At 46.4% G+C, this 144,179-nt stretch overlaps 1 protein-coding gene across 2 annotated transcripts; it reads right to left on the bottom strand.

Annotated features, from left to right (window-relative positions):
* Positions 1-55,229: 55,229 nt before the first annotated feature.
* Positions 55,230-120,879, bottom strand: LOC147663242 (epidermal growth factor receptor kinase substrate 8-like protein 3). 2 transcript variants are annotated; one of them, XM_086950598.1, is made up of 12 exons: positions 120,700-120,879; positions 116,904-117,009; positions 115,325-115,392; positions 111,910-111,984; positions 92,593-92,741; positions 85,204-85,312; positions 83,333-83,370; positions 79,915-80,020; positions 76,454-76,573; positions 67,979-68,070; positions 58,068-58,199; positions 55,230-55,569 (listed from the first exon to the last, which is right to left on the bottom strand). In XM_086950598.1, exons 1-11 carry the CDS (start codon positions 120,733-120,735, stop codon positions 58,085-58,087), a joined length of 1,014 nt encoding a protein of 337 aa, XP_086806724.1. In that variant the 5' UTR covers positions 120,736-120,879; the 3' UTR covers positions 55,230-55,569; positions 58,068-58,084. The 2 variants fall into 2 exon arrangements, with proteins under 2 accessions (XP_086806724.1, XP_086806723.1); XM_086950597.1 differs by having other exon boundaries at positions 67,979-68,074; positions 76,455-76,573.
* Between the last annotated feature and the right edge of the window lie 23,300 nt (positions 120,880-144,179).

The following is a 144,179-nucleotide window of genomic DNA, read 5'->3' as shown; positions in this document are numbered from 1 at the left end:
AAAGCACCTTTATGTTAATAATTAATGCCCATAAGCACCCGCGGACTCCCCGCTCATGAGTTAAACACAAATGCTGGAGGTCTGAAGAAGAGCCCTCAATCTCATCACATCCTGGAGAGGCCGCCTTCAAGTTCGCCATCGACCGTCCCTTGCGCCCTCACTGTGACTAGGATAGGTAGCATTGTACAATTTCTCGAAGCGCCTCTTCTCACAAACACGTGTTTTTCTTCATCTTTCCCGCGTAACCTCCGTCTGACATGACATAACATGCTACATGTAAAGCGCACGGTCACTCGCGGATTCTTGGCGCTATATAATTGTAAAGTTACCTAGCTCAGAGACACTCACTTTCTTCACCTAGGGAAGATGAACGGCTAGTAGTGGGCTCCTGGGGTCTGAGGAAGTGAACACAGGTTAAACACAAGTTCCAGCAGTGGGTACATTCCCCACTGAGGCATTAGACGTGTCTGTTTCAGCTGCGGCACAGGGAAAAAAACAACTATTGGCCGCAGATGATGTCACACATACTGAAGGTAAAACAATACCTAAGAATGGATTACAGATGGAGGGAGGGAGGGGGGGGGGTCTGGGCACTGGTGCACTTCTCTTCATTTCAAGAATCTATATATCTGGGTCAAAGGGTGAGCTGGACTCTGGCAGGTATGTGTTGCAGTGTTCATACGGGCACCGGAGTACCAGCTGCACTCAGGTGCAAGGTGTGATCTTTGTCGCCGAGGTGTGGATCTGACCGGAATATCCCAGTTTAGCCGGTAGGGCCGGGGCTGATTGAATGAATGAAATACTTTGCAGCCGGCCCATGTGTTGAGAACGAAAACAAAACCCAATCGAAAGTTTTAATTAGAGGTATACAACACCGTAAAACACGTTTATCGTTTTTCTATTGAAATATACACAAATATCCTGAAGTTTTGGGTGAACATAGCGCCACCAAAAAATCGCGATTTTCTTGCATTTTGCAATCTGGCATCCCTTTTACTCTTGTATATATAGTCACTGCGCTGGAAAACACAACGCATGCGTATCCACTCATAGAAAATCGAACTATTACACTCACAATACATATAATGTATATACATTTTATATATATATATATATATATATATATATATATATATATATTTAAAGTTAGCTCTTGAAATATAAAGAAGTATAGATAGGAACACGCACATACAATATTATTAATAACCTAAGCAAATCTACATTTTCATAATCAAACTGTTGATAGTCCTTCAGTGACAGGATTCGGACAGGGTATTTTAATTACAGGTATTTTGTTCGGGCTGTTGACGAAATTTACACTGGAGTTTAATTTAAGTACCTAAACTGAAGCGGTAATGTCATTTACATACCGTTTGTTCGTGTAGCACATTTTTAGTAATATCGCTATGTGTTATGGAGAAATTGAGTAAAAATATAGTTCTGTTTGAGACAGAATAGTTATAATAAAAAAAATCTGAGGAATGAGGGAGAAGCGCCTACCTCCGCGGTGGGGGCACCCCTGGTGTGGGAGGGGGGGGGCAGCCTGCAGGTGACTCACTCCCTGCCCACTCTCACTGTGTGCACAGCACACACGGCCGGGTCACCTCGTGCACGGAGGACAAAGGGTCACCTTTGTCTGCGCAGACGGGTCCGAGCTGCATACAATGCCCCTGGGGTTGAAGTTGAGGGCATCTGGCGAGTGGCTGGTCCCCGAGAGCCCTGTGACCCACAGAACGCACACTCCAGGGCAGTGATTGACAGGCCTAACACAACGGACAGGTGGGTGATTTACAGCCCAGGTGGGGGCGCTGCCCGGGCTCCCGGTAACGCGGCCACGCGGGACTCCCAAGGCCCGGCATCCACGGGGCGCAGGGCAACGGTGCGGGGGCGAGAGCACCCACCGGGCTTTGGGGCTCCGGGTGGGGGCACAAGGCAGGGTCAGTTCAATATAAACTTCACACTTTCAAATGCGACGTGAGCGGTTTATGGGGGCTCAAAGAAAGAACAGCAAACAGCCTGATGTCCCCAGCAGGCGATTAAAGACAGGACATTGTAAGGCAAATGGTATTACAGCGCTATGTACATCTAACTTAACATAGCATAACATGACATAGAACATAACATACCGTAACGTACCATAGCATAACAAACATATCATGCCAATCCATACCATAAGACAACATAACACAAGAAGGTAACAGACCGTAACATATCGTATCGCAACATAACACACTTATCATACCATAACATGACATAGCATAACATAGGAACATAACATATCATACCGTACAGTAACATAATAAACATATCAAGTCAATCCAAAAGATACTTTACTTCGGCCTTACAAGACTTTAAAAGCACATATGAAAGAATTACAAATTCATTACGATTCATCAATATAAAATGTTTGTATACTCATGAGAAAATATAAAAACTTCTAAAAAGATAAAATATTAAAATGCTTGGTAGGCATTAAGTATCTTCATCATAAAATACAAAGTCGAGAAAGATCACACTAATTAAAATGCGGTGTCCTGGAAAGTGCAGAGGGTGGGCAGTTTAAACTTGTACATTCTTTAGAACTGCGCAACGAGCACACAGGCACGGCCCGTGCAGGGCGTTATACCGGCACGGTGACGTCAGGCAGGGGAGGGTCAGGGTGGGGGGGGTTGTAAAATGCGGGATATGGACCATTAGAGGTAAGTACCGAAAAATTTAAATAAAACTAATTTCGTTGCCCACGCTGCATCACATTTGGCGATGCAGCGTGGGCAACAAAATTCGTTTTAATTTTTTTCTGTACTTACCTGTAATGGTCCATATCCCACATTTTACAACCCTCCACCCTGACCCTCCCCTGCCTGACGTCACCGCCCCGGTATAACGCCCTGCACGGGCCGTGCCTGCGAGCACACCACATTGAGAACACGTAACGGGAGACAGAATAAACAATTGGCATGCCAGTATCATATTTCAGGATTCTATAGGTCCGTAGGCAATGGAAAGTTCCAAGGTTCCTACAAAGCTGTTTTAACCAACGAGACTCCTTTCCTTTGTAAAAAGAACATTTTGACAGCTTGTATCATCTTTGTGTAGTAGTTACTTTGGGATGGCGACTCCTTTATCTTTGCTGGTCAGCCAACATGTTTAATTAAATCTTTGGCTGCCGTTGCACTGCAGCTTCATCAGAGCTGTAGGGCTTAGTATTAGATACACAGCTAAACATTGGATTAGTATATGCATAATAATGCTGGGATGATGTCTAGATGAGCTTATCACAATGTCACATGTTTTTTGATTTTGTTCACCTCTCTGGGGTATTTATAATATACAGAATGATATTGGTATCACTAAGGATATCTTGAAGGTGCTTTATCATACCCTTAAGTGTGCCCCCGTTGCCTGCTTGTGCCTCCGTGTGCCCCTGTTGCCTGCTTGTGCCTCTGTGTGCCCCTGTTGCCTGCTTCTGCTGTGTGGGTGTGTGTGGAGGGCTCTGTGTGGCGCTGTGTGTGGGAAGCTTTGTGTGGCTGTGTGTGTGGGAAGCTTTGTGTGGCTGTGTGTGTGGGAAGCTTTGTGTGGCTGTGTGTGTAGGAAGCTTTGTGTGGCTGTGTGTGTGGGGGGCTCTGTGTGGCTGTGCCTGTGGGGGGCTCTGTGTGTGTGTGTGTGTGTGTGGGGGGGGGGGGGCTCTGTGTGGGTGTGTGTGTGGGGGGGCTCTGTGTGTGTGTGTGTCATTTGCGAGAGATAAAGCTAGTGGCATTGTAAATGACAATGCCATTTATTTATGTTAAAAAAAACATAAATAAAAATGTCAAGAGCAATGCCAATAGCTCTAACTTTAACAAAGGCAAAACCATTGCATTGTAAATGCTTGTTTATAGAGTCACAGACACATCTACTGCCACCCTACTCCCCGAGCGAAAATATACTCCTTAACAACAACTCAGCACAAACTCCAAAGGGTCATGCGGTCTGAACTCACGGAGGTCGAGGGGCAACAGGTCCTTGCTTCGCCTTCTACGGACGAGCTCCCGTCCATGCTCTTCAGTGCGGAGTGCAGTCTTCATGTGTATAGACCCCCTCACCTGGCTCTGTTTCTCTTTTGGGCTGGGGTGGGGGGGCGGGGGGGGGGGGGGGTCTCACGGTTTCCTTCCCACGAGCTTTCCAGCTTGAATGAAAAAGGGGGGGGGGCACTGCATGTGAATGAGTTAGCTGGCTCCTTTAGACTTGGGATAATAAAAAGGTATGGGTGGGGCAAACGGATGGTTGTGTGGTCTACGATATGAAATCCCCAAACCCCATTGTTGGAGTGGCTGTGGCCAGATAACCTTGGGCGCAGCCGAAGCAGGGAAGAAGGCTGTTTTCTGCCAAAGTGATAGTAAGCCGTGGAACTCAGGGCGCATATTTACATTTAGTGCATGTTTGCAGTGATGGCAACTTCAACATACGAACGCATCTGTTTTAACAGTGCAACTGCAGCTCATAACACTCATACCATCTGATCTCCACTGATACCGCAAGCTCCATTTGAAAATCCTAGGTTTGCAGATTTATATAGCGCAAACTCGACCCCGAGGTCTTGGAGCGCTTTACATGAGCTCCAGTTAAGTTACACAAGGACACATTACATTTTTTTGGTAGACCTGGGGAGGGTGATTTACACCAAAGTCGGAAGCTAAGTAGAACCACACTTGAACATCACTGAGGCTTCTAGGTCACCAATAGAACTGGTATATGAGCGCTCAGATATTGTGTAGCATCGCAGTGCTTAATTGTTGATGTGGGCGGTGGGAAACGGTATTAATTTTTGTGGCCGAGAACTTATTTTTTCTTGCTCAATCTCTGACCAAGCTAATAATGCTAAACCACTAATCTCGGGTCATTCAGTAGCGTTCTACTCGTTTTAAAGCTTTTTAACGTCTTAGGGGTAGTGAGCGCAACACATCACTTCATGTCTCTGTGCCACACACCCCATTTCAGCATAAAAACAGGGAACGCATAGAAACGGGCTAAATACCTACTGTAAAGTGCTGTTAACGCGAACATCCAGATTGTGATGTAATTTGGATTGAAAGAAATGGCTGTATTTCAAACCTGTTTTTCGAATGCCCCTCGTTGTTTAAAATGTCATAATGTGTATTGAAGCCCTTCCATCTTCATTTCTATACCGTTGCAACACTGACTGACTGACTTTGTACTGGGATATCTTTTACTTTTCAAACAGACTGTGAAATGTCACGCCCTTGCGTCTTATGTTGCAAATGACAAAATGCCACCAAGCTTATAACTTCCACTACTCTATTGCAAATCAGAACTACGAAGACCACTGTTAGGAAATTCTATTTTCATTGGTGATATATTTTTGGGATGCACACATTGCACTGCAGGCCTCTAAGCACTATGGTAAATGCACGGCGCCACCCCATATAAGGGGCATGGCGCTGTTAGTGGCAGTCAAAGGGCCACACGAGTAGGGAAATCCCTTCCGGGTCGCACGACCCGGAAGTGATATCGAAGGGAAAAACAGGAAGCGGAAACGCGTCACTAACATGGTCAGAATGACCCGGATGTAGTTGGGAGCGCGCGAGGCTTGAAAAGCCAGGCGCCTCACTTAATGACCCCCCTCTTTGTCCACTTGACCTCCCAGGAGTCGGACGTCGCGTCAACAAGTCAGGCTGAACCGAGTCGCGGCAGCCGGGGTGTGAAAAATCATCAGTCTTCAGGTGGAGGTGAGTGGGCCTCGCAGTGTGATTGTGCGCTTGAATGGTGTGTTTGCAAACTGTGCGTGAGTGCGAGCATGGAGCGCGGGACGATAGACGAGTGAATGGGTTGGCGCAGAGAAATGGCCACCGCATGGGAGAGCTTGCCTTTAACAGGTCAGAGTACGATAGCGTAGCTGATTCGACGCGGGAGTTAGTGAACACGGCTGCGTGATGAGCGGCTCGATGTGGGGCTTGAAGAGTTTCAGAAGCGCGCGCGGGGCACTTGTAAAATATTAGTTTTCCCTGTTAGTGCGATAGCGCTTTCTGGCGAATGTGTCTCCTGGCCTTTTAATCTGAATATTGGGAATGGGAGAGCGGACCGGTCCGCATCAATCACTGCAGAGCCGGTAAAAGCGTGAAGCACATGGTTTAGACGCAAGGGTTGGAAGGTGACCCCAGCGCTCATATTGGGGGCGGAGCGTGCGAAAAATGTGGTAATGATAATGGCGGTCGGTATTTTGAGCCCGTATCGGGCGGAAATGATTAAAACAGACCGAGTGCATCGAAGGCAGTCTCATAGGTCGAATTCGATTATAGTCCCTGGACAATGCTAGCGCTCAGGCCAAGGCCACAGTCCAAGGGCGCAGACATGTATTGGGGGGGAGATAGTAGGGGCGGTAGCTGGTTCAAGTTGGTAATTTTGCGCCTTTGTTAAAAAGTGGATAGCCAGCTTCCCACCTAGAAATTCAATTATGGACAGAACATCAGGGGGGTCCAGTAAGGAGTAATTAATCAAGCGAATTTTACATTCATTTTGCATCTGCGTAATTGGTGGGCGCAGCGAGTCAAGTCCTGGCCGACAGATACAAATGGGTGGCTAATCCGGAAGGTGTGTGTCAGTAAAAGTTGAGCTAACACATTTCTATCTTTAAGTGCAGAATGCCGCCGAAACGGCCAACGAAGGGCAAAGAGGCCACAGCCAAAAGAGATGACTACCTCGTATTAACGGAGCTGCTGGAGTTCACAAAGGAGAAAGGCGCCGATTGGGCATTAAAGACTATGAGAGAAGGGGCAAGAGCAGATGCCCAAGAGGAAAGGGGGCGAGGCAAGCGCGCTCGGCGCACACCCGAAAGGTTTAAAGAAGCGTCGAAGGAAAAGCGGCCCAGGGCAGTAGAGTCCCAACCAGCATCCTCAGGTGACAAGGAGGAGCTAGAGACAATAGACTTGATTCCTAACACAACTAAAGAAAGCAGCATCCCTCAGTCAGGCGCAGCTGGGGGAAGCAACATTCAATCTAATACGGCGCAGCTGGGGGTGGCGCCCGCCGCTAATGCGGAGGCGCCCTGCGCAGCGGAATAGCGCAAGTCTGGGTACAGTATGGGGAGGTAGCGCAATCCCCAGGTGTAACAGCGACCACTTCACACGGGCAGGCAATTAGTAATTCCCCTGCTAGCGCAATGGCACTTTCCACAACCTATCCTGGAGTTGTAGGACCGGGGGTTATGGGTCCAGCCCAAAATGTAGTTACTTTGTCCTCACAGGGGCAAACACCAAACTCCGGCACAAATTTGGCAGGTCCTGCAGTTAATCAGACTCTGGGAGGGCCGGTGCCGACGGGGCAGCCGTCATTAGCTTACAGCCCGTTAATCTATGGTTCCTCATCCATGACCCTCTCGCCATCTGCTGAGATCACATGGCATGTGCCCGCTGACACCAAAGAAAAGATCCTAAAAGGGGAATATATAGACGTATTCGATCTCATCAATGCGGGTGTGGTTCCAGGTAAGACTAGGGTAGACAAGGAAGGCGAGTACAAGCAGAAGAAGGTATATGTCGAATGGTCGATAAAGAATTGGATTACAGGATTCGCAATTTACGCTGCCATCATGATAGAAAGGTACCCAGCGGTGGCCCCCCAGATAATCAGTTACATATCTTTTTTTTTTTTTTAAATTTTTGAAAACCTTTATTAGGAATCAGAACACACAGCTATTTAGCCTAACATCCCGGAGGCAAGGCAGCAAAAGCGAAGGAGGGCATCAGCGTTCAACAATAGAAACATAATCATCAAAGGTTAATTTTTATTATAGAGAAACAACAACTGGCGCCCGCGGGCGCGGAAGTGGCAGTACGTAAAACATGACGCTGTGTGTCGGGGATGGGTAGGGAATAGGGCAGGAATACTATCAAGAAAGGAAAAATTCAGGACGGGACGGAGGGAGGTGGGGGAGGGCATCAGGAGAAAGAATCACTTCGAAGTTCAGTTGGCGTCACAGGTCAGGGAAATGCAGCACCCTGTTGGTCAATTGGTTCAGGTGGTTGGCAAATACCCCCCCCTATAATCATTCCATGCTCCCCAGATTTTCGTCCAGTTCCGTGGCCTCCCCCTGGCTGCATAGACCGTCTTTTCCCGAACCATACACCAGTCCATGTTGGCCTTCCACTGCACCAGTAGAGGGGCCGCAGTCGCACCCCACCGCTGGGCTATGTCCCTCTTCGCCACCATGTTCCCAAGGGTGACCCACCTAGTCTGCGCAACATTATGGTCGGACGGTTCCCAAACATTTAGGAGGCATCGACGGGCCTCCGCATGGGAAGCCACGCCAGTAACTTCCGCCATCACGCGGTGGATCCTCCTCCAATAGGAGGCGATCACCGGGCAATCCCAGAGGATATGTAGGAAGGTGGCAGGAGCCCCACACCCCCTGCGGCAAAGACCATCAGAGGAGAAACCCATGCGCATCAATCGGGGCCCAGTCACGTACACCCGGTGGAGGATCCTAAACTGCACAAGGCGGAGACGGGAAGAGATGGCAACCTCCTTAGGAGAGGAAACCGCACTCTGCCAATCCTCGTCGTCCAGCTCAAGGCCATCCGCTACCCACTGCTCTCTCAGGCCAAGGAGGAGGTCTGTGCGTGCATTTATCAGTTTCTTGTACGCGAGGGAAATCGCACTGTCTGGCACATGCCCATCCAGGATCCTATCCTCCAGCGGGGAACTTTCAGGAATGACGCCATCCGGCGGGGAGGCCGAAATCAGCGCATGTCTCAACTGTGCATAGCGGAAGAACTCCGTCGCGCCCAGCTGGTACTCAGCCTGTAACTGGGGGAAGGTCTTAATCAAGCCCCTAGAAATCATATCCTCAACCCTGCTGATGCCAATGAGGTCCCACTTGTCAAAGCCTTTGGTGTGCCACAGTCTACCCAGGATGTCGGAGTCAAAGAGGGGAGTGAACTTCGTGAGTCTACCCTGCCATCCCTGCGCCTTGGTAACTGCTTTCCAGATACGAACCGCCGTGCGAGTGGGGCCCGTCAGTTTGCGGTCAAAGGACTTGGAATATAGGGCACGGTAGTAATTACCGCCTCCCATCAGCCATCTATCCATGGCGTATCCAGGGTTCTCCACTGGGCCGTAAAATCCATGGTTCAGGGCAGCGAGCTGTGACGACCAATAGTACCGGCGCACGTCAGGGAGGGCTATGCCCCCATCATACCAGGGGAGCGTGAGTTTGTGGAGGGCCACACGAGGGCGACCCTCCCAGAGGAGATTACGGAGAAGGCCGTCAATGTCGCGAAAGTAGCGGGCAGGGACAGGGTCTTGCGTATTCTGTAGTGCATAGAGGAACCTGGGAAGAGCCATCATCTTAAAAAGGGCAGCGCGGCCTAGGAGGGAAAGTGGGAGGTGGCGCCAGCTATCGACGTCACGCCGCAGCCGCTGAAGTGGAGGGAGCAGATTGTTATCATACCGGAGCTTGGCATTACCGGATATGTATATACCCAGATATTTGAAGCCGCGCGAAGCGATCTGGATACCGCAGCCCCCCGGGAGGCGCGGGGTATCCCCTTTGAGGACATAGAGGGACGACTTGGCCCAGTTAATAACCAGGCCGGAGTATCGCCCAAATAGTCTGATGACATCACAGGCCACAATAAGGGAACTACTCGGTGAAGACATGTACAGCAGTATGTCATCAGCGTAGAGAGAGACCCTGTCCTCAAATCCGGGGGCCCATTTGATACCTCTCAAATCGGGATGGGACCGCAGCTGCGCCGCAAGGGGTTCGAGAGCCAGGGCAAACAGGGGGGACAAGGGGCAACCCTGTCTGGTGCCACGGCGCAAAGGGAAGGGTGCCGACAGGCGACCATTGACCGTCACATTGGCCATCGGGTCCGTATAGAGGAGTTTCACCCAGCTAATGAAGATCGGACCGAACCAGAGTTTAGCCAGAACCGCCCATAAGTAAGGCCATTCTAGTGAATCAAAGGCCATGGTAGCATCCAGGGACGCCAACACCGCTGGGTCCTTAAGAGTGTGGGCCCGGGCCATAACCCCATGGAGGCGGCGCAGGTTCAGGGCAGTGTTGCGGTGTGGGATGAATCCAGATTGATCGGGGTGGACAAGGTCACTAATCACTCCAATCAACCGATTAGCCAGGAGTTTGGCAAGGATCTTAGGTTCCACGTTAAGGAGGGAGATGGGACGGTAAGAGCGACAGACGTCCCGTGGTTTGCCCTCCTTGTGGATGACCACGATGGTAGCCAGTCGCTGGTCCAGGGGAAGGGAGCCTCTCTCAAAGGATTCAAGGAACATCTTGCGGAGATGCGGGGAAACCGCATCCGATCGGATTTTGTACAGTTCCACTGGTATACCGTTGGGCCCAGAGGCCTTGCCTGAATTAAGGGAGCGAATCGCAAGGTCGATCTCGTCCGCTGTAATGTCCCTATCCAGGTCCTCCCTCTCTTCCTCTGAGAGACTGGGCAGGTCTATATCAGCGAGGAAGGTCGTAGTATCCGCCTCCGAGAACTCCGAGGCAGACTCATAGACTCCACGGAAGTAGTCCGCGAAAGAGTCAACAATGGCGCTGGGGTCCGTGAGGAGCGTACCGTCGTGTCCGAGGAGCTCCGGTACCACTCGGCTGGCCATCTCCCTCCTGTCGAGCCAAGCCAACAGTTTCCCGGCCTTATCGCCCACATCGTAGATGCGGCCTTGCTGTTCTCTGGCGAGAACAAGAGCGGCATTAGTGGCCAAGTCATGGTACTCCGCTTGTTTCAGCGAGAGATTGTGGAGGGCCAGGGGGTCCGGATCGGAGCGCAGCTGGGCCTCGAGGTGTAGCACCTCCTGCTCAACGGCCAGCATAGCCGAGTCCCTATCCCGGCGGGTGGCCGCGATGAGTGCCTGGGCCTCACCACGGAGCACCGTCTTAAAAGCTTCCCACAGTGTAACGGCCGACTCCACCGAGCCCACATTTTCGGTAAAATATAGGTCAATAGATTTGGCCAAAAGGGTGCGGGTCTTAAAATCACGAAAGTACCAGGGATTGATCGCTGCCGGGCGTTCCGACAGAGTCACGCCAAAGTCGAAAGAGACCCATAACGGGGAATGATCGGAGATGCCTCGGGCAAGGAAGCGGGCCTCCGACACAGCTAGGGCATCCGAGGCCAACGTAAGGACATAGTCAAGTCGCGAGAGACTTCCGTGCGCACCCGACAGGAAGGAAAATTGACGAAGCGTGGGGTGCAAAAGCCGCCACGTGTCCACCAGCCCAGTAGAGTCAAGGAAGGACGGCAACCACATCTGTGGTCCACTCAGGTCGCGAGGCGGTTGGCGGTCGAGGAGGCCAGAGCAAACCGCATTAAAGTCACCCCCCACAATCAAACGACCAGCCGGCATAGACAAAATGGCAACACCAAGGTCCTGGAAAGTACTAGATTGAAGTCCTGGGGGGACGTACACAGACAGCAGCGTGAGGGAACGCCCTTCCCATCTCCCGGATACGGCTGCGTACCTCCCCCTATCGTCTATCAAGGTGGTCCCTATCTCTAAGGGAAGGGATGCGCGCACAAGAATCCCCGCCCCCCTGGAGCCGGAAGAGAACCCCGAATGAGCCACCATTTTATAACCTTTGCGATTCAGGGCTTTACAGGCATTGCCCACCAAGTGCGTCTCTTGAAGAAGTACAACATCCGGCATATGCCGCTTAACCAGTTGAATAACCACCCCTCTCTTGATACGATCACCCAACCCGTTAACATTCCAACTAAGAATTTTCAACACCCTACCCCTCATCCCTCCACCACCCACCCCACCCATCACCCAAAGACACTTGCATCAGGAAAAGTCCAGGATCGCCATTGTCCGTGTGCCACAAAAAAGAGAAAAAGAGAAACACAACACAAACCAAAACTGTACCCAACCAACCCCCCACCCTGCACCCCTGCGTTAGACTAGAAAGCCCCCCCAACTTGCAGTGTGCCTGTCGCCCCATTAACTACTCTACCGAAGACCCAGAGGAGGAAGGAATCCCCGTGGAATCGTCCCGCCACCCACCATTAAAAGAAAGGAGAGAATAATCACACCAGAACAGTAGTCTGACGGTCCTTCGAGGCAGGGGTAGCCCCGGCTCCCAGTTCATTCTTGCCGCTCCGCTCTGCCTGAGGCTCCTCCAACATCTTCCTCACGCTCTTCCCGTTCTGGTGTGACAGTGTCCAGCCACTCGCTCACGTTGTCCGGGTAATCAAAGAAGTAGGCACGGCCCTTGAATTCCACACGGAGCTTCGCAGGGAATTGCATAGAGTATTTGAGACCCATGTCCCTGAGGCGTCTCTTGACTCCCGCGTAGCTCAGTCTTTGGCGTTGCACCAGCCTGGTGAAATCCGGGTAAAAATGCACCTCCGCGTTCTGATATTGTAGTGGCCCGTGCGATCTGGACGCCTGGAGGATCGCATCTCGATCTCTGAAGTTGAGAAGGCGCGCCACAATGGGTCGCGGCGTCGCCCCTGTTTTAGGTGGACCACCGGGCACACGGTGGGCACGTTCCACCGAGAAGAAGTTGCTCAGCCCTGAGGGCGCCAGATGTGTCTTAACCAGTTCTTCCACAAAAAGATCCGCTGCGCCATCCTCAGACCCTTCCGGAACCCCCACTATGCGGACGTTCTGCCGCCTGGCTCGCCCCTCAAAGTCCTCCAGCCTTTTCGAGAACTGATCGGCAGTCGATCTCAGGTTCCGGACCTCCGTTTGTAGTTCAGAGACATCCGAGGTCAGACTAGTGGTCTTAATGTCCAGCGCTCTCACACGGTCATTCGTCTTGCCCAGGTCGGTCCTGATTAGAGCAATATCAATGGCCATGGAATCCACCTTGTGGGACAGAACCTCGTGCTGGTGTTGTGCGTCGGCACGGAGGCTGGTGATGGCGCCCATAATGTCCACCAGGGTAGGATCCGAGCCGTCCGGCGGGGCAGTCTCTGGGGTTCCCTTGGAGACAGCACCCGACGCAGGTGGTGATTTGAGATTGACATACCGCTCCATACGGTTGTTCTGCGTCTGCGGTTTGCCCCGACTACCTTTATTTGATGCCCTCTCCGGATCGCCCCTGCCCGCCATGTTGGGTCCTCAAGAACAAAGGACCGGTGGTCGCAGGTCAGGGTCCACAGCCAGGAGTCAAGCAGATCAGAAAGACAATCAGGTCGACCAGGGCAGGGCTAGAGCACCGCGTCTTCACCAGGGAGGTGGCAAGCAAGGCCCTTGCAGCACGATCGAGCGAAGTGGCGAAGTGACGAAGTCCGGATGGACAATGGCACCGTTACGGAGCGGAGTTCAGCTCGACGTAACTGCGCTCAGGAGCCATCGATTCGGGATCCGATTGCAGCCCCCGCCTCAGCAGGCCGCCAGCTTTACAGTGCCACCAACGTGGACCAGGATTCTAGGCAGAATAATTGCGGTGGATCGGACGGTCCACGGAGCTCCGAGCTCACGCGGCCATCTTGGTCGCCCGTGAAGCTCCTCCCCTCCAGTTACATATCTTTGATACATGGGGCGGCCTCAGAGTTCCCAGGCAATGCGTGGTTACAATATGACACCAAATTTAGGCAAATGAAGGCAGTACATCCCGGGATAGCATGGGACCAACGGGAGATTAACGTATGGCATGCAGTGTTTTATTCCTCAGCACCTGCGAACAAGACTAGTTACCCTTCACACAATCAGTCCATTCGGAGCGACAGGGGGGCAGGAGATAAAAAGCAGGCCTTCTGGCTGTATAACAAAAATGAGTGCACCAGAGGGGCTTCGTGCAGGTTCAAACATTGCTATTCCAACTGCGGGGGCCCGACTCATCCAGAGGTCAGGTGCTTTAAGAAGTCAGGAAGGCCAAAGGAGAAGCCGGCCCACGCCGCAGCTAAAGGGAAGCCACCTCAGTCATCCGAGAAATCTGCCAACTCCCATTAAGACGCATGTGCTGACACACCTCCTTAGCAAGTACGACAAGCTGCAAGAAGCTCAGTTTCTACACAAGGGTTTTATGTCCGGTTTTCGTATCCCTTCTTCAGCCACCCCCACCAAGGTCCCCCCACGCAACCAGAGCTCCGTGCTGCATAATATGGAAGCAGCGGAAAATAAGATAATGAAAGAAGTATCCTTTGGGAGGGTGGCGGGTCCCTTCAAACAACCTCCAAAGCTTGATCTGGTCTGCTCTCCCCTGGGGTTAGTGCCTAAAAAAGAGAAAGGGAAATTTTGCCTAATACATAATTAGTCGAGCCCCCCAGGCCTTTCAGTCGATGACAAGCTTGACCCAGACCTTTGCACGGTGCGTTATACAACATTTGACACCACAATCGAAAAGTTGCAGGCCTTGGGTGTAGGGGCCTTAATGGCCAAGTCCGATATCGAGGCTGCATTCAGGCTCCTGCCAGTGCACCCGGAGGATACTAAGTTCTTGGGTTTCACCTTCAGAGGAGATTTCATTGACCAGTGCATGCCCATGGGCTGTTCAATCGCATGCGCAGTATTTGAGTCTTTTGCCAGGTTTTTAGAATGGGCGGTGGAGCAATTCCTTACTACAGACAAATCCCATGCAGTGGTACACTACCTAGACAATTTTCTATTCCTCGGTCCTCAGGGTTCACAGTCATGCAGGAAGGCCTTGCTGGGCTTCCAGCACCTGGCTGAATCCCTGGGGGTACCACTGGCAGCAGAGAAGACAGAAGGGCCGACTACTTGCCTGACATTCTTGGGCATTGAAATTGACACCAGAGTAGGGGTTTGTAGGCTACCTAGGTCAAAGGTGTCGGCCCTCAAGGCGGCTATTGATGAGTGCTTAAAGTCCAGGAAGGTTACATTACATCAGCTGCAAGTATTGGTAGGGCAACTGAATTTCGCCTTGAGTCATCCCGATGGGCAGAGCATTCTCTAGGAGCATAGCAAGGGCAATGTCAGGGCTTCGCGCAAAACATCATAGAGTCAGGCTGTCAGCTGACGTGAGGAATGACTTGAACATTTGGAAGGACTTCCTAGAGAACTTTAATGGGTCTGTGATATGGCGGAGACCGAGCTCCTCAAATGCAGATCTCGAATTGTTCACATATGCGGCAGGGAGCGTAGGCTTCGGGGCAATCTTGGCTACCAAGTGGTGTAGCAGTATTGGCCAGAGGAATGGGCACAACAGGGCCTGACACGCAATGTTACTTTCTTAGAACTGTTCCCCATAGTGGTGGCATTACATCTGTGGGGAAATATGCTAGCAAACAGACACATTGTTTTCTGGTCAGACAGCATGTCAGTGGTGATGGCGATTAACAATCAGAGAGCAACTTGCACATGGGTGCTGCGTCTATTGAAAGAATTAGTGTTACAATGCCTGCGTCGCAATGTTCATTTTACTGCAAGACCTGTTCCTGGGGTGGACAACCAAGCCGCTGACGCCTTGTCCCGTTTTAAGTTGGCAGAATTCCGCACACATTGGCCGCAAGCAGACAGAGAGATGACGGACTTCCCAGCGGGGCTATGGAAGCTTGGTGCCCCGCAGCCCCAGAGTTGATAACTGCATCCCTGGCCCCCAAGACTAAGAGTATGTATGAGAGGTCGTGGCAGTTTTATCAAGATTACAAAAGAGGCAGGTTTAGTTGATGTATTCTCACCCTTTAGTGTATTAGGTTTTATAGTGCTTCAGAGAGATAGCAGGAAATCAGTGGCAATGATGAAGAGGCAACTGTCGGCATTAGCATTCTATGCTGGCTTACGGGGGGTGGCAGACCCAACAAAGGACCAGAGAGTGAGGAGAGCTGTGAAGGGATGGGAACGTTTAGCCCCATGGGCGATAGATTCAAGCAAGCCCATAGACGTGTCCAGGCTAGTAGACATCCTGGAGACCCTGCCCAAGATTTGCTTCTCCCCTTACGAAACTCAGCTATTTAGGGTAGCTTACGTCCTAGCATTTTGTGGGGCACTCAGGATCTCACAATTGCTCCCGGCCTCTAAGGCGGATAGGGAAGGGGGCATAAGGTGTGGAGACTTGATCGAGGCAGGGGACGTCCTGAGAGTCAGGGTAAGGAGATCAAAGACAGACCCCTTGGGTAAGGGGACATGGTTACAATTAGGCAAGGTAGCGGGAGCATCTTACTGTCCGGTTAAACCGACAGGGGATTTCTTGTAAATCAGGCCACAAGGGGGCGATGACAGACTTTTGTTGCATAGGGACGGTTCACCCCTTACCAGATTTCAGTTCTCAAGGGTGGTTAAGCTGGCTTTGACAAGGCTGGGCGTAGACTCATCTGACTTCACATCCCATTCATTCCGTATTGGGGCGGCAACCACAGCGGCAGGCCTGGGGCTCCCAGAAGAAACTATTATGAGATTGGGGCGCTGGAAGTCAGCGTGTTATGTGCGTTATGTTCGCCCGCAATTAGTCTAAGCGTAGTAGCTTGCCTCCCTTATTGTACACAGTTAGTCTGACCATTGTTCGTTTCAAATTTTGCTCTAGGTTCCACATCCCAAAGACCCCAAATATGTTGGTGCGGCCACTCCTTTATTCGCAGGGCGGGGTTGGTCTTCACGAATTTGCTTGAGAATAAGGCGCGGGAGGCTCACGGATTTGACCACCATTGGGTGGGGGTAGGTGGTCAACGGTTAGCCGACGCCCCTAACGATTTGCGGGCAGCCATGAACAGAGGCATGCCCACCCCAGATGTACTGGTGTTGCATTGTGGAGGCAACGACATGATCCCGGCGGGAAGGAGAGGTGTAAAAGAGTCATTGTTCACTGCGCTGGCAGCAATCAGGAATATGTTACCGAATGCCAGTTTGCTATGGTCCGAAGTCATTCCGAGGCAGGTATGGGCACGGGGCGTGCCTCCAAAGGCGGTGAATAAGTCTGTAAAAAGATTGAATCAGTCAGTTGCGGAAATACTTCAGAAGTCAAGCATTCATACCATCAGGCACAAATTAATACAAACCTCTAGGCCAGAAATGTACGCTAAGGACAGAGTGCACCTATCAGAGGCGGGCAATTAACTTTTCGTACAGACAGTGCTAGGGGCCATTTCGGAAGCGTTTGAGTGCAGGGGGGGAGGACGAGTCCGCCAGTAAGCGCCTCGCCCTGTGGCGGGGTCCTGGACAAGAGGTATCACAGGGACTCCTTTGGTCAGTGCCATTTTTCACCCCAGAACAGGTCTTAAAATCATCATGGGCTCCGGGCTGGCGGGAGATTTGGGGCTGACCTGCTGGTGGCCCTGGATTCTCTAGCCCTACCCTGGAAGCCGTTGGTTGCCACAAGTGGTGGCAGAGTATTTACCTGCAGCTCTGTTAACCGGAGGGCGGTTAAATTAAGGAGAGCAGGCTAACTTGGTTGTGGCCTGCTGGCACAGCCCGAAGGTCAAGCAAAGCCCCTTTGGAGAACGGGCTGTAAATAGAATGAATATGTATATACGTGTGAGTATTTGAATACTGTGATCTTGAGAAACAAGTTTTAAGAGTTTTTACAATAAAGATATGGAGGCCAATGGAGTAATTGGCCTCTAACTGTATTTTAATAAAAATGTACACACTGCGGAAACCAAACAAGACTCCGGTGTCTCTATTAAGAGGGGGAGTAAATGTATTTGGGGGGAGTTCACTTTGCAAGTTTACTCATAGATGGCATACAAAGTTCTGGGTTGAAAGTTGACCCTTGTCCTCACAGCAGTGAAAGCTTCTCACTCCGCTCACATCTGTCAACCGTTGCCAACTAAATGATACTGTCCACCCATGCCCTTTCTTCACACTATCGACCAGTGCCAGCTCTTAACAGCGTCTGCTCGCGCTGGTCACTACTGCAAGCTTCTGACACTGTTCAGTGCTAGCTGTGTGTGCTCATCTGCGTGTGCCTACCAGTGTCCTCTTCTGAGAGTTCCCACCAGTGCCCAGTTTCCCACACTGCCTACGATGGTCCGCAATGTGGTTGCTGACGCTGCCTACACTAGTGCCAGTTTTTCATGTCAGCGCTTCGGAGCCACAACTGTGGTATGAAGTGCTATACACATGCTGTTATAGCAAAGAACACAATACATTGCCCACCAGTGACAACTTATCGCACTGCCATCACTGAAAACGTGAAGATTTCTCACCTGTGACAGTTTCTTACATTCCATTCTCGTGCCAGGTTCATTGACTGCCATGTGTGCCAGACTCTTCCCCCAATTTCCAGCAGTGCGAGCTTTACACACTACCAGTGTGGTTTCACACACCGCCCACTTGCACCACCTTCTCTCGCTGCTTAATGGTGCTTACACCTACAGAGGCGTGTGGTGTAATCAGCCTCCACGAACACAGAATCCTTGTTATCTGGTTTAACACTGCCAATAGCAGTGGCAATTATAATGTGGATAAAATAAAAAAAAGTATGTTAAAGTTAATGGAGAGATTGTGCAAGAGGGAGAGAAAGCTTGTTTGGAGGAGGAAGTGTAAAGGCTTTCTTAGCACCTGCAGGGCTCCATCATTATAGTGGGGGGGTTGGGGGGGCACTGGAATTTGGTCGTTCATCCTTGCAAACGTCATATTAAATGACATGTTGAAATAGACAGTGCTGCTTTTTGGAAAATGTAAAACCAACCTGGCACTATTTGAGATGACATGCAATAGTCCGATTTGAGTTGGGAACCTATAAATGATTTCTCCTTTATCCAGTTGCTAGAATGTGGGGAATTGCCATCTAATGTAGTGCTACAGATAAAAGTGCAATTTCTTCCAGTTGCTTCTTGGTGCCTAATAACCTATATTAAAGGTGGACAAGCCTGTCAACAGACGAGATAACTCACGCTGCCTGTTATCCTTTGCTCTTAGAAGCAAGCTGTTTTTATGGTCTGGCTTGACAGGGCAGCTGTTGCCAGACAATTATGTGAGAACCACCAGGAGAGGGGCTTTGGCTCCACCCACCTTTTCGGTATCAGTAGTACATCATTTGATTGGGCTGAAGACTTGTGCTTCCACAAAAATGTGCTTGCCCTCCTCACGGCTGGGATTCTCTACTACTCTCTACAACTCACCCTCTACTACTCTCTACTACTAGTACTCACTCTCTACTAGTCCCTCTACTACTCTCTCTACTACACACTACATCTACTACTCACTCTCTACTACTCACTACCCCAGGACACACCCACGGCCCATTCGCATGCCACTCATGCAAGTTCGCATGCATCAGGACCCACACCAAATCCTCCTCCTCCAAAAACAGCTCCGAACCTAACCACCTGAAGTGTATCCTGCTGAACACCCGCTCGGTCCACAAATACGCCACTGAACTCTGGGACCTACTCGACACCACATCTTCGGACGTCGCCTTCCTTACAGAAACCTGGATGAATGCATCATCAGCGCCCGACATCGCCATAGCCATCCCGGACGCTTACAAGATCATCCGAAAAGACCGCACCAACCAAACAGGAGAAGGCATCGCCATCGCCCATAAGAACACCATCCGAATCACGACCAGCTCTGACGATAACCTCGCGACTGCCGAACACCTTCACTTCCAGATCCACACGACCCCAGGACCACACTTAGAGGCACCCTCATCTACAGACCACCAGGAACCCGCACACAATTTAATGAAGACATCACTGACTTCATCAGCCCACATGCCCTCACCTCCGAGAACTACATTTTACTGGGAGACCTCAACTTCCACCTGGAAAAGAATAACGACAACAACACCACCACCCTTCTGGACAACCTGGCCAATCTCGGACTCAAACAACTTGTTGACACCCCCACCCACCTTGCCGGACACACGCTCGACCCGATCTTCACCTCCAGCAAACACATCTCCTTCGATCACACCATGGCTCTCCATTGGACGGACCACAGATGCGTCCACTTCAGCTACAAAAAGACTATGACCCACATCCCACCACAACCTATTCCTCGAAGAAACTGGAACAAAATCACCACCGACCAACTCTTCACATCGCTTAACCAAAACCCCCCGCCATATCATCTGACCCAAACCAAGCTGCCACCAAACTCACACAATGGATCACCCACAGCGCTGGCGAATTAGCACCCTTGAAAAACCACCAGATCAAACAAGGTAGCAAAAAGGCCCCTTGGTTCAACGATTACCTTAAGAAATCCAAGAAGCTATGTCGTACCCTCGAGAACCTGAAGAAAAAACCCAACCACTAACAACCTGACCACCTTCAATGACGCCACCCGCAAACACCACCAACTGATCCGATACACCAAGAAATCAGCATTCAAGGATCGACTCGACAACAACACCCACAACAGCAAAGAATTATTCAACATCGTCAGAGAATTTACCAACCCCACCGCCGGCACCAACAAAGTCACTCCCTCCCAAGACCTCTGCGACTCCCTATCCTCTTTCTTCCACAGCAAAATCGCCGGCATTCATAACAGCTTTGGAAACCTGTCCGAAGAACAACCCACTCCACCCACCTCCAAACCAAAACAGCACTCTCACAACCTTTGCGCCTGGAACCCAATCACGACTGAAGACACCATCCACCTGATGAACTCCATCCACTCAGGATCGCCAACCGACCCATGTCCCCACCACATTTTCAACAAAGCAGACTCCATCATCGCACCCCATCTTTGCGATGTCATCAACTGCTCCTTCAACTCCGCTACCTTCCCAGAAAGCTGGAAACATGCCGAACTCAGCGCCCTTCTGAGGAAACCCACAGCGGACCCCTCTGAACTTAAGATCTACCGCCCCATCTCACTCCTCCCCTTCCCGGCCAAAGTCATCGAGAAAGCCGTCAATAGTCAGCTCGCCGCCTTCCTTGAATCCAACAATTCATTTGACCCCTCACAGTCCGGCTTCCGAGCCAAACACAGCACCGAAACCGCCCTCATTGCTGCTGCAGACGACATCCGAACGCTACTGGACAACGGAGAAACAGTTGCCCTCAACCTACTTGACCTCTCCGCCGCCTTCGACACAGTCTGTCATAACACCCTCATACATAGCCTCAGCAACATCGAAATACAAGGAAAAGCGTTGGACTGGATCATCTTGGTCCTCGCCGGAAGAACCCAGAGAGTCCGCCTCCCCCCATTCAAATCAGAGGCCACCGAAGTCATCTGCGGCGTACCACAAGGATCATCACTCAGTCCACCCTCTTCAATGTGTACATGAGTCCTCTCGCGACAACACAACCTCAACATCATCTCATACGCTGACGACACCCAGCTGATCCTCTCCTTCACCAAAGATCCTAACACCGCCAAAACCAGTCTACACAAAGGAATGAAAGAAGTAGCCGAATGGATGAAGAACAGTCGTTTAAAACTAAACTCGGACAAAACGGAAGTCCTCATCTTAGGATCATCCCCCTCTGCATGGGACGACTCATGGTGGCCACCAGCTCTGGGCACAGCACCCACACCTACAGATCACGCACGTAACCTGGGCTTCATCCTAGACTCCTCCCTATCGATGAGCAGACAAGTAAACGCCGTCTCATCATCATGCTTCAACATCCTACGCATGCTCAAAAAAATCTTCCACTGGATCCCCACCGAAACAAGAGACAGTCACCCACGCACTAGTCACTAGCCGACTAGATTATGGAAACACCCTCTACGCCGGAACCACAGCCAAACTCTGAAAGATCTCCACTTGCTTCCCGTCAACAAAAGAATAACGTTCCGTCTCCTCACCCACGCACACAAGGCCCTCTACGTCCTAGGACCCGAATGCCTCAACAAACGACTATCCTTCTACACACCCACCTGCCAACTACGTTCATCCAATCAAGCCCTTGCCACAATCCCGCGCATCAATAGATCCACCATGGGAGGAAGATCTTTCTCCTACTTAGCGGCCAAAACCTGGAATTCTCTCCCCACTCACCTCTGCCTCACACAGAACCACCTCTCCTTCAGTAAGCAGCTAAAAACCTGGCTATTCGATAAATGATGCACCCACCCTCACTCAAGCGCCTTGAGACCCTCTGGGTGAGTAGTGCGCTATACAAATTACTTAACTAACTTAACTCTACTACTCACGCTCTACTACTCGCTCTACTCTGTGTGTGGCTCTGTGTGTGTGGCTGTGTGTGTGTGTGGCTGTGTGTGTGGCTGTGTGTGTGTGTGGCTGTCTCTGTGTGTCTGTGTGTGTGTGTGGCTATGTGTGTGTGTGTGGCTGTGTGTGTGTGTGTGTGTGGGTGCAAATGCAATAGGTCTCGCATTTGTGACGGATTAAGCTATTGGCATTGTAAATGACAAGGCCATTTATTTATCTGTTTTCAAAGCCAGCACATAAATAAAAATGTTGTCATTTACAATGCCAATAGCTCTAACTTTTGCAAAGGCGAGACCGTTGCATTGTAAATGCTTGTTAAACTCTGTGCTTTGGGCCCATTACTGGGGCACTGTTCTGATTTGGCTAACGCTGTTAGCATTGGTTACTAAGCATTATGAGCTGTTAAATCGACGTGATGCTGGAAGATACGGAGCCCAACATTGGGTTTAACTCGTTTCAGCTATACTATGTCGTATTGAAACATTACACATTTGAATGGTTATTTTTGAAATAGCTTTGACCTTTAGTCCGACCGTCTAGCTTGTCAATGACCATGCCCCCATTTTAAAGATAGTTACAAAAAAGGGGGGAATAGGCCCAAAAGACCGGAACCAAGTAGGGCCTTCTTATACAGTTTAAACGAGAAAATACTTGCTATCCTTGTCACTTATATTTTATTTTTTAAAACAACCACACTATATTCTTTCCGTGATTGGGTTATTTATTCACCCTATTTTTCAAATTCTTATTTTTTTGAAGGATTTTGCCCTTCACACAAATATCTTACATATATTTACATATATCACAATTTAAACTTATACTTACAACAATATGCAAGACCAACATTTGATCAAAACATACACTATACTTTTACAGTACTTTTTACAAACAAAACCACATCAAAAAAAACAATGCAACAAATAATCAGATGATTGCTTAATTCTAATGGCATTAAGTGTTTTATGGCCTTCAAATTTCTTCCATATATTATAAAGCATCAATTATATTCCTTTTTCTTGATCCTTTATCACATCCAGCTCAATTAGTAGCTAATTGCCGACCCGTTTTAAGCCTCACGGGTTCTCTATGGGCTCTCATCAGAGCATCTTATTTTCCACACATTGGGTTAGTCTGCCAATGTAGTGAATTCTTCTCTCTATCTTTAAATCATGCAAGGCAAGAGTACATAATCTAATCTTCATAGATATCTGAGATCTTAATGCTCTGTGTATGTTCTTATTTCCAAGTTTAATGGCACTCTTAGGCGATCACACTTCAGTTTCGCCTAATGCTTTTTGTTTGCCCACAATACCGCACTGTTTTCTTCTTTTCTCTTTGTTAGGGGAAACTCCTGTGCTCACGTCTCTCTCTACGCTCTACGCGTCCGTTCCAAACCAGAAATCGAACCAGATTAGATTTCCAGTATTGAACGGACACGGTCTCCGATATCCACCCAGTCACGGAATGGCTCCGCAGGGCGAGCGGCGCGAGACGTCTCCCCCTGCGGATTTCGCGCATAATGGTAGGGTCCAGGAGCGTGATATAGAGGGAGCGTGAGGGCAGGTATCAGTGTGTAGTTTCTGAGATTAGGCGCAGGTAGTTTAGAGAGGGGGTTTCTTCCTCTTAACAAAATCCGAGTTTCAGGCAGGTTAATCACTTTGGTGGTATAGAAGCGAAGGTTAGTTTAGTCAGAGAAAGTTTATTTTTATCAGAATGGAAATGAGTGAACAGCTGATAGCGGCTTTGAGAGTGATCCAGCAAGAAGGGAGAGAAGACATGCTGACACAGGCAGCGCGCAATGAAATGCTTCCCCCGAAGCGCCCACCACAGAGACCAGCAGCAAAAGGGGTGAAGTATGCCATTGAAGCCTGTCAACCGGCTTCTGTCAAGAAACGGAATGGGCGAGCCCGTTCTTTGAGTGCTGGTGTGGAGGCGTCTTTGCGACCTGGCGAGACAGGAAAAGTTGTGACGGTGCGAAGAGCGTCTTCCCTCACACGTCAGAAGCCAGCGAGCGACTTTGACAACAGACCGAACGTCTGAGGTAAATACGCTGGTGGCGGGAACTCCTTCAGAAGCGGCTAAGAATAGTACACAGGTGGCTCTGAAGAGAAAAGGGAAGGAAAAGGCTATTAAGAAGGTGGCTCTTACTCAGGACTAGATGGGTGGACAGGGGTTTCCATTACCTCCTCATCCCTTGAATTGTCTTCCTGCCCGTGACGCAACGGGCATGGACCATGGACAGAACAAGGTCAGTCAGAAGTTCATTATGAGGGGGAGGACGGGTTCGTTGGTGGCTTATTCCAGTGACAGCGATGACTAGGTGGTTTGATACGCAACCTACCCGCACCCCTCCTCTTCAACTGATTCCTATGCAACTACTTCAGAATAGTCCGAGGCTGACTAGAACTGTTGAGTCTGGCGCACGAGAGCCGTCCTTGGCTTTAGTGGTTGGTTCCCAGGCATATAACCAAGTTGAAGCATTTCAGGGGACACAGGATGTGAGTGATTCTGAGGTAGAGGATGATTATTATGAGGGTACTGACACGGAAGAAGAGTGCGAACAGGAGCAAGGACATAGAACATTGTCGGCAGATCAAGAAGCCAGGCGGTGGGACACTCAATATCTGTTTCCACGTGCCCGCCCTTCACCGTATGACACACCACACACAAAGCGAGCACAGGTCGGGAGCGGAGACGGTCAGTTGCTTTGGGTCGAGCGCCCAATGTTCACTGACAACCAAGCTATGCGCCATGCTTCCAGGGATGTTACTTCCTCACGAGTAACGCGCGACATGGATGAGGCGCAGATGGTTAATTTTCAGAATGCGCCATCTGTTCATGCGGCTGCCCCTACCGTGTCACGGTATACTGAGGAGCTTGGCAAAGTAAACTTCAGCGAATCCAAAGCGGATTTTTTACGATCAGACAGTCCTCAAGAGCGGAGTTCTGATCTGCTTTGGTCAAATTTTGATGGGGGGAGTGGGGGATGGAGCTTGGGTACTAGTGGTGGTGTTCAGGTGAGGGGTGAGTTTAGTCAGGCGTCAAAGGGTCAGGTCGGGAATTCAAAGAAAGGCAAAAAGAGTGTCCATTCCAAACAGAGTGTTGTGGGTACTGTGGGGAAAGAGGTCAGGGTTGGGGGGGGGGGGGGGGTGCAACAAATTCTTCTTTGTTGTTTCAGAGGTCAAGTGCGGACTCTTCTGTGGTGAATGTGACCCCAAGAGACTATCAAGAGCGGATGTCTCCGAACGAATTGCAGCGACGTGCAGGACAGCTACCAGGCGGTAAGCATCAATGGTGGGCAGTGTGGGATGAGGGAAGAGATGACAGGGCGAATTTTCGAGAGTTACCTGTGGTGAAAGTTGTGGGGGGGGGGGGGGGGGGGGAAGGCAGAAAAAATGTTTTGCCAGGTACTTCGGCGGTTTCTGGTACACTGCCTCCGATTAATTCAATAGACACACGTGTTTTACCTCAGGAGTTGCCAGTTATGGCGGGAGGGAATGCTCAGGATGCGGCATCGGAGCAGAGGGTAGCTATTAATGTTAGGCAGCGGCTTCCTTATATGGGTCTGGCGATGCCTTTGGGGTCACACTTGTCGGACAAAACTAAGCAGCGAATATGGAATCACGAGTTCGTGGACATATTCAAGTTGCTTCACCGAGATGTACAGGCCAAAGAGGGTTCAAAAGAGGAGGAATGGGAGTTAGCGAGACGTCCCAGGGTGCCTCGTACGATTGAGAAATGGACTTCAGCCTTCCTGATATACGCAAGCATCTATTGTGAAAGGTATCCGGAAAGGTCTGTGGCCCTTTACAAATACATGGACATAGTCAGGAAGGCGCAATTACACTTTGGGGGATACTCTTGGCTTAACTAGGACGAGGAGTTTCGAGCTCGTATTAGCATTTGTGTAGAGAAGCCTTGGGGTGACGTAGATTCGGAGCTTTGGCTTCAATGGATGGCTTCAGCAGCTCGTTTGTTCTGGGGGTTTCGGGAAGGTTTTAAGCTGGGATATCAGGGCCCCAGACACCAGAGGTGGGCTGACAACTTGCGTTCGGCTAAGGAGCTGCCGGAGGTGGTCCGTAAAAAACTGGAAACTGAAATCTAAGCAGGTAGAATAGCGGGCCCTTTCCGACATTGCCCTTTGCCAAATTTGATAGAGTCCCCTCTTGGAGTCATTCCCAAGAAAGCTGCTGGCGAATATAGAATGATACAGCATTTATCCTGGCCAGAAGGGGGATCTATAAATAATTTTATATCAGAATTGGACACATCAGTGTCATACACAACAGTGGATGAAGCAATGGAGCTTGTGACAAAAATGGACAAGGGAGCTGAAATGGCAAAATGTGATATTCAATCTGCTTTTCGTTTGTTGCCCATTCACCCTACTGATTTTGAACTGTTGGGGATGTTCTTTCAAGGACATTATTTTGTTGACAGGGTATTGCCAATGGGCTGTGCGGCCTCTTGTGCGCTCTTTGAAATGTTCAGCACATTCATACAGTGGATTTTTTCCCAGACGTGCCCAGAGGGTGTCAGTTGTCATTACTTGGACGATTTTTTGTTCATAGGAAAGGCAAACACGGGACAATGTAAAAAAGCACTGACACATTTCCAGAGGCTTGCTGAGGTTTTGGGGGTCCCTTTAGCACCAGACAAGACCGAAGGACCTGATACAGTCATAACTTTCCTGGGCATTGAATTAGTTACCACGCACATGACAGCACGCCTCCCACGGAGTAAGATTTGTGAGATCAAGGCTTTTCTCCTCAGTTATGGACACCAATAAGATCGAGGTGAGGCAGGTGCAGCGTTTGTTGGGTTATTTGAACTTTGCTTGTCGAGTGGTGAGGGCGGGACGGACGTTTTGTAGATGTCTAGGCATGGCTTTATCAGGCGCATATCTCCCACACCACAGAGTTCGAGTGACTAAAATCATCAAAGAAGATTTGCGAGTGTGGCTGTGTTTTCTGGACAATTTCAATGGCATACCTTTACATTTTGTGGATGACAATTTTGTATGGCAAGTTCAAATCTATTCCGATGCTGCGGGATCCAGTGGTTTTGGCATTTTCTGGGAAGGAAGGTGGTGTGCAGGGTTGGCCAGAACATTGGAAGAGTCACGGCAGGAGCATTGCCTTTTCTAGAGCTTTTTCCGCTGATTGTAGCATTACTAGTGTGGGGCCAAGAATTTCAAAACGGGTCGGTGTTATTTCAGGTTGATAACATGGCAGTGGTGAACCTGATAAACAACCAGAAGGCTAAAGACGTTAGAGTTTTACAATTATTGAGAATGTTCATGCTTTTAAGTTTACGCTTCAACATGATGTTCAAAGCTAGACATGTCCCAGGGATTAATAATTGCATTGCTGATGCTCTTTCCCGATTTCAGTGGCAGAAGTTCCGCGAAATGGCGCCAGGGGCAGATCTCCAAAAAACGGAAGTGCCACACAACCTTTGGGCCCTAGGGGAGTGAGGATCGTTCAGCTAGTCGAGCAGTCCATTGCCCTTTCGACTAGAAGAAGTTATGTGCAAGCATGGCAGGAGTTTTTACATTACACACAGTTTGGGCGGATCAGAGTCAGTGGGGAAGGTCAAAGGTAGTATTTGCGATTTTGTTTTGACTCTGATAGATAAAGGTTTGTCTCATACCACCATCGCAGGAAAGTTGTCCGGTTTATCTTTCTATGGTCAATTGTTGTGGGGTTTTGACCCAGTGGATGACCAGTTAGTAAGAAAAATGTTGAGGGGTTTGCAGCGGGGGTCAATTGGTTTTCAGCTGCCACGAGCTCCCATCACATTTGAGTTGTTGCAGAAGTTGTTAGAACAGTTGGGGTTGTTTTGTTATGATCGTTGGGAGGTTGAGCGTTTTAGGTTAGCTATGATTTGGATGTTCTTTGGGGCTTTCATGGTTTCTGAGGTGTTGGGAGTGGGTAGTGACAGAGGTCTATCCAGTGCAGAGATTTCAGTAAGAGAACATAGATTAGGGATATGGGTAAGGAAGTCTAAAACCGATCAGCTAGGCCGAGGTACGTGGGTTTTTCTGAACAGTAGTGGGATGGCAGACTGTTGCCCTGTGCAGGAGTGGGTTCGATTTGTCTCTAGGGACACGTTTAAAATAGGCCATATTTTCATTCATGAATCTGGAGAGAAGAGTACTAGTTCCCAATTTTTAGCGGTATTGAGAAGGGCTCTGACATTCTTGGAGGGAAAACCCGCAATTTTTTGCCACACACTCTTTTCGTATAGGGGCAGCTACAGAGGCTGGCAGGTTGGGTTTGGGTTTGGAGGTACTAAAACGCATTGGCAGATGTAAGTCTAACAGTTACAAACGTTATGTGCAAAAATGACTTTGCTGTTTTGGTACCCCGATGGGTTGCGTTGGTCTAATTCTTATTTCATTTCAGGTACTGTGCGGGGTGCAAATTCGAAGTTTGAACGGCAGACCTGGATGGTAGGCCATTCGTTTGTAAAGTGGGCAGCCCTGTTCGCTGAGAAGCAGATTTATGGACGATCACTGGGTATTCCTAGCGTGCAGCACGAAGTAGTCTGGAAGGGTAAAGGAGGCATGAAGTGGGCCGATCTGTTTCCAACATTAACACAGATATTCCACATGCGAGGTTGTCCGGACCACCTTATCCATTTAGGCGAGAACGATTTGGTTACAATGTCAGGCCTCACGCTCATCAAGCAGATGCAACTTGATTTGACTGTGCTGAAAACAAATTGGCCGACCACTCGCTTGTTTTGGACAGAGTTCATCTACAGACCATCTTGGCGACAGGCCAGGTCTCATGCAGCAGTTGAAAAGGCCAGACGAAAACTAAACAAAGCTATGAGGGTGTTTTGTAACGTTATGAAGATTGGGGTTTTACCACACGAAAACATCTCGAGTAGCGAGATTCATCTTTTTCGAGATGACGGGGTCCACCTTTCTCAGTTAGGCATGGCCTACTATTTGGTTGATATCAGAGACATGCTCGCGCAAGAATTGCAGGTAAATCTATGGTGCAATTCAAAGTTATGAAGGAACATTCGTCCTATCTTGGGTGGGGCCAGGAAAACTCCTTGGTTTTCCTGGGTGACATAAAATCCCCAGGGAGGAGAAGTCTAGAGCGGGCTCCTCCAGTTATTAGTTAGATAGGGGGAATTATACAGAACAATGGAGGGGAAAAAATGGAAAGAAAATGTTGGGGAAGTTATGAGTTCAATACAAGAAAAGAGATTATTTGATGGTTTCGGTATAAAGTCTAAATTTATAATGAAATAAATAAATAAATGGTATCGGTTCAACTGCCAAATTTACATGATTGATGATCTGTTGGGAAATTTATGAATATACATATCCTGAATAAAGTGGCCTTTTCTGCTATGAGAAAGCGTGTGGTCTCAATTTGTGGGCGATGGCTCCGCAGGGCAAGCGGCGCGAGACGTCTCCCCCTTCGGATTTCGCGCATAATGGTAGGGTCCAGGAGCGTCATATAGAGGGAGCGTCAGGGCAGGTATCAGTGCGTAGTTTCTGAGGAGATTAGGCGCAGGTAGTTTAGAGAGGGGGTTTCTTCCTCTTTAGCGAAATCCCACCCTTTAAAAAAAAAAAAACACACAAGGTACTTCATGAAATAGATGTACATGTTCTATGTGTTTATGTAAATATATGTATATATGCTTTTGTATATCGCCAGGTTTACGAGCGTGTTATTGGTGAGTATGCATATATATAAGAGGTGGGAGTGGTGGTGGATATGTGTGCAGCAGTCGACGCTGCAGAACCGGCACGCCTCTCGTTCTGGTGCTCCGCTTCAAGTCGGCATCCTGGTGGTGTATGTGTTGGAAGCACAATAAGCGGCGCCCCCTCGCCCAAGACGCTGTTCCTGGTTCGAGGAGAGAGCGGCAGCTTGCTGCCGAGTTAGATGGAGTCGGGAGACGATTTTGTAACCATGGTTCCTGAGGCGGTGGATGAGCAGACTCACGGGCTAGCAATAGCTGGGGCATTACGATATGCACGAACAGATCACTGCATCGGAGTTCGCGATGTGAGGCTGCGACCAGGCTTCGTGGGATACTTACTGACTTTTTGGGACTTCATGCACCAGCATGCTTAGGGAACACTGCTCACAAAAGGAAAAAACTTTGGCCTGTGATTGGGTGCATCGGCACCAATGGTAACATCAGAGACAGGAGTTAAAGTCCCAAACTAAATCAACACGGTTTTTAAACACAAAGCTGGCAATGATTAAGGCACACGCCGAAACGCGTCTGCCAGGTGTTTTAACCCTACATGTCAGGATGGTGGCGAAATAAATCTCCTGACCCCTCCAAAACGCATGTGTCGGTCTCGTTTCTTGCTAAGAGGCGGGATTGGTGGTGGATATATATATATATATATATATATATATATGGTATGTCTGAGTTCCCAAAGCAGGCAAGCGCAGCGCGTACGGCCACAGAAACAAACCGGAACCAGCGAGACCCAGGAAGGTGCAAGTTTTTCTTTTATTTAATTTTTAGCCCAGCACCAGTCCGCCATGACATGTTTCGGCTAAAGATAGCCTTGATCACATGACTTTACATATATAGATGGTTTGCCACTTCAGGATGCGTTTCCATAACAGATGGCTTGAGGCATAAAATCCCCAGGGAGGAGAAGTCTAGAGCGGGCTCCTCCAGTTATTAGTTAGATAGGGGGAATTATACAGAACAATGGAGGGGAAAAAATGGAAAGAAAATGTTGGAAGTTATGAGTTCAATACAAGAAAAGAGATTATTTGGTTTCGGTATAAAGTCTAAATTTATAATGAAATGAAATAATTAAATAAATAAATGGTTTCGGTTCAACTGCCAAATTTACATGATTGATGATCTGTTGGGAAATTTATGAATATACATATCCTGAATAAAGTGGCCTTTTCTGCTATGAGAAACATATCCTGAATAAAGTGGCCTTTTCTGCTATGAGAAAGCGAGTGGTCTCAATTTGTGGGCGAAGAATATAGTGTGGTTGTTTCAAAAATAAAATAGAAGTGACAAGGATACAAAGTATTTTCTCGTTTAAACCCATTTTAAAGATGGCGGCTGCGGTTCACCTTTTACGTGTATCCATGGAAATATGGAACTCGATGGGGCATTACACGCCATCAACTGTTGCCAATTAGGGGTATTTAAATACGTGGGAATGGCGTGAGTTTCAAGCTACTCTCACTGTGCCACGGAAGGTGAGTCTTGATGTGTATCCAGGTATGTGGGGTTATGAACGGTACGGGTAAGGGATTCTTGTCATTTATGCTCTATATTTAATTAGGGTTACGTCTTGAGGGTGAGCCCGAGTGTATTAGTTCTGCATTGGTTCCGCTTGTCATTGCGGCCACCGGTTAACATCTCCTTTTTTTTATTACACTCGCAACTTTAAATTGGAATACAGTGAATGTTGTGAATGTGCCGCTTTTCCAACATAAAGGGAAGATAAACGTAAAGATGCCTGCTGGGCGTTGTGACTATTGTCTATAGCTGGGAATCCAATGGAGAATATGGGGCCCTGCAGTTGATACTTTTATAAAATTAGCAGTGTAAGAACCAACTATACATGCTGGCATTAATATTGAAACCAGCGATTGAGGTGGGTAATCGAGGCCTTTGTGGCTTTGTGAAACTGGCATAAATGTAAACATATCTGGTACATGCTATGTTGTCTTAGATTAAAAGCAGCGAATGGCGCTGGGTCTAAACTGGGTATTTAAAGCTCTATCATACTTTGTGACAATGTGGTAAAAGGTGTGCCTGAAGGATTAAAAGAGAATACTAAAAATACTGATTAGTATATCGTAAATGAGGAGTACGCTTACATTCTGAGGAGTCTTGGAACATTTAATTAAAGGTAGCACAGATGAAAGGTACACTAGTCATTGGGGTGGGCCAAAGATTTTACCCTGTGAATAGCTTATGATGAGGGGCCTTATCTTGGGTGCATTTGCCTTTTGTAGTGAACCTCGTCCCCGGCGTGCTCTAAGATTGTAGAATTGCTTCCCTGATTTAGGTGTCAAGCTTTAGCCTTTGGAGCTCACCTCTACCATAAGGAGATCTTGCATTACGAAATCTATCGTCACGGCGCGATAGATTACAACTTTAAAAAAGTGAGGCTTTGTGTATCAGTAATCGCGCTCGGAGTTGAGACTCTCCTCGTGGCCATTCCATGGCTTAAATTGTAATTTCATACAAATAGAGGGACGCCAACCGATTGGACTTTTTCTCTAGACACAAGTTCTTAAAGAAAGAACGTTTTAAACTTATTTTCTGTTTTTCTTTTTCTGAATCTCTCGCACGTGTTTGTAATTAATCTCTAAATGACAATGTAACGGCTGAGAATAATAAATCACACCACCATCCTATTGGTTTCTCAATCCTGACACCATCTTCTTAAAAGCCTTTAAGCCTCTCCCTGAATCTCTTGCTTGGTATTGAAGTAAGTCTCTGAATGTTAAACGTAACTGCTGAGAATAATAATGAAAATCACGCTGTTAGCTCAATATTGGAGGTTGATTAGAGTTCACAATATTAGTCATATGTCCAATATAGTGGTAATAGAAATTGTTATGTGAAACCTGTGTACATTAGTTGTCTTTGTAGTGTCATTTTATGTACGACTCTTAGTATTTGTATAAAAAATGGAAGGATGTACGTTAAGTCATGTTAATGTCTGTCATAATTGTATAAACTATTAATCATGTCCGTCAGTCAGTTGTATCTTATACGTCTTTTATATTATTTGTTACAGCCCTGATGAAATTTCACAAGTTTTGCTTCGAAAACGAAACCCGTTGGTGTTTTTTATGAATGAATTTTGGAATTAAGAAAGAATTTAGAGAAATCGTAGATTGCTAGACTAGATTCATCTTCTTTGGTGCACCTTCTTTTGTTTACTTTGTGCTGTAATCTGTACTCAGTGGCACCAAAGAGTGACAGGTGCTGAAGCAGTGTGCGCAATTTCTAAAAATGAATTAGCAGTATCATAGTGAGGTGCTGTCCAACAGGTTGGTCACCCTGTATCTTTTTGGGTTTGGAGCTACAATTTATTTATTTGTTTTTTTGCAGGTTTGTACCGCGCTGGCTTCGACTCCCGAAGGAGTATCTCCGTGCCTTTGGCCTCTACAACTTAAGTTTAGGGGAAGGACTAGTTTAGCAGCCATTCTAGTGTTGGAATAGGAAGGTCTTCAACATTTTTCTAAAAGGGAAGTGTTCTGCACATAGTCAGAGATTTTGGGAGACTGTTCCAAAGGGAGGGTCCTGCTACGGATAGCGCTTTGGTTCCATGTCTGGCCTTTTTTGCTCTAGGTACACAAAGAAGGCCTTGCTCGCTCGACCTAAGTGTCCGGGAGGGTATGTAGGGGACAAATTTGGTGGTCAGGTATGCAGGACCCAACCCGTTAAGGCTATGGTGCAGCATACTTTGAACTTGGCCCTCTGTTTGACAGATAACCAATGTAGTTTTGTCAGCAGTGGTTTGTCAAGTCAAGTCACAGAATTTATATAGCGCGCTACATACCCAGAGGGTCTCAAGGCGCTTGAGGAGGGGTGGGGAATTACTTGTCAAATATCCACGTTTTAAGTTGCTTTCTGAATGCTAGGTGGTTCTGGGTAAGGCGAAGGTAAGTGGGAAGTGAGTTCCAGGTTTTAGCTGCCAGGTAGGAGAAGGATCTACCTCCCATGGTGGTTTTGTTGATGCGGGGTACCGTGGCAAGGGCTTGGTTGGATGATCGTAGTTGGCGGGAGGGGGTGTGAAAGGACAGTCGTGTGTTGAGGCATTCTGGTCCGATTTCGTGGAGTGCTTTGTGTGCCTGGGTTAGGAGCCGGAAAGTGATCCTCTTATTGACGGGAAGCCAGTGGAGGTTTTTCAGGTGGCCAGAGATATGTTCTTTACGCGGGATGTCTAATATGAGCCTGGCTGAGGCGTTTTGGATTCGTTGGAGTTTTTTCTGGAGTTTAGCTGTAGTGCCGGCGTAGAGGGTGTTTCCATAGTCCAGTCGGCTCGTGACCAGAGCGTGGGTGACCGTTTTCCTGGTATCGGTAGGGATCCAACGAAATGTTTTTTTGAGCATGCGAAGAATGTTGAAGCAGGATGAAGAGACGGCGTTGACTTGTCTGTTCATCGAGAGTGAGGAATCCAGGATGACGCCCAGGTTCCGTGCGTGGTCTGTCGGGATGGGTGCTTTTCCAAGGGCTTCTGGCCACCAAGAGTCGTCCCATGAAGAGGGGGAGGTACCTAAGATAAGGACTTCTGTTTTATCTGAGTTCAGTTTTAGACGGCTGTGTTTCATCCATTCGGCTACTTCTTTCATTCCTTCGTGTAGGTTAGTTTTGGCGGTGCTAGGGTCATTGGTGAGTGATAGGATCAGTTGAGTGTCATCCGCGTAGGAGATGATGTTGAGGTTGTGTTGGCGTGCGATGGCCGCGAGGGGGCTCATGTATACGTTGAAGAGGGTGGGGCTGAGTGAAGATCCTTGAGGCACGCCGCAGATGACTTCAGAGGCCTCTGACTTGAATGGTGGAAGGCGGACTCTCTGGGTTCTTCCGGTGAGGAACGAGGTGATCCATTCCAGTGCTTTTCCTTGGATTCCGATGTTTCTGAGGCGCTGTAGAAGGGTGCTATGGCAGACTGTGTCGAAGGCTGCGGAGAGGTCGAGGAGGATGAGGGCGACTGTGTCTCCATTGTCCAATAGAGTTCGAATGTCGTCTGTTGCTGCGATGAGGGCGGTCTCAGTGCTGTGTTTTGCTCGGAAGCCGGACTGTGAGGAGTCGAGGGATTTGTTGGCTTCGAGGAAGGCGCGAGCTGATTGTTGACTGCTTTCTCGATGACTTTGGCCGGGAAAGGAAGGAGCGAGATGGGGCGGTAATTTTTGAGTTCGGTGGGGTCCGCTGTGGGTTTTTTCAGAAGGGCGCTGAGTTCGGCGTGTTTCCAGCTTTCTGGGAAGGTGGCGGAATTGAAGGAGCAGTTGATGATTTCTCGGAGGTGCGGTGCTATGATGGAGTCTGCTTTGTTGAAGATGTGGTGAGGGCAGGGGTCTGTGGGGGATCCTGAGTGGATGGAGTTCATCAGGCGGATGGTGTCCTCAGTGGAGATAGGGTTCCAGTCATTAAGGGTGTTCGAGGGGGGTGAAGGTCCGGTAGATGGTTGGGAGGGTTGGTCTCCGGGTTGGTTGTCGAAGCTGTTGTGGATGTCTGCGATTTTGTTGTGGAAGAATGAGGCTAGGGAGTCGCAGAGTGCTTGAGAGGGGGTGATGTCGTTAGAGTTGGCTGAGGGATTGGTAAATTCCTTGACGATGTTGAAAAGTTCCTTACTGTTGTGGGCGTTGTTATCTAGTCGTTCCTTGAAGGCGGTTTTCTTGGCTTTTCGGATCAGTTGGTGGTGTATGCGGGTGGCGTTTTTGAAGGCGTCCTTGGTGCTGGTGGTTGGGTCTTTTTTCCAGGCCTTCTCAAGGGAGCGGCAGAGTTTCTTGGATTTCTTAAGATCATCGTTGAACCATGAGGCCTTTTTGCTGCCAAGTTTGCTTTGTCGCTTTTTCAGTGGTGCTAGGCTGTCGGCGCTGTTGGATAGCCATAGGGAGAGGTTGGTGGCCGCTTGGTCGGGGTTTGAGGAGTGGGCTGGGGGGTTTAGAAGAAGCGATGAGGAGATCTGGTCGATGGTGATTTTGTTCCAGTTTCTTTGCAGAGTTGGTTGGGGGTGGTTGTTGGGTTTGGGCTTGTTGTAGGTGAAGTGAACGCAGCTGTGGTCAGTCCAGAGGAGAGCCGTAGTGTGGCTGAAGGAGACATGATTGCTGGAGGTGAAGATAGGGTCGAGAGTGTGACCTGCGATGTGGGTGGGGGAAGTGACTAGTTGTCTAAGTCCGAGGTTGGCGAGGTTGTCCAGAAGGGTGGTGGTGTTGCGGTCGTTGTTCTTTTCAAGGTGAAAGTTGAGGTCTCCCAAAAGGATGTAATCTTTGGAGGGGAGTGCGTGTGGTGTGATGAAGTCCGTGATGTCCTCACTAAATTGTGCGCGGGGTCCTGGTGGTCTGTAAAGGAGGGTGCCTCTGAGTGTGGTCTTGGGGTCGATGTGGATCTGGAAGTGAAGGTGTTCAGAGTTGGCGAGATTGATGTCAGAGCTGGTTGAGATGTGGATAGATTTCTTATGGACGATAGCGATTCCTCCTCCTGTGTGGCCGGTACGGTCCTTGCGTATGATCTTATAATCTTCTGGGATGGCAATGGTGATGTCTGGGGCTGAAGAGGCGTTCATCCATGTTTCTGTAAGGAAGGCGACGTCCGGAGAGATGGTGTCTAGTAGATTCCATAGGTCAATGGCGTGCATGTGGACTGATCGGGTGTTGAGCAAGATGCATTGTAGGTGGTTGGGGTCGGGAATCTGAGGTGCGATCGTAGCGGAGTTGTTGACGGTGCCGATGAACTTGCAGGAGTAGCATGAGAAAGGTCCATGGGTGTGTCCAGGAGCGGCTTGGACGCAGTTGGGGGAACGGCCGGGGTTAAGGGCTAGGAGGGTGGTGGCATCGTAAGTAATGCGGGATGTTTGGGCAATGCGAGGGCCAGGGGGTATGGCGCTGGGCGCGGTCCAGGCGCGGACGGGCGTAGACGGGCTTACCTTTGGCGCACCTTCGGCGCGGATTGGGCGCGGTCGCTGCGCGTAAACGCTGCGCGCGGGAACACCTATCATATATGGAGGGTGGGGGGGGAGGGGCGAGGGCGGCTCAGCTGGGAGGCGGGGCGGGCTACGTAGGAGGACAACAACAACAAAATGGAGGCGGAGGGGTCAGCACGGCAAGAGCGCTTGGGGGAAAACGCAAATACAGCAGGAAAGTAGCGCTGGCAATATTAAAAAGCAAATAAACAAAGCGGCATTCAAAGCACACGGCAGGCAATGGATTTCAATCAGTTTCCGGCACAATGCGCTGCACAACGATACCAAAGCCACAGGGGAGCAACCACTCAGCTGGGAAGCGTAGAGCGAGTCACAGCGCTTCCAGGTAACGGAGCGCTGTTTGTAGTCTGTGGGAGGGCGGCTCAGCTGGGAGGCGGGCGGGCTACGTAGGAGGACAACAACAACAAGAGTCTTGCCATGACTCCCTCGTTAGCGGACAGGAGCAGGCCATTGCAATAGTCTATTCGACTCAGGACTAGAGCTTGTACCAGTGTCCTCCTAGTTGCATCTGGTAGTGGGGGGAAGATTTTACGCAGCATGCCAATCACATGGAAGCAGGATCCCACCACCTGGTTGCCATGTTTGAGAGTGAGTTGTTGATCTAATCGGACTCCCAGATTCTTGACTATTTGTTTGGGCTTGGGTACTGGTCCCAGATCTTGTGGCCACCAGTCCGGAGTCCAAAGTAGTTTTGCTTCACCAAACAACATGACTTCTGTCTTTCCAACGTTGCATTGCAAGTAGTTGGAAGACATCCAGTGTGCCACTGCTTTCATGCCCTGAGAGAAGGAGTTCATAACCTCGGGGGTAAAGATCTTAAAGGGGAAGAGGAGTTGTGTGTCATCTGCGTAAGATATCGGGATGAATCCGTACGTTCTCATGATGTTAGCCAGGGGTGCCACATATATGTTAAAGAGCGTGGGGCTCAGGCATGAGCCCTGTGGCACCCCCTTGGAGATTTCAACTTCCTCTGACCGATACGCACCCATTGTTACTTGCTGGGTGCGGTTTGTTAGGAAACTCCTCAACCATGCCAGAGCTTCGTGCTTCAGGCCGATGTTAGCTAGCCTGGCAGTCAGGATGGAATGAGACACGGTGTCAAATGCCGCAGACAGATCCAACAGCACCAGGATAACGGAGTGGCCCCTATCCTGGTACATGTGTAGATCGTCTGCGACTGGGCGGTCTCGGTACTGTGTTTAGGCCTGAAGCCCGATTGTGAGTGGTCCAACACTCCTGCCGATTCAATGTATTTAGACACATTTCTGTTACATTTTTCAATGACTTTGCCTAGAAAAGGGAGCAGGGATATAGGCCTGAGGTTGGTTATCTCATTCCAGGCAGTCGCAGTGTTTTTCCTGAGCTGCTTAAACAGTGCCTTTTTCCACCCTTGCGGAACCTGTCCTGTGCTTAGCGAGAGGTTTATCAGCCTCTGGATAGCAGTTCCCAGTTCCATTGCCAGTGTGGGCATAACACGCGCAGGGATAGTATCCATCGGGCAACCACTCTTTATCTGGGAGATGAGTACTAATACTTCCTCGATCGAGAAAGGGGGAAATACAGAGAGGGAGTGCATGACAGGAGGTTGTATTTCCGTATTTAAAATTGGGTCCTTATCATCCTTACTGGTTTGATTCGAATGTATGATTTTGTCATAAATTGCATCAATTTTTTGAGTGAAGAACTGAGAGATATTATCGCATAATTGCTGTGAAGCCGCTTTCGCAAGCTGTTGGTTTAGTAAAGGTCTGTAAGATCTGATATAGTGCTTTGGGGTTGTTACCAGCCGCCGATTATTTGTGATACAATATGGTTTTTTCGCGCAACGCGAATAGCTTTATGGTATGCCGTCAAGGAGCTCCTGTACCGTTGTTTGTCTCTGTCTTGACAGGAAGCTCTCCATTTCTTCTCTAGTTTTCTGGTGGCTTGTTTGAGCGATCTGAGGTGCTCCGAAAACCAGATTTCCTGTTTATGTGCAGGTCTGGGTTTAAAGGTTTTTAGTGGGATGATCCCATCTATAGTTTTGAGTACCATCTCTTCGTATTTGTTTAAGGCATTTTAAATGCTCTCACTGGCGTTTTGTGTCGGCGCTACAACATTTTTATTAAAGGCTTGCTGGGTCAGTTTGTGCCAAGGTCTTCTTTTGCTTGGTAGGGCAATGTGTCCCATGTCATGCAAAATAGGAGTAGGGGTATAAAATTCAATAATGAAATGGTCTGCCCATTCTACCTGATAGGGGGTATACACTCGACCTGTAGGGAGTTGGTTAAAACTAAGTCTAACGTGTGTCCCGCCTGATGAGTAGGCCTGGTATTAACCTGCCTTAGACCCAGTGAGTTGAGGTCTGCCATTAATGTATGCACCTCGGTGCTGTTGTCTAACTCACTGTGGACATTAAAATCTCCTAGGAGTAGGAAGTCGGGGTTGTCATGTATATGGGGTGCCAGTGCCTCAATCAATGCTACAGATAGATTGGAGCATGGACTGGGGGGGGCGGTAGATTAGAGCTCCCTTTCTACCCTTTTTAGGTGAGATATGAATTTTAAAAATCATGAGTTCTAATTCGGGGGTGCACATCTCATTCAGCACTGTGACATTAATTTCTTGTTTGTGGACAATTGCTATTCCACCTCCAATTTTAATAGGACGATCCAGCCTAACGATTTTGTAGCCCACTGGGATTCCCAAAGTTATGGCAGGGACTGAGTGAGGTTTAAGCCATGTTTCCGTCAGGAAGCACAGGTCGGGTTCCTCTGAAGAAATCAGATCCCAGACTTCTATGGAATGTTTGGGTAATGATCTGATGTTACATAACAGTTTTTTATTTCTTAGTGGAGTACTGGTAATATTTTTGTTTATCGGGGTGGAGTTGTAAGCCAGTATAACATTTTCGCGTGTGTGTCGTGCAGGGAGAATATCAGAGGTGTATCTAGCCCCTGTGGCTGTCTCAAAATGAGTTTTACAATGGCGACATGTAAATGGACCCTCTAAACTGCCCTCCACCCTGTTAGGACACTCCATAGGTAGATGGTTTTGGATACTTAGTAATACCTGTGAGGTGTAGGTTAATCGTGAATCTGAGGGTATCGCCATAGCCCCCGGCCCCTGTCCCCGTCCTGTCGTTAAGTTCACATTTACAATGACATTATAACCCCCCTCCCCTACTGAGGATTGATGCGTATCCAGGTGTGTGGGGTTATGATCGGTACGGATAAAGGATTCTTGTCTTTTATGCTCTATATTATATTAGGGTTAAGTTGAGAGGGGGAGCTAGAGTGTATTAGATCTGCATTGTTTCAGCTTGTCATTGTAGCCATTGTTAAAAAGTTAACAACAGTGACGGGAGATTGGGGCACTTCGACCTGTTAACATCTTTTTTTTATTACACTTGCAACGATGCACAAGTTCCACCAAATTTACATATTAAAATAGCTGGGCTGTGGACTTTAGAAAGATGCATACGGGCATAAGGCAATCTTAAATGATATGTAAAATAAGCTCAAACAAATCTAACTTGTCTAATACAAAACAAGAAACAAAGGGTAAATAATTGCAACACTACCACTCATATTAACCCCTTTGCCGCGGGGCTAATTCCCCCGCGGTGCGGGGGGGAGACGGCCGCGCATATCAATTTCTAAAAAAGACTGTGCTGAAGCCTCCGCGACATACAATTAAATTTTTCTCATAGTCTCCTCAAACATTGATGCTTTTTGCTCCATTTTATTGAGAGAAGTTGAAGAGTGGACCTGTTACTATGGTCTATTCATAGGGAACAAGAAAGAATTGGGCCTGTTTTTTTTGTTTTTATTATATTAATTGCAAAACAATATGCACAATAGACTTAAATACTTTGGTTCTGCGTTTGATGTGGTGGACCATATATTGCTCTGGTCTAAGTTGGCTGAGAAGTTTTTGACCGATGGGCTCCTGAAGCTCTTGGTGGCCCGGCAGAGGAAACCATGAGGTTCAGGTCAATGATATGCACAGTACTGATGCCAGGGTGCCAGTGCACAATGGCCTGAAGCAGGGATGTGTGCTGGCTCCCTGGCTGTTCTGTGCTCAAACATGACTTGTCCTCTCCAGAATCCAAGGTCTATGATGAGTTCCTACGTTAAATGGTGTGGAGGTAGATTTACTGTATGTGACGGTCATTTCTGAATGCAGACCTACAGAGGCAGCTGGAGGCGTGGGGAAAAGACTATAAAGTAAATGGTTTGGACATTAATGCAACGACAAAAGCATGTGATGCAGATTGGTCAACAAAAATCGCCAGTTGTATGGAAATGAATGCCTGGCACTGGAGAATGCTAAATTGGAGGATTACCTCCGATCAGGGCTTTAAGTGGGGGGGATCTGTGGGGATCTGAGCCGCCCAATTTTTTTAGGGGGCCTCGAAAGAGGGCTTCAGGGGCTCTTTTCGGGCCTCAGAGGTCAAAGGTAGGGTGACCAGATGTCCTGGTTTTTGTTTGGTGTTACTAGTGTGGGTAACATGTCTTGATAGTGAAATACTTCCAATTTCGTTTTTCACTATTGAAAGTCTATCTTGCCATATGATAACATGGGGAATGCTGTGTAATGTGTTTACCTGCATATTTTCCCATAACGGCAAAATAGACATATGGAATCTGGTATCCCTGAACTCAGAATTTAAAAACCATCTTCACTAAAGGATGTGTTATTAAATTCTAAGTTTGGAAATAGCACTTTTAGAAAGTGGCTATTTTCCTGTTCAACTTTTCTGTGTGCCTCTGCCTGGCTGTGTACTGACTGTCTGGTTTGTGAGTGACAGGGGTGACTCCAGGAGGCTGGCTGAGTCAGCACAAGGCTGAATAGACCCATCGGCATGTAGAGTGGTGGGAGGAGTAGCACCTGGTTCTCAATAGGGCTGTGCCTGCCTGCCACAATGCTGGCTCCACCTCCTGCGGTGTGTCAGATGGCCCTGGCCCACACTCACAAAGGAAGGGTAGGTGCACTGGCAGAGTGCACCCAGAACTGGTTTAGATTGGGTCCAGGACCCCTCACACTAGAAGAACAAAGATTTTTGGGGTATAAAAGTAGGACTGGAGCCCCAGTAAAAATAGATTAGGAAACTTTGTGATCAAGAAAGAATCCGTGCTGTGTCTGGGAGCTGACCTACAGTTGCTGTGATTGCTGGTGAAGAGGACCAAGCGACTGGCTGCTGTGTGCTGTGTCCCCCTAACTTGAAGAGGAGCTGTGCTGTGTGCTTTTCCCCTCTGAAGCCTGCCTATCTCCAAGGGCCTGAGAAGAGCTGGGAACTTGGGGATACAAAAGTTCTCCAGCACCCACCCTTCCAACTGCTGTGTGGGTCTCTGCGCTGTTCCTTTGTGAAGCTGCCCCCTGTGAAATCTGTCTGTGCTCATCGGCACACAGCTGGGGCGTAAGGTTGTGAGGCCTGCTCTGCCTCAAGCGTGATCTGCCCCAGGATCAAGTCCCTCGCACTCTGTGCAGATTAACGCACCACTGAGGAACTTTGTACCGCATGCTTTGCTCCCGAGCGCATTGACTCTACTGCCGCCCCTTGAGCTGTGTTGTGTGCCAGAGGCCGTGTTTGCCGCTCTGAGAAGGAGCCTTGAAAACGCCCTGCCAGTATTCACCACTACCGGCCCGGGAACGTCATTTCCGAGCCACGCTTGGAATGGTCACAGCAACGAGGGTTTCCCCCCAGCAACGCTGAGATTCTTCAGGCGAAGCTACGTTGCGTCTGGAGAGGCGCGAGGCACCCCCTAGCAACCGGGGGTTCCCTCACGCTTGTCGTCGAGGAAAGGAGCTGAACCTGAGGCGCGTCCCACTGGCAAAAGCGGCTTTACCGGAGATCAGCGCGGACCGCAGAGCCCTCTTGACATCCTAAGGTAACCGGCTCCAACACGTGACCAGAGTTTGCACAGGGAGGGAGATTATGATCACATGTGCTAAGGGCGGGCCTGCCTTCTCGTTACAGGCCGCCCTGTTGCTACTTATGTGTTCTCCTGGCTCCTATTTACACGTTCCACTGCCTTCACTGTACTGGTCGCCCTGTTACTTACGTGTTCTCCTGGCTCCTATTTACACGTTCCACTGCCAAAGATCCAGGAATTGTGTTCAGAGTTTCAGCTGCCAGCAAGAGATACTCTCCAAGCTTTTAGACTTTTCAAAGATTTTGGTGGAAAGAAAACCCCTGAAGCATTAAAAAAGTTAGTAGTTTGCAAGGAAACCCTGCCAGCAAGTAATGCGGATTACGAGAGAGGTTTCAGCACAATGAACTTAATTGCTATTCCAACAAGGGCCTCTCTTCTTGTAGAGACCATATCTTCATGCTAATGGGAAAAACTCAATGGTCCTCCATTTGAAACATTTGACGCAAAGCTGTATGTAAAGAGTTGGCTGGCAAAAGGTATAAGGTCTGCAGAAGAAAAGTGTTGTGAGAAACCGCAGCAAAATAGACACAGTAAATATCTTCAAGGGTTTTGCGAAATCCTGCAATAGATTTCTAAGTAATGTAAATAATTTTTACATGTTTTTTAAAGTATTTGGTATTTTATGGCTTATACTTAATAAATATACTTTTTTGCCTATTTTATTATCCTTTGCTGGATGCGACTTCATGATTTTCTTAAGCACACAATGCTAGTTATCTTGATGTAGGCCATGCCCCTACTTGGATAGGCCACACCCCTTTATGAAATTTGCCATGCCCCTTTTAGAGCACCGCTAACTTTTCCCCCCGAGTTAAAGCCCTGCCTCCGAGTCGTTTTTAACCACAAGTCAATGACTGGAAGCATTCCCGAGCCTTCTCGGCACTGACCACCAGTCCCAGCTGTTTCTGCCGCCAGTACCACCAGTACTGTGATATGCAGCAAGCCCTCTGTTGGTGAGTTTTTTCCAGTTGCAACATGTTCCTTTCCGGGTCTTGTAACAGAGGCCCCACCTCCTAGAGTTGAGAAGCTTTGGAGGGCACGGTTTACCCAGGGCATCAACTACCCGCAGTAGCATTGGTGGAGGCCTGCTTAATCTGTTGACTGATGGGCCAGCAAAAACAGTTTTATCTTCATTCAGCAGACAGGCTAATCATTCAGTGGCCTCTCACTGTTTAATGGATGTATCCAAGCACAAGCACCGTATTGTTCTTAAAGCAAGACAGAAGCTGAGGAAATTATGTCAAAAGTATAGATTTACCGGGTCTGGCTGCTTTACAAGGTTTCGGAGGGTGGGACAGCATTGGAATCTCCACACTGGGGGACGTACTGCCAGGGGTGACCCTTAAGTCCTTTCAGGAGCTGAGCCAGGAGTTTGGCATGCCCCGAACTCAGGTCTTTAAGTATCTCCAGTTCTGTCATGCCCCCGCCCTGTGCCTGGAGGGGTTGGAATCACTCCCTGAGTTTAGCCCTCTGGAGACCAAGGTGTTCATAGGAGACCTGGGGACCAAAAAGATATCTCGCATATACCAATCTCTAGTAATGCATTGTTCCCCCTCGCTACAGAATCTACGGGAGTCCTGGGAGGCGGATGTTGGTGAGTTGGAAGAGGAAGATTGGAGGGAGGCATTGGCCCGGCCTCGGGGTGCCGCCATCTCGATATGCCTCTGGCTTATACAGTTCAAATACCTCCATAGGGTATATTTTACTAGACAACGCTTATGGCAGGCGGGCCTGATAGCGTCCCCGGACTATCTACGATGTGGGCTTGAAGTTGGGACATTCTTGCATACAGTGTGGAGCTGGCCAGGTTTTGGAAGGGGGTGTGGGACTGTCTGTCTGAAGTTCTGGGGTGGGAACTCCCCTGTATGCCACAGCTGGGCCTCCATGTGTTGGATGGGGTAGGAGGGAACATATACAAGAGGCATTTGCTTTTGTTGGACCTTACCCTAGCTAAGAGGGATGTAGCCAGAGCTTGGAAGGATACGCGAGCCCCTACAGTTGTAGCATGGAAGAGGGGATTCGATTTCTGCATGGGGCTAGAGCGGCCGATTTTTGTTGCCCACGGAAACACTTTAAGATTTGGAAGTGCTGGTCGGACTTTAGGGGCCTGTGGCTCGAGCCTCCGGCTGATCAGGACCCTCTGGTGGATGTGAGTTAAGATGCTGGTGACGGGTGCATGGACTTGGTTCAGATTCTATGTAATGAAGTGGAGACGAGGGATGGTGACCGTGCAACAGGGGTGGGGGGTCGGGAGGGATGGGGCGGTTGGAGGTGGGGGAGTTGGGGAAGTGGGAGGGTTGTGATTGCTTTGATTGTATTTGCTTCTTATTTGTTTGATACTTATCTAAGCAGAAAATTGGATTGTACTCTATTTTTTTGTGTCATAATTTTTTATTTGAGTTCAAAGATAGGCAATTTCATAGGTTACAAAACAATATTCTATTTTCTTTCCCTCCCTATATATAGCTTTATCCCTTCTCCTTCTTCCCCTTTCCCTCCTTTTTTCCACTTCCTTAATATATTACAGGTGTATATAATTTGTCACATACTGTACTCTACTTTTTGAAGCCTAAATGTCCTGCAGCTATCTCTGGGTTACAGAGACCTGCGTGTTGTATACAATCTCAAATAAAATTGTTTAAAAAAAAAAAAAAAAGTGTTTTCGCGGCTGCGTCTGACACAATGTCCCACAGTGCTGGTGTAAGGCCTCTGAATGTGTGGGTCTGCACCCGTGAGAGCATTCCTTTCTTTTAGGAGGTGCCCGTGAGTTATGCTGGTTCCTTCTATAGTCCCTTTTACCAGCTTCAGCAAGGTTTCCACCCCCAAATAGAAACTTGACCGCTTTGGACACAGTGATCTATCGGGTGAGAAACTACGGGCTTTCTTTTGCCGTTCAGCAGCCAAACACTAGAATCTTCTACCCTTGGGGCTGCGTTTAGCGCCATCACTTTCTATTTTTGTGGAAAAAATTGAAATTCTCTTCAACCTGGATTAATTAATTCATCTCCGGCCATCTCCTTGACATTTCTAGCACGTGTGTACTTCCTCCTCAGTATATGCTCATCTGTTCAACTCTTTCCCCTGAGTTGCTTGTTCTTTAGCGCCTTGACACCTCGGAGAGGATAGCTGTTGGCACGCCACTATAAATATCCTTTCATGCAATTGTAGCTTGTACTTGGATCCAGAGGTGATTTTAAATTGTCTTGTCGACAGTCTCAAGAGTCTCAATTAAGCTGATGAAAAGCAGGACTGCTGCTGCTGTCTTCCCCGGCGCTGCTGCACCAGCTGAACAGCTCCAAACCCTTTCACACCATAGCACAAAGGTGTCTGTATGTGGTCCAGCGCACACAATCCCGTGTTTAAACAAACTTTAAACCCTACTCGACGGATGGGGGCGCTGCATACATGCAATGTGTGAAACCAAAAAAAAAAACATTTCTCCTATCTCAAGGAGGCGTTATTTTTTTTCTACGCAAAGTCATGTCAAGCAATTTTTGTAGAGCTGTCATTGTGTGAAAATCCACGGGTGTTGGCGTTGGAACTCCCGCATTGAAATACACCTGTGACAGAAAGTAGCACAAAGCCACTGAAAGTGCTACTTTAAGGGTTACTTTCCAGCGCCAAAAATGTTATGCGGTACAATTAAATACTTTATCAAACTTTGTGCTGCCTTGCATCATTTTATGGAGGCACAAATTCTTGATAAATCTGCCCCAGTACAAACCTTGAAAAATATAGACTTTTATGCCTGTGTCTTACTAAGCAGAAACTCCTTAGGTCTTCCAATGTTCTTATTTTTCATTTACCAGTTTATTTTCAAATTGCCCCAAAATCTATAAATTCCCGAATTCACACACACCAAAAGCACTTAAGTCAAGCATTGAAAATGCAATAGGTCTCGCCTTTGATTAAGTTAAAGCCATTTGCTTTGCCAATGGTATTACATAGCAAAGCAAATGGCTTTAACTTAATAAAAGGCGACACCTATTGCATTTTTAATGCTTGTTTCTTGAGCGGAGGTGCTATAATTGAGCCAGTTGTCAACACCAGCCCCGGTAGGAGTCTGCCACAGTTGTTTATTAATTAAATATTCATTAAGGCACTAATACTTGCTGCCCACGCCAATTGCTCCACTTGTAGGAGTGTGAAGGTCAGTAGTTGGTACTGTCATTGGCACCGCTGGCAGAGACAGTGGGTGGCGCAAGCTGCAGTGGCCTCCTGACAAGTGCCCTGACACCCATTGTTTTACAAATTAAGCACTGCGAGTGCCCTTTAGCATTTGAGCCTGCTTTCCACAATTGTTCTTTAGCCACGTCCGGTGATAAGTTATGACCACCATAGGCATCTGCCTTATGGTGCCACCACAAATGCTCACCCGAGGGCACCAAATCACAAGAACTAGCTAAAAAAAATTAAGCTACTGTGGGAGGGTACTGAAGGTTTCTTTTCCTTAGCACATCTCACTGGATTGTTCAGTCTTTTTACTGCCAAACTGGGAAATACTTGTTAAGTGCATACAGATGGAGTCTGGAAATTAAATATTTAATTATATAATAGCATTTTTTATAGTTCATAAAAAGCCCACACGAGTGCCAGAGTGCTTTGCATAAGAACATTTGTGTACCAACAGAAATTACAACAGCATATTGTATTTTATAATAACTAGTTAGGAGTTTGAAATTATTTGACAGTTAAGGACCAAACTATCCAGGAGGGTTGACTAAATTATGCAACAAGAAAATGCAAATTATGCAGCGTCATTTTGTGAGAGCATCACTTTCTTGTGTAACGTTTGCACAGGTTAACTTTGTCTGGGCAATGGTTTCACCATATTAGTGGCAGTTTAACATTCAGGTACAGAAATAAGCAACAGAGAGGGGCCTGCCATTGCACATGAACATGTGTTGTCGTATTTTTAGTAACCTTTGATCAGTTTGAGATAAAAACATTTTTTTTCCTAAAATTGAATATTATGCAACAGATGATGCATTATGCGGTAAATGTGGCAAATCCATCATTATGAGGAAAAGGACACACACCCGAAATCTCATAATTCCGGTGACTCTGTACATAGTAATACAGGACAGTAACATAAAAATTGTGAATAGAATATGCAGGGTGAGTGACATACCTGAAACCGAATAAAAACCAATACAGGACTATATTCTTAAACTACAAAATAGACTAATAGGTCTTTTTTTACAGTTCGACTTGGTGCTAACATGGCATGTTTCTAACCTGCATAGGGTGGACTTGTAGTATTTAAGAGTTTTCGTTTCTTACGTCCTGGTGGTTCAAGGAGCATGTGTCTTCTTGACTGGAGTAATGTCTGTGCCAGATTCTTGGAGGGTTCCCAGAATGATGCTTTATGCATGATGCAGGCTGTTTTAACCCCTTCCATGCTGGGCCGTTTCCGCCGCTGTGCGGTAAACAAAAGAACAGGGCGGGGCAGTGACGAACCCCAGCCGTCATCAGCACACGAGCGCCGCAGAGCGTGACGGCTGGGGTTCGTCACCAGCATGGAAGGGGTTAAAGATGCTCTTTGCTTCTGCCGGGTGCCACTCCATTGGGTACAAAAAGTTACGATGTGATCCAAATTTTGCACTCCCGTCGCCAGCCTGCCAGATGCATGGAGGGGCGCTAGATGCAGATTGGGAGCACCTATGATCTGGGCATTTCCACTGTCCAAGCTCAGCAGTACAGGAGATTGGATTAGTAACTTTGAAATCACAGTGTGAGATAAAACGTGTGGCTCCACAGTGAAGTCAGTGTTGAAATTGTGCCTACTTCCCCATTTCATTGATGTATGCTTACATTCTTAAGGTTTTTTGTCCGTGGTGTTCATGCAGGGACAGGAGATGTGCAAGCGTACGGAGTGCACATCTCCTGTCCGTACATGTGCCATCTCCTGTTCCCCTTCAGAGGAGATGCCAGAGAGGAGACGCAATGCGCGTGAACATCGCCTGTCCGTGCGCGCACATGATTTGTCTCCCTTTGCGCACCAAACAGACAACAATAGTCTCACCAAGGCAAAGCCGCGCATGCGCTGTGGTCACTAGGCGAGACCTAGAAAACCAGAAGGATTTAAATAGGGGTGTAACAATCTTGCATACCTCTTCTCTACTGAGGTAGAATGGGCTGCTATGGTTACCCTCAGAATTCACTACTCCACAATGAAGGATATGGACTTCTCTTACGACCTTTCGTTTAGCACCACCAGACTGAATCTTCCAAACGAAAACATATTCTATGAGAGTGGCTACTCCCAAGCCATTTCTTTCAGATGTTAGTTTAGTTCATGGATGCAAACGAAGACTACAACACCCAGAATGCATACAAAAGTCCATGACTGGAAACCAGGCCTATAACGAGGCGGATGGAGGTGGTAACCCTAAGGTGAGGTTTCGTCTAAGAATTTTCACAATTACACATGCACCGTTGTGGCCTGCTGGTGAGTCTGTGTGGGACTACACTTATTGCGAAGGCCGGGTCTGGTGGCTTTGTGAACTGATACTTCATTTTAGGGGCCAGTGTTTGACCTCATGGTCACAGGTTCAAATACCAGTAGCCCCACTCAGCCTTTCACCTGCCTGAGGTCGATAAAATAAGTACTAGTGAGTTTGGTAACTATAAACCTGTTATTCAGCACCAAGACACTCTTATCAGTGAATATGTGCTTTACAGGTACACGTTATGTTATTACGCCTACTATACAGAGAACAATTGTTTTGTGTGGTTCAACTGGAACAAGACTGTAGAAGGAAGGATTGTGAGGGACTAATCAAATGTTTGAACAATGCAGCTACTTTCATATGCTTAGATTAGGTTACAATTAAAGTAAGTTTTATGTTAGGAAGCATACCAACAGGATACTCGATACAGTATTTAATTTCAGAACATACAGCAGACGATCAAGGGCTTGCGCTGGTCACACATACAAGTAAATATATAAAACCATGTATGCACGATTGTTCGTGACCAGGAAGTGCTGGATTACTGTAACTGTATATTTAGCTTGAATAAGCTGATTTAATGAATATAGGTCTACCTAGAAGGAGTCGTTTAGGAATGCGACCAGGAAACACAGTGCCGCCTGACAAGGGTGCAACTATTGTAAATTCTGCTCACGTTAGCAAGCGAGGCTGCTCGTGGAGGGGGTCAGCGCAGTCATTCACTGCCTGCTAAAAGCACAACATGCACTTGATACATCAGTCATAGTAGTTGAAAGGGTTTGTATTTGTAAAGAAGGTTTGCCTAACTGTTTACTTACGTTGAAGTACACCCGATTCTTTCTATTTATCCTTTTTGGAGTAAATACAAATAAACCCGACATACTATTTTGCTTTTCTATGAGTGCCTTTTTAGAAATACATTTCACATTCGCACTGCTGCATTATGGCAATAATCGCATTTTATGCACTTTACATGATGCCCAAACAGACAAATACATTGTTTAAACACATTTATGCTTTTCAATGACAGAAAATGTAACAAAGGCTGCAAATTATCATTATTTGCAATATACAGTGCAGGAAAGAAGTAAAAAATCGCTTTGATAAACCACAAATTACGGTGTAGGGAGGCCGATGGCGCAAACGCAAAGAAGTGGTTAGGGTGGCGTCTGTGCCAATCTGCCTATGGTTTTCCAATACATATGCATTGTTTATATACACTCTGCCCGCCAAAGGATTTGTTAAAGAGAAATGCTATAGCAAAGTTCTTCTGGCTTAGATGTTGGTCCGAAACCGACCGTATTATACAAACTCTGCAGTATTTTCTGAACACAGACGCCACAACTGCTGAAAACAAACGTAGTCCTGTTATTAACAGATCTGTGGAAGACATGTCAGCAAGAGCATCTAAGACCTGAGGCGCTACACATAGAAGACAACTGCCTGCAGCAACTCTGGGCCACAACAAATTCCGAAAATCAAAATGTGATGAAGAAGGGGAATAGAAATGTGTAATGGGAACAACACTACACAGCGTACTGTAAAATTATCATTTTAGATTAGGCATGTTCACAAAATGAAGTCCAGGGAGATTCAGTGCGTTAGAATCGCACAGATTTGGTTATTTGCAGACACCATGTCTAGAGGAACATCTGCAAGGTCAAAGATGGTAAATTTGCATAGCCTAATAAATAAATGTTGGAACTAAGGGCCTCTTGCTACCTGTTACAGGCTGCGCCTTCAGCCCATAGAAAAAAGCACTGTTCAATATTTGGCAAAATGGATTTTGAGAATAACAAGCAAACTACATACATAATTCTTAATATTTAGGTCTGAAAGTCACCAATGCCTTGCAAAAGAAGGAACTATGGGAAGTATGACAGATGTATGAAGGACTGTAAATTTCCTAATTCCTTCAAGTTTTATTTTTTTATTTTAATCAGAGGGCTCGGGTAGTGGAACAATGTTGTAAGAGATTGATAAGATAGAAACACTAAGAAAGGACTACTGACACCAAGTAGCCATATTGAATGAAGTACAAATATACAACAAACAACAAGAAGTACCTGCTTAACCCCCTATTGGCTGTAAGAATTCTGCCATCTGGCCACCTGGCGATGCTCAGGAGGGCTCTTTGGCATCCTGCTTTTACACCAGTGTATACCAGTTCGTATCCTACACCTTTCATTCCTAGCTGTACATCACACTACAGCCTTCCGCACCACCACCTTGAAGTAGTATTATGAAGTACTAGCAATTGTCTGTCACCAATGTCTGCCTAGATCACGTCCAGGTGGTGGGTCTTTGCTCTGTATCTCTTTTTAGTTCTGCGCTCCAGTTGAGGCTTTCATCTTTTCTGCCTGGTGCCTCTTGGTTTTCCCAGTCTTTTCCTTGCAAAGTCTCAATACACTTGTCCTTTCATTTGCGTTTTCTTGGTTCCTTGCACCTGGTTTATTCCTTGCACTTGGCTCTCACTGCACCTGGGCTCCTCCCCTGAACTTGGCTCTCACTGCACCTGGGCTCCTCCCCTGAACTTGGCTCTCACTGCACCTGGGCTCCTCCCCTGAACTTGGCTCTCACTGCACCTGGGCTCCTCCCCTGAACTTGGCTCTCACTGCACCTGGGCTCCTCCCCTGAACTTGGCTCTCACTGCACCTGGGCTCCTCCCCTGAACTTGGCTCTCACTGCACCTGGGCTCCTCCCCTGAACTTCCACCTATTTGTGGGCCGAGGGCTCTGTGTGCACTGGCTCGCAACTGACCACGCTGCTGAGTCTCCTTCTCTATTGTGCTGACCCTGCTGTTAAATTCCCTTGCCCACTCTTTGATTTCTGTTTCCATTGTTACTTGACTCCATTTCCCTGTCCTGGCTAGTCCTTTGCATCTGTTTTTTGTCTCTCTGTCCCTGTCATTGCCGTGTTCCTACTTCTGACTGCACACGTTTTGACCTGTCTTGTATAAGCATTTTCCCTGTCTTGTGTTCTGTACCTGTTCTGAATGCATATTCCCGTCTTGTCCTCGTTGGCGTGCAGATTTTAATTATTCTAAATTCTGTTTATTCCAGTCCTGTTCTTGGTCTTGATTCAAGTCCTGTTTTTCCCTGAGCCAGTTCCTGTGTCTATGTTCCCTGTTGTACTTTCCTGTGTTTGTGTTGCAATTTATATTATCGTTGCTACCAAGGGTGCCAGCTCGATTAGGAGGCTCATGCCACTGGCACAGAGACCGGCGTAACACAGGCCCACGCATCCCCCGCAGTGCGGGGGGGGGGGGCCCTCAAGCTCGAGGGGCCCCCCTCAGCACTGTACTTTGGCCTGAGAGCTCCTAATAGAGTCCGGAGGGGGCCCCTCCATGTACCTGGCAGGGGGGCCCCCTCAATTATCGTTACTCCACTGACCCAGTGCTCTTTCTCCTTAAGAGCTGCTGGGTGTCCCCCGAAATCTGCAGGATTCATTTGCTCCAGGCCTTCTTGTAAGATTATTTCACCTCACAGAGATCATGTCCTCGTAGCATACAAATAATCTTTTAGAATAGTTTCATGGTTTGTACTTTCTTACGATCTTTCTAGTTTCATTTGAGGGTTTCCAGTTCATGTTCAGTCCGATGATCACAGCCTGTTCCAAACGGCCCCAGTTTTTAGCTTCTATCCTAATTTTCTTCTCAGCTTTCAGATAGTTTAATCCCATTTTAAAAAGAATTTCTTGGTCCCTGCAGAGAACAAGCACCTCTGTTGTCTCGCCTTGTCACTAGCTCAGCAGGATCCCTGATACAGCCCTTGTTACATAACCTTGTCTCGAACAATGTTCGTGTCCCTGACAGCAGAAATTGCGCAAGCAGCAGGCGATTTTCCCAGAGAAATGTGTGCTATGGTTAAGATGTACCAAACCAACATTAAAGTTAAGACCACAACATAATAAAACTTCCAAATCTATTCAGAAACTACAAAGGCCAACTGAAGGTCAGTGGGACCTATATATCCACCCGTGGGACCTTCATCACAGGCAGCCATTGGTACCATATTTTACTTTAGGACATTTCTGTTTCTTAAGTCATCTAGCAGATGCAGTTGCATGTTGACGATTGTCAGGGTGCCAAGAAGTTGGATACATTATTTTTTGGTTCCCAATAAAGCAGTTGGGTTTGGTGCTAAAAAGCTTGGAGCAGGACAACATAGGATTTCATAGCTGATGAGGTTGCTTTGCTGCTGAGGTAACCTTGCCACCTTGTCCACCTCCCCCTTTTACCTTCAGACGTAGTCAGTTTTTTGGTTTTCAAAATATTACAGCAAGGTAAGGCGAGATGCTGTTGCTGGGCAGGGATCCTCAAGGCTTGATATATATCTTCACCATGAGGTCCTGCTGAAGCCCTTTTCTTTGACGCTAAAAGCTCTTTTGTGTCGAGAGTACCCACCCTAGAATAACCTCAGCACTTTGGCTTGGTCAAATAAACTGTTAAGTGCCAAAAAATATCTTCATGCTGGAAAAGTTACACCTGGTCCTTCTTACATACCTCTGATCCTTGGTGAAGTCTTCTAAGCACTGGATCCCTCCTCAACCCCGAGTGCTTTAAGGTCCTGTAAAAAGTGGTCAGCTGGGTCTTCATCAGAGCAGGCAGCAAATCTGCCATGTGTCTCCCTGTAGCAGCAACGGGTGAGCAGCTCCCGTCCCTGGGTGCAAGCAGGAGTCCTCAGTCTTCTTTTCTCAGGAATCGGGAGCTGCTTCTCATTGATATTCCTCCTGAGTCCAGGAAGGTTCCCAGCAGTTGGTGGTGAAGTACCTCTCTTATTCTGTGCACTCTGTGATTGGAAAATTCCCTCCACTTTATCTTGGTAACTTTCCTACAAAACCCCCACCTCCTTTTGCAGTTCTTACTTTCCAAACTTGATGCAAACCTCACCAGAGTTCATGAATCTAGATGGCCTCCAGAGCCCCCCCTCTGTAAGAGCACGGTGTTCCCTTCAGACACATACCAACTGAAATGAGGTTTCCTCTCCTTTTTCTAGAACCGTTTTTACCCCCTCCTGGAAACCGAGAATGAATTCCTGACCTGGCTAACGAAATTAATGTTTTCAGGTCCAGAGATCCCAATTTTGGATCTACACTTCAAAGGAAGAGCTGATGTGACAGACATCTGTGTTTTCGTCTGTTACTGTCCCTCAGGTGACTCATATCTGCTGGTCACTGTTGACAACATTTTAGCCATCCTGCCATGAGGCTTTTTCATCGTTCTCCCGGAGGCCAGTCATTGACACCCATTCTGGGGTGTGTATTCAAATCCCAGGAGTGGGGTTTCTAACTGTGCCATTTCAGAACAAACTGGATTCAACCAAAGGTAGGGTTTGAAAGTTGCCTTTCTACTACAGTTATGAAAAATCTAATCACCTTTTAATAAAATGTGAAAAAAGTTTGAATTATTATCTACCATTTTCCCAAGCGGAATGATGACATTTGCTTTTAATTCACAATCTGGCCTGTTCATGGAAGCTGTAGTTTTACCTCACAAATGACAAACCGCTCTTTGCAACTGTTCACTGTGGGAACTTACCTTTCCTTAATATTTAGTATGTCCCACTTTTATAAGTTAAGCAGCCACCCCTGCAGACTTCCAAGGTGCACTTAGGGGTGACTTAGCTGATATAAAAAAATATGTCCCCTACATGGCAAAACACCTTTCTTTGCCATGTGTCACAGCAGTGGTTTTAAACTGCAGCTAGTCAACGCGTTCTGAGGTTCTCTGGAGTCTAGCACTTAAGACATGCAGTGGGTAGATTAGCTGTCTCAATGCCACCAGCACCAAGTACGGAGAATCACTACATAATGATTTTATTGCTTACAGATGTGCCTTTTGCGCTGGGTCATCCCTCGAACAAAACCATTCGTTTCATAGAATGCTCAGAGGACTGTTGCCATTTCACCCAATCACAGCAAAGGTATCTAAAACGGGTTATCTTCAACCTTCAAAGAGCTGGTGGAAAAGAGACACATGACAGCCTCTCCTCTGAAGGTTGCATAGTTTTTAAATGAGAAGGGTTCCTGTTCAGATGCTCACACTGTATTGTCTCAGTTCTGGTCTTGATGGTGGTATGTGGTGTTTCAGTTGCCATTCTGCCAAATCTACCTTTGTTTTGAGAGATAATCCTGCATCCTGACACATCTTAAAAGTAAATCCAGCACAGCCTTTTACTTGGGATCAATTTTTAATAATCATAGGTATGCAATATTTCACAGATGGGATTACATGTCATATGAGACCTCGTTGCAATCCTCTGGTCCAGTCACGCGCCCGGTCGCCTCTTGCTCGCTGGTTTACGCTGTGGTCCTCCCAATCAGAGCACTCTGGGCAATTACTCATTATCAACACACTGCAAGTACATTTATTTATTTATTCAAACGTGGACAGATGTGAACAATTCTCTAGTAAGACGTGTTGTGAAAGAATCGCAACCTTGGAGTGATAACTGGCAGCAGCGGTGAAACGCATAGATCCTCTCAGGAGATAGACTGCTAGTTTTAACGTTCATCCTGAAACACAAGAAAGATATGTTTACTTTCCAAATGCTACGTAACGCACGCAGTTATTTTAGTAACTTCTCGTTACAGTAAGTATGGCCTTTCTGTGAAAACTTCATTTGGAACTTATTTACAAGGCACAAATCGTATAAAAAGAAGTGGGGAGAATGACCAAGGAAGACAATATGCAAATGACCTCATGACATCACGACGTAGCGCTATAAAAGAAATAAAATAGTGCTATTTCAAATATTTGAGTAAATACTGGGACAGACTAACGCACCGGACAGTCTTACAGTGTCTGCATTTATATATAGCGACAGAACAAAGGCAAAAGCATGCCTCTCTCAAGTACCTGTGAAGAGAAGGCAAGCTGTGTGCCTTTGTTTACCTCTGTGGCTTTACATTCAAATGTAAGATTCCAGGCGGCCCCTAGTCCGCATATACAGACAAAAGGAGGCCGGATGGCCCCTTACGTTCGGCCCAGCTGGAGGAGAAACAAGCATTTGCAATGCAATAGGTTTCGCATTTGTGAAAGTTGGAGCTATTGGTGCTGTAAATGACATATTTTAGATATTCATGCACATTCGAGGTGAACCTTGTGCGATTGAATGAATGGAGTTGTGAACTGCTTCAATGCAACTCGATAAAATGACGTTATTGGCATTGAAAAGTGTAGGCAAAGGTAAAACAAATACAGTTACACAAAAATAAAACATAACAGCAGGCGGACTGGAGAGTCAGAAAGGAAGACTATTGAGTTAGTTGCAGCTGTGTAAAAAGTAACATGGGGTGGGGAGCGGAAAGTAACGGGGTCCGAACCATTTCAAAGGGATGCTTATCTTTGTATTTATACGCCATTACTTTGCCTCGTATATTACAGACATTGGTACTACAAGCCTTACACAGACCAACTTGGTAAAAATAGGTGAACATGCATAGTAAATGCGCGTCTTTGCGCTTAAAGTATTGTGCACACCACAATGACCCAGCCAAAGTTTTAACCCCGGATATATTCACCAGACTTGATCAAATAAGAAACTTTACCATTCAATGTGAAATCCCAGAATAAAACATAGGCGCACCTTATATGAACGCAAACAAGTCTACAATTAGGACAAATATTCAAACTTTAATATCATGACTTGGGTAATATTAAACAAATGCTGCAGTCAGATCTGATCAATTAGAAGTGAACAGCGTTTCTTCCATAAAAGATGTACTATAACTATACTAACTATACTAAGTAGTGAATGTCATTTGGAAAAAAAATGACAGCAGTTTTAGGGCAGAGTAACAGCAGTGTGTTTTTTTTGTAAAATGTGCAATTCATGTTACTAAAGGATAGATGGCTAGAGCAGAGAATAATTAAAGAAGGTTGTGCTGCAGTTTAAAGGTTGCATGTTTGGCTTGTTGAACTACAAGTTTGATCAAGAGCTTTAATTTTTCATTGTCTTTAAAGTCTATACCATCTGTTCTTCCTTGCAAAGGTTCTAAAAATGATCTTCTGAATCCTTTCCATCTAGGCCCGTTTATCCATCATGCAACTCACTCTTTCTTGAACTTCTGTACTTGATTCACTGTCTTCAGCAAGTACAGAATGCAGCTCTTTGTCTTTGCTTGGACTGACACACTGTAGTCCAGTCTCTTATTCATTTGAATCTGTTTCGTTGGCATTCAATACCAAGGTGATCAGTTTTTAAGATTGGGTGTATTTGCCAAAAAGCCCTCCAACATAAAGGGACATCAAGGGACTAAACAAATCAAAATGCCTTTCCTTTTAGCTGACTCACTCTTTGTTCTCTGCTTCAGTCTCATCTATCCAAACATCAGAAAAATGTGTCCATCAGGGTTCACCTTTTCTTCCTGATTGTGATAGCGTGGAACTCCTTGCCTTCAGTGTTGTGTTCCTCTAGTTATTCAGTTAGAAATCCTCTGTGCCTACAGAAAATCCTAAGGCCAGAACACCATAGTAGATATTTGCGTACTTTAGAAATTTGTAGGAAGTGCAAAGTAATATAATGTGGGCAACCTGGTAAAAAAAAACACATACCAAGAAAGGGCTTCAGCAATCCATCTTGTTTGACTTTGTCAGTAATGATCCTGGATGCCAAGGATGTGGTGGCCTTGGACTTCCCGTACTCTAGTAAAGCGACTATTCAGAGGACAAACTAATAACTAAACTAGTAGTTTCTACTGAACTTTGGATATTGTTGTACAAAAGTAGAGAAAATAAAATGTAGGTTTTACTCTAGAACATGCTAGAACCCTCCGGAATATCCACTGCTCTCGGGCTTGTAATGCTTCACTTCAAGACTTTAAACAAAAGCTACATAAATGAATGAGTAAATGTAGAAATAGTTCCAGGGCATGAGAGATGGATGGGCACAAAGATGCTGGGGATCCTAGCACGCTGTGCTTGGATCTAAGGCGTCCAACTCGACAGCTCTCAAATTACACTCTTTTGCCATGTATTAAGTATGACCTCCGATAAAGTAAGAATTGCTCACCCTTGGGTTACGTTTTCTTAGTGTAGCAGATGGAAAACACGACCTCCCTCCTCTGGACACACTGTTTTCAGCTCATCTCGGCCCAGTTCCAGCAGCTGTTTTCCGGTGAGAACTCCCAGACATGTCACTGTGCTGTGGAAGGAAAATGGAGAAAAGGCAAAATAAGAAGCGTATAAATTAATTCATGGAGGACTGGGAGAAAAAGAGCAACCCGAGAGGAGTGACGGGGAGGCAGAACCCAATGGGGTGGGAACATCCGGAAAGTTAAGGGAGCTGCGAAAGAAGATAGCAGTAGGTAGCAAGAATGCAGGGAGAAAGACAGAGATGGTGAACTGTGAACAGGCCTAATACCTTCAAGGGCACATGAAGGTCAAGACACTATGAGGAGGAGGTCGGAGATCTTTGTGTATGGAGCTTTTCCATGTAGAAGAGAGTGACTGGAGATCAGATCTAGTGTTGGCATGTCCCTTTGGCACACAAATGGAGAAAAATTAAAATGAGAGGGATACAAATATGGATCATGAAAGATTAATAGAAAAGGAGGGAGGTTGGGGAGACCCAATGTGTTGGGAAAGTTGGAAAAGTGTTGGGGTGGGGAAAGAAGATGCCAGTGAGCAGCAAGGATGCAGGTAGAAAGACAAGATGGTGAACTGTGAACAGGCCTGTTACCTTCAAGGGCACATGAAGGTCGAAATACTGTGAAGGGAAGGTAGGAATCTTTATGTGTGAAACTTTCCCTGTAGTAGAATGTGTGAATGTGATTGTACTTCCAGTCTGGTGTTTGTATGTGCCTGCAGCGCTGCAATCTTCCAGCAGGAACTAAAAGAGGAAGGGAAGGTTCCCATAATTGCTGAATGACCAGGAGGATCAGTGGTATGTATGGGGAGCGTCTGGTGTGACTGGTGGTTACTTATTGGTTTTGAGAATGCAGGGAAGTTACTGAGTAGGTTTGAATAGAGAATGCTCGTGTGGTTTGTTGGTTTTGTTTCGAGCAGTCACCATGCAGGGTGGCCCTGGCTGCTGTGCTTAGGTCTTACTCCCCAAAGTAGGCTGACGGATCTGGTAGGGAATGATGTTCTATCAGGATGACCTACACATGGCAGGGGATTCCCCAGGAAACCGGGCAGCATTCTGTGCGGCCCAGGGTCTGGGCAGGACGGCTGAAGCCTCTGATGAGATTCCGCAGAGCCTTGCTGGCTCCACACTGTCAGTACAGCAGAAGTCCTAGCTGGCGATGAGGAGGATCTGTCGAAGTGCAGTGGCAGGGCACCACTACAGGGCTACCAATCTGGGTAGGTGAGAATGGGTACAGGTGGGACGGTGCTTCCTTGTCTAGATGAAGGGTTGAGCCTCATCTAGAACAAGCCACAGATCCTTTAGAAGCAGAATAATCTAGCCCAAACTCAATGGAACCCTGAAAGAAATTGGAGGTTCAGCTCTACCTCTTGCTCAAAAGCCTCTGTTATGCATCATTAGTTTTCCTATTTCATCACTGGGGATGGTGTGTTAACCCCAAAGGTCTCCCAAGAAGTCCTGTTCCAAAAGTTAATGACCCATGGACTCTAATCTTATTTTACAGAGATAGAGGGCCACAAGAGCCAGTATTAGGTGGGGTAAAGAATGCTAGATCTGTGTGTAGTTATGTCTTTCTAAACACCCTGACCTCCCAGTGGCCAGCAAGACTGTTTCTGCTGGGCCTCCTCTTTAGCAGGGATGCAGCTGTAATAAAGACCTGAGATTGGCACAAGGCAAGCTTTGTGGTAACTTGAATTCCATAGTTCTAATGATCTCCTGAATGGGAAAGGCCTAGTAGAGGCACAGGAGTATTAGATTATGACATTGTCATGTCTTTGGAGTCATGCACCAAGTCTAGCTGGCGGACTGGACTCTGGTACTTATGCTAAGGACACACCCCATCATGTTTCACCATCATCATAGTGGGGTGAGTGGTAAGCATGGAAAATAAAGGGGTACATTTGCAAATTACTTTGTTTTGCTGTTTCTAAATATTTTTCCCGTCAAACGTAAAGAATGCAGTATGCATGTGTAGTATCCTGCATTTGTAATGAAATGTATTTTACACCTCCTGCTCAGCCAGTGCCTGTGCTCTGTGCCCAATAGAATGTTGAAGTCTTGATGAGGCTTGGAATGTTGGGACACAGAGAGGTGAAGTGACAGTTGGACATGGGCTGAGTAGCAGACAGGCTGCTCCTGGTGGGGCTCTCCTTCAGAACTTAACTACTTGTTGTTCTGAACTATTCAAATTGTAATCTACTTGAATAAATCATCTTTAAATACTACCTTTATGCGTCAACCTCCTCACTACATTTATACTCTGTTACTTTGTTTCCTTTTGAACACTAGCTCTTTAAAAGGATTTCCATAAAGCTGCTATAGTTGACAATCTAGAAGTAAAGTAAACGACCATGGCAGTGGCAAATAAAATCAGTCCTGGCAGAAACATCACAACCAACTGTTGTAACCTCGCCCTTGGTTTCAACCTTCTCCTTTTCCACCCCCATGCTTTCCCCACCTTGGTTCACCCCTTGCCCTCTGCTGAAGGCAGAGATAGAATGTTGAGATGACCACTGTTACATGACACGACAAGCTGGGGACACCGGGTTTAAAACTACTTTAATAAACAACCTTTCAACCCTGTAAGTTTGGACCCTTTATTTCCACAATTTTGGCGACGTTGGCCGGAAGCTGGGCCAGGGACAGCAAGGTGTCCCCCCCCCGGAGCATTTTTGAGAAGCTTGGTCGGAGGAGAAATATATATTGGACTTACCCGCACCGTGAATGAATCCCTCCTGCGCTTCACGTCAAAGGAGCAGTGCGAGGTGAACTGGGCGCTGAGAGCCAAGGTATGAGGATTACTAAGTGGGCAGCGGCTCTCATGTGGGCAGTTTCGTGGTGATCAGCCTTTCACGTCAGCTTGCTGGAGCGTAACGATTTCAAGCCAAAGGTCGCGCCCCTGCCCGAGGCGTGTCTGGAGCGACGAAGAAGTAAGGTGAGCCGGTTTTGAGAGAGTACGGGAGCGTGTTCCCTGGCGGCCTTCGTGAGGAAACCTTCACGTTGTGTCTGACATTGGGAGGAGAGCGATGGTGTTTCCCGTGGTGTTTTCCCTGGCGGTCTTCGTGTGGGAACCTTCACAGCGTGACTGGCATCGGGATGAGAGCGGTGGCGATTATCGTTGTCTTCTCACAGACGGAGGGGGCAGTTGTAAAAAGTGCGAACTGAAAGCCTGATTAACTGTTTTCCTGACTGAGCCGGCAGCTCTCCTCACAGGAAGTTCCCGCCTTCAGACGTCGTTCCGATCCTATTGGCTCTGTGAGGAAATTTCATCGGAAAAAGAAAGAGGACTGATATCCTTTTCTCTTCGTGTTATTTTGAGGAAAATATTTCTAATGTAATGTTGAATTTGAGAAAATGTTTAAACATAGTGATGCAGTAGGTAATTGACACTTCTACTACTGGGTGTTTGATACTATTTATTTAATTTTTGGTTCTCCACATTAATTTTTGGGGTTAGCTGGCCAAAAGGGTTCTTCATTTTGGAAATAATAAGGGAAAGTTGACAGGTTTCATTCAGGATCTAATCTTTATGGCCATGGCAGGAGCAGGAATGAGTCAGCCCCCACCTTTCTTAAATGAACTGGGCGAGCCTGACATCCCATGGAAGAGGTGGGAAGGAATTTTCAAGTCTTACCTCATAGCAATAGGGGAGGTAATTACAACAATGTGAGAAAACAACATATATTACTGCACAACTTGGGGATTCAGTGCAGGAAGGTTTTTGAAGACATAACAGGCAGACAGGTAGATGACGAACAGGAAGAGGTAGAAGGGATAAATGTGTATGAATATACTCTGAGGAAATTGGAGGAACATTTTAAAGTTAAACTTATTGTTGTACTAGAAAGGCACAAATTTTACAAAAGGGTGCAAAAGAAAGATGAAAAAGTCACCAACTATGTTGCTGTCCTGAGGGGTTTATCGGCCACTTATTAATTTGGGACTTTGACGGATTCTATGATTAGAGATCAGATTGTTAGGTGTACAAATGATCCTAGGATCCAAGAGGAACTACTCACTAGGAATCCTAACCTCGAGGAAGCACTAAATATAGCAAAGGGATTAGAGTACACTGCGTTGTGCATGAAGGAAATGAAAATCCATGAGGGGGTCATCAGAGAAAAAAATGAGAGCAAGGTTGTTCATGAGGGGCAGACTGTTTGTAAGGTTGGGGAAAAGGGGAAGAGCAATCAACGCGACAATATACAAGGGTTATTTTGCTACAAATGAGGTAGTCCCAATCATTTGGCGAACAACTGGAAGTGTCCTGCCAGGGATGTTTTATGTAGGAAATGCAACAGGAGAGGGCACTTTTCAAAAGTTTGTAAGAATATCAATCAAAAAGTACACATGGTAGAAAATGTTGAAATTGGAGATGGGGGTGAGAAAACCTTTATATTACAAGTGGGGGATGACGATGCTAATGAAAATAATGATTATCCCAAATGTGAAATCACCCTTGATGGAGAGAAATTTGAAGTATATGCTGATTTGTGCTCTCCTTTTACTTTGATTGACAAAGGTTTATTTGATGAGAAGTTTTCAAAACACTGTGTGGAACTAGAGAAAGCTGATATTAGTCCAGTAGGCTACTACAAGGAACGTATTCCATTAGAGGGTGTGGCAAGAATGAGGATTACATTTAAGGACAGGCACACAGTGGGAAAAGTATATGTAACCACGAGGGGATCTAGCCTCCTTGGGTGGAAAAACCAGAAAGAGTTAGGGATTAAGCTGGATCCCAACAACAGAGAGCAAGTGCTATTAGTGGAACCACCTAATATTGCAGAAAACTTAACCACTGAGTTTAAGGAGATGTTTAATGAAAACCTGGGGGTGTTAAAAAACTACATGCACAGAATCACTCTCAAGGATGGAGCTGTACCTGTGGTACATAAAACACGATCCATTCCACTGCGCATGAGGGAGCCATTGAAAAGTGAGTTGGAAAAGCTGGTCAGCCAAGGGGTTATCAAGGAGATCGAAAGCTCAGCATGGTTGGCTCCGGTTATCATCACGACCAAGGATGGAGGAAAGAACATTAGGCTATGTGTTGACTTGCGAGGCCTGAATGCCAACATTCAGGTTGACAGATATCCTCTCCCGAGAATCGGAGAGATGTTGAGCACCAATCAAGGGGTGAAATTTTTCAGTGTCTTGGACTTGTCCTCGGCCTATTATCAGATAGAGCTACATCCGGAGTCACAATCCCTGACTGCTTTCACAACCCCTTTCGGAAATTTTAAATTTCTGCGGATGCCTTTTGGTTTGGCGTCCGCAGCTGCAGCCGTCCAACGAGTTATGCAGCACATTCTCAAAGACTGCACAAAAACTATGTGCTTCCAGGATGATATCCTGATTTACGGATCCAATGAAAAAGAGCACAATGAAAAATTATGGAAGACATGACCCCGCGCATAGCAAAATGGGTATTGGGTCTACAAGGTTTTAATTTCAGAGCTGTATACATTCCGGGACAACAAAACAAGGTGGCGGATTTCCTCTCAAGGACTCCGATCTGCTGTGCAGCAGAGGAGGAGAAAGTGGATGATACAATTTAGGAAGTGGGCTTGGCAGCAGTGACGAAGGAAAATTGGGAAACTCAAATGGAACGAGACGAAACCTTGAAGAGGGTGAAGAGATATATTGTGTCAGGATGGCCAAACAAATGTAAAGAACTGGACACTGAAATTCAACCGTACTGGAATGTTAGGGATGACCTTTCGTTGGAGGGGAACTTCATTTTGAAGTCAGGAAAACTAGTTCCTCCAGAGGGGATGAGGAATCAAGTGATCGTACTGGCCCATGAATGTCACTTGGGCAGAAGTTTATGCAAATCAAGGTTACGTGCAGACTACTGGTTTCCAGTAATGGATCGAGAGATGGAGGAAAAAGTACGCGATTGTTATGCTTGCAGTTTAAACGACAAATCAAAAGTAACTAAACATTCTCCTTTGGTCCCGGTTGAAGTACCTATGGCACCCTGGCAAAAGCTGGGTTTTTACATTACGTGCCCCATTCACAGGAGAGGCTGCCAGGACTGGTACCTGTTGGTATTGATTGACTATTTCTCTAACTGGATAACTGACAAGATGGTATACAATATCAATACCAAGTTTTTGATTCACTTCTTAAAGGAGGTGTTTTCCAGAGAAGGCATTCCTACAACGATGGTAACGGACAATGGCGTACAACTGATCTCGGAGGAGATGAAAGAGTTTCTAAGAGACTGCTCGATTACTCATATCGGTACACCATTATATTGTCCCAAAGCGAACAGCAAAGTGGAAAGAGCGAACCGCCTGTTGAAAGAATGCATAAATCTGGCCAGCAAGTCAGGAAAAAACGTGGAGGATGCCATCATAGAAATGCTGTGGGCATATCATACCACTCTAAACTCCACTTCAGAACACTCACCGTTTGAGCTTTTGAGACAAAGAAAGGCTGGTTCAAAGCTTTCTCCCAATTGGATGGGCAAGATTTTTTATGTGGAAATTGATCAGGAGGAAATAAGAAAGAAGATTGAAAACAAACAGAGTAAATACAAAGAATGGTATGACAGGAAGTGGGGTGTCAAGGAGAAGAACCTCAAGGAAGGACAGATGGTGTACATCAGAAAGCCCGATAAACTGTGGAAAAGAGGAGACAAATTCTACGCCCCAGGGAAAATATTGGAAGTTAAGAGAAATGTTGTAGTCATGGAAGACGGGAAAATGTGGAGCCAGGACCAGGTAGTTCCTGTTTTAGTTAGAGACAACAAAATAAGTTATGGGAATTCTGAGTTAGGGGACAGAAGGCAGGAAATTGGGCAGAGGAGAGAAAGCTTCAGGCAAAGAACCTCCCCGTTCTGGCACAGGCAGTACAGCATGAGTTAACAGTTAGTTGCTGCGCTTCCTGTATGATTCATTAGATCTTTACCACCTGTTAGTCGTATATCTGGAATTTGGCTGTGGTCTTCTGCGCAAGACCTTATATTTATGACATTTGCATTTCCCCATTGGGTTATGTTGTTTTTACTTATTCTCAGTTCTTTATCCTCACCCTCCCCGGGTTCTTTCTTCATCCCCATCCCTCCCTTGTCCTACTCCTTCCACTTTGCTTCCTCTGCGTTCTCCCTAGGGAGGATGATGTGTTGTAACTTCGCCCTTTGTTTCTCCCTTCTCCTTTTCCACCCCCATGCTTTCCCCACCTTGGTTCACCCCTTGCCCTCTGCTGAAGGCAGAGATAGAATGTTGAGATGACCACTGTTACATGACACGACAAGCTGGGGACACCGGGCTTGAAACTACTTTAATAAACAACCTTTCAACCCTGCAAGTTTGGACCCTTATTACCACACCAACTCAACACTGCAAGGGCCGCAACTTGAATGAGGCTATGAGGGCAGGGTTTGGTCATAGCAAACCATCCATACCTGAAAGAACGCCCCAGGCCTGCAGCCCACTGGGGAAATGTTGGAGTACCGGCATGGCTAATCCAACCTCATCAAAAATGGTACCCTGAGGCATGCTGGTGCCAAGCCAATAAAGGTAGAGGAAGGGTGTGGCTTGTTTAGCACCTCCTGATTATTTAATCTTCGGGATACACTTTACTAAATCAGCCACAGGACAAATGGATGCAAGCAGCCAGGAGTTTAACAGGATAAGTACAGCAGTAATTCAGTCTAACTGGTAATGCTTCATACAGGTCTCTTTCAATATTCTCTTTTTTTTAAGGACTCAAATGATTGCAAAGAGGTTTTTCGCTTATCACCTGATCCACCACCCAGATTAGGAGACTGCAAAAGTAGTAGGGAGACCATTAACTATACCAAAGACTCCACCACGCTGTAGTTCAACAGTAACTCGCTGCAATGTAGCGGTGTGTGATTAAAGCTTACTTTTACTTATCCATATTACGACATGTGGATGGTCTCAGCGGTTCCAACTTCCATGATGTTGTTATCCGATTGCCAGCATTTTGTTTACAAACAAAAAAACACTTTCTATTCTACTTGGGAGGGGGGCGGGGGCGGGAAAAAATAGCACATGCCCTTCTGTCACAAGTGGGATTCAAAAAAAGGTTTATGTTTGATTCGTATTATAAAGTGTTGGAAATGGGTGTAGTAAACTGTTAATATGGATATCCATGCGTTTATCGATAAAAAGGAACTATTGTCCTTTTTAATAGAACCGCCTGTTGTGAACTCAACATCTATCTCGACATTCAAGTATGTAGGCAGGCCCTGAACCTAGGCCAGGGATTACTGATTGATGGGTTGCATGTGGGAGGGTGCATAGCAGGGAGGCAAACACTCGGTCAAGAAACTCTTGGTTAATTCCACAGATAGGCGCAGCAACATTACAATGGTCAGGGGAGATTGCCCCAATAAGCGCTGGGATGCTTCCGAGTAGCCATGCGCTATACAAGAACCTTTCCAATTCCAATTCCAATTCCAATAAAGCACACCTGGCCAAAGGGGGTAGGCACGCTGCCAAAAACACCATAAAGTCAGATGCCACATGATTTAGGACCACATAGCCAATCAGGACCTAGCACACGAAGTGATCACACCTCACAATTCTGGACATCTGGACACATTCACCACTAGCCACACTGTGTCCAAACGAGGTCAAGACCCACCTATAGTAACCATTGATCATTCATTTATGACTCTAAAGGCAGCAACCAACATTCCTCATTATATATGGTATACTGGAAACCTTTAATTGCTTGTTGTAATTTTGAATATAAGATCACAAACCTGATGTAAATTGAGACAGTCCTCAAACCTAGTGCCTGTAACTGTTCTCTCGGCTGAACTGTTTAATTAAATAAACTATTCCTGTTTCGCCAAATGCCTCGTCTTCTGTTTTTAAGAAAATCTGATTCGAGCAACATTTTAGCGAGCTAAATAGGAGGATTTGGGACCTCTAACCCAACTGCAGCCGAAGGCAGGTGACCCCGCCCGGACGGATTTACGTTGCACAACAAGATAGGTGGGCAGCCACTGCAATTGATTGCAAGTTCTGATGAATCCCCATGGCAGAAGTTCATCCTGAAGCAGCTGTCAGAGATTGTAAGAGCCTACAACTGAACCTAAAACATAGTCTAAAGCAATTGATATATGGTATACTAGAGAGAAGCGTAAAAAGATAACTTGCACGCCCTGCCACTGACAGTGTCCGGCATACAACCTATTTTATGTGTCGTAACTGTATCATTCATAAGGCGGCCTCGGAGGCATTCCCATTGATGCCACCTTTGTTCAAAAGCTGACCGCTAGCTGTGGTGAATATAGTGTAATAATATCTGAAGCCCTTGATAACTCCCTGGACGCTGACTTTTGTGACATAGCTATCCTGAATGGGCGTAGTTGACACCTCAGTCTCATAGTTTTTTAGTTCAAAGGTTTCCCAGTTCTAAATAGTTTTTTTAACACCCATAGTATCTGGAAGAAAGTTTCCTGGAATGTTAGACGTGGCTGAAAGACAGATTACTCTGTGTCAGGTGGTTGTTATAGATCTAGTCTAGTGAATTTGTCAATAGTGATTGCATGAAAGGCCTGCCATTGCCAGTTTTGGGGAATTTTTGTGACATGGTAGAGAATCAGATGGCTTTTCTTTGTCAGGTAATGGGGGAAAGTCAGGATTGTGGAGAAGATTGATTAGTTGTTAGAAATTGATAAGAAAATATTATGCATGCAAGATTGTTAGAAGGACTGCACATGTTAGTCTGTTGTAGGGAAATCTTATACATATAATATTTATTTTTTTACCAGAAAAGCTTGTGCTCCTCAGATGATTGCAAGAAAGTTTTACAAGTTTAAAGTGTTTTCTTAATGAATTGGAACGTACAGTTTGGAAAAGCCATGCGTTCTTAGCCACGTAGCAACCTCTTTTGGGCTTGAGTTTGGATTCAGGGCCACCGCACCCTGGGCTGCTGTTTCCTGCGGGGAAAACAAGTAAAGATTTACACCTGCTCCTGGAAACATGTCGAATTACAAACCAATGGCCTGGAATTTGCGGCTCAGTAAATATTTGCTTGTCTTATTCATAAAGAAGAAATCTGTCATTGTAAAATAATGCATTACATCTATCCTCCTGTGCTGGGAAAAGGAGTTCTAATGTTTACACACACTGAACCGAAAAGAGACAGTCAATAGGTAGGTTATTAATGCTGCTGTATAGTTTTGAATATCTGACTTTACAATGCATCGCAATACCACTCATGGCTGACAATGCATGTCAGTGACCTGCAATGCTGTTGTTAAGTCTGAAACCCTAAGTACAGCTAACTTTCCTTTACCCTCCATTACCTTTACCCTTCCCTTAAAATTTTAATTTCCGTTTTTTAACTATCAAAATGTTTGACATTTAAAAAACAAGCATTTACAATGGAATGGTTTCGCCTTTTGAAAAGTTTGAGCTATTGGCATTGTAAATGACAAAATTTGTATTTATGTGTTGGTTTTGAAAACAGATAAATAAATGGCATTGTTATTTACAATGTCAATAGTTTAATCTCTGGCAAATGCCACACAAAAACACACAGACCCACACACAGACCCACACACACACAGACCCACACACACAGACCCACACACAGAGAGAGCCACACACAGAGCCGCACACACACACACAGAGCCACACACCCAGAGCCACACACACCTACCCAGAGCCACACACACCCACCCAGAGCCACACACCCACCCAGAGCCACACACCCACCCAGAGCCACACACACCCACCCAGAGCCACACCCACCCACCCAGAGCCACACACACACTCAGGAGAGCAAGCACAGCGAGGGGGCAGGGAGGAAAGCACAGCAAGGGGGCAGGGAAGCAAGCACAGCGAGGGGGTAGGGAAGCAAGCACAGCGAGGGGGCAGGGAAGCAAGCACAGTGAGGGGGCAGGGGAGCAAGCACAGCCAGGTGGCAGTGGAGCAAGCACAGCCAGGTGGCAGGAAGCAAGCACAGCCAGGGGGCAGGGAAGCAAGCACAGCCAGGGGGCAGGGAAGCAAGCACAGCCAGGGGGCAGGGAAGCAAGCACAGCCAGGGGGCAGGGGAGCAAGCACATCCAGGGGGCAGGGAAGTAAGCACATCCAGAGGGCAGGGAAGCAAGCACAGCCAGGGGGCAGGGAAGCAAGCACAGCCATGGGTCAGGGAAGCAAGTACGGGCAGGTAAGCAAGCACAGCCAGGGGGCAGGGAAGCAAGCACAGCCAGGGGGCAGGGAAGCAAGCACAGCAAGTGGACAGGGAAGCAAGCACAGCCAGCGGGCAGGGAAGCAAGCACAGCGAGGGGGCAGGGAAGCAAGCACAGCAAGTGGGCAGGGAAGCAAGCACAGCCAGGGGGCAGGGAAGCAAGCACAGCCAGTGGGCAGGGAAGCAAGCACAGCCAGGGGGCAGGGAAGCAAGCACAGCCAGGTGGTAGGGAAGCACAGCCAGGTGGCAGGGGAGCAAGCACAGCGAGGGGGCAGGGAAGCAAGCACAGCAAGTGGGCAGGGAAGCAAGCACAGCGAGGGGGCAGGGAAGCAAGCACAGCCAGGGGGCAGGGAAACAAGCACAGCCAGTGGGCAGGGAAGCAAGCACAGCCAGGGGGCAGGGAAGCAAGCACAGCAAGTGGGCAGGGAAGCAAGCACAGCCAGGGGGCAGGGAAGCAATCACAGCCAGTGGGCAGGGAAGCAAGCACAGCGAGGGGGCAGGGAAGCAAGCACAGCCAGGTGGCAGGAAAGCAAGCACAGCCAGTTGTCAGGGGAGCAAGCACAGCCAGGGGGCAGGGAAGCAAGCACAGCCATGTTTCCAGTGCTTGGCTATTCTGAACAAGCCATTGGTATCCGGCCTGCCACTCAAACGAAAACAACTCCCAGAATACCTTCTATGAGCATTGGTACACAGGAACCTGCACTAGCCTAACTGACAGGGCGGGTATGTCTCAAACGCTGTGGGGTTAGGGTTAGGTAAGACGTGTGGAGTAGGCCCTTTTTAAAGCAGCCACCCCTCAGACAATATCCACAAATGTGTGAGATAATCAGTATTTACCTGTTTATTCACAAATGCACTTTCTGGAGCTAAATTCAGCAAACACTGTTCCTATGAGTCAGCACTCAGAATGTACCCTCGCAAATAGTGTTTGAGCCCACAAATGTTAAACTTCGGTGTGAGATATGGTTTGTGAATGAAGCCATAGAACTCCCACGCCCTACAAGTAACTAGTGTCCAACAAACAGAATTCTAGAAATAGCAGAGAGGCACAACACATAGGCACAGCAATAAACATGGGTGGGAAACGGAATGGCAGGAAATGTGGCACAAAACTGCAGACCTATCATTTCACTTTTAGTCTTGACCCATTATTAGCAGGTGAGGTGTGTCTGCAGGAAGGAAACAACTTGCCAGCTCTGTAATACAGATAAACCCTAAACAGAAAGCAAAGAGAACAGCACCATTGGGGAGAGAACGTCAAGACACAGCAACAACCAGTACAAGAAACACCAACATGTAAAGCAAAACAAACACAACTGTAAAAGCAGTAATATTAACACCTTAGCTGCGTGTAAACATCCCTCCCCAGTGCTGCGCTGTCCATTGGAACCAGTGCTGAATGGACGTCCAATGGTCGTGCGCAGCACTGGGGAGGTAGCGCTGCTGACGACCGTTGGCCGTCAGCAGCACTTAAGGGGTTAAAAACATGCTGGAAACAAGACAAACAACAGACACGAAAAAGGCAATATAAAGAGTACACGCCAACTGCATATAAAATAAGATAGAATAAAAGGCAAAATAATTTCAACAAAAAGAACAAGACATGCAAAAAAGAGACACCACATAAAATATGACACGCAAACAAAGTAAAGCGCCAACCACCTGTAAAATGAGGCTGCTCTTACAATGAGTGCTGAAGTGATGGGAGGTCGATGGAAGAGCCATGTCCTCACACTACATACACTCTATTGAACAGCCTTACTGAGAGGACCTCGAGTGGGAATAAAATAAGTACAATAGGGTGCGTCCACGTACGTAATAGCACCATTCCCACTCAAGTAACGCAATGACCAGCATGAAGCAGTGTGACATCATCATGGCAGATCAAAGAGCACCAAAACCTTCTCGGTACAAACACGTCACTGGGTCACACTGGTGTAGGGGCTCCTCCTGCGAAGGTGAGGGGTGACCCACCGGGTCAGACACAGAGGACGTGGCAAGCCGGCTAGCCGGACAAATGTCCTGCACTGTGCAGCGAACAGAAGAAAAACAAAAGAAGCGACCTTTGAGAACTTGTGAAAGAGGCAGGGTTTCTGAAGAAAGCATTACTCATGTCTGTACCTGACCCCACCATCCGCTGGTGACTCAAGGGAGGGCAAATATCTTCTGGTAACAACCTGAGAGGCTGCAAGAATGCGGATCTCTGGGGCCTATGCTGGGCGTTCCTACGCCAGGCCTTTAGAGACAGCTGGCACAGCCTCAAAAACAACTGCACCCACCGTGTACTGCAGGAAGGACCCTGAAGAGGGGGCATATGGGGGGCTGCCCACAGGAAGGGGGTCTGCCCACAGGAAGCGAGGCTGCTGTGCCTTTTGCAGAAAAGAGAGGTTTAACCTCGACAACCACCAACTATTTCTGCCATTGCATTGTCTAAAAATCCATACCCAATACCCCAAAAATCCATAATCTCAAAATCCTTACCAAGAAAACCATGGGCTAGATGTTACCGATACCGGTCAGAATTGAGGCGAGAGGGAGGGGCGGGAACGGGCTCACGGACAGCGGGAGGGGGGACGGGCACACGGACAGCGGGAGGGGGGACGGGCACACGGACAGCGGGAGGTGGGGGTGGGAACGGGCTCACGGACAGTGGGAGGGGGGTGGGAACTGACAGCGGGACATCGCGCAACCCACCCCTGCAAAGGACACTTCCAAAATGGTGAAAACAAAGCTTTAAAAAAACACACCCACAGCTGCATGACGTGGGCAAAAGCCTAAAATTCTTGGGAACGCCCACGAATCTGCTCCGGCATTGATGGACAGATCTCTGTTCCAATGGCTAGCCTCCTGCGAGATAAAGTATCGCAGAGTAAAGTACCAAAAAGGGGCCTGCATGGTACTTATCTGCATGGTAACTTCCTGCTGGGTAAAGACCGTGGGGTTAAGACTGTATACTGTGGTTTTATTTTATGCAGGTACCTGTTTGATGCTGCTCTTGGATCTGCTGTTTGAGGGGTACTCTATAGCTACATTATTGGGGGTTCTTCAGTGGAGGTACATCCACTGGAGAACCCCCATAATGTATCTATAGAGTATCCCTCAAACAGCGGATCCAAGAGCAGCATCGAACCTTATCCTAAGCTACCTTATTCTGCATTTGGCATCTCCTAGTAATGATACATTTGGTTGATGGCACTGGTAGAGAAATTTTTCACTAATTGGGATGGCATAAACATCTCTCCACCTATCCCACTAATATGGTCTGACCATAGCATGGTACCATTTGAGATAGTTAAAAAAGATATCACCAATACTTATGCTAAAATGCCCCTCTATAGACGCCGTAAATTCAAAAAATGTACCCCTGATCTGCTGTTACAAGAACTCTCCGAACACCCCCCTTCAACCGGGAATTCCCTACAGGAAATATGGGATAATTTCGAAGCATGGATAACTAAAGCACTAGACAAACTTGCACCATGGACTACCAAACCCCCAGCCCGACAAACAAAAAATGCCCCCTGGTTCTCTGAACAACTTAAAAATGCTAAAGCCCTATGCAAATCTATAGAACGAAAGTGGAGGAAAAACTACACTCCTGAACTCAAAGAAAACTATAGATGCGAGTTGAAAAAATACCAAAAACTGGTAAGACTAGAGAAAAGTTTCTACTATAAAAACAGAATTGTAGAATCTAAAAATCCAACAAAAGAACTATTTGGCATCTACAGAGAAATTACTATCACTTCTCGTCTAGATACCAAAGACACCTACTCCACGGAGATATGCAATCAGATAGCTGATTTCTTCGTGGAGAAGGTAGAAAAAATTCACGCCACCTTCCCTAGCTCTACCAGAACAGAGAAAAACAAGATAGATAACCAAGCTTCCCTCTTCCACAAAGCCTTTCTTACCAACTTCAGGACCCCCAATAAACAAGAATTAATGAAAATCATAAACAGTATTTGCTCAGGCTCCCCCATGGACGCATGCCCACCGGAACAGTATAAAGCAGTTATGGAGAATTTACCATTGGATCAAATACACAATATGATTACTCTATCATTTCAAGAAGGATATGTCCCGAAAAACTGGAAATCTGCCCAGGTTATACCATTAAAAAAGAAACCCAACATCCCCATTACTCAACTCCAAAACTTAAGGCCAATTTCGCTTCTTCCTTTCTGTGCTAAGATCATAGAAAAAGTGGCCAACCTTCAACTTATGGAGTTCTTAGAGAAGGAAGCGCTCCTCCACCCCTCTCAATCAGGGTTCCGATCGGGACACTCAACCGAATCAGCGGTTCTGTATTCGACCGAGCAGATTAGGAAGATAGTGGATGAGGGAGAGACAGCAGCGTTGGTCCTACTGGACCTGAGTGCAGCGTTTGATACCGTGCTGCACACAACGCTGCTGTCTCGGCTCTCAGATATGGGAGTAAAAGGCCCAGCTCTCACCTGGTTCCAATCTTACCTTACTGACAGAACTTTCCAGCTTCACTGCCCACCCTTTAAGTCATCTCCTCGCAATGTGAGCCATGGTGTTCCACAGGGCTCTAGTTTGAGCCCTACTTTATTTAACATTTATATGGAGCCCCTGGCACACATTGCGGAGGAATTTGGGGTGGGCATTGTCAGTTATGCCGACGACACCCAGTTGGTGTTCAAAATAACGCCAGACAATAAAGACTCAGCTGCCAACTTCTCAAATTGCATGCTATCGATAGCGGCGTGGATGAACACCAACTGTCTCCGTTTAAACGGAGATAAAACTGAGGTATTGATAGTGGGGAAAAATGCCTCTGTTTGGTCCCAGGCTTGGTGGCCTAGCGAATTAGGAGAACTACCGCGGCCTGTGGAGACGGTAAAAAACCTCGGAGTCATGCTTGACGCCGACCTTTCAGGCAAAGCGCAGGTGAATAAAGTCACAAGCAAATGCTATGGAACTCTAAAGGTACTTCGTAAAGTACTTGATCTTCTGCCGACCGGAGCGAGAAAAACCATTGTCCATGCATTAATATCTCCTCACTTGGACTATGGCAATGTTCTCCTACTCGGTCTAAATCAGAAGGGGCTGCACCAGCTACAATGCATACAAAATTCAGCAGCACGATTGGTGCTCGGTCTCCCCCGAAGATCATCTGCTAAACAGGCGCTTGCCAAGCTTCACTGGCTCCCTATCAAAGAGAGAATTATATTCAAGACTCTATGCTATGCATACCGCATTGCTCAAAACAAAGGCCCTGGCTACCTGAGAGATCTTATTACCATCCATAGGCCGATTAGAGACCTCAGATCGTCGGGCATGATGCTATTTAAAATCCCCCGCATCACAAAAGCTAAGATGGGCGGAAAATCCTTCCGCTACCTGGCTACCAAATTTTGAAATGCTCTGCCGATCCATCTGCGGATGGAGCCATCCGAAAAGAGTTTTAGAGCTAAACTCAAAACCCATCTATTTCCCAGACACTAGCCTCATCTCCCAAGGTTCTTTGCTCCTCTAATGGGTTTGCATTTGCAGTCAGCGCGGGGACACACAGTTTTGTGCAGCCAGGCGCTTAATAAATGCTTATTATTATTATTAGAGAACATTTGAAAGGTTCCTGGCTCTGCAGTGTTCGTCCATTGGTGGTCTGCCTTAGGTAGGTGGATACTTGTGCTGCTGGGAACATCCCCCACTAAGGGGATACATTTAGTTGGTATCGGGTTGATGCAATTTTGACTGTCATGGAGGGGTTACCTTGGGTGGGAAGTGTGCTAGTAATGTTGTAGGGTCTCTCAGTTGAGAAGTGCATGGTTATCTGGCTGATTGATGCTGGTAGGAGTCACGGTGTATTGGAACATTAGATAGGGGTGAGGACCTTAGTTCAGTGTATTTGGGCCTGAAGAAACCTGTATGTTGTATAGTGGATTTATATTTTATAATTAGAATGTATTAGCTACGTAGACCTGATGCATCGAGCCAGTAGTAAGACGACCCAGACAAAGATACATTGTGCTGCATTTCTAATAAATATCTACACCCGGTGTGAAACTGCCATGCAGTAGTGCCAGGAGCTGCAATATCCCAGGAATGATTCTACCTCAACTGACTACTTCTCAAAGTTCGACCTGCCACTTCTGCTCCAGAGCTTCACCATATTCAAGGGACTTCAGTCCTGAGATTCAGCAATCATGGAAGGCCTTTGATAAAGTTTCCGGTCAAGCTACAGAATCCTTCTTGGATCCTCCCATCAGAGCACCAGTGCTGTATTCCTTATCTTCAAGCAGCTATCCATGAGTTTGGCACCGCATCAAAAGGTGAGCCACTGATTTGATTCAAACTATACATTCAAAGTGAACTTTAACCTAAGGTAACTATAGCTAATTATTGGCCCATGTTCTGTTATGATGAAATTTGATATTTTTACAGCAGTTTAACCCTATTTACCCCTTGTATGTGACTTTATGTTTTTTATTACATTTTCATCCTTTTGTTTTACCTTATTGATTTTAAGTTCCTTAGCTCTTTATTGCATTGCTGTCTCACTAGATAGTCTATACATGCCATGTAAACTTCTCTATGGAAAAATTGCTTAGACCAATGTACCAAAGGTGTGCCAGGCATTTCTTACACAAGCCGGGATAAATCTGTTGGTCCACTTGTTTGGACCTTGTGGGAGCTCAGTCACAGCTCACATCAATACTCTGGTCTCTTTTCCCAGAAGCCAACATTCTGATTCCTGATTGTAGGTATTTGGACAGTGCTGCTGTTGCAGGTTTTTCAGTTCATGGTATGACTGATGTTACATTATGTAGGTTTCTGGTTGTTGCGGTTTGTGGGTCTCCCAGTAAGAGATTGGCCCAGTCTGTTGGCTACCTGGATGAAACGGCTACTATTTTAATATTAAACTTGGTGGTCTCCGAGTGAAGGGATATGTTTGGTATCCGCCTGCTTGACGCTGCTGTCTTTCCCAAAATGAGAGTTGTCTTTGAACGGAACCTGACTAATGTTGCTATTGGAATCTCTCCTGGGGGATGGATAGCCTCATTATATTCCTTGCTGGGGTATCAAAGTGGATAGTATACGTTATGTAAGTTATGGTTGCTGTTGGGATGTCCCAGTTGGGAGATTCGTTTGCCAGGTACCTCTTTACTGTTGTTGTTGCTCATGTTCCCTTGAAGAGGTTCCAGGACATTATTTGGGATGTAGCCACTTTCATTGCTAGAGTTCTTGACCATCCACCACTGCTTGCTCTGATCCAAGACCTGAAATGAGAAGCAGACTTTGCATGAAAATATCTGTACTAAAAACCTCTTGACAATAAAATTCCAGTCTGGCAGATCTCACATTGCTACATTTCTCAGGACCACCCATCACATGCCTTGGTATCATCCTATCATTGTCTCTGTACCACTGTGCTCCAGGGCTTGGAACAACTTATCCTCTCAATTAGGAGCATAAAAGGAAAGCAGAGGACCCAGGTTACCCTCCACTCAAAATATTCTCAATAACAAAACCTGGTCCTGATTGTCAGAGGAACTCACTTAAAACATCATCTGCCTTTTACTGTGTGGAGATATATTTGATCTGCAACACATATTACATTCATGTCCTCATATATTGCTAGCGGTCGCTGTACGTCGACTGGCATCTTCAATAGGCTACTGCTCTACCGGGCTCCCGTTCCCCAACGGCAACCGCTAGCAATATATGAGGACATCCATTGAAGTCTGGTACACCGGTGGCCACAGGTATGCCAGAGAGTGGCCACTCACAGGTTTGAGTGCTGATAATCACAGCAGTGTGGTGTGTGGCAAAACCCCCAGCCCAGAAGAAGTTGCCGAACAAGTAAGATAGGCAACGAAACATGTTGGCTTCTTATATGTTAAAACGAAGCTCAACAGGAGTGTGTAGGTTTTAATAGGAGTAGATACCCAGCAACAAATAAAGAAATCATTTAGCTAGTGGTATCTAACCCATTTTTAATTGGTTAGAGCATCGAATAGCGGCTCTCTAACCTCAGGGGGTGGGTGAATATAGATGTAAGCAGTTAGGATCACATTTGAGTTCTTATGAATCACTTACACTTTTTCACATCATTTTCGTTAAAGGTTGGAAGGAACCAATGATGATAAGTGGAACAAACTGACGAGCACCAGTCAGTAGTTCCCTGGTCGTTGCTCCAGTGAGGCTCCTTCCTTCCTCAAACACATTTTTCTACAACACCAAGTGCAGTGTTTGGAAGATAGTAACATACGCAGACACAGACACACAGGATTTTTGAGTATACAGAAGTGAGGCACACTCTGTCATGAATGTAATATGTGTTGCAGATCAAATATATCTCCACACAGTAACAGGCAGATGAGGTTTTAAGTGAGTTCCTCTGACAATCAGGACCAGGTGTTGTTATTGAGAATACTTGGAACAACTTAGTCTTGTGCCCTGGTTACACCTGTCCATATGTTAGTACCTGTCCAGGTGACTGTAGAACAGCTTGTTTCATGTGTCAGTGCCAGCCTGCCAAATGCGTCATTGGCAACATGCCATGTTGCTAAGTATCACCTAGTGACATACCTTCATAGCACCATGCTACATGTGTTATTGATACCCCACAATGTGTCTCAATAGCAGTGTGCCATTTATCTCTGTACCGCCAAGCCATGCCCAACTACTGTCCTGCCATGCACCTCAGTGCCATCCTGCCACGGGTCTTAGTACCGGCCTGCCATGCACTGTTATCACACGCAATAATATTTCACAAGTCACTATCACAATACCGTATTCCTCAATACCATTCTGAGATAAGTCCTATTACCATTTTAGCACATCTCCCCGAAATACTGCAGCATACCTCAGTACGGACCACTTACTCAACTTGTTACTATCTTGTTATAAGTATCTCTGCTAAATTGTCACATTTCTCACTACCACCAGACATCTTACCTCTGGTCCATCATACCACATGCCTCGGTACCAATGTGCAACATGCTTAGGTATCCGCTTGTCACAGGATTCAACACCATCTTTCAATGTATTTCAGTCCCATGCTACTTCGTTTCTCAGTACTGCACTGCAGCATGCCTTCCTACCACATGCCGTAGAAATATGCTGCCACACACCTCTTCGTCATCATCTAGGGTCCTCAATTACATCATGCCAGTGCCAGTGCCCCTAGAGCACCTCCAGATGTAGAGAGCCCAGAGCTCCCTACCCCGCAGCTCTTTCACCCTACCACACCACCCCATAAATACAAGGTTCTTCGGAAGGCACCTATTCTGTCGGTGGGACAGAGTCCTCAAACAGCAACCACAATGTAGATCAGAGCCTTACCTGGGTGATGTTTATGCGTCTTGTAGTTTACTTTAACAGCCTATTTGCAAATGTACAGATTCGGGTGACTAATAAAATGCAGACCATTCAGAACGCGGCGGCCAGACTTCTCTCTGGAACACCCAGATTCAAATCGGTCTCAGATACGATAAGGAACTACCACTGGCTGCCGATTCGTAACCGAATCAAGTTCAAGACTTTATGTCTAGTTTATAAAGCACTACATAATCAAGGCCTGCAGTTTCTCAGGGACCAGCTAATTCCATATACTCCCTCTAGACAACTTCTTTCCACCACCTTGAACCAACTAGTTGTGCCACGGACAAAAACTGTTACTTGGGGCGATCGTCAATTTGTGGTTTCGGCCCCCAAGTTGTGGAATACTCTTGCACAACCTATCAGGACCAGCCCCTCACTCCTGCTCTTCCGGAAGCGGTTAAAGACCTGGCTTTTTAACCAATAAATTTACAGTGATACTCTTCGAAGATGCCAGTTAGTCTAGCACCGAGACGCCTACGGGTATTTGTTTGCGCTTAATAAATAGCAATAATAAATAAATACATAAATAAATACTGTGTGACTGTGAACTTTCATGCCTTAAGACCTTCCCCACTGAGCTTATTTAAATCTTGTGAGATTCCTCACCTGTGTCTGTCTCTGCCTACACATCTTTCTATCTGCATTTTTAGGCCCAGGTCTGTCTAATTGCATCTGAATGCCTTCCTATTCTTCTATATGACTGCCTGTCTCTGCTCCTCTATGTGCATGTCTACCGCTTCCTGTGACCCTCTCATCTTCATCAAATATGGAATATCGGTGATACTATCCCCCTTGACCTCCTGGGATGGTGGGTTTGGTGTGCGAGTATGTGCAGCAGTCAGATTCAAGGAAGGCTGCACGCCTTTTCCTTCGTGTCACCCTCGGTCATCTTAAGATCGGGGACATCCGGGTGAGTTCATTCTTAGGTGGTGAGTATGGTGCCACTATTCCTGCCCTTTGCAGCCTCGAAGATGGAGGGTATCACCGGGTCAGTCCCTTCATGTGGTGTCTGTTGCCATGGAGGATATCATGAAGCCCCTCATTGTACGCCCCTTGGCTCAGTGCTATGGTCTCTGTTACCTGAGATGAGTGGCTATGGATGTTTCTCATTATGCTCACACTGCTCACATCCGTAAGTTTGTCCCTCTGCTCCCTCACATGTCAGGAGGACTTCCATCTAAAACTGTGTATCAGTCTGTCCTGGTGTTTTGACCCCAAAATCCCCTTCGCTCACCTCTACCACATTCCCCTTCATTATGGTCAGCTCCTTGTTGTTCCTGCCGCTGAAGTCATACATAGCCCGCATGAGCAGGGGCTGAGGTTGCTTCTCAGTGGACTCCCTGTGAGGAGAGAAAAGCATCATATCAGTGCACTGTCCACCACCGGAGTAGGTACACTGTCTGCAGCTGTCGAAAAAGCGCAATTTTTATAAGAGGCAATGACATGCTCTAAAACCACGCTGCCACACACCTCTTCATCGGAGCTCTGGAAAACAGCGTAGAAGGGAAGCAAGGCTGTAGGGATACCTGCTCATACATCAATCAATCAATCAATCAAGGATATATAAAGTGTGGCAAATTACCCATTTTTTTTTTAAATCTAGGGTAAAGCAAGGGGTAGGTACTCAAAAAGGGGGGAAGCAATAAAAATGAAGTAGAAGGTAGAAGAAGGCACTCAAAAAATGGGGGAAAAGCAGGGAGAAAGTACTTAAAAACGGGAAAAAGCAAGGAGCAGACAAAAGCAAGAGCGAGGCAGCAGCACGGGAAGAGCTTGGCCTCGGGCCTTCCCAATGGTGTTGTGCTGTGGCCTCCATTGAGTAAGTCCTGGGAGGAGACAGGGGCGCTGGAGGTGGTGGGCAGAAAAAAGGCAGCAGGCAATGAGGTAAAGAACAAGGAGAAAGCAAGGAAAATGAGGGGAAAGCAAGGAGAAGGCATTCAAAAACAGTGGAAAAACAAGGATAAAGCAAAGAAAACAAGGGGAAAGCAAGGAGAAGGACCTAACAAAATTGGGGAAAAATCAAGGATAAGGTACTCACAAATTGGGGAAAAATGCAAGGAGAAGGCACTCAAAAAATGGGAAAAGACCATAAGAAAGTGGTGAAAATGAGGGAAAAGCAAGGGGAAGGCACTCAAAAAAAAGGAGAAAAGGAAAGAAGAAGACAGGAGCAAAAGCGATGCAGCTGCACGGAAGGAGTTGGGCCTTCTCCATGAGGAGACTATATGAGGCGAAGCAAGACTAAGGGACTGGGAGATGAGATGAGAGGAAAGGAGCAATGGAGGAGAAGGACGGTTGGCGGCTAGTAGAGATGGTGAGGAGAAACCGGGAAGCAAACTAAACTGGATTGTAACTTTAAATTGAGATATCTCTGTGCCTAATACAAATTATGTACACATTCAAGTGAAAAAGATTATTCCTAAAAAGTGGGTATCACTGTATTTGATATTTGTTTATTATCATTATTGCGGTACCATACCAATGAATGCACAGTGCCAGCCTGCAGGTGAGGACTAGCCCCTTCATCGTCAGGTGCTTTGCATTTCCCCATGTTTTAACTGGAGGGGATAGCAGTGTAAAACTAGGAAGACATATAGATATTAATTAATAAGGTGGCCGGAAGATCATGGTCTTTTGCTCTTACCATCAGTTTGGCCTGAACCTAAATCCAACAAATCAAGGAAGTTCTTCTTAACAGATATTGGGGTCGGTCGTGATCATGCAACATTGATCTGAGCAATTTATATTGATCAACTTGAGTTCCTTCAATTCCTGAGAGCGGCCATAATGCATTAGTGGTTTTCTATGTCCTGCACATATGGAATTTGTGTAACACTTCTATTGTGGCTCAGCACACCGTAGGGGGTTAAGGTTAGAAACCTGAAAAAGCTCAGTAGGGGCATTTGACTGCTGCAGCTTAATCTTCGATCTTGTGCTCCGACCCCAGCTGATGATGTATTTATGCACACATTTTAGAGGCAGCCCTGCAGTGCTTCCCACATACGCATACTGTCTGAATGATGCTTGAACAATAAGGGTTTACAAATCAGCATAATGAAATATGCAGTAATGTAAAGCTTCATGCACTCTGGCGCATTGAAACATCACTCCTAAGGTCTGAAGTGTGAGTTATGTGTAGATGGAAGCCCAAAATGTCCTCATAAAAAGCCATAACTGATGACTGGCTCAGAAACTACATTCCTCTTCGATTTATAGCGTGTGCTTGTTCTTAATGGATGAACTGTGCAGACAGTGATTGTTTCACTGGGCAGCTGAGACCACATTCGTAACTGTGTGATTGTGTGGCCCTGTTGAACCTTCGGCGCAGGAGGAGTGTGTCAAAGGTGATATTGTGCATCGAGGTAAACCCCCTCAAGTTCAGTACCACAGTTATTTATGTCTGCATCTTGACTCTCTCTTAGTCCATCTCTGTGGAACACGAAACCCTCACAGCTTCATTGTGTGCGCATAAGAGCCTGGCACAAGAGGCCGTTCCCATTCGGATGCCATGCCCGCCGCACAGCATCTCTAACCCTGGGGAGCTGGACAGTGTCTTGGTACTGATCAGGGTAGGGGGAGATGGAATACAGGGTGCTGTTTAGTGTCAAACTATCTAAGTGACATTTCTGGTAAACTGTGGTGGAAGATGTGGAGGGCCAGAAAGGCTTCTGATCGAGGGAACCGTGGGAAGCTTGAGGCAGGTACACAAGCCTCAGCCCTGCAGAGGAGTTGAGAGCTACTATGGTTTCTCCTGGCTGAGGGAAGGTGGGTGATAACTTTAGCATTCTTCAGCTATGTGATCCCAAGAACTTGAAACAGCAGCACCCTTTGAAGCAGACTGAGCTGAACCTTTGGTGATAGTATTGCTTGACTCTCCTTTGTTTATGTTTTCATTGTACAGCAAAGCGCTCACCCCCCCATCTGGTTCTACAGTGGATTAACTATTGTGGGGGGCACAATATCGAGGACAAAAATACTGTGAAGATAAGGAAATATCAGTACGTATAGGTTTACTATACTTAGCTTCACATATGTGTACGGTGACACTCATTTACATATATATATAAATATATCTTAGGTTACATAGATGAGGAGTTAAGAATAGTACATTTATACTTCCATGCCCTTACTGGCTGCAAACCACACAATCACATCCATTAAAAGTCAATATTATGTGTGTACTTTTAGCTCCTCTTTCATGTAGTCTCACCCTTTGGTGTGAGCATGTCAGGCTCTGAGTGTAAGCCGCTTGACGCGGAGTGAGAATGGTATTTTATTGTAATATATTGTCATTCATGTGTCACTTTCCTACCCCGTAGAGGCTGAAAGCGCTTACTGTAACTGCATAGCGCGACATTTTAGAGGTGCAGTGTCTATATGGTGTGTCTGACACCTTTTCTGAGCGTTAAAGAACACAACATGTTTTCAGAATGGTTTGGCTGAAATTGTGAGCTGCGGCTACATGGATAATTAATACCTAAACTGACGTGGGTTAACCAGTGAGGAAACACACTGCTGAGTAACTGGGAGAGATGAAGAGGGTTCAGCAGTGGGTGTTTGGCATGCTTGGTGCCTACTATGTTTTCTTCCATCTTAACAGTATGTTGGAAGGAAATTAAGTCCAAGCTGCTCTGACCAGCCGAGCTGGAGATACATACCTCGGTGTGGAGTGTGGGCTGCGGCCTGCTACCTGATTCTGCAAAATAGAGTGAGGAAAAAGGTTGACTTCAGAGACAGAGGTTTCACACAGTGCAAAAATATCAAAGCAAGCATCTGCACAATGCGCGAGGAGTCGGTCTACATATGCTGGGGGGAGGAACGAATAAGAGCGAGTATCATGGAGATAGACCATGTCAAAGGGTTAGTGCGATAGCACGAGAGGGGTATTTTGGATGGCTAGCACTGAAAGTGTATGAAGGACAGACATCTGGAAGAAGATTGATGTAAAGATAGGGGAACCTAGATAGCAATGGGGTTCCTAGGTAGCATGAGAAGGAAGGCAACATGGGTGGTAGTGGGGTTGTTGGACAGGTAGCTTGGAATGCGATAGTTGGGTGAATCTTATGAGGTGGTTGTTAGAAAGGGGATGGGGCATGTAGCATTAGAGGTTATTGTTGGACAGATACCAATGAAAGGAATTGCTTGATTGGCTCTAAAAGAAAGGTACACAGATAAAGAGGAAGTGAAATATTCAATGGATAGCAAAGGGTGGGGTGATTGGCTAGTTAGAAGATGAGGGTATTATTCATTATATATGTGGCATAGGATTAATTATTGGGTATACAGCCAAGTGAAAACCGGTGCAATAGACTGGGGAGGGGATGCTGGTTAGATAGCATGGAAGTTTTTTATTGGATAGCGCGCTCATGTGGATTTATGGATTGATAGCTTGTGAAGTGCAATTTGGACAGACATCATGAGAGAGGGTAGCTGGAGAGAGAGCAAGGAAAATATTTACTTGGTTGATAAAAAGTTTGAAGGTGGCATGGGAAGGAATGCAGTGCTTAATTTGTAAAAGAAAGAGTGCTGATGCCCGAAACTTTGCTCTGAAGCCAGCGCCCGGTACATTAAAATATCAGAAAGCAGAATACCACGGCTGGTACTCCTAAACCACGTCATGCCTATTACTACCAGGCACAGTCTTCCCCTTTATCTCATTCTCAGAGGTTCCTGTTCTCTCCCTTTTTGACGGTTTTGCCATCTTTATCTTCAGTTTTGCCGATGTATCTGTTTTTTCCTTCTCCCACTCTCAGTAAACATCTGATGTAGAATAAGTGTCACTTCCCAAAATAAGTGCTGGTGGCCCCCACCGGCAACGACCGGTTCAAATTAAACACTGATTGTTGGATGGATTGCATGGGAGGGAGTTGATACTTAACACAGAAAGGGTGGCTGGTAAAGGTAGCATGGGTGGGGCTGTCAGGGTAAATAGCATGGAATGTACTAATGGTTAGACTAACTAGCAGAGGCTGCTGAAATGGATAACATGGGATGACATCAGTGGATAAACAGTATACGAGAGGGTTGTGGAATGATAACATTAGGAGAACAGGGGAAACATATGTTATATTAGGGGCAAGTGAGATAGTTGGCCTTGTAAAAGGAGGTGCCTGGATAGCACTGGAAGGGCTGGTGGGGTAGGAAGCATTAGAGAGGGGTTGTTGCTCATATACCAAAACCAGCGGCAGGCACTAGAAGCAGGAGCTGGTGGGATAAACAGATTGGAATAGGATTCCTGGATGGATTGCATTAGAAGCATAAGAGACAATCGTCAGAAAGTACACTTATCTGCTTATATCAATAGTAGGGAAGGGTTTAATTGGGTGGATAGCAAGCATGAAGTGGGCTGTAATCAATAGTAAAGGAGTTGCTGCAAGTAAATCCTAGCAGGGCAATGTTGTCTGGATAGCTACAATATGAATGGCTGAATAGACAGATTGGGGGTGAGTAAGTGGGCAAACAGTGACTGCCACAATCTGGAAACTGGACAATGTGTCAGCTTCCTGGCTATTGGCCCATGGACACTTACATGACTCATTGGTTGCTTCGACTCGCTGTTGGGTGACATTCTGGGCATCCATCCATCAGAAAATGTTGGAGTGTATGGCGGGATATTCTTCCCATTGGGCCAGTCTGCTCTGTGTGGAGTGAACATAGATGTTAATGCCCAAAGACATCATTCCAGTAAGTGCATCATTTATTTACCAGCATTGCAAGGAAAATACACATAATAATCCTTGATCAGGGCTACCCAAGTTTCACAGTGAATCCTTAATAAAACCATGAATAATAGCCTCTGGTGTGGTCATTGCTTTCTCTGAAATAATTGAGATTGTGGACAGGGAGTTTTGAGCTATCACAGGCCTGAGGATTCATTAGAGCATGGAGTTTGGGAGGCCTGACATAGTGATTCTTTGAAATGGATGTCAGGATTTCACCCCTTCAAAGTACACATGTATGTTGAGAGTAGGGGACAATTTTATTTCCGATCTATGGTGTCCTTGTGTGGTTGATTTAAGGGAGTCTGGCAAGGCTTGGAGAACTTATGGTTCACTTATATAGTGGATCAAAGTATCCTTGTTATGATGGGTTTGTGGTTTCCTAGTATGACAGGCCTAGGTTTCTCTGGTACTGTCTGGGTTTCCTGTCATGGAAGGTCTAAAGCTTCCAGGATATGGAGGGCAAAGGGTATGCTGGTATGGGGAACCTGGCATAATTTAGGATGATTTGAATAAACTTCGCCGGCAAGGTTCTCTGTAATGCTATGTTTGGCTTTGGTAATCTAGAGTTTTATTTTATGAGGGATCTGTTTCATCTATATGTTCATTTTAAAGTCCTCCATATTTGTGGTACGATGGGCTCTGGTTCTCTGACATGGCTGATTTTAGGTTGTCTGGAAGGGTGACTTCAGAGTTCCCTTTTTTAAATGTTGAGATCCACTCCTTTCCAGGTTACAGAAAGTTACTTCTCTGCTTGGTTCTCTATATGCACAGTTGTGTTGCAGATACTGCAAGATGCAATGTCTGTCTACAAATACTGTTGGAGTGCTCATAGCTCTTGACATGCCCAGTAGGAGTAGCAATACTGGTTTTTAATGGTTTAAATCATCTTTTAGACGATTGCGGGTGAACCGTAAACATGAACTTGCAGTGGTCTAGGGCTTGTTCACATCATCAGTGTCCTGCAGTGCTCTGTTTGCCACTTTATTATTCAATCTATATATCAAGCTCTTTTGAATTCACACTTTGTGGGAGATCCACTGGACACACACTACTGAAGGATCTCCTGGGAGCACTCTGCTGAGAGATCTCCATCTCATACTTTGCAAACACACTCTGCTAGTAGATCTTATTGTAGTATGTTGCTGATACATCTCCTGCACATATTTTGTTGCAAGGTCTCTTGGGCAGATTTTGCTGGGAGCTTCTATTAGATGCATTTTTCTTGGAGATCATGTGGACACACCTTGGATGGAGAACTCTGGGACCAACTGTTTTGGGAGATTACCTGTATGCTTCCTTCAAGAAGATCTCCTGGGAACACTCTGAGATCTGGAAACACTCTGCTGAGAGAACTGCTGACTATAATTTGTTTGAGCAGTTCCTGGAGACAGCCAGTTGAGTGACTTTCCAGATCCATTCTAGTGGGAAATCTTTTGGGCACACTCAGCTGGGAGATGTATTGGTCAGATTCTGCTAGGATATCGTCTGGCCCTCTGAGATCAATAGGTCCAGGGGTAGTCAGTGCCTACTTGGTAGAATCCATTGTCTTTATTCACATCTGTATTGCACTCCAATTGGATTGAGCTTTGCACTCCTGACTATCCAACCTTAGCTTGGACAGCAGCCATTGCTCATTTGCTGGAGGTGCTAGCTAGTAGGTTTGGAACAAGGATACGAAAACACATTAATCACACACATCAAAGAGCAATATCCAGATAGAGCTATAGATTGTAAAATGAAATTAATTACATTGCGAGGAGAAAAAGTTAGGACAGAAAGTATAATGTTCAACAGACAAAATGGAACTCTCAGACGTTTTTGTGGCCAAGATATGAACCGGATCATTATCTAGTGCGTATACAATTCTAGTCCAGCTCTCTGTACTCCTATGACCTTGAGGGTCATCCTGATCACTACGAGAGTGTATTAATATCACTGCATTCATTAAATGTGTACACAGTATCCTAGGGTTGTGATATGCCTGGCTGTGCAGTCCAAAACATCAAGTATCTCAGTGGAAAAACCACCAACCAAAAGTGTTGCAAAGGCAACCCAAACTAAATGCAAAATGTATTAGTAATGATGCAACCGGGCAGTCAAAATACCAAGTGATCTTCAGATTCAAGGTATAGGCACTGGACATGGGTGACGGAGGGCCAGTAAGGCAGCTACTTACCCCAGTCAGGGTTTAGCTGGTGAATGGCAGGCATATCACCAGCGGGAGGCACTACAGGGCCTCTATAATTAAATGCCTTTTCACTATCAAAATAGGCAGTGTTGTGGGTTACCCAATATGCTTAGTGGTCTCCAGTCTAGAGTCAGCATGCTACCAAATGGTAGCTATGCTATCTGGAGAACACTGCAAGATGGTAATCACTTTCCTGCATTCAGCATGATCCAGTTCACACAATGAAAGTACACCAAGTAATCTGGGCATGTGGGCATCCTTCGGCTATAAAACAGGAGATATACACACACAATGAATTAAGAGGTTTAAACAACCACTAAGGTCCTCACAGCCTTTTTATGGGCTCAGGGTCGCAAAGCCAGGTGTGGAACAGGTGTACAGGTGGTCTGTTTGAGGCCACACTGCTGCCTCTCAAGTAGTCCTTTGGAGTACCCAACACTCTTATTATAATGATGTCCTCGTTTTCAGCCAAGGTCTGTGTATGTTCAGTGCCTCATGAACTCAAGGCAGTCTCTCTCTTTGAATCAGTGTTATGAATTGTGCATGTGGCCACAAGGGGGGGCTACAGCTTTGAGTTTCTGGACGGAAGCCAGCACAGTTACTTTCCTGAAGCCCTTAGCAGTGACAAGCCTTGCTGTATGTCAATGGAGCCAAAAACCTTACCTCCTCAATAATGCACTGCTTTAGTCTTATGGAAAATCTAGACCTGGAATTCGTGCCTGATAATGTGATGCTGGGAAACATTCACTCAGAGCGGCACTATGCATAGTGCAAAGTTAAGGTCAACATGAAGATCCGAAACGGGATCAGCTCTATTCAGCTTAGCAGGTTCGATAATCATGCATCTAGAAGCTAAAGCTAACAATGAGCCACCAGTAAGGGTGAGCACATCTAGAGATAATGTTTAAATGTGTTGTTCAGGGTTATTCCCATGAATTTAGACTGAAGCGTTTATTCAATGCTGATCCCTTGCATTCTGTTAGAGGGTGCTTTCTGTCCTCTTTCCGAAACTACAGGTAGATTCATCATTGAAAAATCGGCTCGTAAAGGGCCAGATTCTGAGAATCTGGCCCTTTGCCAGCGCAATTTTTGCATTTGGGATTCATCATCCCAAATGCAAAAATCTGTAATTGCGAATTCGCTAAATTGCGAGGAATTATCAGCCTGATTCATGTACGGGCCGTTTTGCGTGTCCCTAATAGCGAATCATAGCGATTCGCTATTGAGGACACGCAAAACGGCATTCATGTAGGAATTGCTACTTAAATAGCGATTCCTACATGTTCTTTATTTGCGAGTAGCAATTTGCTACTCGCAAATACTCCCCATTCATTCCTATGGGCCAAGAGGCCCATTGGAATGAATGGGGATTTGCGAGTAGCAATTTGCTACTCGCAACTGAGATAGCGATTTTAAGGGTGACAGGGGTGTCCAAAGGACGCCCTGTAGCACCCCTAAAATGCACTTTTGGACAGGTGTTGCGCACACACATGTCCAAAGGACATGTGTGTGTGCTACATGCAACTTTGAAAAATGCTTTTAAAAGCATTTTTCTGAGTTTTTGCTATTTACCGACAGGTCTGACCTGTCGGTAAATAGCGGCCCCAAATGTCCAATATCGCTATTTTGTTGTGTGTCATGAATAGCATTTAAGGAATCTCTATTAGAGATTCCTTAAATGCCATTCCACGCAAATATGCGAATTCTTAAATAGCGATTTTTGCATTTGGTATCATGAATACCAAATGCAAAAATTGCGCGCGCAAAGGGCCAGATTCTGAGAATCTGGCCCTTTGCGAGTGCAATTTAGCTACATGAATCAGGCTGCAGATTTAAGGAATTTCTATTTGAGATTCCTTAAATGCAATTCATTAACCATTTTTAAATTGCGAAATCGCAATTTTGGGCCGCTATTTACCGCGAGGTCAAACCTCGTGGTAAATACCGCAAACTTAGAAAAATGCTTTTAAATGCATTTTATTAAGTTGCATGTTGCACACACACATGTCCTTTGGACATGTGTGTGCGCAACACCAATGTAGATTACATTTCAGGGGTGCTACAGGGTGTCCTTTGGACACCCCTAGCACCCTTGAAATCGCATCCTTATTTGCGATTAGCAAATTGCTAATCGCAAATAAGGAATAACTCCCCATTCATTCCTATGGGCCCTAGGCCCATAGGAATGAATGGGGAGTTATTCCTTATTTGCGATTAGCAATTTGCTAATCGCAAATAAGGAATGTGTATGAATCGCAATTTATTTAGCGATTCCTACATGAATCCCATTTTGCAAGTCCTTAAAAGCGATTCCTTAATAATCGCTATTAAGGACTCGCAAAACGGGACTTTGATGAATCTAGGGGCTAATCTTTTTAGTTTGTGACACGAGAAAAGCCCTTCTTGCAGCATTCACTTCTCAGGACTGTGCTGGCAGCCAGTGTGTTGTGATTTCACCGCTTGGAGTTTTTTCGTTTCTGTGGTCCTCATTATGAGTCGCTTCCTAATTTCGATGGGGATGGTAACATGAATAAATGTCCCCATAAGAATGATGAGATTCTCAGTCAAATCTCCTTGTGCAATTCTGAGGGAAATGAGTATGAAGACACCTTCAGGTTGCATACAAAGGCCTCGATTATGAGATGGAAGGTAAAAACCTCCAAAGTTGCACATAGGGAAAATACTGGTTCCATGGAGATCGGTAAAACCCACATATTGAATAACACTGAGTATGAGTTTTTACTGTGTACAATGGAATCATTATTTAAACCGTGTTAAATACGGAATGGCTTAGTTTACAAGCTTGATGGTAAAACCCACATAACTTGCACATGAGGTAAATACCGATTCCACTGGGTTTGGTTTTGATTATGAGTTTTTACCGTGTACTACAGAATTTATATTTGGCATATGTGTTAAATACCGAGTGTGTGTTATTTAGCAGTATGTGGTAAACACCGTAACTGATAAGTAGCACATGCACAAAACATGAACGAGTGCTCATTTTCAGGCTTTGGAAGTTCCTAGAATGAGGAAATGAATCTCTCGAGCACAGAAACAACCGGAGCAACACTCTGACGATTCGTAGGACATCCCAAAAGTACACCATGAACTCCTTCCTGTGTAGGAGTGTGTAGGCATTCATTTTGTGTGGCAAACCATCTTGAAAGAAGACAAACAGAATCTACTGCCATCCTCTGATATTACACAGTAATCACAAGCAGCAACCTGCCAGACTCTTCCACCATGGTCCCAGGGATAGAAAGGAAGCACATGTTTACTGATTCTGAAGGTCTTGGCCAAAGAGGTGGTAAACCACCATGACCGTCTCATGCTGAAGATGCCACCAAATAAAAACTGCTTGTGGGTTTAGATAATGGACAAAATCAATATTGAATCCCCAGATCCAAACCTAGGCACTTAAGTGAGTTGCCAAGCGAAAGCACTTAAGTATGGCAACTGGTTGTAGTTCTCCACCTCAGCTCTCTCTAAAGCTGTGGGACAAAACAATTATGACCATCCCCAACATGTCTGGAGTGGGCTCCAGCTCTGTAATGATACATCTGGCATGTATTGAGAGCGGACTACAACAACCATAATCCATTGTAATTTATTTTGATGATGAAGGTTTGATTTGTCTTCCCAGTCCCTAAATGGTGATCCGTTGCCACAGTATGACTAATGTTATTTCTCGAGTATCATAACTTGTGGTTTCATCCAGAGCACCTTGTTAATTTCCAAAAAAATGGAGAGGTTTCATCTGTAGCTCGGGCGGGGTAAAGATGACGCATGGTACAGGCCTGCTTGGGGGTAAGCGTCGATGCTTCTACCCGACTTGAAAGCATAGAGGGTAATTATTTCCTCAGCTGGTAGGTCTTCCTCAAGACAAAGGGACGAGGGGCAGAAAACCTATTCAAGATGCTCGTAGATCAGGGCTCCCGGGATTGCAAAACCTGCAATAGGATGGCTTCCCCCTTGTCCCTCTGGACTGAGGAAGACCCGCCAGCTGAGGAACTAATTACCCTCTATGCTTTCAAGTCGGGTCGAAACGTCGACACTTACCCCCAAGCAGGCCTGTGCCACGACCACGACCACCATTACCCCGCCCGAGCTACAGATGACACCTCTCTGCTTTTTGGAAATTACCTGAAATAAATACATGGAAATTAATTCATGGTGGAAAGGCTTTATCTAACAGGTTTTGTTGTCAGTTAGAATCAGTTACCTCCTAGAACGATTATAATGATGTTTGTGTTTTGAATTCTTTTGACTTTGATTTCCCCTCCTTTGACTTTTACTTACTTCACACATGAGCACTATCTTTTTGCACCCGCTTCTTGGAGCAACCTCTCCTCATTTATAATGAGTATGGTAGAGTGTTTAACATTTGTTGAAATTAATCTGTGAACAATAAACAAATGTTTATGTAAATCAAATGTAAATGTTGTATACTTGTAAAGCGCACAGCTGCCCACACCGCGGGCGTCCCGGCGCTGTATACCGCTGGGGAACCCGTCCTGGCTTTCCCTGTGAGATGGTCCCTTCTGGGCACCCCCAAGGTGCGACCAGGCATCGCCGGCGTTGAAGGGGCCATTGTGAAGATTAAGCAAGCTACTGCCCAGAGTTGCAGAGTGGAACCCAATGTTCGAGTAGGCGCCGAGGTGAGAATTATCAGGCCCCCAGACATTTTGACCCAAGACCCTGCCGCGTTGGGAATCGAACCCTGGTCCCAGGCCGATCTCAGCTTCCGGGTCTGCCGCCTCTAACCATTGAGCCACACTTCTCCAACTAACAGATGCCAAGTATGTTTTTATGTCTGATGTACATCCAAGGATTTTGGTTATTCTTCATTGTTATATGTGATGACTTACGCATTAAGATTAAGAGAATTTGGGAAGATGCGTATAACAATAGATTTAGGTATTAATGAAATATTGGAATTTTAGATTTAGCTGATGCTTTAGCCCCAATAATTCCTGCACAAATGCACAATAACATAATTTCTCACCTAGTTACCATCCAAGCATCTCCCAGACTCTTCCACGTATTTCTTTCTTGCTCAGTCACGCAGGAGTTCAGCAGGTTGATTGCCTTCTGCGTCAGTAGAGGGGAGATAACAGAAGGCGCCATATCTTTTCGGGGACAGTTTGGCAAGATCTGGAATTTGGGGAAAGTCAAAGAGGGATATATTAAAGGACTCTAAAATGTAGGGCTCAACAACTAGAAATGCCTAGCTCAACAAAAAGTGGTCTTTGCTAATATTTACACGTTTGCTCCTCAGCAGAAGCACATAAATGCATTAGGAAGAAGGCCAAGATTTAAAAACACTTTGCATCGGATTTGTGTTACTTTTTTAACACTGACTTAACTAAAAGAATGGGTTGGTATTTACAATTGTGTTGAAGTATAATCCAAAGTAATGAACCTCACAGTATTGCATTACTTTGCATCAAAGAGGCATTCTATGGGTGGTACATGGGCATTCATGTGCATCTACCTATGGATTTTGGTGCAAATCTATATTTGCAAAGATTGTAGACATGGATTTGCACAAAAATATTGTGCATCCCTGAGCCTGGTGTTAAAAGAAGAGATACTTTATTTGTCCTTTTTTCCCTCTCTACATTTGTGCTACATTCTGCAGCACATATACTAAAGAGGAAATTGCCTTTCAGCTTAGTTTTTGATGAAGAAGGGACACCTTCCTACAGAAAAACTATGCTGACCACAACATAGACACCCTTGCACTATGGTGCAAGGGTGTTTGCGTTGGTACATAGTAGCATAAAGTGCGCTAGTGCAGAGACAGAGCAGAACAGCACCACTTCTTTGTAAACATGGCAACTTTCTGCTCTCTCTGGTTCACATAGCTCAGGGAAGCAACTTGCTGCACTGCATTGCAAGATTTATTTGAAAATGTGGCTGTAGCGTTGTGCTACCAAAAATGACAGACACACTGTGTGCTTTTAGGAGAGCCTTTATTCTTGGTGCTACTCCTGACCACATCCCTACTCTAACTGCCCCTTTCCTGTCCCTTGCTCCTCCTCTTCCTTTCCCTCTTCTAACTCCACCCACAAAGACTAGACTGCATACATCATTACATCTCCCCCCTTGTTAACAAAAGAAACAAATGGCAAAGTCTGACTTGATTATAGTTCTTCAATCAGCCGACTGGGTCGGCGAATAGTTTGTCTGGGCCTCAGAAGCACATTTCCACTTTCAGGACCAGCTTCTATCTGGTTTTCAGATGTCTGGGCTGCCAAGCTGGGCACCGGGCCTCTCTGCTGTCGGTCGCTCAGTCTCTTGGTTGAGGATATCTTTAACTGTTGGAGCACACCTTTGAAAATGTGAGATGTTCCGTGTGATTCTCTTATTCTCTGACTCAGCTGTTATCATGGTACCCTTTTGCTGTGTGACCATCAAAGGTTCAGCTCGGAATTTACAGTCTGTTTTCTTCTGTTGTTCCTGTTTGACCAATACTCAGTCTCCTTCATGGAGGGATGGAGATCTTGCTCTCCGCCGCTCCTCAGCGTAGGATTTCATCTTGCACTTGCGTTCACGGTCGGCAACCGATACTTCCTGGTGCACATCTTTTAGTGATACCGGCTCTAAGGCACCTTCCCATGTGGGTATCCGTGTCCTGATCGGTCGTCCCAACATGAGTGTGGCAGGACATTTCCCGGTAGTGCCATGGGGTTTTGTCCGATAGGCTCTCAGAACCTCATTAAGAGCAGCTTGGAAATGTTTTTTTTGTCAAGTGTGGCTTGCTGGAATGTCTTTTTTAAAGTAGCCATAAACCTCTCCACCATTCCATTGGCTTGAGGCCATAAGGGAGTAATTTTGCGATGCCTGAATTTGAGGTGTTTTGCAAATTCTCCAAAGTCATGTCCATTGAATGGCGGTCCATTATCAGTCTTGACTTCTTTCGGGACACCCCACGTGGCGAAGACTTCATCCAGCACAGCAATGGTGCTAGTGGCATTTGTGGATGGCACGAACTGTGCTAGGGGAAATCTAGAGTACTCATCCATTATCACGAGGACGTATTTCCCTGACTGAAGGGGTCCATAAAAGTCAAGGGCAAGTTCTTGTCATACCCCACTGGGCAGCTTGGACATTTGAAGAGGAGCTGGAGGGTCTCCTTGACTCACAAGTTGGCACAGAGGACAATCTTTCAATGTGAGTTCGACCATCTGATCTAGTAGCGGGAACCATACTCTCTCTCTGAGCGCCCTTTTGGTAGCTACCACTCCACGATGACCCTCATGCGCCAGATTGATGACGCCCTGACGTAGACGCATGGGAATGACAATCCGTTGGTCCCTCAGTAGGAGTTCCTCTGAGGTGGCTGACAATTCCTCGCTCACATGTCTCAACGTCTGCATTTCTTGTTTGGTGTGGGGATCGTCCCCGTCGTCTTTGTCATCGTGTCGCCACCGGTTGTTCTGCAGTCGGCGCATTACTTTTTGGAGGACATCGTCTTGAGCCATGGCTTCACATATGGCTTCAAGGGAAACCGCCGGTGGTCTGGCTTGGTCCACTACAAAATGAATGTACTCCTCGGCCAGGGATGGAATGGACGCCTGCGACGCTTGAGGGTGCCTTGACATGTAGTCAGCTGGATTGGCCGACTTTCCTGGTTTGTGCACTATCGTGTAAGTATACACCTGCAGGCGCAAACCAGGTAACCAACGCTTGGTGGTCGGTCACTAGCGTGAAATGCTTGCCATATATGAAGATATGAAAGTGTTCGCACGCCCACACAACAGCAAGACTTTCCTTCTCCGGTTGAAAATAGGACTTTTCAGTGTCCATCAAGCTACTGCTGGCATAAGCCACGATATGTCTTTGATCTGTGTCACAGTCAAACTGGGCTAGTATGGCACCTAACCCCATTGGGCTGGCATCCACTGTGATTTCAGTGTTTCTCTTGGGGCTGAAGTATGCTAGATTGTCAGAGGACTCAACAGCCCGTTTGATTTCTTGAAATGCCCGCTCACATTGAGGAGTCCAGTTGAATGGTAGCCCTTGTTTAGTAAGAGCACGTAGCGGATGGCTGATGGTGGCGTAGTCTTTAATAGACCTGGCGCAGTAGCTCGCCATGCCCAAGAAAGATCTGATATCACTCACATCTTGGGGACTCTTGGTGTCGTTTAGGGCCATCACCTTCTCGGGATCAGGTTTCATCCCGGCTCCAGAAAACACGTGTCCAAAGAATTTGAGAGTGGATTGGTGGAACTCACACTTTTCCTTGTTGAGGGTAAGGTTAGCTTCCAGGAGAGCGTGGCGCACTCGATCCAGTGCTTTGTCATGTTCTTGGACATTCGCGCCATACACTAAAATGTCATCACTGTAATTCAGCGCATTTGGTATGTGATGTATGGTCTGACGGATGGCTTCTTGGAAAATCTCCGCTGCAGATAGAATTCCAAAGCTGAGACGCTTGTACCAGAATAGCCCCAGATGAGTGGCGAATGTTGTTATTTAGCGCAACTTCTCATGCAGTTCCAGCTGGTGATAACCTTTGTTCAGGTCTAGTTTGGAGAAGACCCGTGCGCCATTAAGAGTTGAGATCATGTCACTTAAGTGAGGACCTGAATGACGCTCCCTTTCTATCGCTGTGTTTGGAAGCCTCATGTCCACACACAGGCGCACCTTGCCTGGAGTGCCCTTCTTTGGCACAATCACCACTGGTGAGACCCACGGGGTGGGGCCCTCTGTCCGCTCAATAATGTCTGTTCGTAATAGTTCTTAAATTTCATCTTCCACAGCTTGTTGAAGATGGAAGGGTACTTGCCTGTGGTGTTGTGCTACAGGTCATACTTGTTCATTGATATGTAGCCGAATCTGACACCTGGTCATTTTTCCAAGTCCGGAGAATAGTTTAGGGAACTTGTGTATGATATCGGGATCATCACTCACCCAATATAGAATCTCAACCAGCTGAAGACGCTCAGGAGTGGGGAGGCTGAGGAGGCAGTCAGCTTCCGGGCCATCGATGACATGTATGTGAGCTGGCACAGATGTTGTTTTGTGCTGAAGCGTGGTTGCAAATTTTCCCAGGCATGGAAGAGGTTTCTTCGACATCCATGTGTATACTCTGACATGTGCCGGGCTCAGAGTGGGTGGCGGCTGCATTTTATTGTTCTGTGTTACTGGGATGTAGTTCAAGAATGCTCCACTATCTAGTACAAACTTGGTTGCATGTGTTCCCACACATATGTCAAGTCTGGGGTACTTCTTCAGTTGGTCTGGATCAGCGACCATACTGGCATATTCATCAGTGTACAACGATGCTGGAGATGCTGACCTTGATTCTCTGGACAGAGATCTTCACATCCATTGCGACTTGCGAGACTCTCTGCTTGAATGTGAAGACACAGAGGATGACTCCGGTCGATCTTGCACCGCCTTGGCGTGATGCCGCTTCGTGACTGGGCGAGAGGATCTTGCGGACTCTTTCGTCCTTGTCTTACGATACTCCCCACACACGATTTCAAAATGATTTTCTCTTCCACACTTACGGCACTGCTGCCCGAGCGCCGGACACGCATCTGTGTGTGGAAAATCATATCCGCACCAGTAGCACCTCGGGGGCCGGTCTCGTTTCTTGTCTCCGCGGCCAGACTCATGGTGTCTGCGCCCAGCATAGCGTTGGCGGGATGCAGTTCTGGATGTCCGCCGCTGATCTCGCGAGTATTTGCGAGTGGTACTACTTTGGAGACGGTAGGCTTGTTCCCGCCTCTCGACTGGTCCTGCCTCCATTTTCGTGGCGTGCTCCTCCACTTGATCATATACCCTGGTCATCTCTTTGATTTCGTCTAGGTTGTGACTCTTCCATAAGAGTCGCCTTCTGAGAGTCTCTGATTGACACCCTTTAATGATTTGCAACCGAATAGCATCCTCCGTAGAAAAATTGTCAAATTCACAGTAGCGAGACAGTCGTCGAAGTCTTGTTATAAATGTACTCATTAGTTCTTCCTTCTCTTGACAAGCTAGGTTAAAGGTGTACCTTTCATAATCTACGTTTCTCTTGTGTAGGAATTTTTTATTTAATGCATCTCGCACCTTGGCATATGATCCTGTTTCCGCAGTCGGCAGTTCCTTAATCAATTTACAAACTTCTTTTCCAACCAAATTGCGCAGCGCAATTAATTTTTCATCTTCGTCAGTGACTTTGGATCCCTTCATAAAATCTTCAAAGTCCTCGAACCATTTTTGCCACCTGAGGCCCATGCCACCTCCAGCTACCAGAGCCAAAGGTTCTGGGGCGCGCAAATATGAGACACCCGCCGCATTTGATGTGGGCACCGCTGGACCCGCAACATTTAGCTGTGGAGACATCATTGTTACTTAGTTTTCTGCTTCTTTGTCTTTGCTCATGCTTGTTTCTGGGTTCCTATCTTGTGTTTGCATGTGCTTGTTTGTCTTTCTTATCCTGCTTCTTGCATTGGCTCGTGTTTGTTTCCTTTTGTTAGTGTATTTGCTTGTGCTTGATGCCCAATGTCAGCTTGCCTGACTTCAAAATGGCCGCCCTATGTATTTGATAGGGACTGGAGCTCACTGCCTGATTTCAAAATGGCCGCCGTGCTGGAAATCTCGTTTCCCACGAGATCTTGGGCTCAGTCACTCCCGGTTCGTTTCAAGTCAACCGGCACTCACCGGCAGCCGGCTCCCGCAGCAGGCAGCACCCTCACACGCTCTTCCGGGCACCAGGGCAACAGGTGAGATCGGGGTGGGCTCCCGATCCTCTCTCTTCGCCGCACTCCACTTCCTGCATTCGGGGTGAGCACTCGATCATGAACGCTCGACAGCGTCTCCACGGCGGGACATTCCAGTGCTCAACAGCGCTTACCGGTCTGGGCTCCACGCGACTAGCTGGTCGCTGAGCGGCGGGCATTTACCGCTGGCCGTTTAAATCTCGGCGGCGGTCTCCTCGAGGCACACGTGTCACGACGGCGACTTTTCTTCGTGTGCTGGACGTGGTCACTCGTCTTCAGGGGTTCTGGGGTCACAGACTGCAGGATCCCACCCTCGTCTCCAGCTGTAGCGTCGTGCTACCAAAAATGACAGACACACTGTGTGCTTTTAGGAGAGCCTTTATTCTTGCTGCTACTCCTGACCACGTCCCTACTCTAACTGCCCCTTTCCTGTCCCTTGCTCCTCCTCTTCATTTCTCTCCCCTAACTCCACCCACAAAGACTAGACTGCATACATCATTACAGTGGCCAATAATACTTGCTTTTGGGCTGATTAGATGCTGCTTATACAATAAAAGCAACTCCCATTTCTTTTACGTTGCTAAGAAGAAAGGAAACGTTACTTACCAGTAACACTAGTTTTGTGGTATAATACCTGTTACAGGTTCTCATACTTTCGGCAGCGCAGTTGTAGTACCATTTGTACCCACATTTCCTGAATTCTCTGCTTATGTCTGGAATGCTGAGAGTGAATGGTAATGTAATAGACTGCTGATGTGTGCAGAGGGACGCCTATAATTAGTTATAGTTTGTGTTAGCATGAAACCCTGATTAGAGCCACCTATGCGATGCAATACCTAATGATTGATTACATAATTGATTTTACTAGTGCAACACACTACCACCATGAAGTTACTTGGCACTAAAAAATACAAATCGTAGAAAAAAGCCAATGAAGGAGACAAACTAAAAGTAAGGCATAAATGAACGAGAGAACGTTAAAGCTAGAAAACTGGGTCTTCAGCATACCTGCTAACAGAAAATATATGAATTCTGTTTTTTTTAGAAGATAGAGAAGTGTTCCAGTGAGTGAAGTGCCAAAGGAAGAGTTCTAAATTCCCAGAACTAAGCCTCTTAAAGAGAATCCACGGGAGTGCAGCCTCTCAAATTTGTGTGAGGTTAAGAAGCATAGGTTAGTCGAGCAAAGGGTGCGTGGAGGACCAGTGCTTAATTTGAGCCCGTGTTGCAGGTAGGGACCACTGGAACACATTTCTGGGACTGCCGCTTTGTTTTTTCATCAGATTTTGACAGAGTGCAAGAGAAGGCAAAATACAAAAAGGGGAAAGAAGGAGGAAGAGAAATACAGACAAAGCACCACAAAGGAAGAACGAAGGGACTGACAAGAGTTAGCTAAAGTGTGGTACTATGTGGTAGTGGAGTAATGAGGCCTGAGCTGAATTGAAGATTGTGCAGCCTTGGTATTCAATAGCGGCGGCTGCAGGCTTCTGACTAGAGCTTTGAGCAGTAGCACTTTTCGAATTAGGCACTGGAGTTGGCATATAGAGATAGAGATACTTGTTATGTTATGTTATGGTAAGTTATGTTATCTCAGTGGATTTGTGGAGACCAGCTTATCACCCGTGAGGGTATCGAGGCGCTAGGCAGGTAAAAACTGAGTCTAGGAGTGGTCAGTGGAGGGACAGAGTGCTAGTCAAAGAGCCAGGTCTTCAGCTTCTTTTGGATCCTCCTGAGGTGGACAGGGAGGACATTCCACGACTTCGCCTTGATGTGGCAGAAGGATCAGCTTCTGGCTCTGCTGCTGAGTATGTGGGATGCTTGGGAGAGGCAGGGTGAAGGTGTCTGGAGGGTTGATGGGAGTGATGGTGGTGGTTGAGGTAGAAGGGTCCGGTATTGTGTAGAGCATTGAATGCTTCTGTGAGGAGCTTGAACTGGGAGCTGGAGCTGGAGCCAGTGTAGCTGCCTCAGATGGGGAGAGTTGTGGGTACTTGGAGATATCAGATTTCTCTCACTAGTAAGGGGCACTATGAGCTGTGCTTTGGTCAGTGAATATTTTACCAGAAGCCAATCAATTAATTTCCGTCCTTCAGAAACATGAACACATTTTCTGAGTCCGCAGATGGCCCTACTTGTTGCATTCTGAACCCCTTGTAGCGTAGCCAAACTATAGGAGGGCAGACCTAAATACAGACTTTTTTTTCTTATTAATTTGTTTTAACGTTGAACATAATGCATGGCCCCAGGTTTATGCACACAAATGGAACATAACCTTCCAAGTAAATATAGCCAATCTTCTACATGCCAAGAAATGAGCACTTCATTCATCCAAAGTCAATTATGTATAGACCATGAAGTCAACAGCACACAGCACTTAGGTGTTCCACCCCTTCAATGTCATATTGTTCTACTTATAATTAAGACACCCCAACACCTCTATGGCTTACTCCAGTGCCCTTAAAGTGTTAAGGATGCAATACAATAACATTTATAAAGTATGAGGCTGCATCTGAAGAGGCATCCCAGTTCCAGTGGCTTAAACGGGAAACAGGCAATGTATCAAACCAAGAACAGAAGGGAGGCCTATATATTGAAAATATAGGCCTTCAGAAGTTCCTGATACACTGATTCGTTGGGTGAAAAGCAATGAGTCAGACACAAACAGTTCCAAAGTTTGACGGACAAGAACGAAAAGTAGCGACCACCTCTTCCTGCCTTGCAGACCCTAGGAACACGTATACATTTTGGACCATTGGAGCCCAGTGAGCATGTCTGTTGGTAGGGATGCAGTCTTCTTTTTTTAGTTGAGGGTGGCCTTTATGCTATCAAAGCTTTGAAAGCGAATGCTAGAGCTTTAAATTTGATGCAGCTGACAATGGGCAGCCAATGCAGACTGCGCAAGGAGGCCACAACAGAAGAGCAAGCTGGGATCTTCAGAATCAGCCAGGCCGCAGTGTTCTGAATAATCTGTAAGAGGTAAAGCATACACAATGGTAAACCCATGCAAAGGCTTATCGCACAATCAGGTTTTGAGGTTACCAAGGCATGAATGATGGATTTACTCTTTCCCTCGGAAATCAAATGGATCATCTTCATGATTTATTTCAGCATGAGGAAACAACTGGCTGACACAACTCGAACCTGAGGTTCGAAACACATGTTGAAGTCATATTTGACTCCTGGATTTCTTACCACAGATGATGGAGTGGGGTTGGGGGAGTTACCTAGCTCTGAGGGCCACCAGTTGTAGGCGTCTGGGTGACTGTCAGTTCCAAAAAAAGGTATATCTGTTTTGTCAGAGTTCAGTTTGGGGATGCTCACATTCAGCCACTCGCCAATGGCCCTCACCCTACACCTTAAGATATGCACAAATGTGATTGGGTCTTCATGCTGCTTGTTGCATTGTGGAGAACTGTACCTCACCTGCGCCACCTGGCGTGCGTAAGGAGAAGCCCCTTCATCCATTGTATAGCTAGTGCAAGCAGTAATAGTATTGCAGTCAAACATCTCACAGATTTAGGTACATCTACCACATCTCCCCGTATGGCCAGGCAACCGTCTCTTGACAAGTAGTAGTGTAATAATTTCCCAGCAGAATCTCAGCTGTCTACCTCCTCATCCTAGTCTAGGAAATTCAATATGCAGAGATCGAAAGAAACCCTGAGACAGTGGGCTGGAATAGATAGTTTAGAAACTTGGACACAATTACTTTTTTTAATATTGCTATTCTGCTGGATAGTGACAGACGTAGCCATATCCACCGGGCTATTTGCATGCAAAGCTTAGTAACCACAGGGTCATAATTAACCTTACTAAATTGCCATATCTCGATGTATCATAATTCTCAAGTATCTTATGGTTTCCTCTTTCCAGAGTAGAAGTTAGTTTCAAGGGAATGTTTGAGTGGTCGATGTCAGCGAATAAATTCCTTATTTGCTCCAATTCACAAATAGCCCTGAAGAGAACCCAAATTTTGTGATTTCGTAGAGCACTGGCATAAGTTTTCTCTCTGTGGCCATATTATCAAGGACGACGATAACATTATCGCCGCTTTAGCAGGAGGAAGCTGCGCAAAAGCGCGATAAGCGGCTTGATAATACACCCTTGTGAATTCCCATAGAAGCCCAGGTTCACACCAAAACCTCGGCCTGATATGGGAATTCACAAGGGCGTATTATCAAGCCCCTTATCACCACTTTAGCGGCAGTTTCCTCCCGCTAAAGCGGCGATAATGTTATCGCCGTTTTTTATAATATGGCCTGGGTTTTTAATGAAAAACACAATATTGTATGCACACATGGAAAGTATCAATCATCTGCTATTGAAGGACAGCCCGCTTTGTGCACGATGTTGCTGATTAGTCCTTCACTATGGCAAATAGAAGCAGTGATAGGGAACATCCTTGTCTAGTAACTATGGTGATATATATTGATTCTGATGTCAAGTTGTTGATTTTTGCGTAGGCAGACCGATTTGCACATAAGACATTTATGACTGTGCACATAAAATGCCATTTTAGTGAGTCAAAGGCCTCCTCTGCATATAGAAAGGCCATGTTAGACGGACCGGGAGGGTCGGCCGAGACTACGGGGAGAGGTCTCCAGGGAGAGCCGTCTCCAACGACTGTACAGACAAGTAACTTCCCCCCCCCCACAGACGGACACCACACAAGGTTGAAGGTTAACGAGACTTTATATGCAATTATTAGGTTACGATGATGTGATACAAGGAGGTCTGGACTCAGGGGTCCCCTCGGTTCTAGTCTCTGGCTTAGGAAAGGGGTAGCGGGACAGTCTTTGTTACCGATGAGTGGAAAATAGCTCTCAATCCTCGAGCTCGGCGTTCTAGATGATCGGGCCGCGGCGGAGCCAGCAGGTCCCGAGATGGGCGAAGGAAAAACGACGGTCCGCGGCGGAGCCTGCAGGTCCCGGTGAAGATGACGGTTACAACGGTCCGCGGCCACGCCAGCAGGTCCCGACGACGATGAAGGATATGAAGGTTGCGAAGGCTGTGGCAGCGCCAACAGGCAGGACGATGGTGCACAAGACAGAGCTACGGCAGCGCCAGTAGTCGGTCAAGGATGAGTTCCTCTTTACGTCTCTCGACTCCAAGATACAACTGCCTTCCTGCTCTGGAGCTGCCCCAGTTATAGGGCTGGTGTGCTTTGATGTCCGGACCCTCGCACTTGGAGGTCGGGAGGTCCGGGATGAGTGAGTCCAGACACCCAGCAGGGGGGTGGAGCCGGCGCCCGGGGAGGCGATGGGCGAGCGGCACTTGGCGGGGGAGAGCCATCGACACCTCTTTCTCCCATTGACTTGCCAAGTAGCCCGCTCACCTCCTGGGTGGATGGTGGTGCCGGGATGTCTGAGGCTTGGCCAGGCCCAGGGTTGAGGTCGATCGGGGGCCAGGCGGCCTCGTGGTGGAGTGTCCAAGATGGCGCCCCAGGATGGGCGCGAGGGCCGGCAGTGGATCGGACCCACGAGGTTGACATGCTCGAGGGCAGAGGTCCCTGAGGGGACAGAGGACGTGCAACGGTGGTGTGTGGTACTTGCGGGCCCGGACTCGGGCCTGGTTGGGCCGGGGGAGAGCGGCCCTTCATGGGGCCTGTCCAACATGCGTCCCCCCCAGCTGAAGGCGGGGAGAGTCACCCATCCTCTTGGGGACTCTCCTCGTCGAGGCGGAAGAAGCGGGACAGGCCATCCGCGTTGGCGTGATCTGGCCCAGGCCGGTGTTCAACTGTGAAGTCCATACCCTGCAGGGAGATGGACCAGCGTAGTAACTTCGGGTTCTCCCCCCGCATCTGCATCAGCCACTGCAGGGGCCGGTGGTCAGTTTGCACCCGAAAGTGGGTGCCAAAAAGGTAGGGCCGGAGTTTCTTGAGGGCCCATACCACAGCGAAGGCCTCCCTCTCTATGGTGCTCCAGCGTTGTTCCCGTGGTAGGAGTCGCCGGCTGATAAAGGCCACCGGTTGATCGAGGCCGTCGGTGTTTACTTGGGACAGGACTGCCCCAATGCCATGGTCGGAGGCATCCGTCTGGACAACGAACTCCCGGCTGTAGTCGGGGGCCTGGAGCACAGGGGCAGAACACATGGCGGCTTTTAGTTGTTCAAATGCAGCTTGGCACTCCGGGGTCCAGTTGACGTTCTTGGGCTGGTTTTTTGACGTGAGTTCTGTGAGGGGCCCTACTATGGTACCGTAGTCCTTCACGAACCTTCGATAATATCCTGTGAGGCCCAGGAAGGCTCGTACCTCGGTCTGAGTGATGGGGGGCTGCCAAGACTGGATGGCGGCAATTTTTAGCTGCAGAGGGGCCACCAGGCCGCTTCCCACCTGGTGCCCGAGGTAGGTTACAGATCCTTGCCCAATTTGACACTTGCTGGCCTTGATCGTGAGGCCAGCTCGCTGAAGGGCTTGCAGCACTGCTCGGAGGTGGTGGAGGTGCTCGGCCCAATGGTGGCTGTATACAGCGATGTCGTCTAGGTAGGCGGCGCTGAATCCTTCGAGCCCCGCCAGGACCTGATTGACGAGCCGTTGGAAGGTTGCCGGGGCATTCTTCATGCCGAAGGGCATGACGGTGAAATGGTAATGGCCATCGGGGGTGGAAAAGGCAGAACGTTCCTGCGCCCGGGGTGTGAGGCCGATTTGCCAGTAGCCCGCTGTCAGATCGAAGATACTGAGATAGCGGGCAGCTCCCATGCGGTCGATTAGTTCATCTGCTCGGGGTATGGGATGCGCGTCTGTTCTGGTGGCCGCATTCAAGCCCCGGTAGTCGACGCAGAACCGGAGTTCTGGTGTGGTGCCGGGTGCAGCTGCTTTGGGGACCAGCACTACAGGGCTGGCCCAGGGACTGTCTGAGGGCTCGATGACCCCGAGTGTGAGCATCTTGGCCACCTCTTCCTGGATGCAGGCCCGTACCCGATCTGGCACGCGGTAGGCCCGGTGGCGGATAGGGGGGCTGTCCCCCGTGTCCACATCGTGCACACACCAGGGAGTGACACCGGGGGTGAGGGAGAACAGGCTGGCGAACTGTGATAGGAGGGCTTGACACTCTTGGCGTTGTTCTCTGGTGAGGGCCTCCGAGAGTCGGACCCCATCCACGGAGCCGTCTTGCTCCTGAGTCCGTAGGAGGTCAGGGAGAGGCTCGGAGTCTTCCTCAATCCCATTGTCTGTGGCCATCAGGAGGCTGAGCTCTGTTCGCACAAAGTGGGGCTTTAGTCTGTTAGCGTGGAGGACCCGGAGAGGGTTCCGGGAGGTTTCCATGTCGATGAGATAGGTGGCAGGGCCCTTGCGCTCGACTACTTTGAAGGGCCCCGTCCATTTGTCCTGCAGGGCGCATGGCTCAGTGGGGGACATCACCCATACCTGTTGGCCAGGTTCGAATTCAATGGATGAGGCGTTCTGGTCATACCATTTTTTCATGTCCTCTTGACTGGCCTCTAGGTTGGCTTTTGCCAGTTCCCTGAACCGCCGGGTCTGGTTGCGGAGGGCTAGGAGGTACCGGAAGACATCTGGAGGGTTCTTTAACGGAGGCATCTCCCAGCCTTCTTTGACTAGGCTGAGCGGCCCCCGCACTGGGTGTCCATATAGCAGTTCAAATGGGCTGAAGCCCAGGGATTTCTGAGGGACCTCTCGGTAGGCGAAGAGGAGGCACGGCAGCAGCACATCCCACTGGCGACGGAGGGGCTCTTCCAACCCCCCGATCATTCCCTTTAGCGTGCGGTTGAACCGCTCAACAAGTCCGTTCCCTTGAGGGTGATAGGGGGTCGTGAATCGGTAGGTGACCCCGCACTGTTGCCAGAGGGATTTCATGTATTTAGAAATAAAGTTCGTGCCTCTGTCGCTGACGACTTCTCGGGGGAAGCCCACGCGGGAGAAGATCCCCATCAGAGCCCGGCCGACTACCGGGGCTGTCACAGTCCGCAGAGGAACAGCCTCAGGGTAGCGGGTGGCGTGGTCTACTAGCACCAAGATGAATCGATGGCCTTGTTTTGTGCGCGGGTCCAGGGGCCCCACAATGTCTATTCCGACCCTCTCAAATGGGGTAGTGACCACAGGAAACGGTTGCAGGGGGGCCTTTAGTTTGCGGCCGCTCTTCCCACTGGCTTGGCACGTGGGGCAAGATCGGCAATGCTGGTGCACATCGTTCCTCATTTTGGGCCAGAAGAAGTGGGTCACTAGGCGACTGTAGGTTTTATCTTGTCCCAGGTGTCCTGCTAGGGGGACATCGTGGGCCAGGTTTAGCAGGAAGTCTCTAAAACGGAGGGGCACCACCAATACTCGGTTGGCCCCCAGCTCGGCGATTCTTTGCTCGCTGTACAGCAGATCATTGTCCCAGTAGACCCAATGAGTTCCGGGGGTATCCCCTGCGCTCTGGGCGAGCGCTTGCTGGCGGAGTCCCTCGAGGGAGGGACAGGTCTTCTGTTCTTGGCGAAATTGTTCTTGCGTGGGCCCCCCCTCTTGAGGCCACTGGTCGAGGTTAGCGAGGTCGGAAGGTTGAGCTGGTTCGGGGGGAATGTCATGGTCGGTGGTTTCGGCTGGGGCGACCGGAGGCGGAGGCGCCGGCCATTCGGGTTCTTCTGGGCGGTGGTTGGCACGGGCGGCCATGGACCGGGTGGTGACGCACGCCCAGTCCGGGACGCCTAACATCCCTAGGTGTTCTTTTCGCTCCACGGCGGCCCACGGAGAGCTTTCAAGGTCATTTCCAAGGAGGCAGTCTACGGGGGCATCGTCTCGGACCGTTACTTTCAACATGCCGGAGACCCCTCCCCATTCGAAAGGGACGCAGGCCATCCGACACAGACTTTCCGAGTTATCGGCTGATCGTACAGGGCAGAGAATGTTCGGTAGATACTGTTCTGGGGTCACCAGGTGACAGCGGACGGCTGTTACACTGGCCCCGGTGTCACGAAGGGCTTCGGCCCGGCGTCCATTGATGCTCACCCATTGGCTGTACTTCTGGGTGTTAGCGGGTAGGGGGACCCGCGGGACCATGTCTTTCCCCCCTAAGCATGCTAGAGCCATGGCGGCTGGCTCCCACTCTTGATGCTCTTGTTCGTATTCTTCCTGCTCCTCGGAGATCTGTTCCTCCCCTAGGGCCGCAGCGGCCACTTGGCGGGGTCTTGGGCTCTGGTACTGCGGGCAGTTTGGGTCGTTTGCATAGTGGCCTACTCGTTGGCATCGGTGACACGTGACATTGGCTCTGTACCCCGGTCGCACCGGGGTGCTGCCCCGGTTGGCCGGGGGGGTGGTGCTGGTAGCGGGGGCGACCGGAGCGTTGTCTCTTCCTCGTCCTTGGCCCCCTCCTCCTCCTCTTGGTCGGTGCTGACCATTGTTGTTCCGGTTCTGTTCGTAGGACCCATTCCGGCCCACTCTGGTGATCTCCCACCGGTCAGCTTCGGCCGCGAGCTGCCGGGGATCCGTTAACTTGCTGTCGAGGAGGTGCTGGCGGAGCTCAATGAAGCAATTGTTCGACAGATGCTCCCATACCATCAGATTGAACAGTTGTTCGTAGGTCGTGACGTTGCTTCCTCTGATCCAGCCCTCGAAAGCTCGGCTAAAGTACGTTACATAGTCCACCCAAGTTGTACCCGGGATGCGGGTGCAGTCTCGGAACCTCTGACGGTACATCTCGGGTGTGAGGCCATAGCGGGTGAGGAGTGCCGCTTTCATATGGTCATAGGAGGTCATCTGGTGGTCCGGGAGCTGTAGCAGGGTATCGCGGCCCTCATTGAGGAATCTCCCCCATAGACCGGCTCCCCAGTCGCTTCTATCGATCCGGTGTGCAGTCATAGCGATTTCATAGGCCTTAAACCATTGCTGGATGTCGTCCTCTCGGAAATATTCTCGGACAACATCCTTGGGGATGTGTACCTTTTTGTCTGTGGTCCCTGAGGTGTGGGGTCGCTCGGGCACCCCTATTTCTTTATTCTGTTTGCGCAGGTTGATCTCGGCTAGGTTCCGTTCGTGTTCGTACGCCAGTTTCTTTTCCTCGAGCTCCCTTTGTCTCTGTTTCTCCTCTCTTTCCTCTCGGAGACGCAGGTGCTCTAAGTTGATTTTTTGTTCGGCCAACTTGAGTTCAACGTCCATCTTGAGTCGGGCCATTTCTAGCTCGTGTAGTCGGGTTCTTTCTCTTTCCTGGATCTCGTCTTGCGAGAGACCCGTTCTTTGCCCTTCAGGGGCCGTGGTGGTTTTTTCTGCGGTGCTTTGATCGGGGGTTCCGGCAGCCCCGGTCTCTGCCCAAGATTCTAGGGCATGCTTAAAATCGTCTTTGGTGCTTAGTCCGGTGGTAGCGATACCCAGTTCGATGCAGAATTGTTTTAGTTCACGATGGCTGTACTCCTCCAGTTTCTCCATTTGGAACTTCTCGGTTGATCCGCTTTCTTTGGTTGTCATTGTGATTTCGTCGTGGGGTGAGCTACTCTCTGTACGTTATGCGGTGATTCGGATCGCGCCGCTGGCCACCAATGTTAGACGGACCGGGAGGGTCGGCCGAGACTACGGGGAGAGGTCTCCAGGGAGAGCCGTCTCCAACGACTGTACAGACAAGTAACTTCCCCCCCCCCACAGACGGACACCACACAAGGTTGAAGGTTAACGAGACTTTATATGCAATTATTAGGTTACGATGATGTGATACAAGGAGGTCTGGACTCAGGGGTCCCCTCGGTTCTAGTCTCTGGCTTAGGAAAGGGGTAGCGGGACAGTCTTTGTTACCGATGAGTAGAAAATAGCTCTCAATCCTCGAGCTCGGCGTTCTAGATGATCGGGCCGCGGCGGAGCCAGCAGGTCCCGAGATGGGCGAAGGAAAAACGACGGTCCGCGGCGGAGCCTGCAGGTCCCGGTGAAGATGACGGTTACAACGGTCCGCGGCCACGCCAGCAGGTCCCGACGACGATGAAGGATATGAAGGTTGCGAAGGCTGTGGCAGCGCCAACAGGCAGGACGATGGTGCACAAGACAGAGCTACGGCAGCGCCAGTAGTCGGTCAAGGATGAGTTCCTCTTTACGTCTCTCGACTCCAAGATACAACTGCCTTCCTGCTCTGGAGCTGCCCCAGTTATAGGGCTGGTGTGCTTTGATGTCCGGACCCTCGCACTTGGAGGTCGGGAGGTCCGGGATGAGTGAGTCCAGACACCCAGCAGGGGGGTGGAGCCGGCGCCCGGGGAGGCGATGGGCGAGCGGCACTTGGCGGGGGAGAGCCATCGACACCTCTTTCTCCCATTGACTTGCCAAGTAGCCCGCTCACCTCCTGGGTGGATGGTGGTGCCGGGATGTCTGAGGCTTGGCCAGGCCCAGGGTTGAGGTCGATCGGGGGCCAGGCGGCCTCGTGGTGGAGTGTCCAAGATGGCGCCCCAGGATGGGCGCGAGGGCCGGCAGTGGATCGGACCCACGAGGTTGACATGCTCGAGGGCAGAGGTCCCTGAGGGGACAGAGGACGTGCAACGGTGGTGTGTGGTACTTGCGGGCCCGGACTCGGGCCTGGTTGGGCCGGGGGAGAGCGGCCCTTCATGGGGCCTGTCCAACAGGCCACAATAGCTGAAATATCAGGGTCTATGTGGTGCATTATTGCGAACATAATAAACATGTTAAGCGCAGAAGATCTGGGGTTAAAAACTCTGTTTGATCCGGCAGGGCCACTTGCCTTATTACACTTGTCAGTCTATAGCAATCAGGTCAGCCATCAGTTCACTATATACATTTAGAAGGGAGAAAGGCAGTAGGGTTTGGTAAGCTGCAGATCTTTGAGGGTTTCAGTAATGTAATAATTATGGCTTCTCATTATGTCGGAGGTCGCTTATTTATATGAAACACCTCATAATAGACCTTCAGTAAATATGGACTCACTATTTGTTTAAATAATTCTTTAAGTCCTGCTGTGAGGATGTTGAAGCTAGGGATATTTTCACAGGCCTTCTCATGATAGCATCACAGATCTCATCTGTCCTCAAGGGATTAGTGTGGTATGTATGTTTTGGTATTTGTTTATATAGCGTAAACCTAGCTGTGAATATATATATATATTACAGGATCGGGCAGGAGGTGATCTACAAGATTGTGTACATCAAGTGGGGAGTACACATATACATTTTACACATATTAAAGCAGAGGGATATTACGTGATCTTCCCAGAATCACATGATGATAAATCCGACACTAAGGGCAGGATTCGAACCTGGGGCTCCAAGTTTCAAAAGGCAGCAGCTCGAGCCATTAAGCTACATCTTTGAGGAGCCAAACTTTGCAAGGATCCAACCTGGGAACTCCCATTTACCATATTTTCTGGCCTGTGAAACCTTACCCAGAAAGCCTACTTCTCTGGCTGCTGTGTCACGAAATGCAGGTGGGGGTAGCTTCATTTGAGCTTTCACTGCGGGGCTGTGATAACAATAATCTTGGTTTCCAATATTTTAAGCTTTTTCTCCAGATCATATACGTTGGGGAGTATCAGCTTTAGTATGTGGCTATGCATGAACCTCGTGTTACATATGTAAAACTTGGAGTATGCATACCAGGGAGTGCTTGTCTACCATATTCACATTTAAAGTGAAATATTTTCTTAAAGAATTAGCCAGTTCTGCCCTAAACGCAGCCTCCTCCAGTGCAAAAGAGGGAAATCTCCACAGGGCAAGACGCAGCCCACCACATGGTGGGTGTGAGCTTCAACATTACCGGTGTGTGGCCTGTTAAGATGTAAAGGAGGTAAATCTATCCATTTAGCCAGTGGAGCATAGATGCTGTACACAAGAAGAATTCTTCCCTGGGCGGTGACTCATGCACTGAGGATTAAATCAGTATCCCCCATCCTCTCCCTAAATACAGACTTACGAAAAGAGTACCGGCTGCAACCCCCTGTTGATGGACACCCTTTGGCAGAAACTGTAGCATTGCTCTCAGAGTTCTCGTAGTGACACAGCAAGAGGCAGGAACAGGGCTCACCTACTGTTTCATTGAGATCTCATGGTCAAGGAATTCTCCAAGCCATGTCCCATAATTGGCCGCGACTGACGGAGAGCCTATGCCCTCTGGCCATAGGCCGGGCTCGCAGTGACTCAGATATTTTGGTTTTATTTGCATTCAGCTTTAGGTGGAGGAAGTGCACCCATTGGTTGGTTGTGGTCTGAAAAGGGACAACACGAGCAGCAGAAGCAGGGGCTTGAATGTCCAGTCTAACCATTAGCTGCATGTTGTCTGGCATAGGGTTGCGCCTGACAGGCAAAAGACCTAATGAAAGCTAGAAGGCGCTGGATATAGTTGGCCAAAATATTGGGGAAAGAGGAGAGTCATGAGGGCCTCTGGACCTCCAGTCCAGGCTGCCTGATCTGAATGAGGGAAGGCTTACATACTGATATTAAGAAGGAGATGAACCAATCCATCGCTAGTCCCTTTACATGAATCTTGCTTAGGCTTTGCAACAAAAGACAGAAGAGGGTCAGCGGTGTTGCATGTGGCAGAGAGATCTGAGGGCACCACTCCTCCTCTATCATCTCATCAAGGTGGTTTCCATCCCAGATCTGGGCGAAATCCTGGCTCCCACTGATCCGGTAAATAAGCATCCAAAAACAATGCCATCAACTAAATAAATAAATGAGCAATCAATGCTGCTACTCACTAAGGTCAGCGTGGAGAAGATGATGTGCACCAAGTCTGGGGCGCTCGGCTGCTGGATTCCAGTGTCAATTCTACCCTGCAAGGTAGAACACAAAGGGTTAGCATCAAGAGCTCTCTGCGTAACGACACCAGCTCGCGCCCATGAAAATTGAAACCCACCAGCGTTTTTGTTCAAAACACACTTATGGGACAGTGGACAGCTGTGCTCCTGGGATGCAACAATTTTATAAACCCATACGGCCCAGCAATATCCCACATGTAGTATTCAACAGAAGCCATCTGACCTGCATTGTGCGGCACCTGCGGGACCCAGCACACACCCTCATCACTCAAGTAACCAAGCACCCCCCTGGAACCTGTAAGACCTGTCGACCAATAACAAACGTGAGACCTCAAATGGACCCAGACACGTGTCTCAGCACCCGTCTTGTCAAGCACGCTCCTGAAGCCATGAGACCCAGCACCAACCTCCACTTGTGAGATTCTGCCTACACCCACACAGCAACGCCCATCTAACCAAGTAGCCACCATCACAAACAGGACCCAGGACACATAGCCACAGGCCTCATACAAGGTGTTACATAGCACTCACCTAGTACCCACCTGTGCCAATGAGGCTCAACACAAACACAAACGTATCAAACCTAGCAACCATCTGGCCAGGTATGCAACTGCACAACATACATATACAGGCCTCTCTGAGATCACTGCCATGACACCCACGTGCACCCATGGAACTAAGACCCACCTGCATCCACTGGACCAAAGACCTACATGCCCCCATGTGATCCATAAACATCCACACACAGGGCCGGCTCTAGGGCGGTGCAATCGGTGCCACCGCACCGGGCGCTGATTCTGGGTGGGGCGTCCTGTTTGCAAGCATTTTATGGTTTTAAAAGCACCTGCTGCCGAGTTCCTGGCCTCCAGAAATGGTCAAGCAGCAATATTAATCTCAAGATAACTGGGGTGATTCATGTTTTTCCTAAGGAGAGATCGGAGGTAGTGAGATAGCGCAGAGGGTTAATCTGCCTGCTGCAAACAACGTGTGCCATTCAGATCACAAAGTGCATATAATGTAAATTGGACAGTGGGTTACTGCTTTTGCCTGAGAGATCCTTTTGTCACGTGCAGGTTGTACTTATAATCCTAGCATAGAACAGTGCGCTTTTAAACTGTACTGTCTTCCGAGATGGGTGACGGGTGATGCCTACACCTTGTAGTCCTCTGTCGTATATAACATTTCCTATACACTAATTTACACACCTATGATTGTTTATGTGCTGTGTGTATGTGATCTAAAGTGCGTGGCGGTAGCACTATAACATTCATTAAATGCATCTGAGAGAGAGTGGGTATGGAGACTTGAGGGGCATTATTAACCCCTTCACTGCGGCGGCGATTCCACGGCAGTGCAAGGGGGCGGGGGGGGCCGTGCGGCGCTCACATGCTCGTGACGGAACCGCTCCGTCACGAGCCTCGGGCGCGCTGTGCTTGTGATGGAGCGGTTCCGTCACGGCCCCGCCCGCTCAATGGAACGTCCAGCGCAGGTGCTGAATCCGCGCCGAGCGGGCCGTGATGGAACCGCTCCGTCACCAGCACAGCGCGACTGAGGCTGGTGACGGAGCGATTCCGTCACTAGCATGGGAGGGGTTAAAGGGTGGCAGTGTTGGGAATCCCTGATGGAGTTGGTCATAGGGGATGTAAACAAACACTGTCATACAGGGTGCCACCAACACTAAAGCCTGCCCTGCTCACACATTTGGGAACCAATACCTATCTAATAAAGACTACACTTGCCCCTGAAAGACCCATACTCGCATCACAGCATGTATTACATCTGTGGGACCCACCACATCCATAGGAATGAAATCCCACATATATGTATGAGAAGCAATACCTCCCTGGACCCATTTTGTGTGCGCACACATGCACACAAACCTCCCCCCTCCTCCTGCGTGGGATCAACACCTACCCGCACCCATATATTCCAATACAAAACTTCATGTATACAACCCTGTATCAACAACCACTTACAGGAATCAGCACTTACCCACACACATGGTCATCGAACTACACATATAATTATGGAACCCATCAACTCTGTGTCCCTGTGGAACCTGCAGTTGACTTCAAGATCCACTCATTTCACATAGTGTCTTAGTTACCACCTCTTTCACACCTGCACTCCTCCCGTACTACATGGTTTTAACTGACACTTGCAGCAAAGTGTGTCAGGCGATGAAACAGCCCTAAGTGCTAAAGAAAACTAAACAGCTCATCTGCTTTCCACACAAAACAGAAATTTGAAAACAGCTATAGCATTGCTCATCTCACGTCCCCTGAGGTCACACATCTATGGCTCAGACATAAACTAACAGCCTGAGGCCTTCACCTTCAATTCAGCAGTGGCCCACTTACTGACAGCTGAAACCTTTCCTTGTGCCTGGCACTCTAAGGGCGTGACACCAGAGCAGCACTCTTGCTGCTGGCCCCTCTGGCCTATGATTTCTCTGACTATGACTAGGTTCATTTCAGTATCCTGTTTATGTATTTATCCGGGAAACAACCCTTACAACACAGTCATTACATCGCACTACCTTTACAATGCAGCTGTTACAACGCACCTGCCTTTACATCGCATGCCATTTCAATGCATGCCATTAAAACGCATGTCACTACAACGTATGCCATTACAATGCATACCATTACAACGCATGCCATTACAACGCATGCCATTACAACGCATTACAAGGTAAGTAATGGGGATTTTTTAGTTTTAGGATGGGTATGAGTTTTGGGGTACATGGGGATAGTATTTTTACCCTACACTATCCAACACTTATCCTACTGTTGCACTCACTGGAGTCGGAATAGTAATTTTTACTCCTACACTATCCAACAATGACCCCACTGTTGCCCCGAAAGTATTATGTGTTGTAATGGTATGCGTTGTAATAGTAGTTTCTAAAAATGCCTTGTAATGGCATGCGTTGTAATCGTAGTTGTGATGTAAAAACGTTGTTGTAAAGGCATGTGCTGTAATAGTTTGCGTTATATCGTCATGTATTCATTCATCCTTCTCTTCTGTTGCTTTCTCCCTCAGCCAGTGTGAATGTGCTGCATGGAATGTTGGTGCGGTGATGATGCATGGAATGTTTGGGTGCCTGGGAGATGAGGTGTGACAGTCGGAGTATGGGCTGAGCAGCAGACAGGCTGCTCCTGGTGGGGCTGCTGTACATGGATTTACCAACCTAAGACTTTATAAATCATCTTAAACTGCACTTCGGCTACCTGAACTTCATTACCACACTCATCCATAACGCACATCTGCCACCGGTAACTGCCAGGGTATCTTTGGCCCTCTGCCCCCACTCCCTTCCTTGCTGACCCCAGATCCCTTCTGCTGCACTTACCAACAGGTTGAAGGCATATTTGATTTTCTGGAAGGTGTCAGTATATTCATAGTCCGGAGGCAGTGGTGCTATCAAACGAAAAGGAACAAAACAAACTGTTTACATCAGGTAAAATGGTAAATTCTATAATCAGGACACATTTCCCTTTTGCTACCTGTCATTGACTCCCTACCAACTTGAATGCATCTGATTGTGCTACCGTTACACTTTGCATGAATAAACAGTGTCCTGATAGGTAAGGATGTGTAGGCAATTAATTATGCATGCATACAGCATTACTTGCAAGGAAAGAAAGAGAATACTCATTCATATGAAAAAAGATAGTTAATCATTTTTATGTTGTGACATAAGTTCATGGTTGGAAATTATACAGTTAGAGGCAGCACTGCATAAATTAAATTGGTGACAACCATATAATACTTGGTGCAAAAAAGTGATTGTGGTGAAAGTGGCGACGCAAGTGAAGAAGTGGACAGCAATTGAAAGAACCTTGTTTATTGTGATATCACATGCCTTTGAGCCACTCACTGTAAATTATTTGCACATTGTTCACAGTGCGCCGTTCTTGCTGTCCACTTCTTCAATTGCGTCGCCACTTACACCACAATCACTTTTTTGCACCAAGTATTATATGGTTGTCACCAATTGAATTTATGCAGTGCTGCCTCTAACTGACATTTTTTCTTCATGCACCTTACTTACCCAGTCCTAAATTGGTATTTGGGTTACACTCCTGTAAATTTTACAACAGTTACACTTTGGCACAGCTCCTGGTGAATTACCAGACCATGGCTTATACAACTTTACCACCGGGTCTGGGCCCAGAGTCCGAAAACCTATTTAGGATTTAACGAGTACTTTGCAGTGGAACCTCTTTTTTCTTTTTGCATTTTTATCTATAGCTTGACCTGGACCCTATAGTATTGAAAGGCTTTACATGAGCACCAGTTATATTACACAAAGACGCATTCTTTTTTTTAAAGCAAGGAGAGATAAAGTGATTTGCCCAGAATCACAGGGTGTTGAGCCGACACCGAGACTCAAACCTGCTTCCCTAGCTCCATAGTTTGCAACTCTGGCACATTACGCCACATCATCTATCTTTGAATTTTTAACCATAGACCAATGTTGCAATGTAGATGGCCGAGCGTGCATGCATCAATTGTGTGTTTAGGGAGTAACGTTACAAGGAACTTCTCCATTTATATTGTAAAGAAAGAGCTAGAGAGAGAGATGGGTGCTTAGGGGGCGGAGGAAGAACACAAATGGAGCTAAACAGGAACTTCAACACAGGAGCGTTGCGTTACAGGCAAGCAATTAAAATAACACACGTTGTTTCCAAGTTGTGAAAATGACTGATAGAGCTGTCATCAAAGAAAGGATAGCTTGGGGTGGGAAGAGGAAGCCAAAGGGGAGGTATGCTTTCAGGCTTCCACTTTATACTTCTCGGACCATCGCATCTAGCTCTTCCTTAATAGCTGACCAATTCCACTCATGATTTGTGCCAACTCTGGAGCACCAAATGTATTTGTGTGCATGCCTCTAACACTTCAAGAGAGCTGAGATGTGACATATTTACCATTTTTCTTCTTTTTCTTAGCTTTCTTTATGCCAATGGTGGAGTTCGCTTGCTTTAGATTCATCAAAAAGAGTTCAATGTCACCCAGGACGTGGTTCAGGATTTCCTGTTTCCGGGAATACAAAGTAAAAGGTTCATATCTGGCATAAATTCATGTCAGGACAAAGTTAAGATGCTTAAATATGCTGAGTTACACCCCCCAACCATCCACGTGAACATCCACACACAATACACACAAGCACATGTACGAGGAAATCAACAAGTGGTTTATTTAACATACATATTGCACCATTAATTAAGCCAGATATCAATTCAAGACCCTTGAATACTACAAAGTTCTTTGCAGTATACATTTCAGCACGAAGCAGAACCACCACCCAATGCACTTGTTCAGCCACCCCAGCAGCAGCTCCATGAGTAAGCAAAGAGCCTACTCCAGATCATCACCCCTAATCCTCCTCACACTAGTCGCCGACTGCTTCATAACTCTCAATGGGTCAAAGATTTAAGGAGGGTTCTCTTCTTAGATATCAAAATACTCGTCCACTTTCACTAGCTAGTATCAACATGCTTTGGACTGAGGGGATCATTTGGAAGGTCTCCGCAGGAAATGTTCGAAACAGAAGTACATAGTCTGCTAAAGAATAAAATTAGCGCTGTAGCGGATTATTTTGCACTTAACACCAAGTCTAGGCCTTCACGTATAGCACTATGGGAGGAATTAAAACCCACTATATGCGGAATTGATATTAGCTACTGCGTGGGGGCAAAGCGGTGTCACCTTACACAGATTGTTGATTTGGGGTCTAACCAACGCACCTTGGGAAATGAGGTGCGGGCAGGGGGTGGGGACCAGGCCTATCGCTGGCTCCTATTCTCCCAGCAATGGACCAACTAACTGCTCACAAACGAAGCGCAACAGGTATGGCAAACGATGCAACATAGAATATACCAGTGGGGGGATAAGTACAGCAAGACATTACACCTCTTCTGTCAAGCCACACAGACCCATGGCCCAACACCGAAACTTCGAGGAGTTGATGGTACCCCGTGTACTTCCCCCCCTAACCGTGGCTCAAGCATTTGCAATACATAGAATTGTATAGGAAAAGGAACTTATATCCCCAGAGTTAATAAGGGAATTCTTACAGAATACCCAGCCGAAACAGATCCCGTATGACGTGCAGAACAAATTGGATGCCCCCATCACCCTAGAGGAGCTCACAGCCACTCTCCAGGCCATGCGCCCTGGACAGGCCAGAGTCCCAATTGGTTCCCTAGTGAATTCTTCAGAAGAAACATATCCAAGCGGGTCCCCATCTCTTGGGGGCAATACAGGAGTCTCTTGAGCTGAGGTTTCTTCCACCAGATTGGCGGCATGCTGAAATTGTGATATTTATTAAACAAGGACGCCCCCCCAGAAGACCCAGCTTCCTTTTGCCTCATTTCATTGTTAGATCTAGAAGCCAAACTCTTGAGTAAAATCCTTGCCAATCGTCTCTTACCACACATCACAGAATTAGTTCACCCAGACCAGTCGGGCTTTATGCTGCGACGGTCCACACGCCATAATATTAGACGAGTACACAAAGCCCTTGCCATGGTACCAAAACTTGAACATCCTGCGGCGGTCTTACTCGCCGACATAGACAAAGCCTTTGACTCATTAGACTGGGAGTATCTCTTCCTTCTATTACAAGCGATAATTTCGGCCCAAGATTCATATCCTATATACGTATCCTATGGACTGACCTTTTCTGCCTCGGAGCGAGTTGCTGGCGCCGTTTGGCCCCCTTTCTCATTGGGCGAGGTACGCGACAAGGGTGCCCCCTACCGCCGCTCCTCTTTGCACTTGCTATAGAGCCACTGGCAAGCTGGGTTTGTCCCGAAATCCATTAGTTCGGGCCTTTAAATGGTCCCCAGAGGTGTCAGGCAGGATTGCGCTTATGCCGACAACGTCCTCCTCATTCTTACAGATCTGGGGTTTACGGGCCCACAGATACTACAAATCCTCAAAGTGTTCGGGGAAACATCGGGTCTCTGCACAAACCAGACTAAATCCATACCATTCCCAGTCTGCAGTGATCAGGGGCGTGGCACATGGGCATTACAGCTGACACAGGTTTCCGCCGGTTTCACATACATTGGCGTCTTCGTATCACCTGATCATACGACATCTTGGACACGCAACATACTTCCACTAATACCCAAGATCAGGGATGAGGTGCGGGCCTGGTCCCCCTCCCCTATTTGGGCAGTCTGCCATCTTCAAGATGGTCTCACTACAACGGATCTTATACAAGCTGCAGACTTACCCCTATGATATCCCCTAATCGTGGTTTGCACAAATCCACACACTTCTTTCTAACTTCTTAAGGGGCGGCGGGGCTACGTGAGTCACGCTGCGAACATGTACACAATCCACCTATTGTGGCGGGATAGCAACAGCCGATATCTTCACATATTACTTTAAAACTGAGCGCGGCTTCATGAACACCGCGCTCGGTTTCTTTCTTTATTTTCTCTACTTCAACACTGAGCGCGGCGCCTGCGTTAAGGACATAGTAAAAAAAAAAAAAACCACGCTTGGTGTCCTTGAAGTGGCGACACACTCAGTTTTACAGTTAAGCAAGCATTTGCAATGCAATATGTCTCTCATTTGTGCGAGTGTAAGCTACTGGAATTGTCATTTTGAATGCTAATAGCTTAAGCTTGCGTAAATGCGAGACCTATTACATTGGTTGTGTTAAAGAATATCATCATGCACAGCGAAAAGCGGTTTCTATTATTATGTGCAGTGAGTGGACACCTTCGTGTACAACAAAGTGGGTAGCAGGTCAGTTTTCTTCATGTGACGTTGGTGTGGAGTGTTGATTCAGGGTGGTTAACTCTCCGTGTATGGTGTGTGGATTATACAGCGAGGGAGCAGTGCAAAGTTCCTGAGTTTTGCGCTTGAATGGTGCGTTTTTTTAAAATCCGGATATATTGAGGACAAGCTGTCCCTGCTAGGGAGTGTGAGGATCGGTGGGAGCCGCACCCATGTGTCCTGTGTCCCTCTGCAGCCTCTTGTAAATGAGGACAAAGGCTATGGGGGGGTCTGTGAGGGCCAAAAGTTCATTGAGCAGCTGCCTTTTGGGCCCAGGAAAAGTCCCCATGGGAGGAGTAAGGGAGGCGCAAAGGTGAGAAATATCTTTATTTCTCCTTGTTTTTCCTTTTTCTATGTGTGCTGCAATCTACAGCACACATAGAAAGAGGAAAAGCCTCTTGTGATTATTTTAATCATCCCCGCAAGGCAGGCACCCTTGCACCGCAGGCAGCCCATTGGGTGCCGGCGCAGGGGAAAAGGACAGGAATGCGCCGTATCTTATAGACACAGCGCATTCCTGCCCTTTTCTTTTGCCGTAGGGATGCACAGCAGACCTTCCCTACGACAAAACCTCACAAATGAGGACCTGAGTCTTCTTTGGTGATGCCCTCAAATGGAAAATAGCAGCCCGAGGGCAACAAGCAACAAGCAAAGGGAGACCAAGAGAAAGAATTATTACCGGGCAAACACTGGCAACAAGAGTGTGTCATTGCTTCCCCCACACTGAAATGTCCACAAATGCTTAGGATCAGGAAGGACAATTTACTAGGGGCACAAGCACTCACACTTGGCTGCAGTTAAAGGTCACATAGTAGATGGAACCCTTTACTTTGTGGTTGTAAACACCAAACAGCAGTAAAGGTCCATTAAAAAAGTGGATTTTATGCAAAATAAAAGAAGAGTAACTTAAGGTAACATGAACGCACTTACTGCATCTCTCTCTATATCCATCTCTTGCAGCTGCATTCCATTTCTAGAGTCCACGGGGTTGGATTCCTGCCAACTTGTTCGCTGTGGTGAAGCAAGTTCTGTGATGCACACAAAATCATAATATTATTACACAGAGGAAGTAACTCTTACACTCAAACCTCATGCATCCACAGATTACCCACATGTACATCTCATTTCACACAAACATATATGCCAGTTCACACTGCACACAAAGGCAACTTGCCTGACAACCGGGTATAAAGTTACAAGGTTAGCATAAGAAAGACCGCTTGGATGGTCATTCGCCTTTGTGAGGAAATTAGAAATTGGAAGGTACTATCAAAATAAAAAGGTCCATCATTTATTATGATAACAAGCCACCATAGATATAAATATAAATAATCATGCCTTAACATACTGTTTCCTGCGTTTTTACCATCAAATATATCATAGTAGCAGAAACATGACCTGACAATGATGATTTGGATTGTCTACGACCATATACACCTATTAGGTATGCACAGTACGACTGTGAACAAATTCAGAGATACTAACCTCCTCAGGTAATGGATTGTCAGGGTGTCTATATAGTACTATTCTCTTTTCTTTAAGCTAACAGACAGATCACTCTTTTAAGAATGCATGCCTGATGTAGACACAAATAACTCGCACATAAATAATCCATTTAAAATGCCAACACTGGGATCTTTGGGCTATTCCTGGGTCATTTGATTGGCCATCACTTTTAACTTTCAGAGCACTGCTTTTTTATATATTCTTCAACACTGGCTCATCGTGATACACCTACGACAATAATTATATAAAAATACATTTTAATACCTGTTAGTTCAGTATATCAGCATAATCATCCAAGCAGGCATATTAATCCCAGACTATATTGTTGTCTATATTCTATTTAGCAACCACTGTATTGTAGTTCCTATATTCCCAATAGGCTCTGCGGATTGGAATAATATACACTATATATTTGACATAGGACTGAGGTCAGTATGTCTCTATCGAGTATATTAAAATTAATTGTGTGTGTGCCAGCTAACTCAGAGGTCACTAGAAACTTTCTCGAATAAACAAGAAGGGGTTCGTCTCTGACAACCGCATAAACATGACAACTTTGTTTCCCCTAGAACCGGAACAATATCTTCAGAGTTGTGGAAACAATAGATAACTATTTCACTCAGTCAATCGTGCATGCTTAGTTTATACAGAGTTGCATAGAAATAGAGAGACGGGTGTTTCAATAAAAGGGTTTATTGAACAGTCTTATTTCTCATTCAAGAGATTTGAACTGCTACAATCGTTAGACAGACTGCAAAGTATAATGCGTACAGCATAAACAGCAATATAAAATAATACTGTAATAGCATTGTCTGTTGCTATGACAAATATAAAAATACATACATAAGTAACACAGGCTAAAATACTCAACTGGTGCTTCTAAAATACGCCTACCCCAGTGTACCTAACCTAGGTCTAGTACGAGGGAAGAAGTAGGTATTGTCTTTAGCATAGGTTTAGTTTTTGCCAAGAATTGCCAAAGGTTTCTCTAGGTTCTAATCAGCTCTATACCTTAGAATGATAGAGATTGGTATCTCTGTTTCGGGACTCGATTTCCCAACTCCCCGCAAGGGGAGTCAGAAATACTGGAGCTGGATTCTCGGCAGGAGGATGACAGCTTCTGGTCAGTGCGTCAGCTGGAGAGTTGGCTTCTTTCGGCACTTGCTGTAGCGAGCTGCATCGTGCAAGTAGGTAGGCGAACAGCACTGAACCACACCGTGCTTTGCCATAGCAAGTGAAGGTATATTTATATCTTGAAGGTGTTTAGGAATGCCAGTATTGATGTAAAAGTCGGGCATATGAACGTCATGAATGAACCCCTAAGGAATAGATGTTCATGCATAATAAATGATTTCTTGGAGAAATCAATATCCAGGCAAGGGGAAGTCCCTATCCGCTTAAGAGTCTGGTTTTCCAAGAAATCATTGTGACGTAGATGAACGGATGGAAGTAGCCATGCCTGTATTTGAGTAGCATGGACTAGGCCTAAATAAGGACTGGATTTCTATGCCTATATAAGGGCAATGCGAATTGTACCTCTGTAAGGGTATGAATCTGGAAATTCATTCGGAATCTAAAATCGAACACAACACCACTGTGACGGAGTCCTGACGAAGGCCTATGCCGAGACGCGCATAGTTGTCAACAAGCTTCCTGTCTCCTCACATCATTTATTCTGATCAGTGGTTTTAAAATACTGATGATTTGATTACAGTTATTGTGCAGAAGTTTTGAACTACAATAACACATTGAAAAATAGGACAACTGTGATTTTCTGATAATTGGTTAACAGAATGCAAACAAATATATGTACCAAATGAAAGAGGAAAAAAAATAAGTACCTTCTGTGTTTCTTTAGAACATTTTTTAATACTGGAATATATATTTTTGTAATTAAAAAAATAGATTATATTTTAAAAAAATGGAAACAAATAAACTAAGTGAATATATCATCAAGTTACAAGCTGGTTTTATAGTAATGTTATCATGATGAATGTCTGGAATTGATGTGCCTGCTTTATGTGAAATCCACCCTGCCCAGGTGTCTCCTTATCCCAATGTCACAAAGGCAACTTGCTCCATGCAAATCACACTCCTCACACAGCTACCGATCCCTGCTGAGTACTCATAGAACAGAACCATCAACCACCCAATGTGCAGAACAATTGTGGCTCCCTCTATGCACAAATGACACAACTAAATGCATCTCTAAAAATAGATCACACCATATGCACATGAACCACTCCGACCGACTCCCAAACTGCTACCAAGCCGCCCCAGGTCACACCCATGGACCCCTCGCCTGCCACTCCTGCAAGTTTGACTGCATCAGGACCCACACTAAATCCACAAACTCCAAACAGAGCTCTGACACTAACCGCCTAAAGTGCATCCTGCTCAACACCCGCTCAGTCCACAGACACTCCATTGAACTTTGGAACCTACTTGACACCACATCACCGGACGTCACCTTCCTCACAGAAACATGGATGAACGCCTCATCAGCGCCCGACATCGCCATAGCCATCCCAGAAGCCTACAAGATCATCCGAAAAGATCGCACCAACCAAACAGGAGGAGGCATCGCCATCGTCCATAAGAACACCATCCGCATCACTACCAGTACCGATGATAACCTCGCTTCCGCCGAACACCTTCACTTCCAGATTCACACCGACCACAAAACCATACTCAGAGGCACCCTCATCTACATACCACCAGGACCCCGCACACAATTCAGCGAAGACATCGCTGACTTCATCAGCCCACATGCCCTCCCCTCCGAGAACTACATTCTACTGGGAGACCTCAACTTCCAACTGGAAAAGAAAAACAACAACAACACCACCACCCTTCTGGATAACCTGGCCAATCTAGGACTCAAACAACTTGTAGACACCCCCACCCACTTCGCCGGACACACGCTCGACCCTATCTTCACCTCCAGCAAGCATATCTCCTTCGATCACACCACAGCTCTCCATTGGACGGACCACCGCTGCGTTCACTTCAACTACAAAGAGTCCACGACCCACAACCCCCCACAACCTATTCCTTGAAGAAATTGGAACAAAATCACCACAGAACAACTCTTCATATCGCTTCACCAAAACCCCCCCACCAAATCATTGGACCCAAACCAAGCAGCCACTAACCTCACCCAACGGATCACCCATAGCGCCGACGAACTTGCACCCTTGAAAAACCATCTAATCAAGCAAGGTAGCAAAAAAGCCCCCTGGTTCAACGATGACCTTAAGAAATCCAAGAAGTTCTGTCGTACTCTCGAGAAAACCTGGAGAAAAAACCCAACCACTGATAACCTGGCCAACTTCAAGAACGCCACCCAACCTGGCCAACTTCAAGAACGCCACCCGCAAACACCACCAACTAATCCGATCCACCAAGAAATCAGCATTCAAGGATCGACTTGACAACAATGCCCAAAACAGCAAGGAAGTATTCAACATCGTCAAAGAATTTACTAACCCCACCGCCGGCACCAACGACATTTCTCCCTCCCAAGACCTCTGCGACTCTCTATCCTCATTCTTCCACAACAAAATCGCCGAAATACATAACAGCTTTGATAACCAGTCCGAAGACACGTCCACTCCACCCATTTCTGATCCAACACCGCCCTCTAACAACCTTTGCGCCTGGAACCCAATCACCACTGAAGACACCATTCGCCAGATGAACTCCATCCACTCAGGATCGCCAACCGACCCATGTCCCCACCACATTTTCAACAAAGCAGGCTCCATCATCGCACCCCATCTCCGCGATGTCATCAACTGTTCCTTCAACGCCGCTACCTTCCCGGAAATCTGGAAACATGCCGAACTCAGCGCTCTTCTGAAGAAACCCACAGCAGACCCCACCGAACTTAAGAACTACCGCCCCATCTCGCTCCTCCCATTCCCCGCCAAAGTCATCGAGAAAGCCGTCAATAGTCAGCTCGCCGCCTTCCTCGAATCCAACAAATCCCTCGACCCTTCACAATCCGACTTCCGAGCCAAACACAGCACCGAAACCGCCCTCATCGCAGCAACAGACGACATCCGAACACTACTGGACAACGGAGAAACAGTTGCCCTCATCTTACTTGACCTCTCAACAGCCTTCGACACAGTCTGTCATAGCACCCTCATACAACGACTCAGCAACGTCGGAATACAAGGAAAAGCATTGGAATGGATCACATCGTTCCTTGCCGGAAGAACCCAGAGAGTCCGCCTCCCCCCCTTCAAAGCAGAGGCCACCGAAGTCATCTGCGGCGTACCACAAGGATCATCACTCAGTCCCACCCTCTTCAATGTATACATGGGTCCCCTCGCTTCCATCGCGCAACAACACAACCTCAACATCATCTCCTACGCAGACGACACCCAGCTGATCCTCTCCCTCACTAAAGACCCAAATACCGCCAAAACCAACCTACACGAAGGAATGAAAGAAGTAGCCGAGTGGATGAAGAACAGCCGTTTAAAACTGAACTCAGACAAAACGGAAGTCCTCATCTTAGGCTCATCACCCTCGGCCTGGGATGACTCTTGGTAGCCACCAACCCTGGGAACCGTACCCACACCAACGGACCACGCACGTAACCTGGGCTTCATCCTGGACTCCTCCCTCTCGATGACCAGACAAGCTATTGCCGTCTCATCATCCTGCTTCAACATCCTACGCATGCTCAAAAAAGTCTTTCGTTGGATCCCCACTGAAACAAGAAAGACGGTCACCCACGCACTGGTCACCAGCCGACTGGATTACGGAAACACCCTTTACGCCGGAACCACAGCCAAACTACAGAAAAAACTTCAATGCATCCAAAACGCATCAGCCAGACTCATATTGGACATCCCTCATCAAGCTCACATTTCCGGTCACCTGAAAGATCTCCACTGGCTCCCCGTCAACAAGAGAATAACATTCCGTCTCCTCACCCACGCACACAAAGCCCTCTATGACCTAGGACCCGAATGCCTCAACACGAGACTGTCCTTCTACACCCCCACCCGCCAACTACGATCACCCAATCAAGCCCTCGCCGCAATTCCGCGCATCCACAGATCCACCATTGGGGAAGATCCTTCTCCTACTTAGCGGGCAAGACCTGGAATTCTCTCCCCACCCACCTCCGCCTTACTCAGAACCACCTCTCCTTCAGAAAGCAACTAAAAACTTGGATATTCGATAAGTAAATGCACCCGCCTCCCCAAGCGCCTTGAGACCCTCTGGGTGAGTAGTGCGCTATATAAATTTCTGAACTTGAACTTGAACTTGAACTCCTCCGTGTGCCACCAACTCCACAACCGCCGTAACCAAGTCCGGCAGCAAAGAGAAATAAAGTGATAATAACGTTATTATCATTTTTTTCCCTTTTTCACAGCTCTGAGAGCAGAGGGGTGATGCTCCTCCACCTTATCAGAGGAGCTGCTCCTGCAAGCATCTTCCACCATAAAGACACATACAGATCCTTTAGGTAATTTCACACATACCTTACAACACTAAAATTTGCAGCTCCTCCATTGCACATCACACAGAACTAAACGTCTCTCTACACACAGCAAACAACAAAGAAATACAGCACACTCCTTGCACAGTCACAAACAACTACAGCCAATTCAAAGCACACCTTACAGCAGACATAGCACTGAGTACCGTACCTTCAGCTCACACCACGTATGACCACAAACATGCACTTCGTTCGTACCATTTTTATCGGAAAAAATGCTTTGATGATGAGGGGGAGAGGGCCCTTTAAAATGGATTGCTTTAAAAATGAGTTACATCAAAATAGACTTAAATCAAACGAAGGCCGTCATAAGCTGCATCGGGTAAGATGATGACATTAAAGCCTCGCATACACGTTCAACAAGCAGGCAATGGGATATTGGGGTCTATTACGCAACAGCCAATGGGACCGCCCACCATATGTGCGGCAGTCCCGTGATGCTGTTTAGGATGCGCCCGCCACACAGGCGGGCGCAGAAAGCATTTTTTACATTGCAGCGGACGGTGCTTTCAGCAGCACCCGCCGCAATGTAAAAAAGGCATTTGTGCATTTGCATGTACAACGTGGCAGACCCCGCAAAGGGCCCCCACATTCAGGCACCGCTTGCCTTTCCATGGCGGCAACAGCGGACGATCTTTCCCTCCACCGGGGTCCCCCAGCCATCGTAATATGGTGGGGGGAAATGGGAGGCGGGAGGTGTCGTGACCTGACAGTGTGGGCGACGGACAGTAGGGCGTTAGGACCCTGTGGGTCCTCAGGCAGAGTGACCAGGACACCGGACACGAGATCCGGTGACGAGACAGGAAAGGGGACAGACAATGACCAGGACAGGGACGAGTAAGGACGTGCTGACGGGATGCTGTATAATATGAAAATAAAGGAAATACCCGACTAACCTGTGTCCAGTGTTTTGGTGTGCCGCCCAGCCAACAGCATGAACACGACAACTGGCGACGAGACGGATCGACGCGTGTCCACCGAGGCGCCATCGGAAATCAAGGAGCACCCCTGGATGCGCAAATAGTGAGATTTAGATGGAGAAGAAGAAGGAACATGGGAGTTCACCTCGACAGCCCCCGAGAGCAGATCCAGCCGACCACGGTAAGCGCTGAAAACAAGAGCGCGATTAGAAACTATTGGCGCGAGCTCTCGCGAGAGTCTCAGCGGCCATTAAAGAGTCAGGCGGCTGGGCCAATCAGAAGAGAGAACTGGAGTGGCGGCCATTTTGGGGACAGGCAGGCGAAACTTCGATCGCGAAATCTCGCGAGAATGACGGCGGCGGCCATTTTAAATGAGACATTGACAAAAGAGGCCATAAGAAACAATAGAGGCAACCATTTCAAGGCCAGGCGAAGAGGAAATCAATTGAAAGAACGCTAAAAAGAGACAATTAAAGGAAATTTTGAGCTGAGGAAAGAAGGAAATAAAGAAGAAAAGACCAGGAAAGCCCAGGCACAGCGGGATACAGAAGAAAAAGTGCAGAAAAAGGGCAGAACAACACAAGAAAAGACAAAGAAAGCAAGAAAAAGCTGGATAAAAAGAAAAAAGTAGAAAAGAAGAAAGAAGATAAAGAGATAAGAAGAAAATAAAGAGAAAAGAAGAAAGAAGATAAAGAGATAAGAAGAAAATAAAGAGAAAAGAGTAGAAAAGAAGAAAGAAGATAAAGAGATAAGAAGAAAATAAAGAGAAAAGAGAAAAGATAAAGAGAAAGGAAGAAAGAAAAGAGGAAAATAAAGTAAAAAGAGAAAAGAGGATAAAGAGACAGGACAAAAGGAAAACAGAAAAGAAGAAGAAAAGAAGAAAGAATAAAGAGGAAAGAAAAGATAAAGAGATAGTAAAGAAAGAAAGGAAAGAAAAATAAAGACGCATAAGAAAAATAAAGAGGATAAAGTGCTGACTAGCACAGGCGATGAAGAGAAGAGGACAAAAGGAAAGATAACAGAAGAAATAACAAAAGAGTGCCAGGAAGAGCACAGAGAATAGAAGAGTGCCAGAAAGAGCACGGGAAATAACAAAAGAGTGTCAAGAAGAGCACAGAAAAGAAGAAAAGGAGCAGAAAGTGCAGAGTCAAAGGAAAAAGATAACAGAAGAAATAACAAAAGAGTGCCAAGAAGAGCACAGAAAGAAGAAAAGGAGCAGAAAGTGCTGAGGTGAGCACTAATGAGCACTAATAAAGCAGAAGCAATAAAGAACAGAGGACAAAAGGAAAAGATAATGGTAGAAACAACAAAAGAGTGTCAAGAAGAGCACAGAAAAGAAGAAATGACAGACCCCAAGCAAGGAAAGGAAATTGCACAACACAGAAAACCACCACCATTCAACTTGTCGGAGCTACAAGTAGGAACAAGGTGGGAGAATTGGATCAAACATCTGGAGAGATACATGGAAACGATTGATGAGACAGAAGCAAAGAAACTGGGTCTATTAATAAATTTTGCAGGCGATGACATTGAGGACTTACTAGTGACGCTGGAAGAATATGATGCTGCCACAAGCACCCCACTGAGGGGGCTAACAAGTAAAAGAAAACGTTTCACATGGACTGAAGAACACCACAAAGAATTGAGAGAGATCAGATTTGATATGACGACCAAGGACGACCTAGCACATGCTGACCGGAGGCTGCACAGAGAGCCAAAATCAGATGGCAACGAAATGGAACTCGTAGCAAAGGTGACACAACACCAACAAGGAAAAGATCACCGAAGACAGGTGGTGACAGAAGAAATCAGAAATGGAACGGCGATGAAGGAATCAAGAAGAATGAGACTATCACACACCAAAAAAAAAAAAAAAAAAAAAAAAGTGGAACAAGACAGGCGACAAAACGGAAAAAGAAAGAAAGGAGGAATCGCGATGGTCAAAGAAGGACAAGCAAGGAAATGTGGCAACGAGATCCCTGGAGGCAAGTGGAGGAGGACAAAAGCAAAAGAACGAATGGCAAAGGCGGCAGTTTGGCCAGTGTCACATCACAGGGCACCTTTCGCATGTCAGCAAGGCAGCAGCAAGAGAAGCGGAAAGGTCAAAGCAAGAACTTTAGAAAGACACACAAAAGGAAGAAAATCAAGCGGATGTCAGAAAACAGCGATCAAATTAAGAAGGAAAAAGATGGAACCAAAGAGACTAATTGAAGAGGTGTAAATGAAGAAATGTAGAATGACAAATACTCTCTCTCTCCCTGTCTCTCTCTCTCTCTCTCTCTCTCTCTCTCTCTCTCTCTCTCTATCTCTATATCTCTCTCTCTCTCGTTCGTTCACCTCTATCAATATAACTGTGAATGAGGACTATGGTAAATGTGTCACGAACATTTGTTTGCACAAGGGGGGAGATGTCGTGACCTGACAGTGTGGGCGACGGACAGTAGGGCGTTAGGACCCTGTGGGTCCTCAGGCAGAGTGACCAGGACACCGGACACGAGATCCGGTGACGAGACAGGAAAGGGGACAGACAATGACCAGGACAGGGACGAGTAAGGACGTGCTGACGGGATGCTGTACAATATGAAAATAAAGGAAATACCCGACTAACCTGTGTCCAGTGTTTTGGTGCGCCGCCCAGCCAACAGCATGAACACGACAGGAGGTAAATAATGGCGAGCAGATCGCCACCGCCATACGGGCAGTGGCGATTCGCCCGCCATTATAATAGACCCCATTATGTTTTGGTGTAGTGATTAGGAGAGAACTTTTAGCCATGGATGTTTTTAGTTTTAGGTACTGATTGAAGCAGTATAGAAGTTGACTACTACGCAGGAAGTACCTAATTCCATCACAACCATGTGAGGTCATGATGTGCGCTCTAATGCAGGTCATGCATGATTCAAAAAGTCTATAATATTGTTCTATGTATAAGCAGAATCTAGGCCAAATACATCTTAAGAGTGACAACTGATTTGCTTCTTGGTAAATTAGTTCTATTGTCATCATGGCGGGGATAGGGCATGAATGTTTCTAAGCTCTTGGTAAAAAACGATTACTTTTAATAGCTGCCTCTGAATGCAGTGATGAAAACTGATCTACTAAGGTGTAATGCTTCTACATGTCAAAGAATTACTCTTTTTTTTTCATTTGATGACACTTTATCATATTTGTATATAATATTTATTGCTTGATTTACTTGCCAAATATTTTCAGAGCTCGGCTCGTGCATGGGATCTTTCAGCCGAACCAGGCCCTTGACTCAGCTCTGACTCGACTCTCCCTGTTACGTTGTTGGTTCGCCCGCCTCTGCTCAGGACTCATTCGTTCTGTAACGGTTGGCACATCTTGACTTAGACTCCTGAGCAGTGCTTTATTTGTATATTAATAAGTGCTGGTACCCAAAGCTCTGCTCAGACACCCACTACTGGCACTATAAGATGTCAGCGTGCCGAGTACCAAGGCTGCATAGTCCTGAATACACCTCAGACCTCTTTAATTCGCTGCCAGGCACTCCCTGCTCTGTTATCTCATTGATATAGGTTTCTCTTTTCCTCATTGTTGGTGACAGATGTTTTTGCCTTTCTCTTCCTCCGTCTTTCAGTTTTCTGTGTTTTTCCATCTTTTGCTCTCCTGAAATGTTTGAAGAGGTGGGATAAGCACCGGTCCCCAAAAATAAGTGCTGTTGGCCCCCACCAGCAATCACTACCTCAAGTTAAGCATTGCACATGAGGGTTTCTGGGAAGAGAGAAAGCATGGCCCACGCCTCTCTAAAAGAATGTCAGGATAGGCTGCAGCGAGGAGGAAGTTTGCTGCTGATGTCCCTGCCGCACGCTGGATGACTTGAGCTCTGAATCTGTCGGGAAATGACCAAGTGTGTTCCTCAGCTTCTTATGACTTACTGCTCTTGACACTGGGCATGTTGTGGTGCAGTGCAGGTGCGTAGCTACCATTCGTAGAGCAGATGCAGTAGCAACAGGGAGAGACCCGAGAGGTCCTTTGATCCCTGACAATGCTGCATTTAATTAGCCCAACACCAGTCAAAGGAGCCATTTCCTTGCTTGCATCAGGGCCCCTGGCATCTTAGCTATTGCAGCGGCCTGCTGATCCTTGGGCCTCCTCCTTAGGCCAGCCCAGTCTTCAAGCCAGGACAGTGGAAATGTTACTGTAGCAATGGTTGTCCCTTGGGAAATGAAACCTCTACATCCTAATGTTTCAACTAAGGTGAAATATCAGCATTGTTCATCATTCTGTGTCCGCTTCTCTGTACTTATCCTTGAATATAATGGGTCCCATGTAATACAGCGATCTCTGTACCTGATTCACGAGCTTCTTTGAATTCCAATGCTTGTTCCCCTTAGCGAGCGTGCAGTGTGTATATCGGTCACACAGGCTATCAGAGCAAAGGCCTACCTTGAGATGGTTTCTGTAAAGAAAGAATATGAAATTACGAGCATCACCCAGGAGAGCAGCAGAAGCATTATTCATGTGATAAGAGAGCTGCTCGACACACCTGGGCAGCAGTGCTTGAATCCCTCAATAGCCCAAGTGGTTGCAAAGTATTGAATCCCAGTTGCTGAAGCACGGCTGCTTATGTTTTCATCCAAAAAAGCATTTGCCTGGATTGCTGAATCCAATGCTCACAAAACTAGAACTTCAAAGCCCTCTTTTCAGATGTTCTATATAACTGATTTAACCCCTTAAGTGCTGATGACGGAACCGCTCCGTCATCAGCTACGGGTGAGCCGTGCTGATGACGGAGCGGTTCCATCATGGCCCGCTCGGCGCGCCTGCGTGGCGCAAATTTTGCGCCTGCGCTGACGTTCTATTGAGTGGGGCGGGCCATGACGGAACCGCTCCGTCACAAGCACAGGTCAACCGACGCTGTTGACGGAGCGGTTCTGTCACCAGCATGCGGCCGCCGCGCGGCCGCCCCGCCCCCTTAGCACTGCGGCGGAATAGCCGCCGCAGTGAAGGGGTTAAAAGGAATCCTGTACATGGTCTGTGTGAAGTGTGAGTTTGTGTGGTGTTAGCGGAGATGGTTCATAAGGCCAGCTGTAGGCCTGACTCATCCTCGACCAATAACTCATGATTAGAGGCTCAGTGTGTTTACCAGGATCAACATATTGGTGAGTGGGTGGACCTTCCACGTGCCAATCTTAACCTCATCTGCCTGAAGCACAAGGAACAAAACGTGCAAAGGTCTGGGACGGGTCTGTTTACATGTACCTTTTTATAGATAAGCAGCTCTGTTTCCAACAGTCCAAGCTAAGGTGCCTCAGGTTACTTCCACTTCATATAAGTAAAGATGACAAGGCAATAACCGCCCATAAAGATTTAAAGAGCTTTCTATGTCTACAGATAAAATACAGTTTAGAAAGGAATATGTGACTGCTTCATGGCAAAACATTTTCCCACTGCTTTTGAAGGTTTATCTCTCTGCCATAATTCATACCTGTTATTTTCAAAAGCCACCAGGCCAATAAACCTCCAGGCACGCAACCGAGCATCCACCCCGCACAGTGTACGTATATTTCAAAAGAGTACCCATCATGATGTAAACTACATGTTCAGAGGCCACAACTATGAGGTCTGCAGAACTGAGGCGAGAAAAAGGTACATTGATAATTAGTGCTAAAAAAATACCAGGAGAAATATTATCGAGGAGTACCAGAACCCTATTTTAACTCTGCCGTTTTACATCATTACTGTTTCCACGAATCATCCTTGTAGCAAAACGGCATTGCATCATGTTTGGTGCAGAGACAGAATATCAAGCACAAAATATCGAGTTGCACAAATATTGAGTCATTAATACCATGAGTCAGAAATATCGACAGCAAGAATATCGTGGTCAAGAATATCACTTAAGGTAAGTAATATCGATTTTAAAAATTAAAGTGTTTATTATAATTTGCAAAAATATAGTTGTTAACAATATTATTTTTTATTATTGTTATGTATTTTAGTATATATTTGATACCTATGTGATGTATTCTTTTTTTTAATGTGTATTACATTTTTAGTACTTATTACATTTTTTTCTTCATTTTGCACTTTTTTAAAATATGTTTTTATTATTTTAATTTCAATGGTTGACAGTAACACAGCACCTCATCCCAAATTCAAGCTATCAATACTGAATAGATGCAGTACACGTAATGATTTAGTATACACAGCCATTTAGCCAACATCCCTTCATGGGCAGGCGGCGTCAATCCTCAAAGCAGGGGAATAAAATAGACCGGGGAACCACACAGGTGAGGGGACAGTTCTAAGTACCCGGCGCCATGTTAGGAAGGAGACCCTCGTAAGAGCAGTTCGCCGAACTACCCAACAGCAACATGTCTGCAGCCGATGCCTCCCCACATACCCCAGGGTCCTAGTTTCTCCCCCAATAGGTCATACATACGGCCAACACATTCCCGCCACCACTCCGTCACACTTCAACACCTCCGTACGAAATCGTCAAGACCTCAGCCAATCCCCGCTGGCTCGTTCACACTCTCCGACCTTTCAGCATTTGGACCATCTACTTCATCATCTGCGCTTCGTTCCTCATGCTGCATGTAAGTGACATACAAGCCCCAAAAGTTTTTTGGTCTGCTTCTGGGAGGCAGAAGCTCACTGTATACCTCCGTCTGTGTGGAGCAGTAAATCATGTCCCGGGACCATTGTTGCAGCGTAGGTGGTGGACCCCTCATCCAACACAAAGCCACTCGTCTCTTGGTGATAAGCAACCCCATATCAACCAATCTGCGCGCCGCATTAGGTAGCGCCTTTGTATATCGCAAAAGCGCCATCAGTGGGTCCGGCGTAAGACTCAGGTCGACCACTCTACCCAATCCCTTAAACACACTTTCCTAGAATTTTGCACTTTTATTTCCGTATCAGGTTGTGGGTTTATAGGGGAACAGAGTGGGTAGTAATTTAATTATATTAAATTTTTTAATTGGTTTAAATTAGAATTTTGCGTTTTTTAATTCCATAGTAGGTTGTGGGTTTATAGGGGAATAGGGTGGGAAGTAATTTTATTATATTATTTTACTTATTAATATTTGTTTAATTGAGATGGTATAGTGTTAAAAGTGTAAAGTATTTTTTTTAAATTAATTAACTAATAATTGGTTGTTAATTTTAATTTATTGGTAATTCAGTTTCGTAATTTTGTAATTAATTTTTGGTGTGTGTTGTGGTGTTTAAAGGTGTAAAGGGTGGGAAGTAATTTATTTTTAATTTATTAATTAATATTTGGGTGTTATTTAATTTTAATTATTATTTGGTTATTATTTTTGGTGATTTTGTAATTAATTTCAGGTGTGTGTTGTGGTGTTTATAGGTGTAAAGGGTGGGAAGTAATTTATTTTTAATTTCTGAATTAATAATTGGTTGTTAATTAATTTTAATTAATTAATTTGTAATTAATTTTGGTAATTGTGTAATAATTGTAGGTGTGTGTTGTCGTTTTTATAGGTGGGAAGGGTGGGAAGTAATTAATCCTTAATTGATGAATTAACAATTGGTTGTTAATTAATTTTAATTAATTAATTGGTAATTAATTATGGTATTTGTGTAATTAATTTTAATTGTGTGTTGTGGTGTTTATAGGAGTAAAGGGTGGGTATTAATTTGTGGTTAATTAATATTTAGTTAATTAATGTGAATTATGTGATATTTATTTTGGGTTATTATTTTGTGTGTTTTGTTTTTACTAAAGGGGCAAAGGGTGGTTATTAAATACATTTTAATTGTTTCATTATTAGTTGTTAATAGTAATAGTTTTTAATTTTAAGCTAAGTTTTAAGTATGTTTTATTATTTTATAGTTTAATTTAGGTGTGTGTTTTGGATTTTATAGTGCTAAAGTGTCTGTAGTTATCTAATGTATATTAGTTTTTTATTAATAATATTTTTAATTGATTATTAATCATGTTAATTTTGTAAATAAATGTAATAAAAAATGTTGAAGTATGTTGGTATTTATGCTGTTTTATAGGGTAGGAAATAAAATAAATACATTTATGTTTTAATAAAAAATTTTGTTTGTGAATATTTTCTAGTTTAAAATCATTATTTAATTGTAAACGTATTTAATATTTTATTTTATATATTATTTGTAGGTTTTTGTTATATGTAAATAATATTAAAATATGTGTAATTTCTATACGTTTAATATTTTTTATTTTTACTTTTTAATTATTGATTATACATTTTTTGTTTTTTCCTAAAGTGTTTCAGTGTGAATAGTACATTTTTATTCACCTGGTATCCAACACTTTCCCAACTGATTGGAAATAGTCATTTTTACCCCTCTGCTATCCAGCACTTTCCCTACTGTTGCACTCACTGGAGTTGGAATTCTAATTTTTACCTCTCCGCTATCCAACACTTTACCTACTGTTGCACTCTCTGGAGTGGGAATAGTAATTTTTACCTCTCCGCTATCCAACACTTTCCCTACTGTTTCACTCACTGGAGTTGGAATAGTAATTTCTTTCCCCTTCGCTATCCAGCACTTTCCCTACTGTTGCACTCACCGGAGTGGGAGTAGTAATTTTTACCCCTCTGCTATCTAACACTTTCTCTACTGTTGCACTCACTGGAGTAGGAATAGTAATTTTTACCCCTCCGCTATCCAACACTCTCCCTACTGTTGCATTCTTTGGAGTGGGAATAGTCATTTTTTCCCCTCTGCTATCCAACACTTTCCCTTCTGTTGCTCTCAATGTAGTGGGAATAGTAATTTTTACCCCTCCGCTATCAAACACTTTCCCTACTGTTGCACTCACTGGTTTTGGAATAGTAAATGTAACACCTATGCTATCCAACACTTTTCCATTTCTAAATATTGTTTAGATTTTTTTGAAATGTTATGGTTTTTTTATTTTAACTGTTTGAGTGTGAATAGTAATTTATGTCTCTTCGCTATCCAACTTTCCCTAATGTTGCACTCACTGGAGTGGGAATAGTAATTTTAACCACTCTGCTAGAAATCAAGCCCTTATTTAGGCATAGCCCATGCTACCTAAATACAGGCATGGCTACTTCCATCCATTCACCAAACGTCACAACGATTTCTTGGAAAACCAGCTTAACCTGTTAGGGACTTCCCCTTGCTTGAATATTGATTTCTCCAAGAACTCAGTTACTTACAATGAACAACTATTCCCCAGTGGTTCATTCATGACGTTCATATGCCGACTTAACGTCAAACATGGCATTCCTAAACACCTTCACAGTATAAATATACTTTCACTTGCTATAGCAAAGCACAGTGGTTCAGGGCAGTTCGAAGACCTACTTACCCGACGCAGCTCGCTACAGCAAGTGCCGAAGGAAGCAGACTCTCCAGTTGATGCACTGATCATGAGCTGCCCTTCTCTGCCGAGAATCCAGCTCTAGTGTTTCTGACTCCCCTTGCGGGGTGTTGGGAAATCGAGTCCCGAGACAGAGATACCAGACCTCCTTCATTCTAACATGGTATGGAGCTTATTAGAAACTAGAGAAACCTTTGGTAGATTCTTGGCAAAAACTAAACCTATGCTAAAGACCATGCTTACTTCTTCCCTCGTACTAGACCTAGGTTAGGTACATTGGGGTAGGCGTATTTTAGAAGCACCAGTTGAGTATTTTAGCCTGTGCTATTTATGTATGTATTTTTAAATGGCTTAGAAAACATACAATGCTATTACAATATTATTTCATAATACTATTCTTGCTGTACGCATTATACTTTGCATTCTGTCTAACTATTGTAGCAGTTCACCTCTCTTGCATGAGAAAGAAGACTGTTCAATAAACCTTTTATTGAAAACGCCTGTCTCTCTATTTCTCTCTGTAGAAATGAAGCATGCACGACTGACTGAGTGAACTAGTTATCTATTGTTTCCACGACTCTGAGAGATATATTCTTATTCTTGGGAAACAAAGTTGTCATGTTTATGCGGTTGTCAGAAACTAATCCCTTCTTGTGAATTCGAGAAAGTTTCTAGTAACCTCTGAGCTAGCTGGCACTCACTATTAAGTTTAGTATATTCGATAGAGACCTATTGACCTAAGTCCTACGTCAAATCTAAAGGATATATTATTCCAATGGGCAGAGCCTATTGAGAATATAGGAGCTACACTATAACCCAGAAGTTCAGGCACCCTCCGGGTACCTATGGTGTTTTGAAAAACATTATCTAGTGACACTTTTTTACTTTATCAGAGAGGCCTAACTGGTCTCACTATCAATGCTCAGCAGAAGGAACCTAATGCTGCAGACCTGTGCTAATCTAAAAAGAGGTTGAGACTGTTGTACTTAGCAACTTAGGCTAGTTCATAGGGTACTATATTCAGCAAAACGTGACAATAGTACGACTCAACCCACAGTCTTTACATCCTAACAGTATTATATTGAGTTTCATTTTTGGCCCAACAGACACGCTTTGAACATGTTTGGGGTATTCCTCCTCATATGCAAATGTTAAGCCCTTTGGGTTTTCACTTTTGAGATATCTGAGAAAAGGTCTAACAAGCAGTGGCATAGCAAATAAATAGGTTTCACCTTTGGGTCGTTATAAGTGTTTAGCCATGCAGCTCATACATATATGGCGTGGGCAATCGCAGAGTGACACACACATTTCTGTAGGCTAACACTGAGAATTGTAGAAATGGGGAGAAAAGGCACCACGATTGACTGGTAGCCAGTTATTGCGAAAGCGTTTTATGTTAGATGATGATGATGCAAGAGGAATTGTACTCGACAGGAGAAGGGCCTTATAAAAACAATTCCCCATTAGTATGCATGCTCAGTTTATCGTGAAGCACAGTAGACAAATAAAGGGGCATATTATCAAGGTACGGCGTTAAAATTATCACCGCTTTAGCGGCAGGAAACTGCTGCTAAAGCGGCGTTAATGGGCTTGATAATATGCATTTGAGAATTCCAATAGAAGCCCATGTTCTGGTGTGAACCTGGGCTTCTATTGGAATTCTCAAAGGCATATTATCAAGCCCATTATCGCTGCTTTAATGGCAGTTTCCTGCCGCTAAAGCAGCGATATTTTTAACACTGTTTCTTGATAATATACCCCAAAATAATTTATGTGTCAATTTCTCACTCCTACCGTCTCTACACAGCTTGTAAAAAGGAAATATGCGTCATTAAAAATAAACGAAAGGAAACAAAGCGTTTTGAAGAGCACGTCGCAGACGAGTTAAGGGCTCCTTGAAGCCTCTGCTTCCTGGCATGTCCCATCACATCCCAGCTGTTGCAAGGTAGAAATAGAACGATAAAGTGTTGAGAAATCCCAAATTATCCCAACGTGAATTCCGCATCAATTTCAGTTAATTACAGCATTGTCAACACCGTGATTATTCAAAGAGCTCATGCAAATGGTAATAAGTCCTTATTTGCATATTTACGTTTTATTTTGTTGACATGTCATGGAATATTACATTCAATGATGATGAATGCAGCTGCTGATTTTCTATGATGTGTAATCAGTCATAAGATGGAATGGACAGATCACTTATAAAAAGAGAAGAGATTACGCAATATCACACGAGACTGGCCAATGTAGCTGGAGAGGGCAGTATTTCTTGGGTGCGTTCGGATTACCGTGGCGCCGCCTGTGTACTATATAAAATCAAAGGTTGTAAGGTCGGGGCGTGGCTTGAACGCCGTACAAGATGGCGGACTGACCTCGGAGCTCCGTCAGCCGTCCACCGGAACCGGCGATTTTCTCCGCTCTTTCCAAACAAATGCGAGCGCTGTCACCAGAATCCGCCGCCGGAACATGAGGTGAGCAGGGGGAACTAATCTGCTCTCCTCGGAACCGGCGGTGTCAGATTATATCATCTATGACGCGCTTCGCTCTTCAGCGGCCGCCATTTTCGCCAGTCTTGCTGCGCAACGTTCCCTTCCTCAAAACGCCGCTTTTCTAATGCAACATACGCAATGCGGTTGTTACAAGTACCGAACTCTTGCTTTTCCTATCTCTTCTTCACCACTTTACCGCCTCATTTGTAAAGTGTATCTACTGGCTCTGTGACAGGAAGCAATGAGGTATTTTCTTATCTCCTAACTGAACGATAGTTCCTCATGTATGTTATCATACTTTCTACAACATTCTGTCACATTGCTCCACATTAACTCTTATGTTACGACAGCGCTTCAATCTGTTTTTCTTCCAGACATGAGGTGATATTCTCCTCACACAACCTTCCTGATTTCTCTGAGGAGACAGTATAAATTTTGTGGACGATCATTGTGCTCATTCTCTGCACTCCTTCACAGGTTGTAGTGTCACTACACTTCTTTTTCCCGTTATTTATGGGGAAGCTTCGTCAACTCAAGCTTACAGCTTCCAAAGCTAAACCACAGCTTTCCTCAGACTCTGACTCTGCGCCTCCCGTCATGGATGACTCTGTTCCTGCCAAACCGACCACAGCTCAAGGCGCAATTCCTAAATCTACTACACCTAGTAAGCTTCTTCAACCTGCCTCAATAAAACGTCGGAAAAAAGACCCTCCATCTCCAGATTCCTCAGCGCATTCTGCGTCAATGGATCTTATTCTGGAGGAACTTCGTGCACTCAAACCCTTCATGGCTGAAACGACTAAAACTTTACAATTCCTTCACGACAAATGGTCTACTCTGGAATCGAGGGTTTTATTGGTGGAACAATCTACAGAAACTCTTCAAACTTCCTGCGCAAAAATTACACTCTTGGAAAAGGATATTTCTCTTTTGAAGCGACAGTCGGAAGAGTTGGAAAATCGTAACAGAAGGAATAACCTTCGCCTTTATAATCTTCCGGAACTTACAGAAGGATCCAACCCGACAGCTTTCTTCCAAACATTTTTGCCAAAAATTTTGGATCTTCCTTCTTCCACCTCTCTTAATATTCAACGTGTGCACCGTCTTGGTCCTAAAGTCTCCACCAAGCCCAGAGGAGTCATCATGCTGTTCCTCCAATATACTGATCTTCTTCAAGTGTTATCAGCAGCAAAGACTAAAAAACAAATTATGTGGGAAGGTCGAAGGCTATACCTTTCTCAGGACGTTGCTAAAGTCACAGCTGATCGTCGAAAGCAGTTCCTTGATTTACGACCACGTTTGAGAGATCTTGGCGCTCGTTATGGACTGCTACATCCATGCCTCTTCAAGGTGACCTACAAGGACAGAACAACCACCTTTGAAGACCCACTCGTCCTGGAAGAATTCCTTCGTCGTCATGAAACTGTTAACATGGACACTGCCAGACCTGTTTAATCATCTTTGTTTTATCTTGCTTTCTCGATTTGTCTCCCTCAGTGTCCCTTGTCGTCCCTTGTTTATAATGCTTGTATTTCACTGAATACCTCCTATATTTCTATATCCTACCCCCGTTGTTCAATTTCTCTGGTACTCTCTTCTTCTCTTATTCTTCGTATGTATTTCTAATGTTCTTTCCAATTTTTATCTCTCCACAGATCCCATCCTTGTGTCTCTCCATCCCGGTGTATCCATACCTCCATCCATTTGTTCCTTCGCTGGTTCCTAAGGTGTTCGACGATGTGAGTCTCCGTTGTTGATGTCGTCCTCTTCTGGCGTCGTCATCCCTCCACTCTCTTGATTTATTCGTCGTTAGTTATGATGTTACTTCTCTCTGTCCTCATCGCTCTATCCTTTCTATTCCTTCTCTCTTCTCTTTCCTTACTCAATTCTTTCTCTTCTATTCCTTTACTTTACTATTTCTATTCTCTCTTGCTCTTTTTCTCTTACATTTCATGTTATTCGCATTTTTATTGCACTTCTCTTCAAATTCTCGCTTATCTCTTACTATATCTTACCTCATATCATTTTAATAATCTTACAAATTCCGAGTAATTACTTGGAATGTTAAAGGGTTAAATAACCCCATTAAGCGTCAGCGCGTCCTAACTCACTTGGCACGGCTCAAGGCCGATGTAGCTCTAATACAAGAATCCCATCTTTCAGACGCAGAAGCTACTAAACTCAAGCGTTGCTGGGTAGGACATGTTTTTCATTCTCCTGCTTTAGGTAAGAAAAATGGTACTGTAATTTTATGTCATAAGAAGTTAAATGTTTCTGTTGTAACTCAAGAACATGATGATAATGGCCGTTGGGTTATTACTAAGCTCCTTATTGATAAGATACCTATTGTTATCTTTAATATTTATGCTCCTACAGGTGTTGATATGTTGTTCTGGCCTGCTGTTTCTGACAAATTAGTTACTCTTAATGAACAATATGTTGTTTTTGGTGGTGATTGCAACCAAGTTCTGGACCCTTTTCTTGATAGAAATTCCACAGTTAAATTTATCCCTTCCAAGATGCATTCCCAATTTGTTACCTCAGTTCAAAACTACGCTCTTGTTGACATTTGGAGACTATGTAACCCTGACCTTAAAGAATACACGTTTTATTCCCCCACCCATCATTCTCAATCACGTATTGATTATCTATTTCTCAGTAAATCCCTAGCACAACTAGTCACCCATTCAGAAATAGGTTCCATTCTAATCTCGGACCATGCCCCCGTTTTTGTCGATATTGATCTTATCCCCTTCTCCCCTCATTCGGGACGTTGGAGATTTAATAATTCTCTACTCCTGGATCCCATTTTCACCACTAAATTTAAAGAGTTTGCCTCTGAATTTTTTATACTAAACCACCTCCCTGAATCTTCCTTTGTCACTGTTTGGGACTCTTTTAAACAGCTGCTAGAGGATTCATCATTAATTTTGTTTCTCAAAAGAAAAAACAGTCAATTATCAAGTCAACTCAAATTTTAGACAAAATTAAGAAACTAGAATATGAATATTATAAATCTACCTCAGAATCTTCACTCCGTGAACTTATTTCTGCCAAAATTGAATTTAATAAGTATACTACTAACGCAGCTTCCAACTCTCTTCTTAAATGTAACTCCCGTTATTATGGAGGCCAAAATAAAATGGGCAAACTTTTAGCTAATTACCTAAAAATACGCAAAGAAAAAACAAAGATTGAGTCCTTACTAGATTCTGACGGTGTTTCTCTGTTCAAAGACAAAGATATATTAGCTCAATTTGTCTCCTTTTACCAAACTTTATACACTCCTGAGTCTAACCCTGATCCAGATGACCTTTTATCATATTTCCAAGATATCCCTTCCCCTCAATCTTCTCATGTAGATTTTCAATCCTTGGATTTGGACATTTCCCCCTCTGAAATTTCACATGCCGTTTCAATCCTCCGTAGAGGCAAAGCCCCAGGACCGGACGGTTTTACTATTGAGTTTTATAATCACTTCTCCTCCCTTCTCCTTCCTAAGCTTTTATTATTATTTCAGTCCTTTGTTCAATCTGGATCTTCTCAGGGATCTTTTCAAGAGGCACTGATCTGTCTCATACCCAAACCAGATAAAGATCATACATTATGTAAAAATTATCGCCCAATCTCCCTGGTGAATACTGATTATAAAATTTTCGCCAAAATTATAGCCCTTAGATTAGACCCTCTGCTACCAGAATTTATAGGCCCGGAACAATCCGGATTCGTTAAAGGTCGCTTGTCATCCGATAACTCTCGTGTTTTCTTTAACATTTTAAGTAAAGCTGCCTCTCTCTCCTCTCCTCTGGCTGCCATTTCTCTCGACGCCGAAAAGGCCTTTGATAGAATAGGATGGGATTTTATGTTTCAAGCTCTTCGTTGGTTTGGTTTTCCACCTAAATTCATTTCTCTTATTTCTTTACTTTATTCCAGTCCCCATGCCTCCATTTTTGCTAACGGTATCACTTCTGATTATTTTCCTCTTCGAAGAGGAGTCCGTCAAGGATGTCCTTTATCCCCTCTTCTATTTATCCTAGCTTTAGAGCCCTTCTTAACTAAAATTAGACAAGACGAGAACATTTCTGGTTTTCAATTTGGCCCCCAACAACAAGTCAAGTTATCGGTCTACGCGGATGATATTTTATTTTACTGCTCCAACCCTCTAACAACTTTACCTTCCTTCCTTAATCAAGTATCTGCTTTCTCTATCGTATCTGGTTATAAACTTAATACGGACAAATGTGAAATACTCCCCCTGAACCCGTTATGCCACAAACATCTCTTTGACACCTCTGGTTTCTCCTGGCAACCCTCTAAGATTAAATATCTGGGTGTCTGGTTCGCCCCCCGCCTTTCTGATACCCTCAAATTTAATTTTGAATCTCTCTCTACTAAGATCACTACTTCTACCACACGTTGGAATCCTCTCTTTCTTTCTTGGTGGGGGCGATTGGACTCCATAAAAATGATGCTAGCGCCTTTGGTCCTTTACACCGTCTCTATGATTCCTATTCACATCCCTAATCATTACTTCAAGTTAATAGATTCCATTCTGCTGAAATTTTTGTGGAAAGGTAAAAAATCTCGAATAGCTCTTTCTGTTTTAAAAAGGGATAAATCTTTGGGCGGGGTCAAATTTCCCAACTTTAAAGCGTATCATA

Source organism: Lissotriton vulgaris, unplaced genomic scaffold (genome assembly GCF_964263255.1).
Source record: "Lissotriton vulgaris unplaced genomic scaffold, aLisVul1.2 SCAFFOLD_2692, whole genome shotgun sequence".
Taxonomy (NCBI): Eukaryota; Metazoa; Chordata; class Amphibia; order Caudata; family Salamandridae; genus Lissotriton; species Lissotriton vulgaris.
The sequence above is the reverse complement of the archived record's forward strand: the minus strand, read 5'-3'. Positions and strand labels throughout refer to the sequence as shown.

Coding starts and splice junctions, on each gene's coding strand:
- LOC147663242 (XM_086950597.1), bottom strand. CDS start 120,735: ATGCAGCTGCAAGAGATGGATATAGAGAGAGATGCA. Junction 92,742..111,909: donor TCTTCTCCACGCTGACCTTA/GTGAGTAGCAGC, acceptor CCCAAATTCCAG/ATCTTGCCAAACTGTCCCCG. Junction 85,313..92,592: donor GATGCTTGGATGGTAACTAG/GTGAGAAATTAT, acceptor CACTCCACACAG/AGCAGACTGGCCCAATGGGA.